We start from the raw sequence: 144179 nt of genomic DNA, 5'->3' as shown, positions 1-144179 counted from the left end.
CACATTCTTTGGGTCGTGCGGTGTTGCTGGATCTACTTCCACCATGGTCGTATTTCTAAGGGAACTCTTTCGTTTCCCACAGACGGCGCCAATTGTAGGTGGACAAATTCAATTAGTGCTTTGATCAGCACTAGATTGTAACGGCCTCTTGTGCCTTTTGATTGGAACCCTAATTTGTTGTCGGAACCCTTGATCTGCAAAACGGACAAGGAGTGAGCGCACCTTTGCCTCTCGTGGCAAAGGCCCTCTGATGCCTTTGTTAGTATCTCGTACTGGTAATAAATCCTAAATATCAATAGGAAGTCACGTATGAATGCAATGTCTTGCGTACCTTTCACCTCTAGGTTTACCTCATATTTATAGATTTGCATATGCTTGTGGCCCAAGCATTCCTGTTGCCATAGGATTCTTAACTCGTATAGAAAACCCAGGATATCAAGGATTCTCGTTTCCTTTATCAGTTTATTGAAAAAGAGTCCTTTTAGGATTCTTTTTCCATTACTGGCCGAACATCCCATTCTCATTGGGTATCTTTACCAGATCCTATATTCTCGGGATCTTATTCCTTTACAGGACATGACTATTCTGGAATCTTCCAGAGTATTCCCTCTGCCCCTACTCTTTGATTGGAGCTCTTTCTTTGTTCGGCCATCTTGTGGCCGAACAGACGGCTTTGGACCAGTCACCTCACATGTAACTGGTCCTTTATCAATTATTTAGACCAACGACCTTACATGCCTTTTGTCTTTTTTAGCCAAACAGACTGCATGGATCAATGACTTCCCATATCATTGGTCCATATCGCCGTTCACCATACTACCCGGCGATAAGTCCTGTCATACTTGCCACGTGCTCCCAAATATCACGTGTTCGGCAACTAAAAGTATTTGTTTAGGAATACCTTCCTACACTGATCAATAAAACCAAGGCGTAGAGCTGGTTGATTGCAGGATTGACCTGTTTCATGAGTGAGAGAAAGATGCAAAATATGTAAATGTGTAATGATGATGGTTAGATATGATAATGGATATGGTGATGTAATTGATGCAGACTCGATGATGACAATGGTGATGCAATATGTGCATGGGCCCGTGCGTATGTGCTTGATTTTAAGCGTAGAGCTTCTTTCAAGTTCAAGACTTGAGCATTCCAAGCGTAGAGCTCGAGCATTTGGAGGGCAGAATTCGAGCATTCAAAGTACAGGCTTTGAGCATCCAGTACGTAGTGGTTGGGCATTCAAGCGTAGAGCTTGAGCATTCAAGTGTTGAACTTAAGCATCTAGTACTTAGTGGTTAGGCATTCCAAGAGTTTCAAGCATTCAAAGTGTTGGACTTTGAGCATTCAAGCATAGAGCTTAAGAACAGATGATATCTTGTTGATGTTATAGCATAGAGCCTATTGAGGATTGTTGCGGCGTAGAGCCAGTTGAGATAGTGGGCGTAGAGCCGCTGAACGTGCGGGCTTGGAGCCGCTGAGTAGTGGGTGTGGAGCCACTGAGATAGTGGGTACGGGCGTAGAGCCATTGATTTGACGGGCATAGAGCCGTTGAGATAATGGGCTTGGAGTCGCTGCGTAGGGCCGTTGAGATTGTGAGCATGGGCATAGAGCCGCTAAGTGATTACGGGCGTAGAGCCGTTGCGTGACTTGGATTTGCTTGATAGTGAATTCACGGGCATAGAGCTGTTGACTGAGTAAGCATAGAGCTGCTGGGTATGATGGCGAGCTTAGAGCTACCGAGTGGTAGTGAGTACGAGCGTAAAGCCGCTGAGATGGTGCAAGGAGTATGGTGCTGTTTGAGCGACTTGGACACAAAGCTGCTGAATGAGCATGGAGCGATTGCTGGCGTAGAGCTGTTGGGTGATTATGACAGTGAACATAAGGCATTGAGCCATTGAGATGGTGAGCTTGGAGTCGTTGGATGAGCATAGAGCTACCAATAATGACTTGAGCTCAGGGCTGCTAGAGGAGTGATAATGAGCATGGGCGTAGAGCCGCTGAATAGCTTGATAGTAGTGAGCTTGAGCGCACGGGGCTGCTGGATAGAGTTACTTGGAGGAGTGGATGTGGAGCTATTGAGGCAACGAATGGAGCTATTGATTGACTTGAGCATAGGATTGCTGAGTTGTCGGTAGTATAAAGCTGTTGGGTGGACAAACATGGAGTTGTTGAGTGATTTGGTAATGGTGGGTACTGCTAAGGAATTTGTTGAGATGGTGAGCACAGAGCTTGCAGTGCTGTGAGCATGGAACTGCTTTTGAGACCATGAGATAGCGGGCATGGAGTTGCTGGGATAGTGAGTTGGTGGGTGTGAAGCTGTGGGGTTATTGATCCCCAATAATTGAGTCTTAGATAGTGGTAAAGGTGCCGAAGAGAGTTTAGATAACTTTGGAGTGGTTTTGGCACTGGTGCTCGTGATTCCATATGTTCGGGGATGCCCCCAAGGCTAATTCGTTCATTCCTTATCACTGGTTCTATTAGTCACGGATCCAGAATTTCATAATTGTTTGAATTGGTGTGTTAATCAAAATCCGATGCTGCTGTGAGAGATTGATTAGGGGGCCAAGAGATCAATCTCTCAGTTGAATAATTGATGTCTCGGCCGAGGAATCGATGTCTCGGCCGTGAGAAAGCCCAAAGTCAGAAGATCGATTTAAGTTCGGTTTAATCGATTTCACGGCTCATTTTTCTTTATCTCTTCCTCTCTTCTTCTCCGTTCCTCTCGTTCGAGTACCTCCGGTGACCACCGCCGTTCGCTGCCGTTTTCTTCCACCATCAATGTCGCCCTCGACCGCCGTCATTCGCGGCCTCCGTCGTCTTTACTTGCTTTCTTTCTCTCTTGCTTTGAATGTGATGGCCACGCCACCTTCTGACGCCGTTGACTTTCTGCCATCCTCCTCTACGGGTATTGCGGACTCTTCTTCGCACCCTCCATGCAAGTGTGGATATCCTTCCTCTGACGAGGAGGCAGTTGAAGAGCTTGTCCCGTTTGATGCTTTTACATACGTGCTTCCTTCCCATAGGCTAGGTTCTGGCAGATTCCTACAATACTGCCCTCTCATTGGTGGCCCAGAGGCCGAGGTGGTTCGTAGGGAGCCTGAACAGCACTTGAGCGTTCTCAATATTCTGGTAAGTTACCTGAAAAGTAAAAGGTTTGTTTTAGTTCAAAGTTCAATTTGTATGATCAAAAATGGATTTTTTATTTGTGGGATGAGATCCCTTTTAGCCAGGGGCATGAACGAGAAAGACCCATAACAGGGTCAAAGTTGTTTTGAAAATATTAGAATATTTCTGCCCCCTATTTAGGCAATGCCTGGTTTTTAGATGTCAACTTGATGCCCCTAGCTTTCCATTTGTTTATGCAATCATGAGATTAACTCCCTTTTCATTTGCAAAGAAATAGGAGATTGGAGGCTCATGGTGGAGGTAGGGAAGTGCATAAGTGGTTCTTGACGCTGCCAAACTAGGCTCGGGAGTTGGTGCGTGCTGCAGGTTTTGAGGCATTTGCTTCGGGCCTCAATCTTCCGAAGATTGATTGGTCCTTGATGACTTCACTAGTGGAGAGATGGTGGGATACTACCAACACGTTCCATTTTCCCTCTACCGATGAGATGACGATCACTCCAGGTGATTTCTCTTTTTTGACTGGTCTGTGGGTAGGTAGAGTTCCTCTTCGGATTGATCTAAAGCTTTGGCAGCAGGAAGGAGCTTTGGAGTGGTTCTAGGGCAAGGTGCCCCCTTCTTCTCTACCTCCTTGGGCAAACTTTGTTTGCCAACAAGGATAGTTCGGTGCATACGCAGTTTCTGGCTCCCTTGCAGTATTTGGAGGCCGTTTGGGAATTTGATTGGGGGTCATCTTCTTTGGCCACTTTGTATAGCAACCTTGGAGCTTGTTCACAAGATAAGAGCTTCATCCTTGATGGTCACTACCGAGTGCTTGAGGTATGTCCTTCTTTCCTTTTTCTCCTTTCTCACTTTGATTTCTCTTGATACTGAATCTGTTTGCTAATTCATTTTTCAGCTCTGGGCTTTCGAGCATCTTCTTCAGTTTCCAACTAATACCAAGCATGAGGATGCGAACTGTGTTCCTCGCTACGAGCGATGGCCGGTGGGCCAACGGAAGCCACGGTCACCAGTTTTGAGCCTTCCCGAGAAGTAGCAAGTTTTGGACCGATTGACGGTTGGTCAGGTACCTCCCTTTATTCCCTTATATTTCTTACCTTTGGATTTCCATATCCTCGTGTTGTGGCTGATTTACCCTTGTTCTGCAGGAACAGTTTGACCCTTGGGTGGTGCCCTAGAGGATGCCCCTCTTTCGCGCTCCAGAGTTTTGGATCGTACTCGTAGCTTGCTCGAGGGTCCTTTTTGCCGAGCTTGGTACCTGGGCGATTGGGTGGCTAGACAGTGGCGGCCGCATGCAGAGGCTCTTCAATTCGTTCCTCCTCCTCCTCCGGTGTTGATGAGATCCACTTCCTCGATGTCTAAGGAAGATTTGAAGAATGCTCGAATCAGAGACTGAGCTAGCTTGCTTCTCCAAGCGGGTGACTATATGGAGTACTGCTGCCTTTTCTTGACTCTGCCTGCTGCTCCTCCAGTTGCTCCTATTTGGCCACGGGCCCCTTCCTTCGTCTCCTTCCATTCTGATGATGGAGAGGAGAAGCACTTGGCACTCACTCCTTGTTCAACCCAGCTTTACACACCGCCAGCTGGGGTTTCACAGGTATCACTTCATTTCTGATTCTATTTCCCTGCTTTATCGTTGTATCTTGCGTTCCCATGTTTGAAATGCTTGGTTATTTGCACAAGTGCCAGCTGAGATAGTACAAAAATGGTTGCATGCTTATCAGAGTGCAGAGGCAGCGCCGTCAGATCCTCGAGGTATAGTTTTTCCCATGTACTCTATTTGCTCTGTATCATCTCTTGATTCTAAGTGTTTGTGTTCCTCTTTCTGCTACAGCTTGAGGTAGAGCGAGCACCTGGTGCAAGTGGGGAGGGCATGGGAACTAGTGAGCGATCCCCGTCTTTGTCTCAAAGGTTGTCTCAGAGGCGCCGTCATGATCAGCTTTAGGATTTTCTCCTATTCATAGTCAGTAAAAAGACAAGTAGAAATTGTACCTGTATAGCAAAAGCAACCACAACAATGATTTTGTAAACAAGTTTTTGTTCATGAAATGAGAAATACTTTTCATGCCTCTTAAATGTCTTGAGTTTGCATGCGACAGTCAGAACATGACTTTTGAAATTATTTTGAACAAGTATTTATTGATAGACAGTAATACTGGCCGAGGGATTGATTTCACGGCTGAAGAATCAATGTTTCGGCTGATGGATCGATCCTTCAGCCGCTATTTACATTTTCTAAAGGAAACTAGATTTTGTCTTAGCCAAGTGGTATCCTCTTTTCTCGTCCTTCTCATGCTTGGTTTTGACTTACGCCTTGCTTTTGTCATGTCCGATAGCCTTATTGCCAATTTTGGGAATCTTTTGAGATACCCTGTTTATTGTGTCAATGACTCTTAAGGTAGAGGGGATGAACGATAGTTCTTGGTTCTTTTGCCTTTGTCAACTCCTCGAGAAAAGCATACTCATCTTTTGCAAGCTCAATATGCAGGGTTAGCTATGCCTATCATTAAGTACAAATCTCTCGATGTTTTTCCTTCTCTCCAAATGTTTGGGCCATATCTCATTGTGAGATTGCCTACGTATCCAAATCAGGGAATCCGGCCTCTTACGTAGTTCCAAAGATCACAACCTTTGAGGTTGGATTTCCACTCTTGGTTTTTCTTCTCACATGCTCTAAATTTTGCCTAGGTTACCTGATGGAGGTTGAGTCCCTAGCGAGCTTTCAAATGCCTTAACTTTTGCCTAGGCTGTGCTTTTGTGTTTTTTTTGTCCTAGCAGGCTCTGCTCTTACTTTTGGTTGGACGTTCAATTTATCCAATGAGCACTTCTCACAAGAGGGCTTCTGTGTTTTAGAGAGGAATTTTGGCAAAGATGTTTTTCTGAATCTCCTTCGTGTTTGTACTTTCATGATGGGCAAGCTAACTCTAAGTGTTCTTGCGGTGATAGCGTCTTCTTTCTAAGCTTTGACAAAAACCTAGCTTCTTAAGTAACTGAAGTTTGTCCCTACTTTCTTTTCTGTCAGTGACACAAAGAACTTGATTTTCTTAAATTTTCTCTTGTTTGGCAAAGAGGTTGTAGCATATGGCAATCGCAATTTGGGAATCAAATAACTAAGCATAGTTTAAAAGATAAAATAGGAATTCATTTAGCAGAAATAGAATGCCCAAACAGGGGCCCAAAACATGTCCTAGTTTGATTTTAAAGCAACGTTTTATTGTTCTTTGCCACGTTGTGACCTCTCAACTACTGCAGCATTTTGGGGTCATCTTTTTTTTTTTTTTTTGCTTTTCAAAACTTTATACTCTTTTCCACCCTCTTCTTTGCCAAACAGAGCCTTTGAACTGGACCCATCTTCGAAGCTTGCATGGTGGCTACCTCTTTGAGACATGAGCAGTCCCAAGATGGAAATGTCTGCCTGGGTTACTTCTCTGTTGGTTGCGCAGTCATTAGTTACTTCCATTTGATCAAATAGTGACGCCAAAGAGATCCCATCATGCGGATCGTCATATTTTCTTTCCATTTTGTCAAAGTCACTCTCTCCTGTTCGATATGGATCTGTGTATATGAAGTCTAAATCCTCTTCTTCTTTTTCTTCTTCTACCCATTGACTATAGTCACACTCTTCATAGGGATTGACCCACGGCTGCATCTGGAATTCCTCCACTTCTTCTCTAAGGTTGATTATTTCCTAGACGATGGGAAGCATTGGGATTTTTGGACGATTGATGGGCACCACTATTTGGGCAGGCTTGAAGCAGGCATGCCTTCTCATCATGATGACCCTCTCCTTTTCCTTCTTCCTATTCTCAAAACAAATACGCAGCCATTTATCATCCTCTACAAACGGAATGTCTGGATCCTCCAAATTGTGTTTTGCCCATAAATGTTCTTCCCATTTCCTTAGTTTTTCCTTCTTTGCTTGTTCCTCTTTGTCACTCTTGTCAGACATGTCAGGATCGATCACTTCCGATTGAAAGGATTCATTGTTTCTTCTTCCTCCATCATAAAACACCCATCCTCCTCTGGGAAGGTTAAGGTTGGCCTGGTTTGGGTGACTTGGACAATGTATTGGCTAGGATTGTATATGGGGTTATGAGATAGGCTTATAAAATTGATATTTTGTGGTGGTGGTTCAACATTGTGAGTAGGAAGTGGGTTGGCTTGTACATCAGGTTGTGGAGGTTTTATGGTTCAACTATCGATGAGATCTTGGATGTCATGGAGAAGGTGCATGCAGTTATCTGTCTCATGCCCAGGGTGTTAATGGTAGGCACATTGTTTGTTGGGGTCATCATTTGGGCCATAAGGCGGTTGAGGAGGTGGTTTGCTCAAAGGTTTGAGATGCCCATGACGGCTTAGAATAGTTAAGGCTTGAAAGAGGGTCATCTAGAGAGGGTTGAAGCTACGGCGAGGCCAATTTGAGTTTCGGGAAGGACTGGCTTGGAAAGGGTCCTGTGGTAAAGCCGGATTAAGGGTGTTTACAGAGGCATGAGATGTGTGGTTCGGGAAGGTTTTCTTGCGCGGAGGCGCTTCTTCTTTCCCAATGAGTCCTAGTTTGGTCCCTTCTTCAATCTGCAACCCCGTAGCATGCAGGCGTTTGAAATCGATTATAGCTTGAATGTATATGTGCTTAAGATACTTAGGCTGCAGATTCTTGACAACTATTCTCACATGATCTTCCTCGGAAGGACGGTTCTTCATCTTGGTGGCCTTTTCTCTCCATCTAGCCACAAGGTAACAAAGTTTTCGCTTGACTCCTGCTTGGTCATCTCCAAATCTCGGGTGGTCAACTCAATCTGGACATTGTATGCATACTGCTTGACAAAAGCATTGGCGATCTCTGGCCAAGTTTGATAATGCACAAAAACTCCAAAGTGAGAAACCAATCGAGAGCGCTTCCAGTGAGAGTTCTTTGAAACAATTGAGCGATGAGCTCATCGGTCAAGCCCATCGACTTTAGAGTGTTGATAACATGGTTGGTAGGGTTACCAGTCCCATTGAACTTCTCGATGTTTGGCATCATGAATCTTTCAGGCAGTTGAGATTCTGGGAAGAGGCAAAGTCCTTCAAAATCTAGGATTTGGTCCCCTTGTGAACGAGCCAAAGCATGCTTGATTTCTTTGACTTGCTTGGCCAACTCGGGACTTTCCATTGTTACCACTTTAAGAGGATTCTCATCTTCCCCCTCATCTTCTTTGTCCTCAGCATCTCTTGCTGCTTTCTCGGCTAGCAAAGTAGTGATTTGAGCTTGGAGCTCAGCAATGATGGCATCGCTGTTTGATATTGTTGGAATTAGTGCGGGATAGGAGTTTGATGAACTTCGAGGATTGGCAGACAATCGGGTTTGCTGAGAGGATGATCGTGAAGACCCAGGAAGTGATTGGTACCATTGAGGCGGAGGTGTTTTGACAGGTGATGATGACAGACGAGATGACTGCAAAGACCTCTGTTTGGCGTGACTTTGGGTGTTGTAAGAGTATAAAATTGGTTGTGGTTGCTTTCTTGGCTTACCTATCGTGCCTGCTTTAAAGTAAAATACCTATAAGTCAATACTTGGCCGTATAGGGTTAGGATTTGGGCTGAAAATCCCAACCCTTCTGCACAGGAAGAGATGTTACAACAAATGATACAGGGTGTGAGGAAGAACTTCAAAGCCAAATGCAGAAAAATTCCTTAACCTGCGAGTTCCTGTCTTATTTTGATAAGTTTTGTGGCTTTCTAACACATGTAAAGTTTGGGTAGTCTCAAGGGTGCTCCATTGTCCAAAGGGCATCAGTCCTTTTACCAGCCCATCATAGGCAGTAATCGGGTGATTCCTTTTTTGATATACCACTAGGTACAAGTGACTATAGAGTTTGCTGGAACCCCTAACATAGCCTGTGACATGCGGGATATTAGGTGAACTCAATGAGGTTGCCCGTTCGATGCAAATGATAAAAGAATTAGATAAAGCAAGTGTTAATCCTATGTCAAACTTTTTGGTTATGGCTCTCAAGTCCCTAGCAGAGTCGCCAAAAACTATAGACACCTCCCAAACGGGGCATCACCATACAGATTGATCATTGTTTGTTTGGATGGTTGTTTGCTTCATAAACCAACATCGTGGATATTGCCATGGCTAGGAACATCGCACACGATAGTGGTTATCATCAAAACAGAGTCGCCACCCAGTTTATAAAACTAGGAAAAACAAGTAAAGATTCTAGATACGGGAGCCAAGAGTACAATAAGGGGAAGTTGTTAGGCACCCCTCTTTGCGCAGTCGTAAGACTGGCCCATAATCGTTCAACATATGATTAGTGCTTGATTTATTTAATTCTAAACACGTAAATCAATTTTAGCCTTTAAAAGTTGATAAGGTGAGCCAGAACGATAATTGAAAAATGCATCAAAATAAACAGAAAGGATAAACTGTTCCAGGAAAATAAATCCCTCGGCCGGTGAATAGATGTCATGGCCGAGGAATCCCACTCGGTCGATGTATCCGCCAAAGGATTGATCCCCCAGCTGATGTTCTTCCTCACACTAGACTTAATGATTAGCAGAAAATCAAGAGGCTACGATTACTATATAAAGACAAGAAATAAACCAAACCATAGGCCCCTGGGCCTCACCACCTTGATCCCTCAGTTGCTTGATTGTTTTGGATTGGGGGTGATTGACTGATTTTGCTTCTTAAAAACCCTAGGGTTAAGGTTTGTACTTCGGGGTTTGATCGTCGGATTGTGGCTGCCTTCAGAAAGTTAAGGCTTTTTTAGAGGGAGTGTGAGAGAGTATTTGTACAAAAATTTCGTGGCTAAAGATGGTGATTATCTATGTTAATTTTGGAGCCAAAGGCTCCTTTATATAGGTATGGGGGTGACTCACTCCAACCAATCATAATGCACGATTCAAACGGGAAGTATATATGCGAAAGATCTCTTTTCATAATCTCCTTACACAGCCCAAACGCATCAGAATTTGGCTTCTAGGGTTTTGTGAACGGATCAAACGATTGACAGAACATTCCAGAATCTGGAAAATAGACGATCTGGCGGCCGAGTAAAAGATCTGGCGGCCGAAGGATAGATTGGGCGACCGAAGAATCGATCTGGCTGTCGAGGAATCAATCTCTTAGGGAGATTTTCAAGCAACATGTTTCAAGGGAGAAAGAATGAAGTTGAGGCCATGAGATCAATGTTAAGGCCGAAAGATGGATTTTCCTAGGATACTATATTTCTGTTTGAAAGGTTATTTGGCTCTGGATTGGGTCCTCCAAGTGGCTAAAAGTACTCACCAAAAGTCCATGGGTTCACAAAAAGTCAATCAACAATCATTATATCCATTCATCATCGAGATGGTCCCAAGGTGGGACTTGAAATAATCATTAGGCCAAATTGGGGTGTCTACAAGAATCAGGCCATTTGTAGTTCATGTCTTAGGAGACTCAAATTCAAGATCAACACTTCATGCTGAGTGCAACCATTAGCCAAAAACTACGATAAGCAAATAATTTTAAATTCCACAAGTAAACAGATTCAAAGCTCAAAACTCCCACGAGAAAATAGACTCAAGACTTAATTTTTCAAGAGAAGCAAAACATGGGCCAAAAATGGCAACGAAAGCTAGCTAGGCAGAATTTTCCCGAAAAGATTGTTTTAAAACTTAAGCCAAGATGTGATGGACATGGCTATCATTACTCAAAACTTGGTTGGATTAAAACTCCAATTTTCTTGTCAGCCACGTCCATCACATCTAAGGTTAAACCCCAAATCCAAGAAAAGCCAAAACCCAATCATGCTCAAGTTGAGATATCCAAAATTAATTGTCCATGCAGTGCAAGCATGTCTATCATCCTTAATATGCAAACTATCCCCAATATGATGTGGTGTCTCAACCAAATGATACCCAATATCAACACGTGATTATGTAATGTGTTATGAGAAGAAATGAGTGTGATGGACTCCTCTTTTGATTTTGTCCCCTGCATGGTTAAAGAAAGGCAAACAAAATGATATACATAGCACCACAGCTACTTACACAGATTATGGATGAGTCATGTATAGCAATTCGTGTGCATGCGTGAGTTTATCGGATACCATAGGCAACTAGCAATTTTTTTCACGCCACGCCCCGCAAAATGACACCCATTGTGGGCCCGAGTCGGCGCGGCCACGTGACATTCCCAAATCACTAACCAAACAACCACTTAACAAAAGTAATTAACTCAGAATAAACCAGCGGAAGACTTAACATTAATATTAACAAAAGAGTCGACATCAAACCCATACCATTACATACTTGGCATACTAAAGTGTAATACATCCTTGCTACAAAACGAGTCGATAATATGTACAAGACGATTCACCACCACCGACACAAACAACAACCTTAAAGCCAACCCCAAAACGCCAACTGGTAGTAGACCATCCTACGAACCCCTGCTATCTGGCAATCCAAAAGAAAACCAGGAGTGTGTGAGATATAGAATATATCCAATAAAACTCAACATAAACAACTAACTTAATGTCCACAATTTATATACACAACACATGCAGTGACACGTCTGCCACATCCCATGTACCCAAGGTATTGTGTCCCGCACACCAAGCTCCCATTCACCGTAAATAGAACGGCACGGCCCACGACAAGGTGTGACTCACTCCACAAACCCTATACGGGTACAATCAACATACACCAATCATGCACATCAATAACTAAACCAATCATAGCATGATACACAACCAACATGTTAACATTTTATTGAAGATATAAGATATCAAACACACTCACCTGTGAGTCGACCGAAGTATGCCAAATCACGGTTTTGGCACCTCCCGATTACTCAACTCGTTACCTAGCCACACGCTTAATCGTATTAGTAATGAGTTCAACGAACGATCAACACAAAAATATATAGCTAACAAGGAACTAAACAATGCCCAAAGAATGCAAGTATGTCTATCTCATAGGCCTAGAAATAAACCAAAACACACATGAAGCTCAAACACAACAAAACTCCCAAAATGACAAGACATCCTACAACCAGCCTGTCTTTAAATGACTGTAGCATTTTATAGGATCAGATTTGGGTCATGAAACCACCACCATTTGAAAGTAGACTTCTAGTACACCAATATCGATATAAAGCTTGTCCCAAATAGATTTCGGATGACAGAGTTATGACCGTCCCAAGATGCACGATTAGAAACACAAATCTGCAGTTTCTGCAGATCAGCCAAGTTCGAACCAAAAGCTGTATTTACCTACGAAATTTCAAGGTACAAACCCTACATGTTCTGAAAGGTATAAGAGTCTAGTTTCAGAATCAAGAAACGGTGCGTAAAACCGACACCCGAGCAAGAAGTTATGCCCATTTTTCCAACACGTGTCTGTGCTGTCTGCACAGACGCGAATCAGACACCAGTTCAGTCCACGAATTTTGTAGGCCAGAACACTTCGAGTTATTTTCTGAAAATTTAACACGATGCAATAGACTCATAGATGAACCTTCAGGATGTTTTTCAAGAATTTAGAAGATTTCTAGGTACCTTGAATAAATTCGTGAAAACAGGACAGATTATGAACTTGTTCAAACACAGTTATGCATGTTCATCATATACACAAATTCTCTGAAATAAAAACTCAATTCCAACCTCAAAAACCCTCTCCCATGGCTTCAATTCAAAGTATATTAGATGCAGAACATGAAATCTAGCATGGAAACATGAATTTCAGCACTTAAGAAGATGAAACTCACCTAATTAAACTTCAATTCAAGGCTAGCTAAATCTTCTCTAAGTTTTCCCCTATTCTTCTCTTCTTCCTCCTGCCATTCCTCTCTCTCTCTCTCTCTCTCTCTCTCTCTCTCTCTCTCTCTCTCTCTCTCTCTCTACGTGTATCAATGAAGAAAAGAAAATAGAACACGTACTCCAGTTTGATAAACTCTAAGGAAGATTATTGTGTGCCAACAAGACCACATGCTATCATGCTCCAATACACAAATCACACACAAGCCCTCACGCTTCTAATGTATGCAATTTAACCCCGTGACGCATAATTTAATTAAATACGTGAATTAAAATACCAAATATCCGAGACGGGTGCGACATTTTTGATATAGATGATTCTTAAGACTCGTTGCTTATGAATACTGCATGCCACTTCCAAGCCCATCTAAAACAGATCAGAAAAGCTGAGCAAATGACCACAACAGAGAATAGAGTCTACCACTGTACTGATAACTATTTGAATGTTCCACCCTACACATCTTTTGGTTTTAAGAAAGACTTGTTGTTTGAGTCATTAGCCGTTCTTACCGAGAAAAGTTTTGAAAATTTTTCCTTCCCCTCTTTTTTTCTTTTTCAAATTAGTTCTCAGTTAGGAAAGATTCATTCACTCCAATCAATGCTAACGCGGTCTTCTACCAGCTTCAGATTATTCTCTCAGCCAATGTTTATCAAAACTCATTTTTACTAAAGCACATCGGGGTTGGTCTTTCATAAACTCATTCAATAAGTTTTTCCTTTCTTTTTTCTTCCAAAAGCATGATTAAAGTAATTGGGATCCACATGATTACCTGCCAGCACATTGACAAACTCCTAAATCTTATCAGCTCGTTGATATAAGTATGCTCAAAATTTTGTATTTAAAAGACTAATTCCTAGGCTGACTTGGAAGTGGGAACCAATGCTCTAAACTTATCATGTTCAATCATCCATTTGAGAAATGAGTGCTGCCACTTCTATCCATAATATCCTCAACTTTGCATGTCATTATCCACAACCTATTCTACTACTTTGCTAGAACAACCCCAATTCAACTACCGGCGGGCTTTATGCCATTGTCATCACTTGATATTGTTCTAGAAATCCTTGCTTCGCGGTGCTTGAAGTAGAAGTAGGAAGTAGGCTATGGTGCTTTCAACTTACCAAAAACTTACCTTGCAGGCAATGCTATGCCTTAGTGCTCAACTATAAAGACTTAGAGTTAGGGCACTTAGTTCAAGCCCCAACCCTTTTGCACTGAAAGTGATGTTTCAACAACATATACAAGGTGTGAGGAAGAACTTCGAGAAATGATGCAAGTAGATTCCTAACCTGCGGGATCCTGCCCCATTTTGATACGTTCTATGACTTTTTAACACAAGTAAGGTTTGGCTAGTCCAAGGGTGCTCCGTTGTCAAAGGGCATCAGTCTTCTCACCTGCCCATCATAGGCGGCAATTGGGTGATCTCCTTTTTGATATACCACTAGGTACAAGTAACTGTGGAGTTTGTTGGAACCCCTAATATAGACCGTGGCATGCCGGGATATTTGGTGAACTCAACGTGGTTGCCCACTCGATGCATATGAAAAAGAACTAAATAAAGAAAATATTAATTCTATGTTGAACTTTCTAGTTATGGCTCTCAAGGTTTCCCAACAGAGTCGCCAAAACTATGGACACCTCCCCGAAGGGGCTTCGCCACACAGATACCTCTATCCTTGTTTTCACGTTATAAACAAAAATCGTGGATATTCGCATGGCTAGGAACATCTCCACACGATCATGATTACCTCGAAATAGAGTTGCCACTTAGTTTATTAAAACTAAGAAAACAAGCAGAGATTCCGGGTACGGGAGACAAAAGTACAATAAGGGGAAGGTGTTCGGCACCCCTCTTGCCCGGTCGCGAGATTGGCTCATAGTCATTCAACACACAATTAATATTTGCTTTGATTTAATTCCACCAATAAACTGGTTATTCAAGCCTTTTAACAGTTAATAAGGTGAGCCAAGACAGTAAAGAAACCGTTCGCATCAGAATAAACGAAACAACAGATTGTCCCAGCAAATGAATTCCACGGCTAGTGAATGTATTTCAAGGCCATGGGATCCCGTTGGATTGATGCACCTGCCGCGGGAATGACGTCCCAGCCGGTGTTCTTCCTCACACCAGAATACGAACAGTTAACAGAAAGAACAGATTAAAAGCAAGAGATGGAAATTAAATAAAACCATAGGCTCCTAGGCCTCACCACCTTGATCCCTTAGTGCTTGATTGCTTTGGTTGAGGGTGATTGACTGATTTACTTCTCGAAACCCTAGGGTTAGGGTTTGTACTTCAGGATTTTGATCGTCAAATCGTGGCTGCCTGCAAGAGTTTGGGGCTTTTGTAGAGAGAGTATGGGAGATGGTTTCTGCAGAGTTTCATGACTAGAGAGGATGAATTGTGTTTTTAATTTTGGAACCCTAAGGCCCCTTTATATAGGCACCGGATGGCATCACTCCATCCAATCATAATGCATAAATTTAACGGGAAGTATATAACCAAAAGATCTCTTCTTAGAATCACTTTTCGTAGCCTTGAAGAATCGGAGTTTGGCTGCTAGGGTTTTGAGCACGGATCAAATGAACGACAGAACGTTTCAAAATATGGAAAAAGGTCGATCTAATTTCAAACACCATATTTGATGGGTGAAAGAAGGAAGTGGGGGCCATAAGATAGATTTTGGGGCCGACCGATGTATTTTCCTAGGATGCTGTATTTTTGTCTGAAAGGCTGTTTGACTCTGAATTGGGTCCTCTAAGTGGCTAAAAGTACTCACCAAAGTCCTCAGGTTTACGAGAAGTCAATCAATAATCATTATATCCATTCATCATCGGGATGGTCACTCAGATGGGACTTGAAATAATCATTAGGCCAAATTGGGGTGTCTACATTGACATAAAAATTTTGAGAATCCGGGAGATTTTATGAAAAAATGCTTGAATTTGTTTAGAAACTAGACTTGAACATCGCTGTATTCAACCCCCCCCCCCCCCCCCCCCCTATACTAGCCGGAACCAGCCTTGGTCATTGAAACCATCCGGAACCAGCCTTGGTCATTGAAATCATGCCAATGCCACATTGCAAGAGCAAAGGCTTCCCCAAAATAGCTGCCAAAAATCAGCAACACTCCTGAGCGCTCAGGTCTGCTGCTGGCTGCGGGCCTGATTTGATTCCCAAGAAAACTTTGGCTTTCCCATGTTGTTTTCTTCTGCATGCATGCTTCTCAAATGTCTTGTGGCTTTACTTCATCTATTCCCCAGGGGGTAATGGTTTTCCAAGACAAAACTTGGGCTTTTTCAAAGTATTCTTTACATTTTCAAAGTTTGCATCTTTGAAAACTACAAGAACTATTTTGAAAATGCAGCATGTGATGGGTTTCAAGGCTGGTGAAGTAATGTGATGCTTCCTCTATAAATACCAAGCCTTGCTTTGGCAAACCATCCTCATCCTCTTGCAAATTTCAAGTCGTTTTCTTCTTTCAAAACCCATTCTCCCCATGGCCTTCTTAACCAAGCTCTGCTCCGCCCATGGCTGGACAGTCTCGATGGCCTCGACTAATTGAACTTCTGGGGCCATCTTCTTTATGCTCTAAAGCATCTCTGGGAGGTCGCCATTCAACTCGACTTGCTGCATGTGGCAGTGCGCTTTTAGGATCCCGAGGTGCATGTCTTCAGGTTTGGCATTCAAGAACTTTGCCCTACTGTAGAAGAATTTCATGCTTACCTTGGGAGTCATGACTCAGAGGAGCCGATTGTCCCGATGATCCGCGAAAGCATGAAGAAACTCCTTAAAACCAAGCTGGGTGTTAGTAACAATGCTACTGATTTTCTTATTTAGGATGGTGATGTCAAGATCTTGTGTTTATTCGAAATGTTCAGCCCGACTAGAGATCTAACAAACTTCAAGTATCAAGGCCATCGCATGATAGCCTGTTGCATTTGTCTCTTGGCGGCCTTCTTATTGGTACCTTCTGTTGACGAGCCAAGCTCCTTGCTGGTGGGGTTCACGGTCCAAATTGAGGCTCGCAAAGACATGGAGCCATTGGTTCTTGCTAAAACTTTGATGGGGCTGGATGTTGTTCATGTTGGTCACACACGAACTTTCGGGGGCAGCCCACTTTTGCTGCAGGTGAGGACCTCACTCAGCTCTCCTTTTTCTATTTCTCTCATTCATTTTCCCTCAACACTCAGTTTAGGTTTTATCTGGCTTCTCACTTGTTTTCTCTCTTTTCTTTTTCTTTTGACAGATGTGGCTTTGCGACCAGCTCAACTTGATGATACCTCCTACTGAGACTTGGTTGTATTGTCCCAGTGAATGGAATCGCCCCCTTGGAGTGACAGAAGATTGGGATGATTTCCTTGTGTTAATTGGTGAGAAGGATGTTTCTTGGCAGTGCCCTTTATTGAGGCTGCCAGCCATGACAATAAGCAATATGGGCTCTCAGTAGGTGTTTTTGGCCGGGTTGACGGGTTTCACCTTCTACCTGCCATTCCGCATCCTTCGTCAGCTTGGTATTAGCCAAAGCATACCGCTTCTAGAATCTGAAATGCTTCATCTCCCTCCATTCACTGTCCCAGGTCTCCAAAATTACGTTCGGACATGGATAGATTGCAGAACTGAGCCAAGTGATCCAAATTTCACCACTGCTTTGACTGGGAGGTATAGGAAGTGGTTGAGGAGGGATGTGAAAGCAAGGATGGGTTAAATGCTTACTTTGCCATTTTTTGGAATAAAAGTGTTATGCATTTTCTTTTTCTTTCATGCTCAGCTTGTAATAAGGAAACGCTCGGAATAAAAGTTGACTGATAAGGGTTTCCTTCCCCTTTTTGGTTTCAATAATAAAGTGCCTTTGGTTTGTCAATTTGGAGTTGATTTCAATGATTTATGGCTGAACCTGAGAATGAGGTTGCCTATGTATCCCTCGCAGAAGCGAATCAGGCCAATATGTAGTTCGGGCTATGGTTCACTCGGGTATTAACACTCTCCTTTTGCGCTCTAACTTTTGCCTAGTACCGCCCTTTCAGGTTTTTGGTCTAGCGAGCTCTTTTTGACTTTTTGCCTTAACTTTTGCCTAGTACCGCCCTTTCAGGTTTTTGGTCTAGCAAGCTCTTTTTGACTTTTTGCCTTAACTTTTGCCTAGGCCGCCCTTTTGAGTTTTCAACCTAGCAGCCTTTTTGCTCTAACTTTTGCCTGGGACCGCCCGCCCTTGCAGTTTTCGGCCCAGCAAGCACTCTCAGGGGTACTAATGCTTGAGCTGGTCCAAATTGAGAAGATTTGAGAATTCGTTGCCATCAAGATCAATGATTGATGCGGCTCTTCCAGAGAGAATGGTCTTGATAATGTACGACCTGGCCCATTTTGGTTGAAACTTTCCCCGCAGATCAAAGATCGGTGCTCGGATTTCCTTGACTACCATGTCCCCCTCTTGCATATCTCTGGATTTTACTTTCTTGTTAAAAGCCTGGGCAATCCTACGCTAGTAACCTTGATTATGGTACAATGCTCGCAGTCTTCTTTCGTCAAACAACATGAGTTCTTCGAATCTTCTGCTCATCCTTTCAGCCTCGTCTATCCTGCACTCGACCAAGACCCTTAGGGATGGTACCTCTAGATTAATAGGGAGAACAACTTCCATACCGTAGACCAAAGAATAGGGTGTTGCCCCTATTGGTGTACGGATAGACATTCGGTATCCCCACAAAGCTAGCGATAGTTGTTCATGCCAATTTCTTGCTGATTGAGTAGTCCTTTCAAGAATCGTCTTGATGGTCTTGTTTGCCGCCTCGACTGCTTCATTCTTTTGCAGGTAGTAAACCATTGAATGGTGAATCTAGATCTTGAATTCCTCAAAAAGTTTGACTTTCCCTTTGAAATGAACCCCATTATTTGACATGAATGTTTGAGGTACCCCATATCAATAAATGATGTTTTTTCTGATGAAATGCACAACCTGAACTGTCGTTAATGTCTTGTACGAAGCTGCTTCGACCCACTTGGTGAAGTAATCGACAACAACCAAAGTGAACTTGTGACTGTTGGAGGCTACTAGAGTGATCTTTCCAATGACGTCAATGCCCCAAGCTGGGAACGGCCAAGGCGTCGCCATGGGACATAGCTCCGATGGCAGAACATGAATGAGGTTGGCATGAGTCTGGGACTTGTGGCATCGACGCACATATTTAATACAATCTATCTCCATAATCAACCAATAGTACCCTTGCCTCAAGATCTTCTTGGCGAGCATCATCCCATTCATGTGGGGTCCACAAACACCTTCATGAATTTCTTCTATCACCATCCTTGCATCATTCTCGTGAACGCATAGCTTGTGAACCCCAGTGGGAAATGATCCCCCTACTCTTTTACTTTGACAATCATATCATCCACGTATACCTCAACCTCCTTTATGAATCATCTCGTGCAACAAAGTTGTGGCAGCCCTCTGATACGTCGGTCCTGCATTTTTCAACCCAAACGGCATGAAACGGCAGTAGTAAGTTCCCCATTTAATGATGAAAGTCGTCTTTTCCCGGTCTTTTGGAGCCAAGAGGATCTTATTGTTCCCAGAGAAACCGTCCATGAAGGATAACAAAGCATGCCCTGCAATATTATCAACAAGCATATCTATATGCGGCAACGGAAAATCGTCTTTTGGACTTGCTTTGTTTAGATCGCTAAAGTCAATGCAAACTCTAATTTTTCTATCTTTCTTAGGGATAGGCACGATGTTTGCAACCCATGTTGGATGTTTTGTTACCATTAGAAAACCGGCATTGATTTGTTTAGTGAGCTATTCTTTTATCTTTAATACCCAGTCGGGCGCATTTTTCTTGGCTTTTGCTTGATGGGATTTGCATCGAGATAAAGAGGGATGCTATGCTCGATGCTTTTAGGGTTGATTCCAGGCATATCCGCATGAGACCAAGCGAAAATATCTTTGAACTCTTTGAGCAAATCGGAGAGCTTTTGGATCTCATCTGGAGTCGGCCCGAAATCGACTTGAACCATTTGAGGGTTTCCTTCATCACCCAAATTTATTGAGATTGTTTCTTCTTTTAGAGGTGGAGCACGCCTTTCATTTTCCCGTTCGTTGAGGGAACAGATTTCTTTGGGGATGTCCCCATCGAAGTCTATTCCTTCATTGTCAGGGTCTACACAATTTAATTCAAAATCTAGCAAGTAAGTGAAATTGATGTTCATTTCATTGCCAAACTTCTTAGAGGGAGGGAATATAGTAGTTGACTCAAACTCAAAATAAAAGCTATGACGGGGAGGGCCCATAGGCACAAGCTCCGACTCATAGCTAGACACGAAATCAGTATTCGACTCGGAATCGGACTTAGCAGCGTGAGCGAGCTTTACAAGAGGGATAAAAGTGCAATTTTTGTAATGGCCTACGACATCTACAATGAGTGTAGAGGGATCCTCCCAAGCTCCTTCTTCTCCTAGCATCAGCACAACAACATCTTCATCCATACCCTCTAATCCTTCATCCCCAAACAGAGACTGGAGACTGCCCTAATCAAAGACCTCAATCCAGTCAACCTGTAATGCCTTAACAAGCTCTTTTCTCTTTTCAGCCTCATTATCGCTGTCCCATGTGTCTACAGCAAAGATCTCAAATCCGGGGTACTTCACTTTTGTTTCCATATCCAAGAAAGGCTCAAGCTGCCCTTGATATAAAGCCTTCTCACCCTCAGATACGAAGTTGACCGCTGATTTTTCCTTGGCGGCCTGGGCCTGGGCACGGTTGTGCCACCTTTTCTTTGGGTTACTATTCTTGGGTACATACCCCAAGCCAAAGCGATGATTATTTTCGGGAAAGGAGGGGAATTCAAGAATCCCCTTCTGATTTACGGCCCAGACCCATGCCAGGCATGTAGTTCATTCTCCTCATCATTTCGAAAGCTACAGAGCTTACCAGAAAATCATCACCCATTTGAATGGTGCAAAAACCTTGAGACGATAGCACAGTGAATCCCCCCATGTCTACATCCTCCTGTCCATGCATGATCTCCAAGAGGGGGACATTACCCTCTGTGTGGGGACGAATCCCGGAGTCACCGTGAATGATCAAAGTTTCGGCATCCAATCCCAATATGAGCTTCTGGTGGAGCGTAGAAGTAACACCTATAATGTCGGCACGATGGAGCCATGCTTAGCTCCACAACCTCGCCTTCAAATATAAGGTTGAAAACCCCAAGCGTAGGGCTAGATCGTCAATAGCATAATAAACGGAAAGTCCGGGATCGTACCCACAAAGAATCAAAAATAGCTTAATCGGATTGTAGGTTTTATATGGTGGATTTCGGTGTATAAGACGGCGAACTTGGTTTTACTTTTCACGGTGGAAATGCTAAAATAAAAGACTAGAAATGTTCTTAATGAACTTAAAAGAGGCAAGTCTTGGGATCGTCTATCCCTTGACAAAGGCCATTATCGGTTCTCAATTATAACTCAAGCGAGAGTCACAACCGTGCACTCTCGCCCAGAAGATTTAACTTTAATGATTACATTTATCAAAAGATGTGATTAAACGGAGCTAAACTCACCTATTTTTGCTAATGTGTCTAACACGTAAGAGGCCACGAGCCCTCAATATGTCATTTGCCAAGACCACTTGACTAATTACATATCAAGGAGTTAACACCCCTCACTTAGACCAAAATGGCTGAGTTAATTTTAATTCCGAAAACCATAATTTTAAGCCCGAAGGTTTAAGAACCAAATAACCACCTAAGTCTTTGGGAGAGATTAGCCCAAGACTTAGCCAAACAACTACTCATACATATTGAAAAGACTAGAATGCATGCTAAAAATGATAAACATGTTTAACCGATAAAAATGGAAATAAACTTGATATTAGTAAGGATCTAGTCAGTAGCTACAACATTAACAAACGAGAAATGAACAAAAGACCAATACCTTAAGGTGTTCTTGAACAAATTAACTAGAAAGCTTGAACAAACTTCAAGGAGACCTAACTAGGAAGAAATATTTAAAGCCTAAATATCTACATAATGAGATAAAGTGGAGAGAAGGGTATTTATACATGTCCACTTCTCTCTCCATGAATATCTAGAAACATACTAAAAGTAGAAAGTATTCCATAAATGGAAAGTCCAAAAAGCAGCAAAAATCTGCAGAAAAAGGTCACCATATCGATATGGCCAAAATGCTTGTATTGATACCGTGCTGCTACGGCACTTCTTCCAATCTCTTTGTTCCCTTATGGTATCGATACAGCAAAAATGCTTGTATCGATACCATGCTGTTATGACAGATTTTGGGTAAACTTCGCGGGCTCGCTCCGAACACTCCCGAACTCGAATTTGGGTGTTCTTTGAACTATTGGAAAGCTTGTCGAGTCTACTTTCTAACCTAAATAGTTTGGATCCAAGGTCATTTGTACATCAAAAGATATGACAATTCTACCCTCAGCTGGTCGGCAAAATGAATAGTTTTGGAAAAATCCTCACATCTCCTTCAATTCCCTTGACTCTTGGGCAACCCGAGCAACCTCCAAACCATCTCTTCATGACTCTTAGGGCACCACAATGGGGTGGCACGTGGCCTTGAGCACTTAGTTGCACCCGGAGCATTCCTTGGCGTTCAAACGCGCCTTAGTCACATGGTTTACCTGAAAACACTAAAAACACACCTGACGTGCAAATCGCTATAAAAGATAAATAAATGCAAGTTAAATCAACATAAAATAGGACTAGTTGCACCAAATATCTTCAATATTGGGTGCTCATCAAGCCACGGCCCTCCCAACAGCAAGTTAAAGGATGCTAGGATTTCCCACACAGAATTCAACCATGGTTTTGAAGCTCCCAGTTACCAATTCCAAGTTGACCGTTCCTAAGACATCTCAACGACACCCAGACTTGAAGATGAGAAGTCCTTGTTCTTCAGGCCCAAACAGTAGGCCGTGCAGAACGCACATACGTTGATGGCAGATCCATTGTTAATAAGGATGGCCGAGAACCACTTGCCGAGGCATTTCATGGTAATGTGCAGGGGTTTGTTATGGTCAGTCCCTTCAGGTGGTAGGTCTTTTTCAGTAAAGGCAAGGGTGTGTTTGGCAAAATTGGGAGTGATTAAGGCGATCATGGCTTCTGGGGTGACATCAGCGATGACTTCCAATATGGAGAGGGTATTGATAAGCCTGCGACGATGCTCGTGAGATGTTTCCAATACCCCCCATATGGACATGCTTGTCAGGGTCTTTTTGAGCTGCTTGAGGATCGGGTTAGTGTTTTCGTCAGGTACTTGGTCTTGGTGGGGAATGGAACTGGCTTGAGTAGGGTTGTTAGGATTGGTTTGTGCGGTGGAGCTGGAAGGATTGGTTTGTATGGTGGAGCTGGGAGGGTTGGCCTAGGTGGTGAAATTGGCATGGTTTGTTGGATTGCTTTAAGGCGGGGGTGCTAGGGATGAGCTCCCTTTTTGCAGGTTGGATGGTTGGTAGATCCGGCCACTTCTTGTAAGGTTGCTGATCATCTTGGGGCAAGGCTCTCCCCAAAAGTCCTGGAGATCATTCCACAGGCTTGACCAATTAGTTTTTGCTTTCCTCTTTCCTTTGTCCAATCTCATCTTTTCCAGCATCTCGTTGAGAAGTTCCATTTTCAAAGAATTCCACAGGTTTCATCTTCCAAAGTATCCCAGAAAATGTCACTTTTGATTAGGCCTTCCTCGACCATCGCTTTGTTGACTATCAACTCTTCTCTGTTGACCCAAGTGCTAACCAAGTCTGCTTTCCCCCAAAGATCCTCGAAATTCAGAACAGAAATCTAGGGCTCATCTAAAATTTGCACGACTGGCTGAGGCAAGGACTCATCAATGATGTTGCACTGCGGGTAATCAATGTCTTCTTCTTCAAGTACGTTTATGCATTTGTGGAAGACATCCAGGTCTCCTGCTATAGTTTCGATCATCTCTTCATGGAACTGTGTGAAGAGTATTCGCGGATTCAACAGATCAGGACCTTGCTGTATTTCTTCTCCTTCAAAATAGGAGAGACAAGGTCGCATCATCCAAAGGGTTCTCATCATCCACCCAGGGCCATATAGCAAGTTCCGCTTCCCATTCCCAATCATCTTCATCCTCAGCTGGCTCTGGCTCCAAAAATAGTGCAAAGAGTGAGTACCCATCAAAAGGGTCCGCTTGCCTTTCTTCCCATTCCTCTCTCCAATCTCCGTTTTCCAACTCTTGAATAGTTTTGAGTTTCGGGGCCGGCCATACACCATTGATCAGGACCCGGTTCTCTATGTCTTGAAAGGCTTCTACTGTTGCTTGCCACCTCAGCTTGAACTCCCAGTCCATGGTTTGAATTGCGCAAATAGTACTTTCTATTGGTATCTTGACGGTTAGCTTTGGTTAGGACAATGTATAGGCTTGGGTTGAAAGAAGGTTCGGAGTTAATGTTGCTGACTTGGGAGTTTGAGTGTTTGGGCAAGGGGTAAGAAACAATATTGGGTTTTTGAGGTGGAGTAGGGATGGTTTTGTTATCTATGAGGTCTTGTATAGCATGACAAAGTCGGAAACAGTTGTTGGTGGGGTGGCCTACGTTTTGATGGTAGGTGCAGTAGGCATTGGTGTTATGGCTAGCGGGTAGTTTTTGAGGGAGAGGAATGGGATCGAGTGGTTTGAGAATATCATTTTCAACTAACTTCTCCAACACCGTAGAGAAAGGTGCAGAGAATTTGACGAAGACTCGCGACTGGGATCGAGGTTGGTTCTTTTGGGAAACGATCTGGTTCACAGGTTTGGTTTGGGTAGTATTTGTGGAGTTACATGGTAAGTTAGTATACTGGGAATTTCCAAACAACGTGATGCTATTGCCGGAGTAGACTTTTTTGGTTTTAGAGTGAGGGTCGGGCTTGTTGAGAATGCCAAGCTGGATTGCCTCTTCGATGGCCAAGCCTGTGTCGAAGAAAGTTTTGAAATCGGAGCATGCTTATGCCATGACCATGTGTTTGGCTAAGGTGGGCTGGAGGTTCCAAACGATCGTCCTGATTTGGTCCTTGTCTGCAGGTCTGTTCTTCATCTAGGCAACTTTTGCCCTCCATCTTTTGACGAAATCTGCGAAAGACTCCTTGACTTATATGTTAGTTGATTCCAGTTCATCAGTGGTTACTTCAAGCTGAATATTGTAGTCGTACTGTGCGATGAAAGCAGCACAAATGTCCTCCCAAGATCTCTTCTTCGTTTCATTGAGCGTCGTGAACCAATGCAAGGCATGGCACACAAGGGTTTGGGAAAACATCTGGGCCATGGCGTCCTTCTCCACGCCGCATATCGAGAGTGCCCCAATGTAACTGGCCAAATGTGCTTTCGGATGACCTGCCCCATCAAACCTAGCAAAGTCAATGGGTCTAAATTTCTCTAGCAGCTTGGCATTCTGTGCCAGTGTACAATGCATATTGATGAAGTAATGCAAATTGCAGGATGATGCATGAGAAATAAAGATCTGTCACTGAAATCACTCCCGAGCGCTCGGGACTGCACTCCTGAGCGCTCAGGAGCTCTGTTGCCTGATCCTGCAAATCTTGGTTAGACTGAGGTGCATAAATGCTTGAAATAAAAGAAATATTAATGCTATGAGCTAATGTTCAACAAAAAATTTAGACAATTAAGAACCAATCTTGGCTATCCAAACCTTGCTTCATTGCGTTAAGACTAAATCAGCTTTGGAAATACCAGAATGTTTTCGATGCTAACAAGGGAAATAAAATAGGACTTTCAAGGAAAATATGCTTTTGCCATGCTGATGTCAACATGTTGCTTGCACTTTGTTTCTTGAAAATGAAATATTTCTAGTAACAGCCGAAGGCTTGAATTGTTCACAAAGAATTTTAAAATAAGGCAGCCATTAGATCCTTCAAAACCCTCACTTTCCTTGAATATCCAAAAAAAAAAAAAACAAGTGGACAAAATCACTCCTGAGCGCTCAGGAGTGCCTGCAGAGTACTTTTGAAAATTCTTATTTATAGCTCTTTTGCCCTAAAATCATTCAACCACACATCTAGTGTAGAGGACTGGAGTGGACTGACTAACCTCCCTTAGAAGGATGATAGCCTTTTGGCTCGAAAAGTAGAAGAAATCTACCTTCTTAAATGGAACCTTGCTTCCTGACTGGATTTTAAAGGTGGAATGTAGTAAGAAAATTCAGAAAGCAGGACCGAATATGATCCCTGAATTTCCTGAATTTTCTTGGAGTGCTTGTAACGGCTTTGATTTTGGACAAGATTTTAGGAAAATGATTTTCTTTGCAAAGAGTGGTTTGTGCTTTGAAAATAAGAGAGTGAGGACAGAATTTCGTGATGTTTGCTGGTGTTCCCAAAATGTGGCATGAGAGCCTCTACTTATAGGCCAAGGAAATTAGTTTTGAAATTTGAAATTTAATTATGAAATAAAAATATATAAAGCGACATGATATGATCCTTCTGATAATTCAGGTCAAAATTATTGTAGCAATGACCAACGTGGTGGAAAACATAGCCATGTGACGGCTGAAAAAGCTGGAAAATTCAAATCATCATGGGAAATCAGTTGACCTGAGCGCTCGGGAGTGAATCCAAGCACTCTGGAATTAAACTCCTAAGCACTCAGAAGTGAGCCAAAATCTAGGGTTTTGAAGATAGGTTCTAAGTGCTTGGAAATGATTCTGAGCGCTTGGGACTCGATTATTTTAATTGAAATTGATTTTTGAGAAATCCAAGAAGCAATGTTCGCCATAATCGAGGCACATATTGTTCCAAATTCATCATCAGGGGGCCATAAAGCCACAAATTAAGAAATTTCCATTGGTTCAAATTGGGGTGTCTACAGTTGTCCCTCTTTGGATGGCGCTTGGTATCATGTCTGGATACGAGTGGCGCCCAAAGATTGAGATAACCCAATTCAAGCCATACTAAACCCTTAATCAAATACAAAAGATGCATTGAGATTCAAAAAGTGAGGTCGTACCCTTTCGAGCTGCCTACGTACCATTTTCTGCAGGGATTAGACCAGCGTAGTTCTTCGGGGCAAATGCAAACACGTGTAATGCATGCAAGAAATGGACTCGGCACTAGGCTAACACATGGAGAGTCTACGTGCCAAGGTGATTAACAAAAACTTTGACCCGTAACAAAATTTTACTTAAGTATTACTCGACCAGAAAAGTACATTGACGACCAAAAATTATCATCGGCAAACTTAATCTGAAGCAAGTGTTTATCAGGACTGAAATTAATTTTGTGATTTAATTGAAAATCAATGCAATTCATAAAGGGACTGATGCATGAGCAATTGAAAGCTTGGCGCGTGAACCAAAACGGAGCTAGGGGTTCGAGACCACTCCCGAGCGCTTAGTAGTGGTTCCGGGCGCCCGGGACCAAAATTGGGGCCCATCACTCTCATTCTTCATTTTTCAAAAATAAGGGTTTATACTCCATTCTCGAGCCTCAAGAACCAGAGTACGGAACCCACGATCCTCATACGATCTATTGCTCTTAATCCACTTTTCTCTTTCTCAATCGAGTTCGCTCTCTCTGTAATCGACTCATCTCCCCCAAAATCGTCCCGTCTCTTCCAAAATGGACCGAATTCGAAACCTAGAGATCTCTACACTATTTTCAATGGGCGGTGGTTTGCCAAAAGGTTCACCGGAGGAGGAGAACGAGTTCGAAGGAAGAAGAAGAACAGGCGGCTAGTGGAGGAAGGAATGGGACGAAATCTGGTAGTGCGGGGTTTGCCGAGAATGTCACGGCGGTCACGGGAACAACTAGCGGCGGCATAGGGGCGACCAGCAGAGATGCTACGGCGTTCGGAGAGGTAATGGCCTTGACGAGGGACATGGCGATAGCGGGAGGGATCGACGGCAGTGCTGGAGCATCCAGCGAAGGCACCGTGGTATCTGAAGGTGGCGCTTCGAGTAGCGGGAACGTTCCTCACACCCCCACGGTGGAGGAGCTGCTCAAAGCCGCGGAGGAAGGAATTTTTGGCAGCCAGGAAGCCGCAGCAGAGAGCGAGGCTGCAACGTTGGGTCGATTTACTGCCACACCTATCCTGCGGACATCCGTGGTGGAGCCGAGGGGTGGAGACAGTGGGATTGGCGCTTCAGAGCCAGTTCTATTTACGGAAGGTGATTTCTTGGAGTCTGCAGATCCACTAGACATCTTGGATGCCCTTGGCGTTGATTCGAGGACTTCAGACGTACTGGGAAAGGTCGGGTCTCCAGACGTGAGGGTGGCGGCCACTTTATTAGGGGTTATATTGAGCCAAGGCGACAGCGAGGGAGCTAGGATGGCCGTGGGAGTACCCGAACCAGAGGAGATGGTAGAGGAGCGAGTGACAGCGGTGGATGAAGTGAAGGCTTTCGCGGGGGAAATTCGTTCTACTTTTTCTCCTGCGACATATGCCCCGCGATTGCATTGCTTCGAGCCAATGGGAATAAACGGCTATACCCCAGTTAATGCTGATTATCTAGGAGACTTGCTTTTGAGGGATCGAGATTGCCACATCTCGTTGACATGGACCATGGTACAACTTAACCCAACTTGTTTAACTACCAATTACACTTATAACTTTACTGAGACAACTCTTGATTTTACTCTAAAATGTCTTCAGTTTTCCAATCATGCTTCTTAAAGTGCTAAAGAGATCATTTTAAAATGCTCTTTATTTGTAAACAGTGCTTATGATTTTGAAATTATTTTGCTATTCTGCTTGTATCCGCACACCACTGATGTATACGGCCATGGAGGTTCTGCCAAGTCCTTGGTGTATTTTGAAGCATTGCCCGAGCGTGTGCGAGATCTGGTAGAAAAAGCAGGTTTTGGACCATTTATACTATTGTTGACAGTGGTGAGAGTCGACGATGCAGTGCTGACAACGCTCACAGAGAGGTGGTGGGACACCACTAACACCTTTCACTTCAGGTTTGGGGAGATGACCGTGACACCCCTCGACTTTGCCGCAATCACATGACTATGGGTTGGAGGCGAGCCAATTCCTTACGACACAAGCCTGGTGAATGATGATGCAGCTTTGAGGTGGCTTCTGGGGCAAGTTCAACTTCATAGTGCAGGGTTGGCCACGTACAGCCAATTTACCAAGTACTGGGATCACGAGCCAGAGAGTGACGAGGAGGTAGCCCAGATGGCCTGGGCTTACTTGCTTTACTTGTTCAGGGCTTCTCTGTTTCCGAACAGACGGACACGCGTACATCTCAACTATCTGGCAGCTTTGGTGGACTTGAGACAAGTAGGGAGGTTCGATTGGGGAGGTGCTGCACTATGCACCCTGTACTGCTTTCTGGGGGCCACTTCTCGCAGTATTGGTGATACCGTTGGAGGATATTGGAGACTAGTTGAGGTACAATTTCAATCAATTAAAATTGTGCCTTTATTGCGCATGAATTGATTTGAATTTTGAAATAATCGAAACGACTGCAACTTTGGACTTAGAAAGTGCTGGGGATGTTTTCACCTGAGAACACCTGTAAAGATCCAAATTTGTTTCCTTGAGGCTTAGTTTGGAATAAAGAGTATAGAATAACAAAAGAATGGAGGGGCGAGGTGATGACATTCCGACACTGGTAAGATAATTTGATGGGTGTCTCGGTATGTGCTACGTCCTGCATCTCTCAAATAATGTTTAAACATTATTTGATTTGATTATTGATGTGAAACCTCGAACGCAGGTTCATTGGAAATGTTGGGATAAGCTAGAAGCGGAGTGTCTGGTGCGGAGTCGAGAGGTGACGAAGAGTAGGGTGCTACTGGAGTGCCCCTTGGGCTGGCAATGGTACCTGGGAGATCGCGTGACTCTTCAATCACTTGGTCTCTCGGCATTCATAGTACTGGAGCCACTCCCTCCCAGAGTGCAGTGGACTGATACCTACTCGCGCGCGGAGCTTGAGCAATTCACAATGCCTAATACCAATTTGGAGGGGTTTTTTAGGCCAACAATAGATTACGACACTTACAAGGAAAAGGTGTTTGGCCATGAGCCTAGGCGTGGAGCAAGAGCTCCAAAGATGCGTAGTTGAAATTGAGGCTGGGAGAGCAACTTCTTGAGCTGGGGTTGGAGAAGAGCGAGGCCATGGTGACTGCCCTCAAAGAGGTAGAGGTCGAGGTCGGGGGAGAGGTGGTGCGGAGGCTACAACAAGGAGCGAGGAGGCTACAGAGGCAGCGGGGATACAAGATTTGAAATGGGAGATAAGTGTCCAAGATTGGACAAGCGCTTGGGCGATTGTGGATATCCCGCGCTTGCCTCGCCAGGATATGAATCTTCCAGATCCGGTAAAATAATTGATTTAATGGTATGCAATTCGACTTTTTGATGTTTCGAAACATGCTTCCTAATTTGCACGCAATTTTTCAAATATCGCGGGAATGGGCTGAGTCTGCCATTATGGGAATGTTGGGAATGCGCAAGCTTTTGCGCGATTGTGCCAGATGGAAAACATTACAGACCCGTCCTGCCCCTGAGCCAGCTGCTACTCCAGTTACGGAGCCACCACAGGTATGACATAAATGAATGTTTTGTTCATGTATATCTCATTTGAAAATGTATATATTTTGACATGTATTCATTATATGTAAATGCAGGTGCATGCGGAGACCCATCGCACAACTCAGACACAATCCCAGGCAACCGTTGGATCTCCAGCCCCTAGAGTGACCCAGGCGGAGAGTCGCCGGTTTGAGTTACGTCCATGACCGGTGATCCAAAGACAGCCTGAGCCCGAAGAGCCGGAGGAGTCGGGTGAGACGGAGGGATCAGAAGAGTCACCGGGGGCTTCTGATTCAGATACGGACTCTGGTTTGCCTGATTCTCCTGATGGTGACAGCGATGATGACAATGACGATGATGATGAGAGTTATGAGGAAGAGGATCCACCACAGAAGAAATCACGACGCGTCTGAGCTGCTTTTACTTTGTTAGTTTTCATGTGAGCCTGCGTGCTGCGAGTACTTGTAGGTTCCAGGCCCACGTGCCTTGATTTTTGCTTGGGTCTGCGTGCCCCTGTAGGTAGCTCTCGGACAAGGATACCCTTCTTTTGATCATTGTATATATTACTTTTGTTAATGAAAATTGCATTTCATTCTTTTAAACTCTTGCAAAGCTTTAAGAATGTATCGGATACTATCATCGACTAGCTTGAAAATGTTTAAAAGGGCACGTGAATTATACCAATGCTCATAAGACGAATGACAACCCTCATGAATTTACAAGATGCAGACAGTGTGGCTAAATAAATGAAAATGCCCCAAACGAGGAATTTATAGCATTTGAGCGAGAAAAACGACAAATTCAGTCCTTCGAGAGGCAAAAATTATTATCGAGCCCTCTTATTCAAAACCAACTACACCATATAGTCACTATAACCCATTACGACTTGTGGGATTCGACCAAATTACCAAAATTCCCCCGGAACGAAATTTGACATATCCCGGTGAGCGAAAATTTCAAGAAATGAGAAGATTTAGGACAAAAACTTGAATTTGAATGGAAACTGTGCATGGAAACTACTGTATCCCTCTTTACATAGACTGGGATTGGCCTTGATCATTGGAATCATGTGAATACCAAATTTCAGCAACATTCATTGCCCAAAACAGTCTGTCAAAATTTGGCAGCACTCCCGAGCGCTCGGGAGTGCACTCCTGAGCGCTTAGATCCTCACTCCTGAGCGCTCAAGTCTGCTGCTGTCTGCAGACCTGAACTAACTTCCAAGAGAAATTTTGGCTTCTTGTACATTGTTTTCATTTGTATGTAATATATTTAGACATATACCAGCTTTGGCTTCATCTACTCCTCATAATGTAATATCCTTTAAGATAAATCCCATGCATTCTTTATACTTCCTTTAACCTTGCATATACGATACAAACTAGGTATGTTGCACGTGGTTCTATAAAACCATGCAAGGTCTCTTACAGAGACTGCCCTTTAACAAACTGCTTACATTTCTTTGCTCATACTTCATTATTACTTCCTTTCAATGTCCATTCTTCATGGCTATGCTCAACCAAGTTTTGCTCCGTCCATGGCTGGACAACCTCGAAGGCATTGATTGGTTGAACTTCCGAGGGCATCACCTCCATGCGCTGAAATATATCCGAGATATCTGCATTCAGCCCAACCTTCTGCATGCGTACTTCGGGAGTCACGATTCAGATGAACCAATCGTCCCGATGGTCCGGGAGAGCATGAAAAAGCTTCTCTAGACCAAATTGGGAGTGAGCAGCGGTGCTACTGATTTCCTCATCCAGGGTGGTATAGTCAACATCTTACGCTTGTTTGAAATGTTCAACCCACCTATAGACTTGACAGACTTCAAATACTAAGGCCATCGCATGACGGCTTGCTGCATTTGCCTTTTGGCGGCCTTCCTGTTGGTACCTTTTGTCTGCGAGCCGAGCTCCTTGCTGGTGGGGATCGTGGCTCAAATTGAGGCACGTAGGGATGTGGCGCCGCTAGTACTTGCCGAAACTCTGTTGGGACCGAACACAAACTTTCAGGGGCAGCCCATTTTTACTTCAGGCAAGGACCTCACTCAGCTCTCCTTTTTCTATTTCTCACATTTATTTTACCTTGACGCTCGGTTAGGTTTTATCTGGCTTCTCACTTGTTTTCTCTCTTTTCGCTCTAACAGATGTGGCTCTGCGACCAGCTAAACTTGATGACACCTCCTCCTAAGAATTGGTTGTATCGACCTAGTGAGTGGAACTGTCCTCTTGGTGTAACCGAAGATTGGGATGACTTCCTCGCGTCGGTTGGTGAGGAGGATATTTCCTGGTACTGTCCTTGGTTGAAGATGCCAGCCATGACTGTGTGCAACATGGGTTCCCAACAAGTGTATCTGGCTGGACTAACGAACTTCACGTTTTACTTGTCATTCCTTATTCTTCGCCAACTTGGAGTTAGCCAATGCATGCCACCTCCGAGATCTGAAGTGCTTCGTCTCCCTCCGTTCACTGTTTCAGGTCTTCGAAGCTATATCCAGACATGGATAAACCACCAGACTACACCTAGCGATCCAAATTTTGAAACCACCCTAACTGAAAGATACAGAAAGTGGTTACGGAGGGATGAGAAAGCACGAATGGGTTGACTGCTTACTTTGCCGCTTTTGGAAATAAAAAGTATTTTGTATTTTCTTTTTCTTTCGTGCTCAGCATGTAACAAAGAAATGTTCAAAATAAAATTGACTGATAAGGGTTTCCCCCTTTCGGTTCATTAATAAAAGCGCCTTTCTTTCGATTATTTGACTTGATGATTGCTGATTTATGACTGAACCTCAGAGTGAGGCTGCCTACGTATCTCTTATAGAAAAGAATCAGGCCAATATGTAGTTCGGGCTAGGGTTCGATCGACTGTTGACGCTCTCCTTTTGCGCTCTAAATTTTGCCTAGAACCGCCCTTTCGGGTTTTCGGCCTAGCGAGCTCTTTTTGACTTTTCGCCTTAACTTTTGCCTATGCCGCCCTTTCGGGTTTTCAACCTAGTAGGCTTTTTGCTCTAATTTTTGCCTGGCGCCGCCCGCCCTTGCGGTTTTCAACCCAGCGAGCTCTCTCAAGGGTAATAGTGTTTGAGCTGATCTGTAACGCCCCCAAATTCTGGGTACGTTAATAAGACTTTATATTACAATAACAAGTGAGTCTGGCATTATTACATCACAAAGTCTTACGAGAGTACTTTAAAACAAACAAGGAGGGAACTAGGGTTCCTAACTACTGCTCTGCTTCTTCCTCCATCCGGGCTAGCTCTTCGGCTCTGAAGGCCTCCAAGGTGTAGAGTTCACCAAATTCATCTATGAGGTCTGACATACTATACCGGCGTCGCCACCAATATAATAGGTCAGGGTCACCAAAAAGGCAACACCGTGAGCTACAACGCTCAATAGAATAATCCAAACCCTCTAACCCTTAACTTATGAACAAGAGATCATAATAACAACGATTCTACATAAATCATGTGTAATGACAACAGTTAATCAAATCAACATTCCTTATTCAAACTAACGTTAGTGTTGACTTTTCTGACTCATCGTGGACCGTGTCGTTGTTTCCACTTTTTTCTTTTTTTCCAAAACTTCTTTTTAACTCACCCAACCTCGGTTCCGCCGCGCCGGATTCCCGAGTATCCTCACAATGGTTCTGCCGCGCCAGGTTCCCATTGGCACACATTTGCATTGGCTCCTCTCCATGGATAACCAAGCCACACACCCAACCTCGGTTCCGCCGCGCCGGTCTCCCGAGTATCCTCACAATGGTTCCGCCACGCCGGGTTCCCATTGGCACGCTCACACACATCTCACATAATGCCCTCGAAATGGTCATTATGTAGTTTCAAAAATATTTTCTTCCTCGGAAAACACATTTTCTTCCTCGTTAACCTCACCCTAAGCGTCATGTCTCTAACTTTCTTGGTTTAGGTGTCTCGTTTTCATGCATAGACTTCCGCGGTAGGACTTTCCACATAAACAAGCATTCATCAAAATTCAAAACTATTCTAACAAGATCATCCAACTCCAAACTACTTAGCATGCTTAAATCACCATGAGCGAACTTAAATCATGCATTTCCAACATTTTAAGATAACCTTATCTACTTTAGAAAAAATGATCAAAGTTTACTTCTTAATGACGTTCTATTCTCCAACATACGATCTTATACAATACATAGAGTTGGTGGACTAGGATTCCTACCTTACTTCTTGGCGGTGGTCGGCTACGGTGAATTGGTCGTCGGTTTTGTGATTCGGCGGCGTAACGACTCCGGTTTGCTTCGAAAGGAAGAGAGATGAACTTTTCTCTTCCTAGAAACAACTTACCAACTAAGCTAAGCTACTTAAGAGATCTTGTGGTGATTTTGGAAGTGGTTTGGTGGTTGCTCTCAAGAACTTCAAGAAATTCAAGAAAACTAGAACTTTTTGAACCAAGAACACTTAGAATTTCTAGAGAGAAGTGAGAGCAAGAAGTGAAGGTGTGAGTTCAAGCTTGAAGTGAGCTTGCTATTTATAGGCAAGGCTCACCCTCTCCCTCTCAAGGCCGGCCCCATCTCTCTCTCTCTATATCTCATTTTTTTATTCCAAAAATCAAGCTTTCATGGAAGATCAAAGTCTAGTTTCTAGGCTTGTATGGCTAGGTTTAGTGCTTTGGATTTGATCTTGGAAGATTTGTGGAAGAAAAGGAGGGTTTGTACATAGTTTAAAATTGAAAGGTGTACAAAATAGGACAATGGGGGTTAGATTTTGCTTGGAAGAGAATACAACCATGGATTTGAAAAGATGTAAGAAGATCATGGTGATCAAGTCAAGGTACAATCCCATCTCTCCTCTTTCTCTTCCTCTCTCTCTCTCTCTCTCTCTCTCTCTCTGCCCTCTCTCTCCTCTCTCTCTCTCGGCCTCCTCTCTCTCTCCCTAGCACTAGTATATACACACACATATATATTACAATGTACAAGAAAACATAAAATAATAGGTACTTTTGGTACTTGAGTCAAGGAAACTTAAAAGCCAAGGTTTTCCTATTAAACTAATTAATTAGCACATGTGTACTAAGTCATTTCTTTAGTCATCCAAGTACATATATTATATATACATAGGTACTTATGTAATCTAGGGAGATCATCTTCCTATTAAATTAATCCAATTGGGTACAAAACCCCAATATAAAAATAATATCAAGGTACCTAGGAAATCTTAGGCTTTTAAATCCAATAAGTACATACATAATATAATATATGTAACGCCCCGAATTTTGGGTACGTTAATGAGGCATTTATTACATAATAAAGAGAGTCTGGCTCATTATTACATCATAAATACATCATAAGTTAAGGGTACATTTACTCAACAAGGAAGGAAACTAGGGTTCCTAATACTACTCTGCCTGCTCTTCCATCCTAGCAAGCTCCTCTGCTCCAAAAGCTTCCACGGTGAACTGTTCGTCTTGAACATCTACAAGGTCTGACACATTATACCAGCGTCGCCACCGATATAATATGTCAGGGTCACCAAAGGTAACACCATGAGCTACAAAAGCTCAGCAGAACAATCCTATACCCGCTAACCCATAACTTACAAACAACAGGTTATACAATCATCGATTTCCATATGATACATGTATACACAGCTAACAACGACACAATATCAATAACACATCCGCAATCGCTATATAACTATCGTTGGTGTCCAAGATTCTCCGAGTTTCTCCTACGCAACTCATCGTAGACCGTGTCTCCATTTTCATAAACAAATCAACATTTCCCAAAATTTGTTTGTTTAACACACCCAACCTCGGTTCCGCCGCGCCGGGTTCCCGAGTATCCTCACAATGGTTCCGCTATGCCGGGTTCCCATTGGCACACAATTGCATTGGCTCCGTACCGCGGATAACCAAGCCACACACCCAACCTCGGTTCCGCCGCACCGGTCTCCCGAGTATCCTCACAATGGTTCCGCCGCGCCGGTCTCCCATTGGAACACACACAACCTCACAATGGTTCCGCTTTTCCCGGATTCCCATTGGAACACACACACACATTCCCACAATGGGCAAGTCTGGCCACATTGGGGTTTCAAAACTTTTTCTCCTTTTCAAAACACACCTTGTCATTAACACACCCTAGGCGTCATGTTTCTACTTTCTTGATTTCCATGTCTCGTTCTCATGCATAGACTCCGCGGTAAGACTAAAGTAAGCATGAAACATTCTAACAAGATCATCCAATTCTATAATATACCACAAGTAACACAAGCAATTCATATATGCAACTCAAACTCCTTGAAATATCATAATACGAATACTTCGATCCAAATAATAAAGTTTTAAGTTATCGAAAACCGTTCGTTCTTAGTAATTCAAAACAACAATGTTATACTTGAGTAAGTAAGTAAATGAGAAGTAAGTAAGGATTTCCTTACCGTTCTTCTAGGCGGTAGTAACGGGTTACGGACGGTAATCGGCGGTCGGACGAAGTAACTTCCTACGGTATGCCTTCGGAAGCTTCGAAAGAGAATGGTTTCTCTCGAAACTTCTTCTTGACTAACACTACTCTACTTTATGGATCGAAGGGTGGTCGGGTGGTGGTTTAGTGGCGGCTTTGGATGAGTTTCTTGAAGAACTCAAGAAGAACTCAAGAACAAGAAGAACAAAAGAAAGAACAAAGAAATTCTAGAGAGAGAAGTTGAAGAATGGAAAGGTGTGAGTTGAATGGCAAGGGAATGGCTCTATTTATAGCCAAAACTTGAGCTCCCTCTCTCTCTCTAAGCCCCCCCCCCCCCCCCCCCCTTCTCTCTCTCCATACTTCAAATTTTGACACTTGTCAAGCAATCTTGGAAGATCAAGACCTAACCCTAGGTTTGCATGGCTAGGATTTGTACCAAGGATTGGATTATGGAAGATTTGATGGAGGGAAAGATATATTGTACAAGATTTGGTGTTAAACAATAATAGAAGTATAATGGAGAGTTAGGTTTGGCTAGGAAGAAGATTCACCCATGGATTTGAAAGGATGAAGAAGATCAAGGGAGGTACAACCAAATCTTCCTCCTTTCTTCAACCTCTCTCTCTCTCTTTCTCTCTCTCTCTCTCTCTCTCTCTCTCTCTCTCTCTCTCTCTCTCTCCTAGTACACTATATATATATATATAAACAAGAAAGAATAAGTAAAAAGTACCAAGGTACTAGATTTACAAAATCAAATATCCCCTTAAAATAATCTAATTCGGCACATGCCCCATTAAACAAATAAATAGAGTACTTTTAGGAAATCTAGGGCCTATATATAATATTGTATATGAACACATGCCTATATATACATAGGTACAAAAAAAATCAATTAAATATGAGGCCTAAGATTTTCCCATAAAAAATAATATAGGTACTAGTACTAATCTATTGACTAGGGTACTAAAAATCTAGGGTTTAGATTTACCCACATATTCTAATGCTTAAAAGTACATGGAAAATCAACCCTTGAATATAAAATAGGATCCCTGTACTTAGTAGGAAGATTTGGGCTATTACCCAATGGATAATAATTTCCCTTGTGGTTAATAACCAAAGGATAAAGGAAGTACAAGTACTTTTTATCTTTAAAATAAGATTTTGAAAAGACTACATGTACTTTTAGTCAAATATTATAATGAAAAGCTTATTGTCCAATGGACAAAAATTACCCTAACCATTATGGACCAATGGATAAAGGCAAAAGGGTTCAAGAGGTTCAAAAGGTTTATCTAGTAACTAGGTGAGTTTGGTTGCTCGATTCCTCCAAGTAGTCGGTTGGAATCTAATTCGATTGGCCCCGAAGGACTAGAATCTAATAACGACGGATTACTGAAAGTAAAAATAAGTAATTCAAATAAAATTTAAATATTTAACGAAATTTTTACGTACCCAAAATTCGGGGCGTTACAATATAAGTACAACATCACATGGGGATTTAGAAAATGATTGTTTAATAAACCCTAGTATTTAGTTGGAAGATGAACCTTATTACCCAATGGATAATAAATCCCCTAGTATTTATTGTCCAATGGACAAAAGTAATAAGGAAATTTTTATAATCAAAAATGTCCTTTTAAACAATTATAAAATTCTATTCTTTTATAGATATTAGTACTTAATCAAATCTTTCAATGAATACTTTTAATATAAAGAATAGGGTTTCTATTACCCAATGGATAAAAGTTCCCCTAACTTTTATCGTCGAATGGATAAAGAAGAAAACCAAAATAATAAAAGAAAACAAATAAACAATTTCAAGTCTAGGGTTGAAAAGGTTCACAAGGTTCAAAGACGGCAAAAAGGTCCATCTATGGTAACTAGGTGACTTCCTAGCTCGGTTCCTCCAACTAATTGGTTAGAAACTAACTAGACTTGCCAAGTAGGGCTTAAAGTCAAGAAACAAATTTTGAAGGGCTAAAGTGTAATTATGACAAACTACAAGAAACTAAAAGAAAATTAAATCAATCTAAGTAATTTAAATAATAACTCGAATATAAAACAAATTTTTATATATTAAAATTCAGAGTTATTACAACCTATCCCCCTTAAACAATTTTGTCCTCGAAATTAGGTGCACGCTCGGATTCGAACAGGTGAGGGTAATTCATCTTCATGGTTTCTTCCCTTTTCCAGGTGGTTTCTTCAGATCCACGGTGTTTCCACAAGACTCGCACCAATTTGATAGTCTTGTTTCGGATCGCATTCTCACTTCGGTCCTGAATCTCGATGGGTTCCTCTTCATATGTCGCGTCGTCCTCGATGGTGATGTCTTCCCAATTGAGAACATGGGTGGGTAAGGCGAGATACTTGAGAAGCATCGAAATGTGGAATACGTTATGAACTTTGTCTAGCTGTGACGGCAGGGCTAGACGATACACAACCTTCCCAATCTTCTCTACGATGTCGAAGGGTCCGATGTAGCGTGGGGATAGTTTTCCCTTCTTCCCAAATCTGATGACTCCCTTCTTCGGTCTGATCTTTAGGAACACATGATCTCCTACTGCAAAGGATAAAGGTTGGCTCCTTTTATCCGCATAACTCTTCTGTCGGATCTGAGCGGTTTGAATCCTTTGTCGGATGGTCTTGACCTTCTCTGTGGTATCCTGCACTATGTCAAGTCCAATTAATCCCGTGTCTCCAGCATCTGACCAGTAGACTGGGGATCGACAAGGTCGGCCTTAGAGAGCTTCGTATGGCGCCATCCCAATACTTGCTTGGTAGCTGTTGTTGTAGGCAAACTCCACCAATGGTAGGTGCTGCTCCCAGTTTCCGGAGAAATCCAGGGCACAAACTCTCAACATGTCCTCCAATGTCTGTATTGTCCTCTCTGTTTGTCCATCTGTTTGGGGGTGGAAGGCTGTACTAAGCCTTACGTCTATTCCCAAAGCATTCTGCAATCCCTTCCAAAAATGTGATACAAAATGTGGATCCCAGTCAGATACTATCGAGATAGGTACTCCATGCATGTGTACAATCTTTCGAATGTACAACAAGCTCAGTTGCTCCATGTTCTCCGTCATCTTCATAGGCAAAAAATGCGCAGATTTGGTGAGTCGATCCACAATCACCCAAATTGCAGTGTTGGATTTGGCAGATCTCGGTAGTCCAGTCACGAAGTCCATTGAGATGTGCTCCCATTTCCAGGTTGGAATTGGTAAAGGTTGAAGGTCTCCTCCAGGTTTCTGGTGTTCAGCCTTGACTTGCTGGCACACTAGACAGGTAGACATGAATCGGGCTACGTCCTTCTTCATTCCTTCCCACCAGTACGTCCTCCGCAAGTCATGATACATCTTTGTACTGCCAGGGTGGACTGCGAAGTTCGAATGGTGAGCTTCTCGGAGTATAGCTTCTCGAAGGGTTCCAATATTAGGTACGAATACCTTTCCCTTGAATCTCAGGCTGTTATCCTTCTCGATTGTCCATCCTGGTAGCGCCTTTCCTTCTCGGATTCGATACCGGATGAACTCACAATCCTGCTTAGAGGTTTGGGCCAGTAATATTTCTCGGTGAAGTGTTGGTTCCGCAACTAGAGCGTACAATCGAGCATTCCCGTTTTCTGACGACGGTCGCAAGTTGAACTCGTTGAGAGTATCTACCATCTCCCATTCCTTAATGGCTGTTTTGACCTTTTGCGCCTTCTCCTTTTGGCTTGGAGCGTCAGCTACCACATTGGCCTTGCCGGGGTGATACTGAAGCGTAAACTTGTAGTCCTCCAAGTATTCCATCCATCGGCGCTGCCTCAAATTCAACTCCATCTGAGTGAATAGGTACTTGAGGCTCTTGTGGTCGGTAAAGACTTCGAATTGTTCTCCCCACAAATAGTAACGCCAGATTTTGAGGGCGAATACTACTGCAGCTAATTCTAAGTCGTGGGTGGGATAGTTCTTCTCGTGGGGTCGAAGTTGTCGTGATCCGTAGGCTACAACCTTTCCGTTCTGCATCAGCACACATCCCAAGCCATCTCTTGACGCGTCGCAGTAAATCATATAATCTACACCCTGCTCGGGAATGATGAGTATCGGTGCACTCGTCGGTCTCTTCTTCAACTCTTGAAAGGATTTCTCGCAGGCTTCATTCCAATCCAGCTTTACTCCTTTCTGAGTTAGCCTGGTCATGGGTTTGGCTAAGGTCGAGAAGTCTGGTATGAATCTCCAGCAATATCCCGCCAATCCTAAAAAACTCCTGATTTCAAATACTGAGGTGGGCTGTTTCCAATTCAGCACGGCTTCGACTTTACTTTCGTCCACCGCGATTCCTTCCTTGGATACTACGTGTCCCAAGAACTTAATCACTTCTAGCCAAAACTTGCATTTACTTGCCTTGGCATAAAGTTGGTTATCTCGGAGTACTTGTAGTGCTATTCGAAGGTGTTCCTCGTGCTCCTCCTTATTGGCAGAGTATATCAAGATATCATCAATGAACACCTCTACAAATTTGTCTAAGTAGGGTTGAAAGATCTTGTTCATGAGACACATGAATACCGCCGGAGCGTTAGTCAATCCAAATGGCATCACTACAAACTCGTAGTGTCCGTATTTGGTGCGGAAGGCTGTCTTGGCGATATCTTCGTCTCGGATCCTCGACTGATGATAGCCTGATCGAAGATCAATCTTAGAAAAGCAGGTTGCTCCTCTTAACTAATCAAATAGGTCATCGATCCTAGGCAACGGATATCGGTTCTTGACTGTGACCTGGTTTAACTTTCTATAGTCAATACACAATCGCAGTGTTCCTTCCTTCTTCTTCACGAACAATGCAGGTGCTCCCCATGGTGATGTACTTGGTCTGATGAACCCTTTGTCCAGTAGCTCTTTCAACTGGGTCTTGAGCTCTTTTAGTTCTGCGGGTGCCATACGGTATGGTGCCATCGAGATTGGTGTTGTCCCTGGTTGGAGTTCTATAGAGAAGTCTATCTCTCTCTGAGGTGGTAAGCCCAGAAGTTCTTCAGGTAAAACATTGGCGTATTCACACACGATGTGTGGTAATCCCAATTCCATCCGGTCGGTTTCTTCCATTTGGAGACTAGCTAGCCATCCAAACAGTTGATTCTGCCACCGGATCTCTTCGTTGTCGAGCTTGCCATTTGTCTATCCCCCTTAAATCGGAAACGAGTTCCTTCGGAGGTATGAGCCGTCACCGTCTTCTGATGGCAATCTATGACCGTTCGGTGAGCTTTTAGCCAGTCCATTCCAAGGATAACGTCGAAATCTGCGATATCGATCACTCTAAGATCGCAGGTCAGACGTAGGTTGGCTATTTCTATCTCGCACCCTCTACATTCTAGATTAACAGCTATAGTCCCCCCCATTGGTGATTTAACTTCCGTACATGTACTAAGGGGTTTTGTTTCTAGTGCTAGAGCGGTTATGCAGGTAGAAGATATAAATGAATGCGATGCTCCCGAGTCAAACAATGCTTGTACGCAGGTACTGTACAATAGTAGCGTACCTTGGATCACAGAGGGATCCGGCTTTTGCTCCTCGGTCTGCAACGCAAAGATACGCCCTCCAGTGCCTTGTTGTGCTCCCAAGGGCTGCTTTCCTTTATTCTGCCCATTCTGCTGCTATGCTGGGCCTCTAGAGTTTTGCTTCACCAAGCTGGCTTGCCCAGGCCGTTGAGCCTTCTGGTTTTCGAAACTTCCATTCCTTTCTTTCTGGGGCTGGGGGCAATCACGCTTGTAGTGACCCATAGCCTGGCAGTTGAAGCACTTCACTGATGCTCTGTTTTGGCCATTCCTTTGTGGTTTGCCACGTCCTGGTGCAGCAATCGTCCAAGGTTGGTTGTTTCGAATCGGGGTGAAGGGTTTGGTAGGGTAGGGTCCACGGTTGCTGTTGGAAGGTTGAGTTCGGATAGGTCCGCCAGTGTTGCCCGTTACCTTCCTCCATCGGGTCTTGAAATTATTCTCTTCGCTCTCCAGTCGAAGAGCACACTTCACCACACCGGAATAGGTGGGGAAAGCTTGTGCTACCACAGCCCTTCTAGCAGTGGTCAGCCCCCACTCAAACCTTCTCGCCTTCTTGTCCTCCGTTGCAACGGCGATTTGGGCGTAGCGGGACAGCTCCTCGAATTTGGCCGCGTATTGAGTGACGATCATCGTTCCTTGTTTCAGGTTGAGGAACTCTTGCTCCTTGGCCAAACGAAGGGGCGTGGGAAAATACTTGTCGAGGAATAAGGTTTCGAACTCGTCGAAGGTCATGGTGGCTATGGCATGGGTTGCCTCCATCAGATCCCACCAATAACAGGCCTCTCCTTTCAGCTGGTATGTGGCTAAGGCCACACAATCTCCATTTTGGGTAATCTCCAAGGTGTCCAGGATCACCTTAACTTCCTTCAGCCATGTTTCAGCCACGGTGGGGTTGGTATCTCCATTGAAGGTCGGAGGTCGGCATTTGCAAAACTCATTCATCGCTCGAGTTCGGGTCATAGGTTCATCATCGCGGTTTTGGTTTCGGCGGTTGGCGTTCAAGGCGGTTACAAGTGCTTGCATGATTTGAGCTAGGTCGGGGTTAGTGTTTGAGTATTCACCATTCTCATATCCTAGTCCACTGCGTCGGTTCACCATCTACGAGTAAAAATTGAAAAAGGGGGTTTTAGTCTACCTAAAAATTTTCCTTTTGTAAACGCAATTTATCAAATAATATGCAATAAAACTCTTAAAACAAAGCAAGCTTCTCATAGATAAGCAAGAAATTACAATCATAAGCATAGAGTTCAACTATAAAACAAGTAGACTGAAAACAAGATTCCTAATACAAGTTGAAAACGATCCTACTACATGGTCCTTCTAGCCTTAGTGCTTCAAGGGCAACTTAAGCTATCAGAATCTTATTCTAATACTACTACTCTACTGATGAGGTGGAATGAGTCCGAATAACTCTCTCAGCTGCTCTATCCATTCCTTCTCCCTTATTTCGAGCCAACGCTCTCCCTCTCGGCGAATCTTCTCAGCTAGCTCCCTAAGCTGAGGGTCCTGAGGGTCGACTGCCATGTGCTGGTCCTCACTGGTAAAGGGTGTCATCACAACTAGCTCGTACAACTGGTCACCGGTCTCGGGGTCGCGAACTCCCAAGTGGGGTATGGGAATGAAGCTCTCGGGTGCTAGCAAGGTCTTGTAATATAACAGATCCGCTACGATGGTCGGGGCAACAAAAGTGCGGTTATCCATATCTATAAGAAAGAATTATATATTAGACTTAAAGGTGTACGGAGTAGACTGAACTTAATACAAGTACACATAAACAGTGATCATATGCAAAAAGAAAATACAAGTCTTTTCATTACCAAATAGACAAGTACAACATAGATGGCTTACATTAGCCTAAACTTCCTACTACATTCCGATTACAACAAAAGATCCAACCACTTGCTAAGCTTTCCTAACTGGTCTAAAAGATACTCGAAAATTCGATCCTGATTGCACCTATGTCGGTCTCGAAGGGTGGTGGAGGTACATCTCCGATGTTGGAGTATATGTCTATAACCTCGGGTTCCGCTCTTAGGAATGCTTGTGCTTCTTCTTCCGACTCCCATCCCTCATCTTCCCAAATTTCCATGGGTTCTTCTTCGGGAAGTTCCTCCTCCTCGAAGTCTTCCTCGGGATCTTCTTCAGGATTCTCCTCAAAATTTCCCTCGTCATCGGGCGGTAAGTCTGGGTTTGGCATTAACATTAAATGCTGCCAATCCGCTTCATTTATTGGAGGGTCGTTGAACTCCTCGGGGTCCTCTTCAGGGTCTTCCTCGGGATCCTCCGCAATCATGTTAACAGGCAGTATCATTGGAATTAAGGCAAGGGCTGCTTCAGCATCGTCCTCCTCATTACCCTCAATTAGGAACACATCATTGGGGGGTGCTATTTGGACTAAGACAGGTACCGCTTCGACTACATCTTTTTCCTCTTCATTCACGGGGAGTAGAAAGGTGCCATGCTCTTGGAAATGGTCATGAGTGTAGGGGAAGGCATAGGGAAAATAAGGATCTTCCACTAGTTGGCTTGTCATTGATCTTAGGGTGCTTGCAAGTTGATGAGCTTCCGCTAGTAGGTTGACTTGGTAGGGACTCAAGTGATTCATCTACAAGGAAAGTTTTAAACCTTAATTAGTAATGCTTAAAGACAAGGGTTTACTAATACTAAAATGCTTTCGAGTTTCTAAGTTCCACATTCGATCCTTGATTTAAGTCATCATCCAATTGTCCGGGAATTCCCAGCTCGGTGGTACTGCCAATTTCCAACACCTTGCTTCAATCCGAAGATTGTTTCGTCAGAATTCCATCCAATTTGGGATGGTTAACTTAAATTCAATTCACGTTTATGCAACTGTCAAACTATCTCATGGTTCTACCCATGGCCGAGGTTTTGAACCTAAAGCTTTGATACCAAGTTGTAACGCCCCCAAATTCTGGGTACGTTAATAAGACTTTATATTACAATAACAAGTGAGTCTGGCTCATTATTACATCACAAAGTCTTACGAGAGTACTTTAAAACAAACAAGGAGGGAACTAGGGTTCCTAACTACTGCTCTGCTTCTTCCTCCATCTAGGCTAGCTCTTCGGCTCCGAAGGCCTCCAAGGTGTAGAGTTCACCCTGTTCATCTATGAGGTCTAACATATTATACCGGCATCGCCACCAATATAATAGGTCAAGGTCACCAAAAAGGCAACACCGTGAGCTACAACGCTCAATAGAATAATCCAAACCCTCTAACCCTTAACTTATGAACAAGAGATCATAATAACAACGATTCTACATAAATCATGTGTAATGACAACAGTTAATCAAATCAACATTCCTTATTCAAACTAACGTTAGTGTTGACTTTTCTGACTCATCGTGGACCGTGTCGTTGTTTCCACTTTTTTCTTTTTTTCCAAAACTTCTTTTTAACTCACCCAACCTCGGTTCCGCCGCGCCGGATTCCCGAGTATCCTCACAATGGTTCTGCCGCGCCAGGTTCCCATTGGCACACATTTGCATTGGCTCCTCTCCATGGATAACCAAGCCACACACCCAACCTCGGTTCCGCCGCGCCGGTCTCCCGAGTATCCTCACAATGGTTCCGCCACGCCGGGTTCCCATTGGCACACTCACACACATCTCACATAATGCCCTCGAAATGGTCATTATGTAGTTTCAAAAATATTTTCTTCCTCGGAAAACACATTTTCTTCCTCGTTAACCTCACCCTAAGCGTCATGTCTCTAACTTTCTTGGTTTAGGTGTCTCGTTTTCATGCATAGACTTCCGCGGTAGGACTTTCCACATAAACAAGCATTCATCAAAATTCAAAACTATTCTAACAAGATCATCCAACTCCAAACTACTTAGCATGCTTAAATCACCATGAGCGAACATAAATCATGCATTTCCAACATTTTAAGATAACCTTATCTACTTTAGAAAAAATGATCAAAGTTTACTTCTTAATGACGTTCTATTCTCCAACATACGATCTTATACAATACATAGAGTTGGTGGACTAGGATTCCTACCTTACTTCTTGGCGGTGGTCAGCTACGGTGAATTGGTCGTCGATTTTGTGATTCGGCGGCGTAACGGCTCCGGTTTGCTTCGAAAGGAAGAGAGATGAACTTTTCTCTTCCTAGAAACAACTTACCAACTAAGCTAAGCTACTTTAGAGATCTAGTGGTGGTTTTGGAAGTGGTTTGGTGGTTGCTCTCAAGAACTTCAAGAAATTCAAGAAAACTAGAACTTTTTGAACCAAGAACACTTAGAATTTCTAGAGAGAAGTGAGAGCAAGAAGTGAAGGTGCGAGTTCAAGCTTGAAGTGAGCTTGCTATTTATAGGCAAGGCTCACCCTCTCCCTCTCAAGCCCCCCCCCCCTCTCTCTCCATATCTCATTTTTTTATTCCAAAAATCAAGCTTTCATGGAAGATCAAAGTCTAGTTTCTAGGCTTGTATGGCTAGGTTTAGTCCTTTGGATTTGATCTTGGAAGATTTGTGGAAAAAAAGGAGGGTTTGTACATAGTTTAAAATTGAAAGGTGTACAAAATAGGACAATGGGGGTTAGAATAGGACAATGGGGGTTAGATTTTGCTTGGAAGAGAATACAACCATGGATTTGAAAAGATGTAAGAAGATCATGGTGATCAAGTCAAGGTACAATCCCATCTCTCCTCTCTCTCTCTCTCTCTCTCTCTCTCTCTCTCTCTCTCTCTCTCTCTCGACCCTCTCTCTCCTCTCTCTCTCTCTCGGCCTCCTCTCTCTCTCCCTAGCACTAGTATACACACACACATATATATATTACAATGTACAAGAAAACATAAAATAATAGGTACTTTTGGTACTTGAGTCAAGGAAACTTAAAGGCCAAGATTTTTCTATTAAACTAATTAATTAGCACATGTGTACTAAGTCATTTCTTTAGTCATCCAAGTACATATATTGTATATACATAGGTACTTATGTAATCTAGGGAGATCATCTTCCTATTAAATTAATCCAATTGGGTACAAAACCCCAATATAAAAATAATATCAAGGTACCTAGGAAATCTTAGGCTTTTAAATCCAATAAGTACATACATAATGTAATATAGGTACAACATCACATGGGGATTTAGAAAATGATTGTTTAATAAACCCTAGTACGTAGTTGGAAGATGAACCTTATTACCCAATGGATAATAAATCCCCTAGTATTTATTGTCCAATGGACAAAAGTAATAAGGAAATTTTTATAGTTAAATAATCAAAAATGTCCTTTTAAACAATTATAAAATTCTATTCTTTTATAGATATTAGTACTTAATCAAATCTTTCAATGAATACTTTTAATATAAAGAATAGGGTTTCTATTACCCAATGGATAAAAGTTTCCCTAACTTTTATCGTCCAATGGACAAAGAAAAAAACCAAAATAATAAAAGAAAATAAATAAACAATTTCAAGTCTAGGGTTGAAAAGGTTCACTAGGTTCAAAGATGGCAAAAAGGTCCATCTATGGTAACTAGGTGACTTCCTAGCTCGGTTCCTCCAACTAATTGGTTAGAAACTAACTAGGCTTGCCAAGTAGGGCTTAAAGTCAAGAAATGAATTTTGAAGGGCTAAAGTGTAATTATGACAAACTACAAGAAACTAAAAGAAAATTAAATCAATCCAAGCAATTTAAATAATAACTCGAATATAAAACAAATTTTTATATATTAAAATTCAGAGTTATTACATGATCCAAATTGACAAGACTGGAAAATTCGTTGCCATCGAGATCAATGATTGACGTAGCTCCTCTTAAGAGAATGGTCTTGATGATGTACGGCCCAGCCCACTTTGGTCAAAACTTACCCCGCAAATCAAAAACTGGCGCCCGAATTTCTTTGACTACCATATCCCCCTCTTGTAGAGCTCTCGACTTCACCTTCTTGTTAAATGCCCAGGCAATTCTTCGCTGGTAGCCCTGGATGTGGTACAATGCTCGTAGTCTCCTTTCATCGAATAGCATGAGTTCCTCGAACCTCCCACTAATCCATTCAGCTTCATTCATCCTGCATTCGGCCATGACTCTTAGTGATGGCACCTCTAGCTCAATAGGGAGAACAACTTCCATACCGTAAACCAAAGAATAGGGTATTGCCCCAGTTGGTGTACAGATAGGCATCTGATATCCCCATAAAGCTACTGGCAGCTGTTCATGCCAATTCCTTGCCGACTGAGTAGTCCTTTCGAGAATCGTTTTAATAGTCTTGTTCACTACTTCGACTGCCCCATTCGTTTGTGGTCGATAGGTCGTTGAGTGATGAATCTGAATTTTGAATTCCTCAAATAGTTCTAGAACTTTCCCCTTGAAATGAGATCCATTATCCGATACAAAGGCTTGCGGGACTCCATACCATAAATGATGTTTTGCCTGATGAAATGTGCAACCTGAACTATTGTCAACGTCTTGTAAGACGCGGCTTCGACCCACTTGGTGAAATTATCGACAGCTACAAGGATGAACTTATGACCATTAGAAGCCGCAGGAGTGACTTTTCCGATAACATCGATGCCCCAAGTTGAGAATGGCCAAGGCGTCCCCATGGGGTGTAGCTCTGAATGCAAAACATGAATGAGATTGGCATGAGTCTGGCATTTGTGACATCGATGCACATATTCAATACAATCAGTCTCCATGGTTGACCAATAGTATCCTTATCTCAAGACCCTTTTAGCAAGCATCGTACCATTCATGTGGGGTCCACAAACTCCTTCATGAATTTCTTCCATCACTTTCCTTGCATCGTTTCCATGAATACACAACTTGTGAACTCCACATGGAGATCGCTGGTACAATTGTCCTCCACAAATGATGTATTGAGATGCCAAGCATTGCAACGCAATCTGATCCTTTTTAGTTGCCTCTGCGGGAAACTCCCCCTTTTCGACAAAATTCCAAATATCATGATACCATGGTAACCCATCTTCCAGGTCTTCAATGTTCATGACGTATTCGTACACATGTTTACCCCTTTGTTCGATCATGACTGGTCTCAATTTCTCCCTGATTGGTAATTCAAGCATAGATGCCAAGGTTGCCAGTGCATCTGCGAAATGGTTCTGCATCCTCGGCACATGTGTAAATGTAACTCTTTCAAACCTGAGAATAAGATTGTCGAGCTCTTGGTGATATTGCTTCATCTTTTTGTCCCTTACCCTCCATTCGCCATTTGCTTGGGACACCACCAAGTTTGAGTCACCTACAACTTCTAAGATTTTGACCCCAATTTCCAATGCTACTCTCATTCCTACAATACATGCCTCATACTCTGCTTCATTGTTAGTTACTTCAAAATTCAACTTGAACGCAAGAGGGATGTGTGATCCTTCTGGCGATACCAATAGAACACCAATGCCAAATACTTTCTGGTTAGATGCCCCATCAAAATACAAGGTCCATGTTTCATCTTTTGTTTCCATTACATCCTCGTCAGGGAATTGAAATTCTGTGTGCTCAGGACCTTCGATCGGACGATACGCCAAGAACTCAGCGATCGCTCTCCCTTTTACCGATTTTTGAGTGACATATTTGATTTCAAATTCGGCCAATAAGAGTAACCAACGTGCTAACTTACCGGTAAGTGCTGGCTTCTCGATAGATATTTGAGTGCATCCATTCGAGAAATCAGTATCACCGAATAAGCAAGCATGTAGCGTCTCAATTTCTTTGTGGCCCACATGAGTGCCCAACATGTCTTCTCCAGTGGCGTGTATCGTTCTTCACAACCCACCATATTCTTGCTTAGGTAATAGATTGCCCTTTTAACCCCATCTTCTCCTTCTTGTGCCATCATGCACCCCATTGCTGAGGGCGTGACAGAGAGGTAAAAGATCAAAGGTTTTCCTGGAATAGGCGGCATCAGGATTGGGGGATTTTGGAGATACTTTTGAATAGCCTCAAAGGCTTTCTGGCACCTATCATTCCATTCAAATTTTAGATCCTTCTTAAGCAGGCAAAACGTTGGCTCACATGTTGAAGTCAACTTAGCGATGAACCGGCTAATGAACTGGATTTTTCCCAAGAGACCGCGTACCTCCTTTTCAGATTGTGGAGGTTCCATCTCGAGAATAGCTTTGATCTTGGAAGGGTCTACCTCAATCCCATGGGCTCTGATCATAAACCCCAACATTTTCCCAACCATGACACCAAACGTGCATTTTAGTGGATTCAGACGCATTTTGTACTTTCGAATCCTTTCAAAGAACCTCCTCAGCTCAGAGAGATGATCTTCCCGCTTCTTTGCCTTAACAATCATGTCATCTACGTATACTTCGACCTCCTTGTGAATCATGTCGTGCAACAGGGTCGTAGCAGCCCTCTGATATGTTGGCCCTGCATTTTTCAACCCAAAAGCCATGACGCAGTAACAATAAGTACCCCACTCAGTGATGAAGGTGGTCTTTTCCCCTGTCTTCAGGGGCAAAAAGAATCTGATTGTATCCAAAGAAACCATCCATGAAAGACAACAAAGCGTGTCCTGTAGTATTATTGGTAAGTATGTCTATGTGTGGCAGCAGAAAATCATCTTTAGGACTCACTTTGTTCAGATCTCTAAAATCAACACAGACTCTAATCCTCCCATCCTTTTTTGGGACGACACAATGTTTGCAACCCATGTTGGGTATTCAGTTACTATTAAAAAACCGGCATCAATTTGCTTTGTGAGTTCCTCTTTTATTTTTAAAACCCAATCGGGGCGCATCTTTCTCAATTTCTACTTATTAGGCTTTGCATCTGGGAAAAGGGGAATCCTATGCTCAACGATTTCAGGGTCGATTCCGGGCAAGTCTACATCTTTGAATTCTTTGAGTAAATCGGAGAGCTATCGGAGCTCATCTGGATTCAGCTCGGAACCGACTTGAACCATTTGAGGGTTCCCCTCATCACCCAAATTTATTGAGATCATTTCCTCTTTTAAAGGCTGAGCACGCCTTTCATTTTCCCGCTCGATGAGGGAACGGATTTTCTTAGGGATGCCCCCATCGAAATTCATTCCTTCATCATCCTGTTCTACATAGTTTATTTCAAAATGTGGCAAGTAAGCAAAAGCACCATTCACTTCATTTTCATTAAAAGGCTCCTCATCGAAAGGGAATACAGCAATTGACTCAAACTCGAAATAGAAACTTCGACGGGGAGGGCCGATAGGCACAAACTCTAATTTACAGCTAGACACGGAATCGGTATTCGATTCAGACTTAGACCCAGCAGCGTGAGCGTGCTTTACAAGGGGGATAAAGACATAATTTTCATAACGGCCTGTAGCATCCACAATGAGCGCGGAAGGGTCTTCGCAAGTGTCTCCTTCCCCGAGCATCAGCACTGCTGCATCTTCGTCCATACCCTCTAGATTTTCATCACCGAACATCAATCGGAGACTGCCCTGGTCAAAATCCTCGACCCAGTTAGCGTGCAATGCCCTGACAAGCTCCTCCCTCTTTTCAGCTTCATCTTTGTTGTCCCAAGTATCCTCAGCAAAGATTTCAAATCCGGGGTACTCCTTCTTCGTTTCCTCATCAAAGTAGGGCTCCAGCTACCCCTGATATGGAACTCTCTCTCCCTTAGAACCAACCATTGGCTTCTCCTCAGCACCTCAGGCGCAAGCATGGTTGCGCCACCTTTTCTTAGGGTCACTCCTCTTTGGTACATACCCCAGGCCAAATCGCTCATTACTTCCAGAGAAGTAGGGGAATTCAGAGACCCCCTGTTGGTCACGGCCCAAGTCCATGCCTGGCATGTAGTTCATTCTTCGCATGATTTCTAGTGCCACTGAGCTCACCAGAAAACCATCATCAATCTGAATGGTACAAACCCTTCCTGTAATCACGATAAAACCACCCATAGCCATGTCTTCTTCTCCATGCATGATTTCCAATAGTGGCGAGTTGTCTTCAGAATGAGGGCAAATTCCAGAATCTCTGTGAATGATGAGTGTCCCTGAGTCTAGTCCTAGTATGAGTTTCTGATGCAGGGTGGAGGGTACTCCTATGACATCAGGACGGTGAAGCCACGACCTTCCTAGCAAGAGGTTGAAAGAAGACGGGATCTCAAGCACACAGAATTCCACAGCTGTCTTGAACTGTCTCATCACCAACTCGAGGGTAATCGTCCCTATGACATCACGTCACGTGTTATCATAGGCGCGGACACCCAAAGTTGACGGCGCGAAGTCCTTATTTTTGAGACCCAAGCAGTAAGCAGTTCAAAGAGGACATACGTTGATAGCGGACCCATTGTCGATCAAGATGGCCGAAACCCATTTCCCAAGACACTTCATGGTTATGTGTAGGGGTTTGTTGTGATCGGCACCTTCTGGTGGTAGATCTTTTTCAGTGAAAGCTAAGGTATGTTTAGCGAAGTTGGGAGTAATGAGTGCAACCATGGCTTCCGGGGTTATGTTAGGGGTGACTTCAAACTTGGTAAGAATATTGATGAGCCGACAACGGTGCTCACGAGAAGATGCCAGTACTCCCCAAATTGACATAGGAGCTGGGGTTCTATCAAGCTATTTTATGATAGGGTCGACATCGGGAATTGGGTTTTGGTGCTTGGTAGTTTTGGGATCGGTGGAATTTGAAGGGTTGTTTTGGGGAATGGAAGTGAAAGAGTTGTTTGGGTTAGTGGCTTGGTTTGGGATGGCTGGTATGGTGGAACTGGATGATTGGGCTATATCGTTTTGAGGTGGGGGTGCTCAGGACAAACTCCCCTTCTGCAAGTTGGAAGGCTGGTAGATCTGACCACTTCTGGTAAGGTTACTGATTGTCTTGGGTGAGGGCTCCGTATGAAAATCCGGTAGATCATCCCATAGGCTTGACAGATTGGTATCTGCCTTTCTTTTCCCTTTATCCAACCCCGTCTTTTCCAATGTTTTGTTAAGGAGTTCCATTTCAAGAGTGTCCCACAGGTTCTCCTCCTCTAGGGAATCCCAAAAATTATCACCTTTAATTAAGCCTTCATCAACCATTGCCTTATTGACTGTCAACTCTTCCCCATTGACCCAGACAGTAACCAAATCGGCTTTCCCCCACAGGTCCTCGAAATTAAGAACGGCAATGTGAGGCTCCTCTAAAATCTGCACAACAGGCTGTGGAAGTGTTTCGTCAATGATGTAATGCTGAGGGAAATCGGCATTTGGTTCAATCAGCCCAGTTATGTACTCGAAGTAGTCATCCAAACCTTTTGTTACAGTGTCAAGAGTTTCATCATGGAATTGTGCGAAAAGAATTCGCGGATTCAGTAGTTCATGTTTTTGTTGCATTTCTTCCCCATGAAAAAGGGGAGGTAAGGTTGTAACGTCAAGAGGGTCCTCATCTTCTACTCGATGCCACATGGCAAGCTCATCAGCTTCCCATTCCCAATCATCCTCCTCCTCATTGGCTAATTCCAATTCCAAGAATAAGGCATAGAGTGAGTATCCATCGAATGGGTCAGTCTGTCTTTCTTCCCACTCTTCCCTCCATGCTCCATTTTCTAGTTCTTGGATGCCCTCAAGCTCTGGGGCCACACACCGTCAACTAGTGCCCGATTCTCTATGTCTTGAAACGTTTCGATTGCAGATTGCCACCTTAATTCAAACTCCCAATCTAGAGTCTGGATCACACAAACAGCTTCTTCTGTCGGCACCTCGATGATTGGCTTTGGATGGGCTGCAGGTACAATGTATTGGCTTGGGTCAAAGGGCGGTTCGAGATCAATGTTGTTAGTCTGGGGGTTTGAATGCTTTGGTAGTGGGTTAGAGACAGTGTTGGGTTTTTGTGGTGGGACCGGGATGGTTTTGTTGTCGATAAGATCTTGGATAACATGTCAGAGTCAAATGCAATTGTTGGTGGGGTGGCCTACGTTTTGGTGATTGGCACAATAAGCATTGAGGTTGCGGGAAGCAGGAAGTTTTTGAGGGAGTGGAGTTAGGTTGAGAGGATTGAGGATATCACTTTCTACCAACTTCTCGAGTACCGCAGAGAGAGGTGCTGAGAATTGGGAGAAAACGTGGGGTTGGGACCAAGGTTGTTTGTTTTGGGTGACAGTTTGGTTAACGGGCTCGGTTTGAGTGGTGTTTGTGGAGGTATTAGGGAGGTTGGTAAGTTGGAGTTACCAAACAATGTGTTGCTGCTGCCAGAGTAAACCTTTTTGGTTTTAGGTCCAGGCTCAGGCTTGTCAAGAATACCGAGTTGAATTGCTTCTTCGACAGCCAAGCCTGTGTCGAAGAAAGTTTTGAAATCCGAGCATGCTTGAGCCATGACCATATATTTTGCAAGAGTTGATTGCAAGTTCCGCACTATCATTCGGATCTAGTCTTTATTTGACGGCCTATCCTTCATTTGAGCTGCTTTTGCCCTCCACCTTTTCACAAAATCAACAAAGGACTCTTTAGCTTCCATCTTGGTAGATTCTAGCTCACGAGTAGTCACTTCCAGTTGGATGTTATAATCATACTGTGCTATGAAGGCTGCACAAATATCTTCCCAAGAACATTTCTTCTTGTCGTCCAACGATGTGAACCAGTGAAGAGCATGACCCACCAAAGTTTGGGAGAACATCTGAGGCATCACATCTTTTTCTACACCCCACATGGAAAGAGCCCCTATGTATCGTCTCAAGTGAGCCTTCGGATCCCCTGTTCCATCAAATTTTGTAAAGTCGATGGGCTTGAATTTTTTTGGAAGCTTTGCATTGGGGAAGAAGCACAACTTGTTGATATCGAAACCTGTCGCAGTGATCTTCTCACTTCTAGCTACGGACTATTCCAGCTGGGTTATTTTAGCTAGTATAACTGCCATTTCGGGGTTTTGGGAGTTTTCAGCTTCGTGGGGTGATTGTTCTGGATTGGGGTTCGGATTCAGAAGTCGCCGAGCAACTCCTGTTATCATGAGCATTAACTGGGCGATTTGGTTGTCGATGAGCTCTCCCAACTTCGGATGGCTTCCCTAATTTGTCCTGCTTCGTTCAATTCTTCCGGATTCGGGTTCCCATTATTGTCTCCCCCTGCACCATTTAAGTTTTCAGGATTCAGATTCAGATTTCCAACTGGCTATTCAATTTCCACCCAGAGATCAAAGACGTTGACGATGTCGGGCTAAGATTCGAGCCGAATCAATCTTTGTCCGAGGGGTCTTGTCCAGGAGGGTATGGTCTTCTTCTTCGGCGCAATTGCTCAAGCCTTCTAGCAAAGTAAAAACAGAACTCAGACGCGATTCCTGCGTCAGAAAATATTGACAACATGCTATGTTGTCATGATTGCTGACACCATAGGGACTCCAAATTGTAATCGACCGAAGGTTGCCTTGATCCATTGAACTTCTTTATTTAGAACAAGTGCTAAGGGCTATCAATTCGACCCGAAGGATTTGACTTGTTATTTGAAAAGCTCTTGGGAATATATATCATGATATCATGACCAAAGTTGCGCGAGTGACGCAATGCTTTTGATTAAAGGGGTGTAAATGATATAACACTATGACCCAAGCGGTGTAGATATCATGACATTTATTCCCAACATTTGAAATGTTGAATTGGCATTTAGCAAGAATTTTATTTTCCCTAAGCTCATTGTGCTAAGGATTTGCATGATTCTTCATTTGAACTTGGCAACTTTTAGGGAGTCGTGCGAGCGAGCACAACAACATGACATGCAATGCAGAGAATGGAAACATTTAGGCAGGATATTTCACATAGTCCTACCCTGTAAGTTCATGTCATATTTTGGAAAGTTCTATGGTTTGCTAAACACATAGAAAGGCTGGGTTTTGATTTGAAATGGGTTCCTCGGACTAGAGTCAAGGTATGCCTCCCGATTATTGAGCGCACACCCAATAATGGACAAACGGCAAGTATGACTCATCATAGTTGAGGGTTGCCGAGCATTCTGGGATTCCCTATCACTGGCAAGCCGGGCAGTATTGCCAAAATGCAATATTAGGGTTGAACGAGATATATGCGCATGAAAGATAAGATAGACAGTGCAACAAAATGTTTTGAAAATCCCGCAAATGTCTTTCAAGCCTAGCTCACAAATTTTATCAATACTCAATGAAAGCGAGCGCGTGAACAAATGATCATAAAGTCCCAGGTCGGAATGGCTGGATAGAAATCCAGTTAGAATCACCATTTCCTTCCTTTGGCAAGCATGGAGCATTGCCGTTTTGACAGACTTTTGAATGACCATTTTGCCAACGAACCCACTTTTTCTCAAGTATTGATAAAACTGGATCCCCAGCAGAGTCACCACTGTGGGCTACCACAGCCCCGAGTGGATCGGGGCGGCCCGAAAAACATGTTTTTGATTTGAAGAATCGAAGAGTCGCCACCCAGATTTATGGTTCGCCACCCGAGAAACCATTTTGATTGAAAATGATTGCTTGAATTTGAAAACCAGAGATTGTTTAAGGGTTTGGAAGCCAAGTTACGAGGGGGGAAGAGTTACCTCCCTCGCCCGATACGAAATCAGTCTCTACTAAACATTTGCGGGATTTTTCGAAAGCATTTTGTTTTATTGAGCAGCTAGCAAGTACTCACAAGTATGTCAAGTAAGAAAGTGCAGGCATGTGCTAGTGTACAATGTATATTGATGAAGTAATGCAAAGTGTAGGATGATGCATGAGAAATAAAGATATGTCACTGAAATCACTCCCGAGCGCTCGGGACTGCACTCCTGAGCGGTCAGGAGCTCTACTGCCTGATCCTGCAAATCTTGGTTAGACTGAGGTGCAGAAATGATTGAAATAAAAGAAATATTAATGCTATGAGCTAATATTCAGCAAATAATTTAGACAATCAAGAACCAATCTTGGCTATCCAAACCTTGCTTCATTGCATTAAGACTAAATCAGCTTTGGAAATACCAGAATGCTTTCGATGCTAACAAGGGAAATAAAACAGGACTTTCAAGGAAAATATGGTTTTGCCATGCTGATGTCAACATGCTGCTTGCACTTCGTTTCCTGGAAATGAAATATTTCTAGTAACAACCGAAGGCTTGAATTGTTCACAAAGAATTTTAAAAGAAGGCAGCCATTAGATCCTTAAAACCCTCATTTTCCTTGAATATCCAAAAAAAAGAAAAGAAATGTGGACAAAATCACTCCTGAGCGCTCATGAGTGCTTGCAGAGTACTTTTGAAAATTCTTATTTACAGCTCTTTTGCCCTAAAATCATTCAACCACACATCTAGTGTAGATGACTGAAGTGGACTGACTGACCTCCCTTAGAAGAATGATAGCCTTTTGGCTTGAAAAGTAGAAGAAATCTACCTTCTTAAATGGAACCTTGCTTCCTGATTGGATTTTAAAGGTGGAATGTAGTAAGAAAATTCAGAAAGCAAGACTGAATATGATCCCTGAATTTTCTGAATTTTCTTGGAGTGCTTGTAATGGCTTTGATTTTGGATAAGGTTTTAGGAAAATAATTTTCTTTGCAAAGTGTGGTTTGTGCTTTGAAAATGAGAGAGTGAAGGCAGAATTTCGTGATGTCTTCTGGTGTCCCCAAAATGTGGCATGAGAGCCTCTATTTATAGGCCAAGGAAATTAGTTTTGAAATTTGAAATTTAATTATGAAATAAAAATATTTAAAGAGACATGATTTGATCCTTCTGATAATTCAGGTCAAAATTACTGTAGCAATGACCAACGTGGTGGAAAACATAGCCATGTGATGGCTGAAAAAGCTGGAAAATTCAAATCATCATGGGAAATCAGTTGACTTGAGCGCTTAGGAGTGAGCCAAAATCTAGGGTTTTGAAGATAGGTTTTGAGTGCTTGGAAATGATTCTGAGCGCTTGGGACTCGATTATTTGAATTGAAATTAATTTTTGATTGATTTTTGAGAAATCCAAGACGCAAGGTTCGCCATAATCGAGGCTCGTATTGTTCCAAATTCATCATCGGGGGGCCATAAAGCCACAAATTAAGGAATTTTCATTGGTTCAAGTTGGGGTGTCTACACCCGTCTGTCACCCTCGCCTACCAAAACACCTTCACCACAACGATCCCAATCACTTCTTGGGCGTTCGTGGTCATCCTCTTAACAAACCCAATCATCTTCCAATCCCCGAGTTTCACAAAGCCCTTACCCCACTCCCAATTCAAGAATGGCAGACAACGATGCTACCATCGCTGATCTCCAAGCTCAAATCGCTGTTTTGTTAGCCAAGAAAGCAGCAAGGGATGCTGAGGACGAAGAAGACACGAAAGAAGATGAGAATCCTCTTAACACTACAAGAAAATACACCAATCGCGACCAAATTGCCGACACAATGTATTTTTTGTCGGCAAAAGCTTTTACCGATGAAAAAGTAGTATGTGTCGGTAAATGTAAGCTTTTTGGCGACAAAAATAAATGCATCGGCAAAAGTAAGATTGGCAGAAAATATTTTCCCGGGAAGTATTTGCCGACGAAACTTTCTTTTAGCGATGAATTGTGCAGAGGCAAAAGTTGAATATTTCGGCGACGACATTTTTGCATCGTCAATAGTCTTGCAGGGAACCTTCGGCGACACAATGTGTATCGGCAAAAGTCAAATCTTTCGGCGACAAAATCTTTGTGTCGGCAATAGTTCGTATTCACATATAACATATATGTATGTATACGGTATAGATCTTACGTATAATTATATGTACATTATATATATATATATATATATATATATATATATATATATGTGTATATAAGGGAGTTTAAAGGGACACATGAAAATACACCATCTTAGTCACTCATTTCAATGGCTGAGATAGTGTGTTTTTATGTGTATTTTTTGTGTCGCTTGAAACCATATTCGTATATAGTATAACGTATGATATGTATATTACATAGAGTACATCTTTATATATAGTGTACATACATATAATATATATGTTATACTCTCTCCTGTCCCACAATTTGTCTGTAGGCAAGTGTAATTCGTTATATATAGTGTAATTTGCAAAAAAAGAAAGTTTTGAATTTTTTTTTAAAAATGCATTCTTTTAAGTTCTAGGTTTTGCAGACCGGTAAAATTTTGTGGAACGGGAAAGAGTATTATATATATATATATAATACACACACATACAGTTAGCTTCTTATAAGGGTGTCCTTATTTTAGTTAAGTTAAGGACGTCCCCTTTTCCGACCAAATTTCAATGATCCGAGCTGCTTAATATGTTTAGAATATGATTTAAATGGTATCGCGAGAAATCGACAAAAAAAATGACCGAAAAGGGCTCGATCGGATCAGTTTTTGATAATTAAAAAAACCCTATTTTTTTTATGAAAAACTGATCCGATCGAGCCTTTCCCGATAATTTTTTTTTGTTGATTTCTTGCTAGTACCCTTAAAATCACGTTCTGAACACATTAAGCAGCTTGGAACATCGAAATTCGATCGAAAAAGGGAACGTCCTTAACTTAACAAGTTAAGGGTGCCCTTATAAGAAGTTTTGTGTACATATATATGTATGTAATATATATATATATATACACACACATGGGGCGGTTCCGGGGACACTTAACCCCCCCCCCCCCCCCCCCCCCCCCTCCCCCAAGTTTCCGATCGAATTTTGATGATCTGAGCCGCTCAATGTAATCAGAACGTGATTTTAAGGGTGCCCGCGAAAAATCAGCAAAAAAAATTACCGGAAAGAGCTTCATCCGAATAGTTTTTTATTGAACTTTATTGAACGGTGCAATAAAAAACTGCTCAAATCAAGCACTTCCCGGTTAGTATTTTTGCCAGTTTCTCGCGGGCACCCTTAAAATCATATTCTGAACACATTGAGTGGCTCGGATCATCAAAATTTGATCGGGAACTATGAGATTAAGATTTGAAAGGTTTTTTAAAGGATTTTTTTAAGTATCCCCGGAACCGCCCCGATATATATATATATATATATATATATATATATATTACTTGGATATGGAAGTACATATATATGTAAGAGGGAGAGAGAGAGAGAGAGAGGAGGGCCGAGAGAGAGAGAGGGAGAGAGAGAGATTGCTGAGAGAGAGGGAGAGAGAGAGAGAGAGAAAGAGGAAGGAAGAGAGAGAGAGAGATTTGATTGTACCTTGATCCTCCATGGTCTTCTTACATTCTTTCAATCTATGGTTATATATTTCTCCAAGCAAAATCTATCTTCCAATATCCTTTTATGTTCTTTTAATCACTAAATCTTGTACAACCCCTCCTTTCCTCCACCAATCTTTCCAAAATCAAATCCAAAGTACAAAATCTAGCCATGCAAGCTTAGAACTAGGTGGGAGATGTGCAAGCAACCCTTGACCTAACCCATCAAGCTTTCAATCAAGCATGAAAGGTGAGAAAAAAATGTGAGAGAGAGAGAGAGAGATTCGGGTGGGAGAGGGAGAAAGGAGAGCCTTGGCCTATAAATAGCAAGCTCACCCAAGTCATTTCTCACACCTTCACTCATTACTCCAACTTTTCTCTAGAATTTCTAAGCTTTCCAAGTTCCAAAGTTCATCTTAAGTTTCTTGAAGTTCTTGAAAGCTACCACCAAACCACCTCCAAAAACCACCCCTAGATCTTTTAAGTAGTCTAGTTTAGTTAGCAAAGTTGTTTCTAGGAAGAGAAAATCCATCTCTCTTCCTTTCGAAGCACTTCGGAGCCGTTACGTCGCCGATTCGCAAAATCGACGACCTATTCTCAAAACCGACCAACCGCCAAGAAGTAAGGTAGAGTCCCTTGACCATTAACTCAACGTATAGCGTAGAACCGTATGTTGAAAAATAGGATGTCTTTACTCTTTAGTTCAAAGTATAACATGAAATATTTTTAAGTAGATAAGGTTATCTATCGCTTATAATGTTTAGAATGTATGATGGTTAACAAACTCGTTTTGCTAATGGTGTTATGAACGTGTTGAATAGTGAACTTTTACTTCAATAAACATGTGTTATTTTGAACTTCCCACAAAGGAAGAAAGAACGATTTTCGAAGGATAAGACTTTATCGTTTGATAGAAGTATTCGTACTTTGATATTTAGAATGGCTATGAGTATGCATACATGAATTGCTTGCATTACTTGTCTTGTTGTAAAGCATAAGTGATTTTCACTCCAAAAGCGTCCTTACATGTGCCGTTATGCTTTAAGTTGTGATATGAACATGATAGAATAATATAGAGTTAGATGATCTTGCTAGTTTAGTTTCAAGATTACAATGAATGATTTATGTGAAAAGTCCTACCGCGGAGTCTATGCATGTGACGAGACACAAAAATTAAGGAAGATAGAAACATGACACCTAGGGTGTGTTAATGACAATGTGTGTTTTGAAATCGCAATATGGCCGGACTTGCCCATTGTGGGAATGTGTGTGTGTTCCGATGGAAATCCGGATCAGCGGAACCATTGTGAGGTTATGTGCGTTCCCATGGGAACCCGGAACGGCGGAACCATGGTGAGGAATGACTTGGTTATCCGTGGAGAGGAGCCAATGCAAATTTTGTGTTCCAATGGGAATCCGGTGCGGCGGAACCATTGTGAGGATACTCGGGAGACCGGAACGGCGGAACCGAGGTTGGGTGTGTTAAAACGATTTTGGAAATGTTGATTTGATAAGTGATAAATGGAGACATGGTCCACGACGAGTAGCGTAGGAGAAACTCAGAAAATCACGGACGCCAACGTTAGTTTGAATAGTGAATGCGGATGTGTCATTGTTAATTATTTTGTTAAATACGCATGTACTATGTGGATCTCACTAATTCTATGCCCTAGTATGTGTAAGTTATGGGTTAGTGGGTATGAGTTACTCTATTGAGCTTTCGTAGCTCACGGTGTTACCTTTGGTGACCCTGACATATTATATTGGTGGCGATGTTGGTATAATGTGTCAAATCTTATAGATGAACATTGTGAACTCTACACCTTGAAAGCTTTCAGAGCCGAGGAGCTGGCCAGGATGGAGGAACAAACGGAGTAGTAGATAGGAACCCTAGTTTCCCCCTCTTTTTGTTGAAAAAAGTATTTTTGTTAAGATTATGATGTAATATTGAGCCAGACTCCATTAAATTTACAATGAAATTATCTATTTAACGGTCCCAAAATTCGGGGCGTTACAAGGAGAATTGAGGGAGGGGGCGAGAGGAGGAAAAGGATTTTAAGAGAATTGAGGAAAAATTATTCAATGCCCCAATGATATTTTCATGTGGGGGCTTAACTCATCTCTTCACCACACATTTGCATGATTTCTATTACAAAGTTTAAAGTTTACATAAATTATTTTTTTTGGTTTCGTGCATCAAACGGGTACAAACGCTTGTTCTCTCTAACTGCATGTGCTTTATGAGCCCAATATTCCAGTTTGTGCTTTTGTGTGCTGAGAAAACTGGGTGCACTGAGAAGAATTCAACGTGCTTTAAGAAGCTCCCGCGTGATGACCTTTTTAACGAAGCTAGAGACCCGTCCGATCCCGATTGGACGGTAGAAGCCGTTTAGTACATTTCAATTCAACGTTTGCCTCAGGCAAGTCAATACATCAACCCCAATAATTACCTTTTCGGGACTCTCTCTCTATCTCTCAAAACCCCAATCTCTCAAAAACCCCAATCTGTTTTTCTCTCTTTGTAAAGCTAGTATCTGGATTTTGATCAGTACGATCTGTTAAATCCGTTAACCCTATTCTTCTGTTTCAATAGATTGATCGGTTACAGAACAAAAGTGAATCCGGAGATTGAATCGCCATGTCAATGTCTGATTCTGATACGTCGTCTCAGGGCAGCGAGTACAGGAACTTCAGGCAACTTACTCGTGACCGTCAGTCTCCCTACCTCTCTTTACCCTTATTCTAGTGGTCTGTATTTTCCAATTGCGACAAGGAAAAAATTTTCAAATTCAATTGCCTAGTAGAAAAATTTGTATTGGTCTACCCCAAATTCGATCGTCTCTTCTAGCCATCTACTACTTGTAATTCATTTCCAAGCCTTAATATCATATTTTTATTACCTATCAGCACCCGTGAGTTCATTTGCTGCCAACTGATTTATTCTGTTAATTGTGTGTGATATCTTCATATCACTAGAAATCGTTCACGGTACCTTACTTGTCTAACTATTGGCTCTATTTGAATGCATATTTGTAGGACTATTGTATGAAATGCTTCGATCAACCAAATCTGGGGACTCGAAATCAACATGGAAGGTATCAGCAACTTGTACTAAAATGTCACTGTCAATTTGAAGACTATTCTTTTGCTGATTATGTCTATAATATGTTGGGGGTTATTTTCTGTGTATATTCCTTTCTGAGTAGTAAAACTGCCGTTGTAGTTATTTATATGGGAAAAACAACTCTTGTCTCAAGCCATACTATATTGAGGTTTATATTAAGAACTGTTTCATGAGGTTATGAAATAAAAGCATTGGACTAAGGACTTCTGTTGTTTCACATTCTGCACTCAAGTTGCCCGATCAAGATGGTTCCTAGGAAGCAGAGATGGTCCATTCGGGGCCCATAAGCATAACCCAATTTTATTTTTGTCGAACAAGCTAGGGTCAACCAATAGGACATTTTATATACTTTTTGCAAGGTTATCTTCTTCTAAAGTTACTTGTGAACAAAATCTTCTGTTAAAGTCACAGCATGCCCTTATAAACTTTGATCCACTCTTCCACTGTCTCTTTTGTTCGTATATTATTTTAAAACCGGAATTTTTCCATTCGGTAAGCTTCGCCATTGATCAATCATCAATCCTCAGGTTTGTCGGTCAATAACCTTTTTCAATCTACCTATAGAAATGTAAGTTGATAAAAATGTTATGGTTGCTGTTATAAGACTCTACATTATTCTTTGTGTGGGGTTATTTGGAATGAAGTGAACAATGAAGATCAATGTCTATCCTTTTATGTGGGAAGTTTTTGGAAACTAAGGATGAATTGTGCATTTTTATTTACAAATTTTAAATCTAGAATAAGCACTTGAAGGATGGGAAATTAAGCTTACCCTGATATGATGGATGTGAGGCAACACTTGGACAACATTGCTGGTGAAGGAGACTTATGTCATTTTTCTATTGTAATTTGTTCTTCCTAGACATCACCTTCTTGCTATTATAATTCTTCTTGCTCAATATATTTTTTGTATGATCCTATTTTTCAACATCCCCTTTTTGCTTGAAGCTTACATGGTTCAGATTCAGTTATAGCTGATACTCTTACCTCTAGGTACTTGTCATGGACAGAGTGACTGTCAAAATAATGTCTTATGCATGCAAGATGGCTGATATAACAGAGGAAGGAGTTTCATGTAAGACATGAAGGCTAGTCTCGACCAATTTAATTACCAATAATCTTCTTTGTATAATTGTTAGATGTTTTTGCCAAATGCATGCATGTCATTGGTGTTATGCAAAATAATATTTCCTTGCGAATATGCTCTTGGCTGTTTTAAGCTTTGTTTGTGTGTTTGCACACGCACGCACAAACACACACTCACACACACAAACAACATATATATGTATACTGTATATATACATATTTACTAATTTTGTTTACACTAAAGTTGTAGTACGAAATAATACATCCTAATATGCCATGTTAGAAGCATGCAAGGATTGCTTTCTATTTCTTCTCCGTTTGATATCTTCAAGTCTCTCCACTCGGTTGCAATCTCATTGGTGTTTGACCCTCCCCAAGGCTACCACTCTCAAGTCTACCCCTCAGAGTGCCTGCCAATGTATTTTTTGCTGCCAAGGCATAGTGCTGATATGATCACAATCCTCTTAAGAGTGGTAGATTTGGGGAGGGGGAAAAAGATAAAAATGATAACCATGTGATCTCTATCTAATGGACAATTGGCTCCTACCACGGTACCACCGTAGTGGCCTGAGCTTTTTTTTCTTTGCTTTGTTGATGTTCAAGATTCTAGCTTTTATGGAGTTGCAACAATTGGATTTTCCACAAGGAGTTTTTCCTTCGGATTTTATAGAGTTGGCATGTTGGAGCTTCTCGGGCATTTTAATATACCACCTCTAAAACTGGTATATGAGCTGGACATCTTCTCAGCTCATTGTATGTTTGAGCCAGCTGATCTAGAGCTAGACTTTTGGAAACTTTTGAACAGAAGTCAATTTCACTGTTAATTGGTTCTCCCATTGTGTGTGCTATAAATGCTCATTATTTTGTTGTGATTTGTATGTTGTGGATTCTTTGTGACATATCCACGTGCTCGTTGGGTGTTGCACGTGTGAGGGGGTGTTAGAGCTTATCGTACATGGGTTAACTATCACCTCCAAAACTAGTATACGAGATTGGGGGACCTCTCCGCTTATTGCCTATTGGTTGAGTTAGGTGTTGGGTACATTAGCAGTATTCTCTTTGTTTGGTGTCTATGTTAACATGTGTATGTGTATGTTTTTTTGGCTTGCTTTAGTTAGCAGCTAAATCATTTTTAATGTTGTTTTTGTACTTGTTTTTTCAAGAGTGGAATTTCCTTTTGAAGTGGCCGTGCTTTTCAATTACCAAAATTTGTATTGACACATCAGATTGGTCATCTTAATGACCTCAGTTTCTTGGAACTCTTGGACTTAATTTTGCACCAAAATAAGCCTATACTCCAAACAATTAACCTTTACAAATTTACATCCTTAAGATCCCCAAAGCAAAAGTAAAGATTAATGTAATGTGATTGTAGGCACTACGCATGTTAATCTGTATATCATTGGTAGGTAGTCTATTCTTTCCTAAACTACCATTTCAGTTTGCCGGGTTTCAACTCGAGAATTAGATTGTAATAGAAATAACCCTTTGAGTTGTGAATCAAACCAAATTGTGAATCCTAATGATTTAGTTATACTTTTCTAAAATACATAACAAAACATATTTATAGTAACGAAATGTATATTATATAAATATGAAGAGGTTGCGGATTCAATCCCTCAATTGATATGTGACATTTTATTACATGATTGATTATGATATGAGTTTTTAATCTAGTTATGGAAACAAGAATCTACAATACCTCAAATGAGAAGATAAAAGAAAAATATTTTAAGCCACCTAACTGAGAGAATTTGGAAATCCTCCCTCTTTTTTGAGCGGCGAAGAAAAAGTTCAGTAATCATAAAGATCAAAAGATGAAGGAAAACAAATGCATTGAGAGAGGTATGAAGAGTGCAATGACTTTTCTACGGCTGCAACTCGCAAAAAAACCCTACCTCCTGGCCACTCATTTTTTCAAAACAAAACAATAAAGGAAAATAAACATGACATGTTGACAATGTGCCAACCAAAAACGATGTTACCAATTCCTCTTGAAATCTATGTGTTGCTCGAGAAAATGGGTGCGTCCACAAATAAGCCACTTAAAAAGAAAATAGATGCGCCAACGAAGGTGGTTGCTGGGAAAACCCATTGCTGACCACAACTATCCAACCCCAAAACCCCTCCAATCGCAAGCCATCGACTGGCTACGTCCCCTGAAAACAATTGCTGCTGCCGCTACTCCTCAAATACCCTCAAACACCAGCTGTAAAACCCCTTAATCGAACCCTCAACACGCCGGCCCCTAACCTCAACACCCAAAACCACCGCCACCACTACAACCCCTCTAAACGCAACCACCCCTATTGCCCAAATGCACCTTAAATCAAGGCCCTAAACGTTTCAAATCAAACACCCAAAGCTGCCCTCAAATGAACCTCAAAACGTAGTTCCCAAAAAGATCACCGCTGCCGCTATGACCCTTCCAAATCCCACCATCTCTGCTGCCCACGAACGCCTCAAATTAAACCCCCAAATACCAACCCCAGAACCCCTCAACCAAAGCTCAAATCACAGGACCCAAACTGCCACGACTCCTAAACCACCGCCGCAGCTAAGACCCCTCAAAACAGCACCATCGCTGGTCAATGTTCTAAATATCGCTAGGCGCTAGTTGAGCAGAAAAGGGGAGACTAGCGCCTAGTTGACGACTAGTCGGCTGCCTAGTGCCTAGGTGGGGAGTGGGACATGATGCCCACTACTCGGTTGCCTAATATAGGCGTTGGGCAACCACCTAGTGCCTAGGAGGCGACTGGTCAACCTAGGCGGCTGACTTTTAGGACACTCCCACTGGTGCCCACAAACGTCTTAGTCGAACCCCCAAACGCCGGCCTCATTATGATAGTCTTTTATGAAGAGTCATGACACTTTTTGGATAAGAAAATGCACTTCTGCACATAATTTTTGAAAATTTTTCTTACCCATTTCAATATCCCAATAATTTCTTTCAATTGATGCGCCTATATTTCAAAAATTATCGAATCGAATCATGCAATAAGTCTCATGAGTTGTACAGATCTGATAAAGAAATCGAGGAGAAGAAATAAGCTAGCTGCTTTAGGATGAAGGCGGGGGTGAACTCTCTCAATATTAGTGAGCCAAAACTAAGCGGGTACTACATCGGCGGAGTAAGCTTTATGTGAAGGGTCAATTTCTGTTAGATTTTGGGGTTAGAAAGGTTGTTAAATTTTAAGTTTTTCAATGTTTTTTCCAGTATCAAACATGCAAGGCTTTGGGAATGAGACAAATGATATTAGAGATTGTTATGAGTGGTCGGGCTGTTGATAGTTGAAGAATATGGAGTGTTTTGGATTTCCTTTGATGGTAATGTTGTATGGTTGGACGAGGAATATATTTATCTTAATCACTGGAAGGTTAAGGGTAAAAGGGAGGTTATCCATACCTGGTTTTGGGCTTTCAGTTTCAGACCAGAAGACAGAGAGAAAGATAGTTGGAGGCATCGCATCACGCCTCGAATTTCTTGGTATCCATCATAAACCTTGAATTCGTAGGCGTAACACCTCGGGTTAGGACAACGTCACTCAATCCCAAGAGGAGATTCGATGTTCTGCAATTGTAGATTCTGCTAAATTAGAAGCCTTCTAGCTTTGTTTTGTCGACGAATTTCTAAACTTCTGAATGTACTAGGACTTGGACTTCTATGTTGAAAAGTTGGACTTTCATTTCTAAAACCTTCTAGAATGCATGGAACTAAATATACAAGGATTTGGACTTCCTATATTGGAAATTAGGTTTTTGACTTGTAAAACCTTCTAAAATGATGAAACATAATTTGGACGCATATGACTTAATACTTATGGGCGACCCCTTTGGCTGACGTCTACCAAATTTACCACCAAAATAATCCTACCTCGTAAAAGTCTATCCTATATATCTTGCACAGTTAAATCTAAAGCTAGTTATAGTACGACTTGGGAATACTAAAGCTTAGTTGTGGAATGTCCCAGTGGCCTTTTCATTTTTGACACTTATAGACGATTTTGTTATTGTTGAGCTTTGTATTGGCCTGCATCACCAGGGATTTAGGAACAACCTGGGCTCTACCTCCTTTGACAAACCTATCAATCCTGTTTTTTCTTATCACCATATGTTTGATTACGTTTTACATTTTGCCCCTACGGTTTAGATACGTGTCTCCACTTAAGAGATTTTGGGATGAAAATAAGGAAATGCTTACTTACCCACTGTATTTTGAGCCATTTTAACTTGCACCCATTGTAGTGGCCTGAATAAATGGGGCTCCGTACTGACTCCGAAGACATACCACCGAGCTCCATACCGACTCCGGAAGCATATTACCGAGGGCTACGTACCGACCCCAGAGACATACCACCGAGGGCTCCGTACCGACCCCGGAGACATACCACCTAGGGCTCCGTACCGACCCCGGAGACAGCACCGAGGGCTCCCGAGCAAGCCTCCTACGCCTAATGAGACACATCATTGAGAAGAATCCTCGCGAAGGGCTGACCTGGCCATGTGCTCCGTAACCGCCTTATCTGGTGCGTCATCTATGATGTCACCCGAGGCGGTTATCTGAGCGTGACCTCCACGCGCTAGCTCGGAGGCCAAGTAAACCTAGGTCTATAAATACAAAGGGATACTCATCTTTGAGGGGTATGCCATTCTTCCCTAACCCTAACCCTAGACCTAAACCTCTCTCCTTACATCTAACTTGATCGTCGGAGGGTCACGGGGCTTCCACAGCCCTAGTGACTTGTTGCAGGTCCAACGGCGGAGGCGCGGAGCAAACGGAGGAAGGAACCAGAATCCTTTCGCGATCAGGATCCCAACAATTGGTGGAAAACGCCGGTTTTGTCGTCTGAAGCATGAAATAACACTGTTCATTGCACTGTTCATGTTCTTCCCGAGGTCTATATCCTTCCCGAGGCCTATCTCCTTCCCTAGGCCATCGACGCTCTTCCTGTCATGGCCAAACAGTCGTTAGGGAGGACGCTCTTTCTCCTTAACCCGAGGCCTATCTTCTTCTCCTTAGATCTAACTTGATCGTCGGAGGACACACGGAGCTATAAGGAAGGAGCCAGGAGCGGAACCCGAACCGATTGATCCAAAATCGAACCCCTACAATTGGCGACTCTGCTGAGGATTAGTCGATCTCTCTGATGTTCGCTCCTCCCCTTCAACAACTCTCACCTCGCTTATAGGCGTTCTTCACGACGGAAATGTCGAGATCCGAGAACCAAAGAGCGGCGTTGCAATGAGAGAAATTGGTGTAGATCAAGCGGCTCTTCCACCTGTCCTCCAACTCTTGCTCCGGCGGGGGACTAGGACCGTCCCTGGCTCAACAACGTACGCATCTGCCAAAAGAATTCATGGCCTAGGCAGTCCGTAAAAAACCGCCTTGCCCCTTCCAGGGAAATGGTTCTTTGGGAGAAAACGAGCTAGCACAGAAGGCGTTCACCGTGCCCCGAACAGCAATCAAACCAAGATTCAAGGCAGAATTTAGCTTTCGATAGGCTCGGAAGCGTCCAAGTCTTTCCGTGCCTCATTCGTGCCTCGGTTTCCTGAAGCTGAGCCTACGAATCAAAGGAACCCTTCCGTGCCTCCTTCGTGCCTTGGTTTCCCGAAGCCGAGACCCCAAAGCGACGGAACAATTCCGTGCCTCCTTCGTGCCTTGGTTTCCCGAAGCCGAGCCCACGAACCGACGGAACACCTCTGTGCCTCCTTCGTCCCTTGGTTTTCCGAAGCCGAGCCCCCGGAGTGACGGAACCCTTCCGTGCCTCGGTTTCCCGAAGCCGAGCCGCCGAAGCGACGAAACTCTTCCGTGCCTCCTTCGTGCCTAGGTTTCCCGAAGCCGAGCCCACGAACCGATGGAACCCTTTCCGTGCCTCCTTCGTGCCTCGGTTTCCTAAAGCTGAGCCTATGAATCAAAGGAACCCTTCCCGGAAGGGGCAAGGCGGTCTTTTTACGGACTGCCTAGGCCATGGATTCTTTTGGTGGATGCGTACGTTGTTGAGCAACGGACGGTCCTAGCCCCCGCCGGAGCAAGAGTTGGAGGACAGGTGGAAGAGCCGCTTGATCTTCACCAATTTCTCTCATTGTGTCGCTGCTTTTTGGTTCTCGGTTCTCGACATTACCGTTGTGAAGAACGCCTATAAGCGAGGTGAGAGTTGTTGAAGGGGAGGAGCGAACATCAGAGAGAACGACTAATCCCCAGCAGAGTTGCCAATTTTAGGGGTTCGATTTTGGATCAATCGGTTCGGGTTCCGCTCCTGGCTCCTTCTTTATAGCTCCGTGTGTCCTCCGACGATCAAGTTAGATCTAAGGAGAAGAAGATAGGCCTCGGGTTAGGGAGAAAGAGCGTCCTCCCTAACGACTGTTTGGCCATGACGGGAAGAGCGTCGATGGCCTCGGGAAGGAGATTGGCCTTGGGAAGGATATAGACCTCAGGAATAAACATGAACAGTGCAATGAACAGTGTTATTTCATGCTTCAGACGACAAAACCGGCGTTTTCCATCGATTGTCGGGATCTTGATCGCGAAAGGATTCCGGTTCCTTCCTCCGTTTGCTCCGCGCCTCCGTCGTTGGACCTGCAACAAGTCACTAGGGCTGTGGAAGCCCAGTGACCCTCCGATGATCAAGTTAGATGTAAGGAGAGAGGTTTAGGTCTAGGGTTAGGGTTAGGGAAGAAGGGCATACCCCTCAAAGATGAGTATCCTTTGTATTTATAGACCTAGGTTTACTTGGCCTCCAAGCTTGTGCGTGGAGGTCACGCTCAGGTAACCGCCTCGGGTGACATCATAGATGACGCACCGGATAAGGCGGTTACGGAGCACATGGCCAGGTCAGCCCTTCGCGAGGATTATTCTCGATGATGTGTCTCATTAGGCGTAGGAGGCTTGCTCGGGAGCCCTTGGTGCTGTGTCTCCGGGGTCGGTACGGAGCCTTAGGTGGTACGTCTCCGAGGTCGGTACGGAGCCCTCGGTAATATGCTTCCGGAGTCGGTATGGAGCTCGATGGTATGTCTTCGGAGTCGGTGCGGAGCCCCATTTATTCGGGCCACTACAATAGCCCCTCAACTTCTCTCGACCTCTTATTGGTTTGGGAGGAGTTGACGAGTAGTATGGCCGAATGTTTTAATGTGTACGAAGCCCCAGAGAGATGTGTCGATCCTCAAACTCGTTCGTCGGTTCGTGGGCTCGGCTTCGGGAAAACTAGGCACGAAATAGGCACCGGAAGGTTTCAGTTGATTCGTAGGCTCAGCTTCGGGAAACAAAGGCACGAAGGAGGCACGGAAGGGTTCCGTCGGTTTGCGTGCTCGGCTTCAGGAAACGAAGCTGAGGCACGAAGAAGGCACGGAAGGATTCCGTTGCTTCGGGGGCTCGGCTTCGGAAAACTGAGGCACGAAGGAGGCACGGAAGGGTTCCGTTGCTTCGGGGGCTCGGCTTCGGGAAACCGAAGCACGAGGGAGGCACGGTAGGGTTCCGTCGCTTCTGGGGCTCGGCTTCGGGAGATCGCGGCACGGAAGAGTTCCATCTGTTTGTGTGCTCGGCTTCGGGAAACCAAGCCTAGGCATGAAGGAGGCACGAAAGGATTCCGTCGCTTCGGGGGCTCGGCTTCGGGAAACTGAGGCACGAAGGAGGCACGGAAGGGTTCCGTCGCTTCGGGGGCTCGGCTTTGGGAAACCGAGGCACGAAGGAGGCAGGGAAGGGTTCCGTCGGTTCGTGGGCTCGGCTTCGGGAAAGCATGGCACGAAGGAGGCACGGAAGTGTTCTGTCGCTTCGGGGGCTCGGCTTCAGGAAACCGAGGCAGGAAGGAGGCACAAAAGGGTTCCTTTGATTCGTAGGCTCAGCTTCAGGAAACCGAGGCATGAAGGAGGCACGGAAAGGGTTACGTCGGTTCGTGGGCTCAGCTTCGGGAAACCTAGGCACGAAGGAGGCACGGAAGAGTTCCGTCACTTCGGGGGTTCAGCTTCGGGAAATCGCGGCACGGAAGAGTTCCATCTGTTTGTGCGCTCGGCTTCGGGAAACCAAGCTGAGGCATGAAGGAGGCACGGAAGGATTCCGTCGCTTCGGGGGGCGGCTTCGGCAAACTGAGGCACAAAGGAGGCACGGAAGGGTTCCGTCGGTTCGTGGGCTCGGCTTCGGGAAAGCATGGCACGAAGGAGGCACGGAAGTGTTCCGTCGCTTCGGGGGCTCGGCTTTGGGAAACCGAGGCACGAAGGAGGCACAGAAGGGTTCCTTTGATTCGTAGGCTCAGCTTCAGAAAACCGAGGCATGAAGGAGGCACGGAAAGGGTTCTGTCGGTTCGTGGGCTCAGCTTCGGGAAACCTAGGCACGAAAGACGCACGGAAGAGTTCCGTCGCTTCGGGGGCTCGGCTTCGGGAAATCGCGGCACGGAAGAGTTCCATCAGTTTGTGTGCTCGGCTTTGGGAAACCAAGCCGAGGCATGAAGGAGGCACGGAAGGATTCCGTTGCTTCGGGGGGCGGCTTCGGGAAACTGAGGCACAAAGGAGGCACAGAAGGGTTCCGTCGCTTCGGGGGCTCGGCTTCGGGAAACCTAGGCACGGAAGGGTTCCGTCGGTTCGTGGGCTCGGCTTCGGAAAACCAAGGCACGAAGGAGGCACGGAAGTGTTCCGTCGCTTCGGGGTCTCGGCTTCGGGAAACCGAGGCACGAAGGAGGCATGGAAGGGTTCCTTTGATTTGTAGGCTCAGCTTCAGGAAACCGAGGCACGAATGAGGCACGGAAAGGGTTTCGTCGTTTCGTGGGCTCGGCTTCGGGAAACCGAGGCACGAAGGAGGCACGGAAGTGTTTCGTCGCTTCGGGGGCTCGGGTTCGGGAAACCGAGGCACGAAGGAGGCACGGAAGGGTTCCGTCGCTTCGGGGGCTCGGCTTCGGAAAACCAAGGCACGAAGGCGGCGCAGAAGTGTTCCGTCGGTTCGTGGGCTTGGCTTCGGGAAACCAAGGCACGAAGGATGCACGGAAGTGTTCCGTCGCTTCGGGGGCTCGGCTTCGGGAAACCAGGGCACGATGGAGGCACGGAAGGGTTCCTTTGATTCGTAGGCTCAGCTTCAGGAAACCGAGGCATGGAAAGGTTTGGACGCTTCCGAGCCTATCGAAAGCTAACTTCTGCATTAAATCTTTGTTTGATTGCTGTTCGGGGCACGGTGAACGCCTTCTGTGCTAGCCCGTTTTCTCCCAAAGAACCATTTCCCTAGAAGGAGCAAGGCGGTCTTTTTACGGACTGCCTAGGCCATGGATTCTTTTGGCGGATGCGTACGTTGTTGAGCAACGGATGGTCCTAGCCCCCGCCGGAGCAAGAGTTGGAGGACAGGTGGAAGAGCCGCTTGATCTACACCAATTTCTCTCATTGCGTCGCCGCTCTTTGGTTCTCGGATCTCGACAATTCCGTCGTGAAGAACGCCTATAAGCGAGGTGAGAGTTGTTGAAGGGGAGGAGCGAACATCAGAGGGAACGACTAATCCCCAGCAGAATCGCCAATTTTAGGGGTTCGATTTTGGATCAATCGGTTCGGGTTCCGCTCCTGGCTCCTTCCTTATAGCTCCGTGTGTCCTCCGACGATCAAGTTAGATCTAAGGAGAAGAATATAGGCCTCGGGTTAGGGAGAAAGAGCGCCCTCCCTAACGACTGTTTGGCCATGACAGGAAGAGCGTCGATGGCCTCGGGAAGGAGATAGGCCTCGGGAAGAACATGAACAGTGCAATGAACAGTGTTATTTCATGCTTCAGATGACAAAACCGGCGTTTTCCACCAATTGTCGGGATCCTGATCGCGAAAGGATTCCGGTTCCTTCCTCCGTTTGCTCTGCGCCTCCGACGTTGGACCTGCAACAAGTCACTAGGGCTGTGGAAGCCCAGTGACCCTCCGACGATCAAGTTAGATGTAAGGAGAGAGGTTTAGGTCTAGGGTTAGGGAAGAATGGCATACCCCTCAAAGATGAGTATCCGTTTGTATTTATAGACCTAGGTTTACTTGGCCTCCGAGCTAGCGGGTGGAGGTCACGCTCAGGTAACCGTCTCGGGTGACATCATAGATGATGCACCGGATAAGGCGGTTACGGAGCACATGGCCAGGTCAGCCCTTCGCGAGGATTCTTCTCGATGATGTGTCTCATTAGGCGTAGGAGGCTTGCTTGGGAGCCCTCGGTGCTGTCTCTGGGGTCGGTACGGAGCCTTAGGTGGTATGTCTCCGGGGTCGGTACGGAGCCCTCGGTGGTATGTCTCCGGGGTCGGTACGGAGCCCTCAGTAATATGCTTCCGGAGTCGGTATGGAGCTCGGTGGTATGTCTTCGGAGTCAGTACGGAGCCCCATTTATTCGGGCCACTACACCCATCAACTTCTTTTTTGGATGCTTGCACCCTTGTACTTCCAAGTGAAATGAAAACATCAATTTCATTAACTACAGGTGTAAAAAGACCACATGTCTCATTCAATATACCCAATTTTGAAAACAAAAAGAGTCTATCTCTATACCACTCTCTACAAGCCTATTGTTCTTATAGTTCAATGTGGGTGATGAACGTAGAAATGTAAATTGCAGCCTCATATAATAAAAATCCCGTTCCACTAACAATAAGAAAGAAAATTTATCTTGTTTTCATTCTCTTGTCAAGATCGAGTGATCATGCTGTGATTGGTAGACTTGAAGCTTTGGTGCAAATAACCTATTGGAAACTTCAGTAACAAGGAAAATTTGATTTTGTTTTATATTTTCTTCCTGTAAAAAACTATCTTAAGAGGCTCCAAGTAGGTTTGTGTGATTAAGAAAGCACCCATGAAAGTCATGTGGGATGACATACTCGGTTTGGTTAGTTGGCTTGATCTGGAACCAAACTAAACCGGGCCTTAAGTCCCAATTAGTTGGGGTTGGCTACATGAATTTGTTTATCTAGTTGAGCTCTATCGAGGACATTGTGTTCCTTGACATTCAAAAATCTTTATTCTTTCAAACCACTGCTTTATGTTGAATGATTAGATTCATCACTCTTTATGTTACATAAGGCAGACATAGTATAAATTTTTTTGGGACAGTTTCTTTCATAGGGGCCGATAGAAAAAAAAAGTTTCTTTTATAGGGAACTAGCCCAAAGAATCAAGGATACAACAACAAAATACAAACCACCTATCTGTACAAGGAAAGCCAAAACAAGACCAGAAGAGATCACATCTCAGAAACTATACCAGCCAAAACAAAACACAAAACAAAGCCGAAACATCTGTAAGTCATCGAGAGACTGATTCTGCTGAAAAACAAATAAAGGGACTCCCCAAGCCAGGCAGTACCTCTGGTTTTCTGCAGACATTGGCAAATTCTTCCAAGAGCATACGAAAGCTCTAACTTCCTCCTGAATACTTCTCACCACAGCAGCAGATTCCACACCTTTCTGTTGGAAAATTCGACTATTTGTCTCCTTCCACATATAATAAACAGTCAAGACACAATCCATACACTGAAGTTCTCAAAGACTGCCCTTTACAATGCTGGGTACCCGATTGAAGTTCAGAAAAAAGGTTCCTACCAGTATGCTCAAAGCCACAGAAGGTCTTAACCTCTTTCCACACCTGTTCAGCAAAGACACAACCAAAGAACAGGTGATCATGGGACTCCAAGCCCCCGTGGCAGTGAATAAAATTCACTAATCTATCCCTTGTAGATAATCCACCAAGGATAGCTACCCATTGAATAAAAGTCCATCTAGAGATCTGTCTCTTGTGCCAAACGACAGAAAACCAATCAATCAACCATTGGGGCCCTAGTTCTAAGAGCCTACCAAGCAGATTTTGCACTATAGATTTCAATAGGGGTTAGGGTCCAAACCACTCTGTCCTCTCTGTCAGGTTGAGACCGTTGAGGCAATAAATTAGCAGCCGTGTTAGCATGATTACATCAATTAATGGTAGTATCCCTTCCTCTTGGCCACCTCCATTCCCCATCAACAATAATGGAAGAAACTTTAGCTCTAAGAGATCTGCCCATATTAAACACCACTGTCCCCAAACTTCTTGTAAAAAGGATGTAACTTATGCCAATTATCCAGCCACAAAAAAGTGGACTGGCCATCACCAATGATAGATTTCATAAATGACTGCCCATCCTTCCTCAAGTCAGAAGGGAGATTCATATGCCATAAAAATTGATTTGTAATCGTATCGGAGTGAATCTACTTCACCCAAAGGATATCTTCTTTTTTGCACATGACCTGAAGTGCCTGATCATAGATGCTTTATTCCACTCCTTAGCCTTAAACCTTCTAAATCCCAACCCACCCTCTTTCCTAGGGACGCACACAGAGGACCATGAGACTTAAACCCCTGTAGATCTCAACTCAACCCCAGAGAATAGCAGTGAGAATACCCTCTATTTCCTTCAGCATCTTATGAGGAAAAATGAAAATTAGAGACAGTAGACTTGGATACTACAACAACAACATAACATAACCCATCTAGTCCCCAATCATTGGGGGTATGGGCGGGGGATGATTGGAAACAGACCTAACCTTTGGCAATATATGCACAAAGTGACTGCTCTAAGAATACCATTAAAACAGTGGCCCCCCTAAACCTCCAAGAACCGAGGAGCTACAATGACGTTTTTCAGTAGACTTGGATACTGAAAAGCACAAAACTTATCAACTGTAACCTACCTCCATAGGATAAAAGCTTGTTTTACCATAACTGAACTCTCTTCAACATTCTGTCTTTGAAGGCCAAGCAATCAGAATATTTCAACTTTGTGGAGATGAAAGGCATACCAAGATATTTTACCGGAAGACTTGTGGAATATTCAAAATGGACCTCAAAACCTGTTTTCTGTCAACGAAAACTTCAGCAAGCTGGCAGTCTTGCTGAGATTAGGCTGCAGACCTAGCAATGGCCCCAAAAGTCTGCTCATCACTCTTTGTCATGCTTGTTTGGTTTTACACGCCTCTTGATTACATTGCAAATCTATGTCAAGTCTAATTTTGGACATGGTTTTTATGCAGAGTTGAGTTATTGGTTTCAATGGATTGTTCTCAAAAATTAAATCCTCTCTTCGAAAATTGTTTCCAAAAATAATTCAATTCGATCATTGGTTTCCATTTTTTCAATTTCTTTCTTTAATTGAAAAATAATTGCTTAAGTTGTTATCTTATTGGATATTTGTGGATACAGAGTGGCACAGCTTATGTTATGTCTATAAGGGTGATTTGGTCATATATTGATGCAGTCTATAGGGGTTGGGTGAGTTTGATTGTGGTCGATTGTGCCCTGGGTGAGTTCGATTTTGGTCAAAAATGGGCTGGGTGGGTTCGTTTTTGTCAAAAATGATGGATTGAGTGCACAAACAGTTAGGGTTTTGAAGGGGTTTGATCTGGTAGTGGTAAAAGGCTCGGTTTGGGGTTTCAAAGGTAAACGATGGCTGGAAAAGAGTTCGATTAACGGTTTCAGAAGGTTGGGTCTTCGATTTTGGGGATTTTGGTGGGCTGGCGATGCATGGCAACAGCAGCAAGGGTTATAGTAGTGGCGGTTTAGGGTTAGGGTTAAGGTGGGGCTCTAATTTAGAGTTTAGGGGTTAAATTATCTTACTATTACACGGCCAGATATCTCGTTTGCCGTTAGTATTGTGAGCCAATTTATATTTTCTCTTCTCCTCATTTTCAACATTGAGAAGCTGTTAGAATTGTGAAGTATCTTAAGGCGCATCTAGGACTTGGTCTGTTGAGGCATTTACCGATTCCGATTGGGCAGGAGGGCCATCCAACAGGAGATCCACTATAGGATATTGTGTCTTCCTTGGTGGAAATCTTGTCAATTGGAAGAGTAAGAAGTGGTTGCACGGCCAAGTGTGTAAGCTGAGTATAGAGCAATGGCTCACACGACATGTGAAATTGTATGGGTGCGCTCTTTTCTCAAAGAGATAGGATTTGGTGTGCAGCATATGAATTTGTACTGTGATAACCAAGTAGCAATTCACATTGCCTCTAATCCAGTATTCCATGAAAGAACTAAGTATATTGAAGTAGATTGTCATTTGGTGCGTGAAAGTTTGTTGGAGGTGTGATTGCTACTCTGTTTGTGTCTACAGGAGCGCAAATATGTTTACTAATTCGTTGTTCAAGCCATAGTTAGAGCCGCTTTGTAACAAGTAGGGATTTTATGATATCTATTCTCTAGCTTGAGGGGGAATGCTAGAATACTTTATGTAACGCCCCAGGAGACCACTGGCCCAGTACCTTGATTTTGATCCCCAAGCCACACCACATGGCCCAAAAGCTTAAGCCCAAGGTACTATTAGTAGCTCACATGGTTTGTTATAAGCCATTGATCACCCATGTAGACTTCCGATGTGGGACTAAGAACTCACTTCCCTCAAATCTTGGGGTATTACAATACCTTGAATGCCCCAAGTAGACCACTGGCCCAGTAGCTTGATTTTGATCCATAAGCCACACCACATGGCCCAACATGCTTAATCCCAAGGTACTAGTAGCAGCCCACAATGTTTGCTATATACCCAAGATCATCCATGTAGACTTCCGATGTGGGACAGAGTGTTACAATCTCCCCACCTTTATAGCTTGAGTGGTTGAATACTAAAATCACCAAACCAAACTAAATCAAACCAAACCATATCCAAAGTACCTTGATTTTGATCCACAAGCCAGATCACATGGCCCAAAAGCTTAAGCCCAAGGTACTAGTAGTAGCCCACATGGTTTGTTATATGCCCAAGATCACCCATGTAGACTTCCAATGTGGGACGGGGTGTTATAAGCTCCCCACCTTTATAGCCTCGTGCCCTCGTGAGGGGTTGAGTACTAAAATCACCAAACCAAACTAAATCAAACCAAACCAAATCCAAAGTCCAAGGCCCACATGGTCGTGTACATGGATTGTTCTGATACCACCTTTAACGCCCCAAGCAGAGAATTGGCCCAGTACCTTGGTTTTGATCCACAAGCCACATCACGTGGCCCAAAATGCTTAAGCCCAAGGTACTAGTACTAGCCCACAAGGTTTACTATATACCTAAATATCATCCATTTAGTTCCTATACGTTACGAAAATTTCATGTGCGTATTGGCCTTTATGGCCGTTACATATTGCGTAATGGCTGTTACACCCCGTTACAAGACCGTTACAGGACTATTACGCCTACAGAATACCGAGAACAACTTTTCTTCTATTTTTTTTTTCCCCCCTTTCTCAGACCTTCATGTGATCCTACAATGTATTCTTTGTAATTTTTTGAGATGCCTTCATGTGCTAAAACAATATTTTGAGAACCAAATTCTTGTTAGAATGAGGAAAAAAACTTCAATTTCGTTCTTAAAACGCAACATTTGATCACATCTTACTTAGAACTACTTGTTAAAGTAAAATATTGCTTCAAAACATTCAATTTAGTCATAAATAAGGTTAGAGCATGTGTATCAATAAAGTTTTCAGCACTTGCTAGTGCTTGAAAAAAATTCACGAGTGTGGTGTCCGATTCCCGTTACACATTGCCCGATACTCCAGATATCCGTTACTCGCAACTGCGACTGTTATGCTGACCGATACCGCGATTTAAAACCATGGTCTCTCATATTATAAAGAATAAATTATAGTTATTTGTGTTAGGGTTAATTAACACCCTATACACATTCTCTCTTCTCCCTTGCAACAGGTTTTATGTGATTAAATTTTTGGTTTGCCTTCTGGTTTCTGCTAATGATCGCTCTGTGCTGAAGTTCGTAGACTCATGTAAAGTTGACAACATTAATAACAGATGAAAAACTGGATTGTGCTGTGTTAAGCATGAGCTACAGTGATATATTTGTTTTGAAATGTACATGTTCTTTAAAGTTGTGATTTCTACCTTTTCCTGCAGTGGTGGAAGACATATACAGGAGAAGGCAGCCATTGCCCACCATGGATGCCATTTACTTCATGCAGCCAACAAAAGAGAAGTAATGGTTTCTTCTGCACTTTCTTACGTATGTTATATACATTTACTTTATTCTTGCTGATAGTTATGCATTTATATTTAACCTTTCAACCAAATACTGGTTAGTTGGACGTCTTTAGAATTCCATTTACTGATTTAGTTTCTAGTTATGAATCTGATGATTGTTGAATTTTTCCCTGTGATTTTGTCAATTGGCATTTCTTAGTATTTTGGTTTACAAATTTGGCTATCAACTACTTTTACTGTGCTCTTGTATTTATATTACATGTTCCTTTTTCTGTTTGCTAAAGTTTGTATGTTGGTGATGTTTTTGTATATTTCTTCGCCTTACGTTATGTCATGGTTTATATGGATGGTAACCCCCACCACTATCTCTCTCATGTTTTGGTTTTGTTGTCGTGCAGTGTTATTGTGTTTCTGTCCGACATGACTGGAAGAGCACCTCTGTATAAAAAGTACATGATGGATCTTTTTCATTCGATATTGTTTGATTAATTTATCCTTTTGGAAGTTATGAGTAGTTTTGTTGAGGAAAATTCACTCACTCTTGTCTTGTCCTTCACCATGTTCTGTTTCTAGGGCATTCGTTTTTTTCAGTTCACCTGTTCCACGTGAATTGGTTAGTCATATCAAGAAAGATGGAAGTGTTTTAGCTCGCATAGGTGCCTTGAGAGAGGTTATGATTTTTTCCCTTGCAAGATTTCCCTTGTTTCTGTGATTTCATGGAAACACTTTGCATGTGCTGGCTGTTTAAATTTTTAGCATAGTTGCTTTTGTGACATGGTACTGATAGTCTGATATGGTGAGAAATTGCAGATGAACCTGGAGTACTTTGCCATTGATAGTCAGGTACATCGTGCTCCTGTAGTTAAAAATATTGTGAATTCTGTTCTGATTTCACTTCAGCAAGACTTCCTGGTGTCTTCACTTCCTAAATATATTACTAGGAAAATAGAGAAACCTGGCAGAACTTGAGGATCTTAAAAATCTCTATGCAGTGGGTCAGTGGCTAATCAAACCCAACCCAAGCATGCCATGTGTCCCATTCAATTGGGGTTGGTGCCATAAATGCTTGTTTCCATTCTGTTATATCAACAATCTAGTTAAGTACATTATGGGTTTGTTTGGAACCTATGGAAAAGAGAAGAAAGGAAGGGAAAATAATTTCAGCCCAAACGGGGTCCTTTGGGTGACGTTCTCGATACGTCACCCCACCTTTTTTGGGGTTTTAATCATTTCAACCCATTTTCAACCTTTGCTTTCTCTCTCTATCCAGAATGGGAAAAACTCTCGCCATTGTTACTGTTCATCTTTCTTCCAAGCGACTGCTGCCAACCCTTCCTGAGTCCGATCGTTCTGTTTCTCTTCGGAAACGCCTCACCAGCCCCCACTATTCTTGTGTAAGTCCTTTCGTTTTTTTCCTCTCCGTCTTTTCGAGTTTTTAGCCCTAGTTTGCAATGGTGATCAGGACAGGCTGTTTTAGGAGATTATGTGACACTCCTGAAAGAATGAGGTCCTTTTGGGAACGCTACGGTGTCCCCGATGACATCTACATGGAACTCGCCCCCCGTTGAGGTCGACAGGGATGGTCACGATAACCAGGTCCTTCATATTTCCGTCATGTCCATAGTCGAAGGAGGTGTTCGCCTTCCCCTTCACTCTTTGCTTTGTCAAACCTTAAACACATATCGCCTCACCCCCCTCTAGTGTACAGTTAGTTTTTTTTCGTTTGGTCATGGGCATCGTTGCCTGGACACCAACCTAGGGTTCTGGGACATTCAACATATGTATAGTGTTGTCTCAACCCGAGACGAGGGCTCATACTACCTTAAAGCTCGTAGCAAGAATAGGAAGCTCGTTACCCACACGCCCGATTCTGCCCGAGGTGATGACGATTTCCTCATTGTTACCGGCAACTGGGAGGAGAGGGATGAGGAAGGTAGGCCTTCTGGGCTGCATGTACCCCACGCCTTTGGCCGTCCATGTGAGTCCCTTTTCGTCGTTCCCCGAGCAGATTTTCCTTTTCCTTTTTTTTTATTTACCAAAGCCGATATACATCAGTGGGTTAGAGAGTTAGTTGTTAGTGGGGGAAAGGGGAAGGGGAGCCACCCCATAAGTGGGGCGCATGACATGGGAATTGAACCCAGCCAAACGAAAGGGGCTTCTGTATTACATTTTGTACAGTTTTGCTTATGTTCTTTACCTTGCTTTTTCGTGCAGCCCCCAACATAAACGACAATCACCGCACCATCAGCTCTTTGGTCCACCAGTTGGATATCCACCGTGCACTCGATTACGACTGTATCCCTGGTGTGATCGGCTCTGGTCTTGGCCGAGCTGCCCACATTCTACTCGACTATCATCCTACGTACACAAGGGGCGTCATCCTTCGCCCCGAGGCCAAAACTGAGTGCCCCTTTCCAGCCCTTGAACTCTAGGTCCAAGAGTTGGCCAACCTCTCTCGTCCCAACAATCATCGCCGTGACCGCCGTAACCGCGCCGTCACGGTTGCTGCACAGGAGGGGGAAATCAACCTTCCCACTGGTATCCCCCAAGTCCGGATCAAGGATAGTGGTGCCTCCTCCTCAGGTCACGTTACTCACATCTCTCCCTCCGACTATTTTGCTGAACAAGACATGTCCCGCCGCCTAAACCTCGCGACCATGGTTGGTCGCTCCGGTTCCTGTCCTTCCTCCGCTTCTCATAGTTCCAAGCCTGCCGGCCGAGCTACTACCTCGGGCTCCCCTTCTATAGTCTCGCCGATGCTCTTCGCAAGCGGTCTTGTCAAGACGCTTTTGGTGGGGAGGACAACGAGGATCAGTTGTCCTTTCGCAAATTTCAAGAACTTAATGCTGCCTCTGTTCGGACTCATGCCCCTCTGCCGGCTTCCCAATTAGCCCCGGGCAGCTCTTCCTCCCCCGTTGTTTGGGCCCTAGCATTCCTCCGAGGTGATCGCCCGATCTCGGTTGAAGATTCTGCTAGCTTTCTTGACTGCCATTGCCCTAGACTAGGGCCTCTTGCTCCCTCCTGACATGATAAAAGAGAAGGAATAATCTCTTGATAGGCTTGAGAGGACTGCTGTCTTGCATGGCATCAGGGTAAGATACTTTTCTCGTTCGTTTATTTTTTCATCCTTTGCTTTTTCTAGATTTTCTAACCTCCACGCCCCCTTTCTCAGTCTATTCAAAAGATGGTGGAAGTATGTGCGAGGGCCCGTCATGGGGGATGCGGAGGTGACCAGGCTCATTGCTGAGAATGCTCGGCTGTTGGGGGAGAATAACAGACTGGGTGAGGAGAACTTCAAGCTCAGGGATACAACCATGCAGCTTGACTGGCAACTGGAGTTGGAGCAGGACAAGAGGAAGGAGGCTGATGCTAACTTTACGAAGGTGATGAAGGAGCTCGGAAAGGCAGAGGAAAATGTGAGGATTTTCGAGGAAAACATGTCGGAGGCTTTCAACAATGGGTTTGATGACGCATCCAGGCAGTTTGACGACCAGGTATCGAGCGTCATCAGAAAGTTTACAGACACGAAGTGGGTACGAACACAAAGTAGGTTAGGATCAAAGAGAGTGAATATAAGACACAGGATATATTAGGTAGTAAACACTGACTTTCATTGACTTGATTTTTACAGAGGTGATGCTCTCCTTTTATAGGCGTAAGGAGGCAACAATAGTACAACCATATGCATCATTCATGACGTCAGGGAATAGTACTATATATAATTGGTGCCAAACATAACTACACCAATGGTCTGACAAAACTATTACAGCATAAACTTTTAGCCTAGTCTATTACTATTGAACAAACCTATACGTACTAGCATGCTGGGAAAACATTAATACAACAACAGTACTCAATAATAAACACTAATAATTTCACCACCTTCCGGAAAAGGAAAGAGAAACAGGTGGCATGAGCACATGGTTCACACTCTGGATTATCTGAACCACTGCTTCCAGAAGAGTCTTCAGTTCTGTCAGTCAAGTAATACTGTTCCAAAAGATAGCGGATATTTTGGCGCCATTCTTCCGGATAAGTATCATTGAATTTCCAGTTTGCAGATTCATAATGGAGGAGAGATGAGGGAACTTCTGCAGGTGTCAATCCATTGAGTGAACACAGTGTTTGGGTCATGACCAGATAATTTCCATTGTGAGTCTGGATGTCCTGAGACTCCTGATATGCAGAGAGGAATATAGTGTGATACTCCTTTCGCCAAGTGATAGAACCATCTGGATTGGGATGACTTCTGTTGTTGCGACTTGTCCAAAAAGCAAATTGGAGATCTCCGCCTGCACTGTTGGGGATTTGTCTAATCTTCTGTTACCAGTAGGGTATATTTCCAAAAAGCAGGAGAAATTTCAAAAAGAAATCTTCTGGAGGTTGAACTTGATTGAACGCCGCATGAGCTAGATAAACCAAGATTGCTGATTTATTAAAACAAACACTTATAGTATGCACATCGACTAAATACCATAAGAAGAGATAGGCTTCTTTTTTGAAATAAAAGATATTATGGTAAGACACTTCAAACTGGGTGAGAAAGGGATAGATAGGATGGAAAGGTAGACCTTTTATGGGACCTTCATTAAGACCATACTTGAAAATACAGAGATATTGAAGGTTTTGACACATTTGAACACACCTAGAAAGAAGGGTTAACTCTAAAATATGACACTGAAGGTGGACAGGAAAATTGACCGGATGGAAACAGGAAATCATGGGAAAACAACCAGGAACAAAGGAATGTGGTTTTGTTTTTGAAAACTGGTTGATTTCTTTTTTGAGCCTTGACAGAAAATCAGGGGGACATTTGTTTTTCCTTTTATGTGAACAGTATCAAAACTCCAATTGGAAAACCAATTTGCCCATCTGAGTAACTGTGCCTTTGGAAGGTGCTTCTGTTTGAACCTGAGCATGCTGGGAAAGCTCATCATACCAATCTCAATTAGGAAATGATGACCGATTAGATGATATTCAAACTTCTCAATGCTTCTTTTGATTGCCAGAATTTCTTTGTAGGTAGAGTGATAATGAAGCTCTGCTGGAGAGAATGCGCCACTCTTGTATTCACAAATTCTGCGTTTTTGATCTGTGTTTTCTTCCAAAAGAACTGCTCCCTAATATAGATCAGAGGCATCTGTCTGAAGGACTCTCTTTCCATCTGAAGGTATGGTTAATGGAGGAAGAGTTTTGGCTATGGCTTTGAGGTCTTTTACAGCTTTGGTACAAAGGGCTGACCAAGGAGGAGGGGTTTTCTTTAGTAGAGCTGAGAAAGGAGTTCGGTATTGGGCCAGGTTGGGAATAAAATCAGCCATATAGTTAACAATTCCAAGGAACTGTTGAACTTGTTTGACTGTGAGATTTTCATCAGAAAAATGATCAAGTTGGGGGGCTATATGAGGCTGGAGGGTATATTGACCTTTAGAGATATGCATCCCTAAAAAATCAATTTCTGGTTGAGCAAGAAACATTTTTTTCTCTGAGAGCATGATACCATGGGTTTGGACTAGGGAATGGAAAATTTGTAGTAGGACAACATGAGACTCAATAGCTGGAGAAAAAAGTAGGATGTCATCAATATAGACAAGGGCTGAAGATAGAATTGGAGCAAATACCCGAATCATGGCATTTTGAAATAAAGATGGAGCTGTTTTCAATCCAAAAGGCATGACTGACCATTGGAAGTGGTGATCTGGAATGCAAAAACCAGTTTTGGGACGATCATCTGGATGAATGCCCAATTGCCAAAAACCCGCTTTTAGGTCAAACTTTGAGAAAATTTGAGCTTTAGGCAAGTTTGCAAAAAGAACACTTCTCCGAGGAAGAGGGAACTTGTTATCCTGCAGAAGATGATTAAGAGGTTGGTAGTTGATAACCAGACGAAGCTTTCCTCTTATCTGCTCTGTTCTTTTGTTCACATAAAATGCTTCACATGCCCACCGAGAGGTTGTGGGCTCAATCAAACCTTCTGATTGAAGTTGCTGGAGTTCTTGAAGAGCAAGCTGGTAGTGTTCTGGGTTCATTACATGATGGGTGGCTTTGGTGGGATTAATGTCTTCATTTTTCTTAAAGGGAAGAGAAATGAAGAAATCTGGATTTTTCCAAAGTGGGTTAGACCATTTGGTGAGGAACTGGGAATGGGATTCAGCACAGGAAGTTTGGATTATGGCTTTTTTGATGGAGGAGAAATTTTCTATGGAAAAGAGATTTGGTTGGGTGGTCCAAGGTAACAAGTAGTTTTTGTATTTCAAACCTTTTTTGAGCCAGGAAACTTTGCTGAGATTTTGGAGAATATCAAAGCCTAACAATAAATCTTTTCCTTGGAGATCAGAACCATAGACTTGGTGTTTTATGGTGTATCTTGGGAAAAGTTGGATGGTAATAGGCTTACTGATCAAAGTGATGACAAAAGTTTCTCCATTGACTGCTGTAAAGGGTCTAAAACACGATTGCCAATAAGACCTGAGGAGGATTGCTGGGTTGAGAATGGAGGTTGCTGCACCAGTATCAAAGAAAGCGATGACTGGTATGGGTTTCTCATATTTTCCAAGCAAGATTTTGACCTTGGCTAAAGGTTGAGCCAGCATGATGTTGGAGAACCCAATTGTTTGGACTTCATAGGGGAATGAGTCAGGATCATCAGAAGAGTCACATGATTTTGATGAATCATCTGAATCATCAAAAGTGAATGCAAGGACTGCTTCATCTGTTGCTTCATTGTCGATAGAAAACAGGGATTCGACATCAGCATTTTCAAGATCATCATCAATGAGAGCCAAAGAGCTCACCATTTTGTCCCTTGCTGCTTTATTTGGACATTGTTTTGCATAGTGCCCCTTCTTTCCGCATATATAGCAACGATCAGACTTTCGTTGCCCTCTGAACTTCTTCTTTTTAAAAAATTTCCATTTTTTCCGGCGTGAGAACTTGCCAGATTTTGGAAACTTTGAAAATTTGCCAGGAGACTGGAACTTCCATTTCTGAAAGTGTTTGGACTTCCGATATGAAGGACGGCAAGTGCACTTCTTGTCTTTGCACTTTATAGATAAGTCTGGTCGGTCACATGCTTTGCCAAGAAGTTTTCCCTGTTCTTCAAGAGTTCTGAGGAATTTCTGGTTATTGCACAATTTTTCCAAGGCAATCAAAGAGTGCTGGTAAATACCACCAAGAGATGTTGCATTCAACGTCAATCCTTTTGTCTGAAGTAATCTTGTTGTCTCATTTCCCAATGGTTCAGGAAGGGAATTGAGAAAGGCTTGCTTGAAATTGACATCATCCATGCCATTGAGAAGATAAAATCTCTGAGATATACGATCATAATGAATCTCCAGATCTTTTCGTTTGAATGAACAGCACTTCATGCTGAGATATTCTTCTCGAACAAACTCTTTTGTATTGTTGTGGTCACCAAGAAACTCAGTATGCAGGACTGAGATAAATTGATCAAGGGTTGGCAATTGTTTGAGCTGTAGCTGTCGGTATTCACCAAGAGCCAAGTACCATTGACGAAGACGACCAAGGAATTTCGCTGTACACTTAGTAATGACGATACTTAGTGTAGCGTTGGGAGAGAGCATAGCAGCAGTGCACCAAACATGAATCTCATAAAGCTTATCCAACCATTTTGATGGGGGAATGTTATCAAAGGAGAAACCTTGGGTATGGATATTGGAATGTGAGAAGGAATCAAAGGTTGGGATTTCTGGAGGTGGAGGTGTATCAAACTTAGGACCTTCTTCAATAATAGGATCATCAACATGTTCCTCTGGAGTATTTTCTGGATTCATCATGAAAACATGAGGAATGGGCATCGAGTCAATGGATTCAGTATCCGATTCAAACTCAATGGTTGGTTCAGGAGATGGGGTTTCTGGTATAGTGGCTAAGGTATGTAGGAGAGTGGAGATTGGATTTTTGGAAGGGTTAGGAGTTGGCTGAACCATTAACTGGGGTGACTTTGAATTTGGGTCAGATGGTTTGGAAGGAGTAGAGGTAGTTGGAGTTAGAGGTAGATGTAGATGGTGGAGACGGAATTGTTGGAGGCTGGATAGGTTTTATCTGGGGCTTTGGGAAAAGAAGTTTTGGTGGAGATGGTCTTTTTGGTGGAGGAAGAAAAGCTGACGAGCTCCCAAAGATATTGGACTTACCAAATCCTGAAGAAGGATTTATAGGTAAGGGTTGAGACATTTGAGGATACCCAGAAAAACATTCTTGAGAGGAAGAAGGGAACATGTCAAATGGGCTTTTTTGCTGAGAATATTGTTGAGCTTGAAGTGAGTGAAACTGGTTTTTTAGGTGCTTCATTTCAGCATCCTTTTGAGAGAAAGCTGCTGAAAATGCTTGGTTGGCATATGCCATCTGGAGAAGTTTCTGGTGAACATTTTGAATTTTCTGCTGCAAGTCTCTGATAAGAAGTTCCAAAGTTGATAACGTCTTATGGACAACATTCTCCAAATTTTGTTGGGAGTTAGCAATTCTCTGAAGAATTTTGTTCTGAGCTAGAGAATTTGCTGACTGCCAATTTATTGCTGCTCCTGCTGCTGAAACTGCTTTGGTACTACCATCAGGGAGAATGGTAGTAGAGTCTGGAATTTTATGCCGATGGGTCGTCCTTTCTTGGGAATTATGAAATTCCAAAAGAGGAAAATCTGCTTCAGTCCAGGAAGAAGATGAGGTGAACATAAAACATCCACTCGGTTGACTTGACGAACCATCATCAGATGGGGGTTGAGGAGGAGGTGGAGATTTACAAGGAGTGGGAGGTGACGAAGGACATATGGAACATGGACCTGGATCTTCAAAGTCCTCATCATCTTCTAGGAGACTGTCTTCTAGACACTCATCACAATCACAGGCATCAAAATAACAATGACCTGTTTCTGGATTTTTGAAATAGAAGAGTGGAAGGCCACTGGGATCAAAATATTTAATTGGAGGGCCAGGCCTAGAACCGTCCACAAACATGTTAATTCTTGAGGGAAAAATGACAGGATGGATGGAGGATGAGGCAGAGGTTTCTTTTGGGAAAGAAATCTCTACTGTACCATCAGGTTTTGAAATGAAAGTTGGATTTGAGGATTGGACAGGTATGGGCTTGTTTTGATTTTTCTCATAAGTTGTAACCCAAGACTCTGGGAGAAGCTTGAGAAGCTCAGGACGGGAAATCTGTTGTGGTACATGGACACAGGAAGCTTGGTGAGGTGCGTTAACAGTTAGGAAAAGGGCTTCATCTGTGGAGGACGGTAAGGACATGTCCAAGGCATGGTTTTGGAGACGATAGGCCATTTGGTAGTGAAGGGTTGCTGCATATGTGGTGGAGATTTGGGAGGCACCACCAATTTGAACTTGGACCTTCAAGGCGGATAGCAAATGAGGATCTGCTAATGGCATGTTAAAATTGGGGTAGACGGTAAAAATCATAGTTCCAGCATTTAAAGTGGTTTGGACTGTAGCAATACATGCGTGCTGGTACTGGATAAAACTACCAGAGCAAGTCTGGAAGTCACAGGTAAACCTTTCCTACCATGGAAAGTGACAGCCAATCTGATTGCTCTAAAGTGAAGATGGGTAAATCCTTGTTGTTGCCAAAGGCGAGGCTAATCAACCGGCATTTCTAAAGGTAAAAGTTGTTCAGCTTCTATAGCTGCTATGAAGCTTTGATCAAACTTAGAGGCTTGAACATATTCTTTTACGGACGTTGGGCGTTTTGTGGAGAAAAGTTGGGTGACGGTCTTTTTTACAGAAGTTTGTGGTCTGATAAAAGCATTATAGGGATTTAGGAAAGAGAGATCAGTAAGAGGAACCTTACTATCATCAGGAAGGTATTCAAACTCATACAAGTACTTAAGGTTAGAAGAAGAGGTGGAGGAATTTCTACTGGTGGAGGAACGTGAAGGAACCAAAGATGACGTAGTAGAGGAGTGGGTGGAAAAAAGATGATTCATTTTTCTTAAAGTTCTGGGTTCTTCTTTCCCTCATACTTCAAAACCTTCTTTTTTTTTTTAACTTAAAATCTTCAACCAATTTTGATTAATAAAATTTTGTATACCAGGGTAGATAATTCGAGACACACCGCTCAATAGCCAAAAGTCTCAAGGTACTTTAACCCACTGATACAAAATTCTTTTAACCAAAATAGTTGATGAAGTTTCTGATGTGGAGGATCCTTAAAAGGCAACCACAGAGCATACGCTTCAATTTTTTCTTTTAGAAAAGATTTGAAGTAGTTTTGTAAAAGAAGTTCCCAGAAGAGGGTTTAAGCCGAATGGAAGACATGGCTCTGATACCAAGTTTACAGACACGAAGTGGGTACAAACACAAAGTAGGTTAGGATCAAAGAGAGTGAATATAAGACACATGATATATTAGGTAGTAAACATTGACTTTCATTAACTTGATTTTTACAGAGGTGATGCTCTCCTTTTATAGGCGTAAGGAGGCAACAATAGTACAACCATATGCATCATTCATGACGTCAGGGAATAGTACTATATATAATTGGTGCCAAACATAACTACACCAATGGTCTGACAAAACTATTACAGCATAGACTTTTAGCCTAGTCTATTACTATTGAACAAACCTATACGTACTAGCATGCTGGGAAAACATTAATACAACAACAGTACTCAATAGTAAACACTAATAATTTTGGGCCAAGTGCTCGGCGTACTGCCCTGGTCAAGCTTGTGTGCAAGAGGACTTGCCGCTTTGGGCTCAGGATCGGGTCCCAGAGGGTCTAGACCTAACCATCACTGAAACTGAGATCAGTGATGATGAGGCTGGCCCTCCGGCTCCTGTTGTGCTTCCTTCGACAAGTCATTCCTGGCCAACAAGAAGTTGGCAGCAGTTCTGCTGCCGCCACGGCCGTTGACCGTTCTGGTCCAACGCACCCTCATGCACCAATTGATTCAGTTGTCCAGGCCAACCCTGCAGCACCTGCCAATCCTGCTGTTCCTGTTATTGACGTTGACCAAGAGATGAGTGCCCTGGCTGCCTAACTCGGTAAGTTTTTAACCCTTCTCTCTCTCATTCCTACCCTGTGTGGTAGATGAAACAAGTTCCCTGGCCATGCGTGGCCGTTTCAAAAATTTATTAATTCGGTGCCCTTCGTGGCGTTTGAACATACATTACTCTACTTGTGGACCCTTCGGGGTGTTGGTGATTTTTGGTGGCCCCCTTCGTTTTATGGCCGTAAGACTTGAGTGGTACCTTGCACTTATCTTTTAAGCCCTTCGTGGCTGTACTCTGGTGGCTCTTCATGGCCCTTTCTTAGTGCTATATTCGTTGTTTTAACTGTTAGCTCATATTATGCTTCGGGCATTTCTTCGTAGCCCTAAGCCTAAGTATTTTTTGGATTTAGTCAATATTTGTTAGCAATGTTCATTGCTAATCCCCAAGTTTGTTCGTACTTAAGCTTACGCAGAGCTATGTTCACTGCTCTAGTTCTATCTAAGTTCCTTCGTACTTAGTTATGATCTGTTATTATTTGTTACCCTAACCTAAGTTTATTCGCACTTAATCTTATTCTCGGTATAATCTTCCTCGTGTGTAGACTATTTATCCGAGCATTCTTCGTTGCTCGGGCCTAAGCTCCTTCGCGCTGGGCCCTATGTCTATTTTGAGCATTCTTCGTTACTCGGGCCCAAGCTTCTTCGTGCTTGGCCTTCATTTACTGTGAGCATTCTTTAATGCTCGGGTCCAAGCTTCTTTGTGCTTGGCTTTATTCGTAGCCTAGCATTATTCGTTGCCATTATCTAGGTCTTTTTCGTACCTATCCCATCCGGGGACCAAGTCTGGTTTGTGGCACTCATCGTTGCCTACACTACTTGAATAGTAATTCATTTAGAATTTTCGATTTTTTGATACATTCTCCACACTCACTGCTCCCCAGTGTGGAGTTAAATAAAGAATTTGGGCCCATACTTAAGCGTTTTTCATGCTCAGACCAACACAAGAATTCAATCAATCCAACAATGTGTAAAAAAATGCAAGTTTTATTCACAACTTCACGAAAACATAACGATTGCAACGAAGCAAAAACCCATTAAACATAAATGATTATTATTCATGACTATACTGAGGCACAATGGCAAATTTTATTCGAAAGTAAAAGACATACGATCCTATCACGTGGCACACTGCCAAACTTATTCAAAAAATAAATCCTAAACGAAAATTTCAAAAAAACACAAGCTACTTAGCTTTGCTCAGACCCATAATTTCTTCGGACTCTGCGCGTTCCATGGCCTAGGGACTGGATATCCGTCAGATCTGCCAGACGATAGGCCCCCACTCCAGCCACTTCCGTTACTTTGTATGGACCTTCCCAGTTTTGTCCGAGCTTCCCATCGGTCTTGATCTTGGTGTTCCCGAGCACCTTTCCTCAAGACCAGATCCCTTACGCCAAACTCCCCGGGAGTAATTCTCTTGTTATATCTTTTCATAAGTTGCTCCTGGTACGATGCTAGTTTGACCAATGCCCGCTCTCTCTTTCCCTCGGTGAAATCGAGCTCATGTGCTAGGGCATTGTCATTACCCCCGAACTCAACCAGGATTGTACTATTGGTTGGCAACCCTACTTCGAGAGGGGTTACCGCCTCAGTCCCATATGCAAGCGAGTACGGCGTCTCACCAGTGGAACTCCTTGGCGTAGTTCTGTATGCCCAAAGGACCACTGGCACTTCATCGGGCCACTTGCCTTTCTTTTTCTCAAGCCTCTTCTTGATTGCTCCAAGGATTGTTATGTTTGAAGCCTCTGCTTTCCCGTTGCTCGGCGGGTAAGCCGGCGTGGAATGGTAGTTCCGGATCTTATACTAGGCACAGAAAGCCCTAAATTTCTTCTGAAATTGAGACCCATTGTCCGATATAATAGAGAAGGGGACACCAAACCTTGTGATGATGTTCTTCCACATGAACTTCTCCACCATCGGCTTAGTAATTCTCGCAAGAGGCTCTGCCTCTATCCACTTCGTGAAGTAGTCAATGGCCACTAACAGGACCTTCCTGTTGTCTGAGCCTTTCGGCATTGGTCCCACGATGTCTATCCCCCACTGGGCAAACGGCCATGGACTCGTAAGTGGTATCAGGTCCTCGGCTTCGGTTGGTGACTGTATTATCGGAGCAAACCTCTGGCACTTCTCGCATACTTTCACATAAGCCTTTGCATCCTCTTGCATGTGTGGCCACCAATAGCCTTGAGAAATTGCCCGGTGGGCAATGGACCGGCCACCAGCATGTCCTCCACACGTTCCCTCGTGGATTTCATATAGGACCTTATCCACCATTGTGGGGTGCACACATAGCAAGTATGACCCAGTAAAGGATTTGTATTACAAATTCCCCTCCAGTGAAATCCCGATCCTGGAAGATTTGGTCTCGATCTTATGAGCTTCCCTCTCATTGGCCAGGAGCATTTCGTCCTGTAGGTAACTCACTATTGGGTCCATCCAGCTCGGGCCCAACTCAAGTTCTAATACCACCTCCTCGGTCTGTTTTATGCTCGGCCTACTCAAATATTCGACAGTCACCATCCTATACTCCGTAGGAACCGCCGAAGCTTGGCAGGCCAACGAATCTGCATGCGCGTTTTGTCCCGAGTTGATCTGCTGCACATGAACCTTCTCAAATCTCTTGAGTAGGTTTTTGGCCACCTCTACGTAGGCCACCATCCTTTCGTTCCGCACCTCATATTCCCCAGAAAGTTACTTTACAACCAACTGAATCACAATGCAACCTTAACCTTTGTACGTTTAACACCTCAGCACTACGTAGTCCAGCGAGTAGAGCCTCATACTCCGCCACGTTATTTGACGCGATGAACCCAAGCTGAATAGCTTGTTCAAGGACAAGTCCCTCAAGGGAAAAGATCACCACCCCTGTGCTAGATCCTTTGTTGCATGCTGACCGGTCCACGTACATCTTCCACTCTTTAGGATCCTCCTTGGGGGTAAGAACTCTTTGCTCGGCTAATACTTGGCCCTTAATCGCTGTCCTTGGCTGGTAGTTAATCTCGTACTGGCTCAATTCCACCGACCAAGTTGAGATCCTCCCCGAGAAGTCCGCTTTTCGAAGCAAGGATTTCAACGGGAATTCCGTATACGCGATGATCGGGTGGCTCTCGAAGTAATGAGGCAGTTTCCTTGTTGCTATCAGCAGGGCCATGACCAACTTTTCCAGCGGGAGGTATCTCGTCTCCGCACTTAACAATGTCTTACTCACGTAGTAGACCGGGACTTGCTCGGCGTCCCTTACCCGTAGGAGCGCCGCACTCACTGCGTGATCCGACACTGCCAAGTATAGTGTCAGTGGTTCCCTAGACTCGGGGGTTGACAACAGCGGGGGAGAGGCCAAGTACTGCTTCAACTCCTGGAATGGCTGTTCGCAGTCTGCTCCCCATTCATACCCACTCTCGTTTTAACAATTGAAAGAATGACTTGCATTTATCAGAGCATCGGCTTATAAATCGATAAAGTGCAGCCGCCATTCCCGTTAACTTCTGGACCTCTTTCATAGTCCGGGGACTTGCCAAATTCTGAATCGCAGAAATTTGATTGGGGTTCCCCTCAATGCCCCTTCTTGTCACCAAGTGCCCAAGGAACTTTCCCGAGCTAACTCCAAAAGTGCATTTCGATGTGTTGAGCTTCCGGCTATACCTTCTTAGCACCTCCAAGGTTTCCTTCGGGTCCATCACGTGGTCCCCTCTCTCTTTACTTTTCACTACCATATCATCGATATAGACTTCCATGGTCTTGCCGAGCTGCTTTTTAAACATCTTAGTTGCGAGCCTCTGGTACGTTGCCCCTGCATTCCTCAGACCAAATGGTATCATTTTATAACAGAACAGCCCTCGCGGCGTTATAAACGATGTCTTGTCTTGGTCGGGGCCGTACATAGCTATCTGATGGTATCCTCGGTATTTGTCAAGGAAACTCATCCTCTTGTATCCGACAGTCGCATCTACCAGCTAGTCAATCCTTGGCAGAGGGAAGCTATCCTTCGGGCATGCCTTGTTCAAACTCGTGAAGTCCACATAGACCCTCCACTTTCCATTTTTTTTCTTCACCACAACGGTGTTGGATAACCATTCCGGATAGTACACCTCCCAGATTGTGTCAGCCTCGAGGAGTCTCTCAACCTCCTCTATTACCGTATGCTGTATCGCGGACCTCCTTTTCTTTTGGACGGCAAGCTTGTGCTGGGGATCCAAGTTCAAGTGGTGACAGATTACTTCGGGGTCTATCCCTGGCATTTCCTGGGGCGTCCATGCAAACACATCGATGTGCTGCCTCAAGAACTCAACCAGCTCTTGTTCCTCTTGCTTGGCTAGGTTTCACCGATAAGGAAGTACCTCTCTGGGTCATCCCCAATCTGGACCTTCTTCAATCCCTCAACCACTATCACTTTCTTGGTTGGATCTCCCTCAACATCTTCGAGTGTCGGCTGGTCCGAGACCTCTACCGATTTTACCAAATGCGCCTTTGGGGTTTTCTTCACGATCTGGACCAAGAATTGCTGGGTGGCCTTTTGGTTTCCTCGGATGCATTCGATGCCATCCGCTCTCAGATACTTTATCATCTGGTGGTAGGTTGAAGATATCGCCTTCATTCTGTGCAACCACATCCTCCCAATGATCGCATTGTAAGAGGATGACACATCTACCACTAGAAAATCCGTGGGCAGGACTATCGATCCTGCCCGGACATTCAAGGTTACCCTTCTGATGGGCCATACCGCATCCGCGCTGAACCTAATTAGCGGCGTTATGGACTCCACGATCTGGGCTTGATCCAGCCCCATCTGCTTGAAAGCCTTGTCGTACAATTGTTCGGTGCAGCTTTCCTGATCCACGAGGATCTTCTCGATGTCGTAGTCTCCCACACGTAGGGTAACGACCAACGCATCATTATGGAGGAGTTGTACTTCTTTCAGATCTTCATCTGTGAAGCTAATCACGTCGTCTGTCCCTCCGTTCGGCCGTGCTCTCTTTTTGCCGAGCTTCATCACATGACTGTCATGCTCCGCTTGCCTTCTCAAGATCCTAACTTCTTTTTGAGTGTAGGGAGCAGCTAGGCCATGTATCATCTAGATCACCCCTCGTAGTGGCTGAACATACTCCAACTCCATGGCTGCCCCCCCCTTACCCGGAGCTTTCTTGATATATTCGTCGTAGAGGCCCTCTGCAGCCTTTTCCTCCAAGAACCTCTTGTAAGACTCACAGTTCTTGGTCATGTGACCCTAGTCCTTGTGGTAACTGCACCGCTCGTTGGTCTCCCTTCTGGATTTGAAGTCCCTTGGTATTTTATCCATTGGCCACTTGAACCATGGGCTGTTTCTAAAAAGAATCCTGCAAAGAGGGTCTTTAAAGACCGTATTTACACTGAAGAATGATCTCGGATCTGGAGCAGGCTTGTTCTCCTTCTTCCCCTGTCCATAGTCTCTCTGTCCATAGTCTTTTTTCTTTTCATAAGGCTTCTGCTCAGGCTGGGTGGCCTTTTTCGTGCCCCCCTTCATCTGCTCTGTAGGGCGCTTATCTTCTTCTCGTAAGATATCGTCCTTGGCGGCCCGAGCTTGCTACTCTATTTTTTCCGTTAGCTTGGCCAGCGTATCAACTGGATACATGTTCAGGTGCTCTCGTAGTTTTCCTCCCAAGATCAAACTGGTCTTGAAAGTAGCCAGCGCGTACTCCTCGCTGCAATTCTCGATCTCGTTAAATGCCTCCCAAAACGTCTTGGCATAACTTCTTAGTGACTCATCGGGCCCTAGTTTCATGGAGGATAGCACCTCGAAAGTTTTTGGGGCTGCTCGGCATGTTAGAAACCATCCAGTGAACCCCTCGGAAAGTTGTTTCCAACTTCTGATTGAGTTTGGTGCCAATTTGTGGAACCATGCCAAGGCCACCTTTCCCAAACTTGAGGGGAACATCTTGCTCATGATAGCATCGTCTCCGTTGTGCATGAACATAGCCTGTTGGTGTCGGTAGTGCTGAATGTGAGCCACCGGGTCCGTTTCGCCTTGTATGGTACGAGCGTACTGTGCTTCACCCTACTTGGGAGCCGTGCATCCTGCAGTCTCTTCGATAGAGGAGAGGCTGTAAGTTTGCAGAGGGCTTTTCGCACCACGTCTCGTGCGGTTGCAGCCCCCTCCTTGTGCCGCCTTGACCTGCGCTCCTCTTCTCTCTCCTAATCTGAGTCAGATCTTTCGTATCTATCTCGATGATGCCTCCTCGATTGTTTTTCCTCCGGGGTTAGACTCCTTCCTCTCCTCTCTGGGGAGAGTCCCTTCTATGCTTCCCTGGAGTGTGTACTCCCTGACCTTTCCACGTAGGTCCCTCGTTTCTTAAGTTTGGGTATTTCTCGTTCACATCTTTTCATGCGCCTAGCGCACTCCTCCAGTTCATGTTCCTTTCGTTTGAGACTATCATCGTAGTCCCAAACACTCACGGAACGCTTGTCGGATTTCTCACGCCTTTCTTCTCGAAAAGACGGAGATTTGTCTTTCTTGCTATCACCTGTTTTCTGGCTCCCCTCCTCATCTTCACGGGCCGGAAGCTCAAATGGGGCTTTCTCGGAATAGCCGTCTCTTTATCCTTTCCCTGCAGCGGCTTTTTCAGAGCTGGTGGCGGGATTTTATCCCCGCTTCCACCCAGGTTCAACCACCGGGTCTTAGGATCCTGTTTCGTCATGGTCGTGACCTAAAAGAGTTACTTCGTTTCCCACATACGGCGCCAATTTTAAAGGGTAAAATCCACTTTATATTGAACTACACTCTTTGAGATCCCAACGCACGTGACAGCCTCGCCGGAACCCTAAAACTTGCAGCAAAAACACGGTGAGCGCACCTCTGCCTCTCGTCGGCAAAGGCCCTCTGATACCAAATTCAATATTCATACTAAACCCTAATTTCGTAAGGAAGACAGTAAGTAAAATTATAGCTCGTGCCTTTTCTCATTAGGTTTACCTCATACTTATAGATTTCGTATGACTAGCTCTCCAAGTAGCCTTGTTGCCCTAGGTTTTCTATCCGGTATAGGAAACCCTAGTCCTTCTGGGACTCTTTCCTCCAATGAGCCAAAGTCCTACTTTCGTTAGGAAACTCCACCAATATGGAATTCATTCCATATAGTAACTCTATCTCTCCCCTTCATGGCAGAATATATTATTCCCTTATTCGCGGGACCCATCCTTATCACGCAAGGAACTCATTCCAGAACATTCTGGACCAATCCAGCCGCCCATCTCGTTGGTCGGCTTAGCTCGGCCATTACTACGTGCTCGTGCCCTTTGCTTGGCAATCATGTTGAGCACCTTTGCTCATTATCGTCCGTTAATAACCTTGCTCGGCCTTACGCACCCTCATGCGGTGTTGCCGTGCTATTACGTACACCATCTTGGATGCTCCTTCCGTGGTGCTCCCGTGCTTACCACGTGGTCGGCTTCTAGCCACATACGTGGTATCTTGCTTTGCACGTGCTCTAGTGTATTTTTCCTAGTCCGGTGAAAACCCCACTACAGGTGCTTTGGCTTAAAGGACAAAATCCAGGACCTTCGTGATCAGGGCCTTCTGGAATTCAAAGGGGAAGCTGATAGCGAGCCTGACGTAACTCAGAATCCTCCCCCCATGCATGGGAGAGCCAGCAATGCAGTTCCGTCCACCAATTGGATCAACAACAAAAGCAGAATGTTTGATCCGTCCTTGTTAATTACTCCGCCTGGAACCAGGGTCTTTGGAAAAGAGAATGATGCAATGCCCATCTGCATGACATCTCTGCATCCCGGGTAGTCTCGTCTCACTTTCACACCTTTCCCTCTTTTTGCCAGGGCTTCATTATCAATCAGTAGCAAGTTGACTTCATCCCCGGCCTTCTAACTTTCTAACTGATTAGATTGAGCTAGCCTTATTGTTTTCTTTTCTGACTATCCTACCTAGAATTGAAGACAAAGATGATATGTCTGCATTCTAGAACTACTTCAACTAACGCATTCTCCAAAGGGGGCTTCCGTTAGCAGTGGCCTGCTTTCTTTAGATTGCTGGCAGACCATTCCTCTCCTTAACTTACTGATTAGGGCTGGCCTCCTCAAATGTTAAGTTGAGTTTGCTCTCGCATCCTTCAGAACCTAATGGTTTCATCACTTTAGTCAAAATAGCAACCCAATAGACAAGACAGAAACTATTTCTCTTCGTTTTTCGTTCCAAAAACTTAAGGTCATTTGCCTCAGAATGAGATTGCCTTTTCTAGACACGCTTCACTCCTCGCTTTTCTTCAATTTGGTAGCTGCACGAACGAGTAACTGACACCCCTGAGCCACCTATCAGTTATTGATGCTATCCCTTCTGACAGAGTGTGTTGACCGATTCCCTTACTGAATGGGAAATTGCATTCTCTTTCTTCTTCAATCCTGCCCTTCAAAAGCTTCTTTTATCCGAGGAGCTTGACTCTCTTTCATTAAATAGTTTGATTCCCCTTTATGTCTGCCATGCCTCTTCTTTCCCAGCAACCAATGAAATTCTGATGAATCTCATAGTGAGAGGAATAATGTTCGGAAAAAAAATTTGATCGAAAATCGCCATATTGCTTCCGATGCGAGGTGTAACATGACATGCGAGGTTCCCATGTAACACCTATGAGTGCAATAATGCAATTGCTCAAATTGTTTCCTTCTTTACAGACATTTATCTATGAGCTCAATGAGTGTTGAAATATTCTTCTCAGTGTTATTCTTAATGTTCTGCATTTTAAACTATGCTTCCTACCTTCCCATCTCATACTTTTTATGCACAACCCTGGTAACTGGGGGAAAAAAAAATTTACAATATTTTTATTGTACTTCACGGCACTTCTTATGTTTGGTTTCATCGGTGTAGGGATTTGTCACTGATAATGAGAGGGCTTTAGAGGAACTTTTTGGGGATGAGGAGAGTACTCGCAAAGGTCATGCATGTTTGAATGAAATGGCCACTCGGATTTCTACGGTTTTTGCTTCATTACGGGTATGTAATTTGAGACGCTTAACTTTAAACCCATGTTGTATTGTACATTTTGTAAGTGTGCATGAGCCTGGTGTTTTTCAGGAATTTCCTTTCGTACGCTATCGTGCAGCCAAATCCCTTGATATGAACACAATGACAACATTTCGTGATCTAATCCCCACAAAGCTTGCTGCTGGTGTTTGGAATTGTCTTGCGAGATACAAAGCTAACCTCCCTAACTTCCCCCAGACAGAGACGTGCGAATTGCTTATTGTTGATAGATCTATAGATCAGGTTCTTGGATGCATGTTTTGGTTAAGATGTGCTTATTATCTTGTCTACTCTTATCGGCTTACCATGCTTATTTTTCTTACCTAGATTGCTCCTGTGATACATGAATGGACATATGATGCCATGTGCCATGATTTATTAAATATGGAGGGAAATAAATATGTGCATGAGGTAAGTACTTCTTTCTTAATCCCATTTGCTTTCCAGTATTCATGTTGGGTGTTTTATGATGTATCACAGCAAGGCAATTGTACTTCTTAGGCCCCAGGCAAAGTTGCTGGTGTACCCGAGAAAAAAGAAGTCCTTTTGGAGGACCATGATCCTATCTGGCTAGAGCTTCGGCATGCACATATCGCAGATGTATGTGTAACTTAATTTATTTGTTCCATCTGAGTATATATATTAGGGGTGTTCTTTGAGCATTGTCTGCCTTGCCAGGCTAGTGAACGACTACATGAGAAGATGACAAGCTTCGTATCAAAGAATAAAGCTGCGCAAGTTCACCATGGTTCTAGGTGAGTTTATGCTTTGTTATGTTGAGATCGTATTATTAGCCTGATAGTATATTATTTTATGTTTATTACGAACTACTTCGCCGAAAACCAAGTTTTGAGAAAAATGAGCTAGCATAAAGCCATTCTATGCCTCATAACTTTAAGTCTCAAATATGTGGCAATCAATCACAATGAAGATACTCCCTCCGTCCCTTTTTTAGAGTCCAGTATTCTATTTGAGGCTGTCCCTTAAGAAGTGTCCATTTTGTAAAATTAGTCGGTAAAAGTTGGTACATTTTCTATTTTGCCCCTAAAAGTAGATTCCATTTGGAAAAGTTAGTGAGTGAAAGTGTAATGATGATGTCTCCATAGAGGGGTAAGTAGGGAAATCGGAGATAAAAGTTGATATGAAAGGTGTAATGATGATGTCTCAATAAGTTGGAGTTACGAAGCTCGACACTTAAAAATGGGCGGAGGGAGTAACATAATAAACCTACCAAAAAAAAAACATCAAAGTTGCTAAATTGAAGCTAGGTTTATAATGCTGCCCCTGGACTTAAGGGGTGTGTCTGGACTTTAGTGGGGGTGTTGGGGTTGGGTCGGGTAATTGGTGAAGATTTTTAGAACAAGTTTGAAAATGAATTAGGCTTTATTCTGGGGATAATTATCTAATGTCAGAATTTCATTACTATTTCCATGGTAGTAATATAGGGTTTAGCCTCGGGGAAAAAGAATAAAAATTTTGTGGGTAGCTTATAAACACTAGGCTTATTGTTATTGATAGGCACCTTTTCTATGGAGAATAAAATTGAGTTCAGAACTGATTGCCTTCGAAGTTGTTGTTTTCCTTTTGTTACTTCTTTTCTCTATAATTGCTTTGATACAACCTTGCCAAGTGTCCGATGTCGGGGGTCTCCATATCAGGTTAATAAGGTTGAAGCAGAGCAAGAAGAGAACTTGCTAAAAGAAAAATATGTCTGGTTTAAATATTTCTTAAATGATTAAGAGAGGCAGTGGCACATACAAGTAAAGGTATTTAGATGAATACCCTAACCTCCCATATTTTGCCAGCAGGCCCAACACCTGCATACAACTGTTACCACCGTATCAAGTCCACATGAGCTTTGAACACCCTGCAATAGCCTTTGGTTCTATAGTGAGACTACCTACATATTGAATACCTAGCCATAGACTTTTGGTCCAAATGGGAGCCTCTAGCACATGATATTTCCTTCTTAGTCTCTCTCTTTGTACACTTGTCTTCAATGTTGTGAAAACCGGACCGGTGAGCGAACCGGAGATGAGTCCGGGTTGATGGGTCACCGGTTCAACCATCGGGTCAATCGAACCTTGACGTCATTATTACGTAATAAATGTAAATTTGTAAATTTTTATAATTAACTAGAAAAATTTTATAGCTGGCAATTTAAAATGAAAAATATATGTAAATAGACCGGTTTGGATCATCAATCCCTGTCCGGTTTGATGATTCAATCACTGGGTTTGGCCGATTTTTTCAAAATAGACCAGTTCAGTGGCTAATACAATTTTGGGTGGTTGACCTGGAACATGCATCGGTCTATAGTTTAATCGGCCTGTCTGGTCTTGTTTTTAAAACATTGCTTATATTATTTACCATCACCTTCTCATTATTTTTGCTTTGTATTCACTTGTTTTCATTTTATTCTCCCAACGTGTCTTCTTATCCATGTTCGAGAGTCCCAATTGGGTGCTTATTCTGAAGAACTCGACTATGGGTACTGACTTATAGTATACAAATTGTGTACACGTGAGTGAGTGGGCCCACTTAGAACCCCACACAAATGATCTGAGCCATTAATTAGTTCTAAAATATATATTTTTAGTTGCCCTTGAAAAAATCACCTCAATCGAACAAAGGTAGTACGTGATCCAATCTTCCTATTTTTCATTCATAATTCAAGATCTAGAATTCTGAATGGATTTTGAAGAAAAGTTAGACAATTGGATCATGCACTTACAGTTGTCCAATTACGCCGATTTTTGGAAGGATCTTGAATTCTGAATGAATTTTAAAGAAAAGTTAGACAATTAGATCAAACACTTATAGGTATCTGATTATGCTGATTTTTCGTAGGGCGAATCGAAAAATTATTAGAGTAATGAATAGTTCGGATAATTTGTGTTGGGCCCTAGAGTGTGCTCCTCACACCAATCTATACACTGTCACTACACTCTAGGTTGGTATCCATAGTATTTTTGCATTCTAAATATTTTTTTAACTTTTGGGCTAACTTTTGCTTCTTAATAGTCTTTTCGTACTCGTTCTATCTCAGATTGTCTGCTCGTTTTTTATGAATTTTCAGATGTCAACTTTTAGTTTTTTTATTTTTGGTTCTCCAATTTCTCTCTTTCTCGCAGTGAGTGAACTACTAGCAATTCTCAAAAATTGGTTCTTTTGTTTTGTATAAAAACTTTCAAATATTTTTGAATGAAATATTTAAACTTTGCTATGCAATTAAATATATTATTTCAATAAATGAACATACACTATGGGCGAAAGGGAAGAAAGAACCTTTGTGGAGCCATCACTGATGATTATTGTGGATGATGGAGATAATTTGTCGCAGTATTCAGCACGTTGAAATGAAGAAAATGAATTTTGTGGCATTTCTTATCTTTAGTATAGTGGCACAACATATCTAACGTCGAGTGTCTTTTGTCTAGAGATGGTGGTGAATTATCCACTCGTGATCTGCAAAAGATGGTTCAAGCATTGCCACAATACAGTGAACAAATTGACAAACTCTCTCTCCATGTAGATGTGAGTTCCTTATAAGCATCACTTTTTGCCCTCTTGTTTCAGTTTTGGAAGAAATCGACTTTTTCCCTTTAAGTGCTCAAAATATATGACATGTTTGATAGCTATTGACTTCTTCCTATCATGTTCATATAATGTACCATTGGAAATTAAGACGACGTTGGATTTGATTTTTCTGATCCATATATCTCTATTCCCATATAAGTCACGTTAGATTTGTCCTTGTAGGCTTAATGAAAATAAAGCGTTATTACTCATGGTTCAGCTCTTCATCTGTACTTAACATGAATAAGCATGGATATGACTTGTGAGATTGCTGATTTCTGCAATGCAAATTCACTCTCAATTTTTCCAGCAGCTATTAGGTTGCTTGTAGTCATGCTGCTACCCCTATTAGTGGGGTTGCAGGCTTTTAGTCTCGGCTGGGACACTAGCCACAAGTAAGTCATGACTTCCTGAACTTTTATTGTCATCTAGGTGGCAGCCACTATCCTCAGTCTTCCTTTCCGCCAGGTGATGATCTGGTTTTTGTAGTTTTACTTGTACATGTCCCAGAGCCTGCAACTTTGCTAATTTCTTCATTATTGCTGCATCCGCTCCAGCATTTATGCAGAAAATACGTTTTACTTAAGCTTCATTGAACAACAACATTTTACTTAAGCTTTATTAAACACTCAAGTGTCGCCCCCTTATCTATTCCTTTCTACTCCCAGAAATAACGTTATGGAAAATCAACCGCTTTTTGAGAAAGTGCTGCTCCCATCAGCTTTCGAGTAGATAAAGTAGTTCAGGCTAATGACATCAGCTATTGGCTAGGTTATCTTTCGTACAAGGCTCCTGCTGATAGTTTAAAACAGGACCTCTTGCAATAATAAACTAACACAGTGTTGCCCATAAACCATGTAAAATTGGCTCAGGGCTAACATCAGCTTTCCCATTTACTTCTCATTTCCCTTTCGTATCATTTCATCTGAAAATTAGAATCTTTTCCTGTATTTTTATGCTAATAACCCATGGAGATTGAGGTAGACTTGGCATCAAATTATTTGACGAATGCCAATAACGTTTTTCATTTTTAGAGGTTCCTGTTTTAGGAGATGCTTTGTGCTTTGTGCCTACAAGGGGCATACCCCAGGAGGAAACAAAAAGAACAAATGACATAAAATTGGCCAAATGGCTACAATATGAGTCGAGTACCAAGCTATCCTATTGTTTCCTAGCCATCTAGCAAGAGGAGAAGAAAACAAAAGGAATTAGATGGAATTTTACATAGAAAAGAGCCTCTCCACTCATAGTTGCACAGCACGGCTTTGATAGAATGAATTCAGAGTCCAACTGATTAGGCCGTTCGATAACAGTGCTTGAACCTTGGGCTTGAAAGGCCTATTGAATGGATTGGGGTTGGCAAGTGCGGGCCCCAATAAACATGGGACAACACCAAGTGATAATCTTTGCAGCCCAATTCCATAATGTACCTGTGTGTATTGGCAACCAATTGAATATTAGCAGTCCATGGAGTCAACTGGCCACATTTAGCATAAAACTAGAATTACAGCTAGGCACTTGACCCAATACCAATACCAGTAGTAAGTGGGTCCATACATGACCAACAGCCACATGGCCTCCCAATAGCTCAGCATAGTGGAATAACGGGAAACCAAACATGCAAATATATTCCTAGGAACATCCCCCCAAGGACAGGCAATAAAGATAATTAAGTATGAGTACAACTCATTGAAAACAGCCCAGTGTGCGAATAAAACAAGAATATTACACCAATTTAACAACAGAATAAATGATCGTCCACCAATCCTGTGACTTGCTGTAGCCGTGACAGTCCGAACAACCAAGATCATTCAAACTAAAGAGCAACATTTCAGTCAGATCATTTGTAGAGTTAAGAAACAGTAAAAATGATGAATTCAGATCAATGCTTGTGCTTAACCATTACACCATGGACTTGCTTACCAAATGAGATAATAGAAGAGAATCCCAAGCCTAGTTATTCTGACAACCCGTATCACCTTTTGTGTTGAACCCCACATTTAGGGTTTAAGCCTCTATCTGGTCGGCTTCAGTTGATTCCTGGAGATCCTTCAACTTCTTCATCTTAGCTTCCAAAGCTGAGCAATCAATGTTAACACCCGATTGCTTCATCTCCGGTTCGAGAGCACTGACCAATCGCAATAGGCGTTCATCAGATTCCAAATGATAGCTTTCCTATTGGAACACCTCTTGAAGCTTTCTTGATGGGCTTGTCGGCTTAGGGCTACAAACCCCATAAACTGAAGACTGTGAAATGATTTGGGGTTTTGACGATAAGGAGCTGTTAGGGCTTTCTCTTAAATTGTTTGGGGTTATTTTGTTATGTATCTTTTACATAGGGGTATATTTGTACTTGTACCTTTGTCCATATATATATACAAAGTGTGAGAGAGAAACCTAATTTTGGGTTGGCTCTCCTTTTTCCCCCCAATTTCACATGGTATCAGAGCTCCACGATACCTAGGGCTCTCTTCGTTTTTTTCGTTGATCTGGGTCATCGTCAATCACCCATGGCTGCATCTGGGAGACGCTAGCTGAAGACCCAGGTGATTCTGACCCTAGTTGACCTTCGTCGGCCTTTCATTTTGTGACCCAGATCTGTTCTCCCAGCTGAAGACCCAGCTGGGTTTCGACGTCACGGTCCTCACCAGCCACTTCCGACGACACCCAACCTTTTTCCAACGATGCCAAGTCTCACCAGAGGTTCGCCGGACCACCTATGACCTCGTACGGCTACTGTTCAACCACTAACAGGTGCGTTTTCAGGGTTTTTTGGGCTGTCAGGGGTTGTTTTTTGGTTTATCAGAGGCTGGGTATGTTGATTTCGAGTTCATACGGGGTCGAATAGGTCTCTGTTTGCTGCTGTTGTTGTTTTCAAGGCTGTTTAGTGTTGGGTTTATTGGGTATTATTTGTTTGGAATCTCTGTTCTTGTGTTGATATGTCGGGTAATCCACAAAAAGCTTCCGCTGATACGAAGATTGAGGGGAGTCGTCTTGGGACTCTGGATAACTCTCCCCTTGATATTTGTCAAATTAAGTTGGATGGTACCAACTATTTGCTCTGGTCTCGCTCTTTTACCTTGGCCATTACGGCCCGTGGCATGTCGAAATTTATCGCAGGGCCTGTTACACAACCAATAAATGCTAGACCAGAACTTGAGACTTGGAAGTCACACGATGCTTTGGCTATGACTTGGTTATTCAGCTCTATGATACCCTATTATTCGTCATATGTTTTTGCTCTTGGATACCCCATATACTGTTTGGACTACTGTGGCACAAACCTATACCCGAAAGGGTAATTATGCTCAAGCCCTTGAGTTAAGGAAGAAACTTAAGGGATTGGATCAACACAATCGATCTCTTGCTGAGTATTATGCTGAGTTGCGTGGAGTGTGGCAAGAGCTTGATTACTATCGGATTTTTCCAACTATTTGCACTCCTGATGCCACTACATTTCACCAGATGGTGGAGAAGGAGCGCATTTATGATTTCCTTGCTGGTCTTGACATAGAATATAATCCGATTCGAGTGCAGGTGCTAGGCCGGGTTCCTTTTCCTACTCTAGGAGAGGCCTATGAATGTGTTCAACAGGAGGAGAGTAGACGGAGTGCGATGGTTCATCCTTCAATTCCGGATTGCTCTACCTTAGTTGCTATTCTTCCTCCATGGGATGGTAAGTCTACCCAGGGTCAGCTTGGTGATAAGAGTGGTCTTGTTGATAAAGAATTGCTCCGGTGTGACTATTGCAATAAAACCAAGCATATGAGGGAATTCTGTTGGAAGTTAAATGGCCATCCCTCCCGTGGGAAAGGCAGTGGTCGAGGTGGTGGTCCTGTGCGTTCTCATGCACATGTTTTGGAGTCTACTGTTGACATGTTGCCTGACCCTATTGGCGCTCATTTGCAAGCTCCCGTGCCTGTTACTTCCCAAAGTGGTGGTCCTTTTTCTCAGGGGGAGTTACAGACTCTCAGGCGCCTAATGACCAGGCTTGATTTTCCATCTTCCACAGTTTCTACTTCCACTACATTCTTGTACTATGCTCACACAGGTATCCCAGCTAGTGCATCTACTGCTTCTTCCTCTCTTCCTTGGATAATAGATTTTGGTGCCACCGATCATATGACAGGTTGTTCATCCTTTTTTGACTCCTACTCTACATGTTCTGGTAAGGATAAGGTCAGAGTAGCTGATGGTTCCCTATCTTCTATTTCAGGGAAACGTTCCCTCCGCTATTCTCCAACCATTTCTCTTTCTTTAGTTCTCATGTTCAAAATTTTTCTACTAACCTTCTCTCTATTAGTAGTCTTACCCACTCATTGAATTGCTCCGTGACATTTTTTCCTACACATTGCGTCCTTCAGGAGCTGGATACGGGGAGAATGATTGGCTGTGGTAAAGATCATGGTGGTCTATATTTTTTGGAGTCTGCACCTCGTCCATCTTTTACACCCATGTCATTGGGTCAAGCTCTTGCAGCAGATACGAGTTCAGCTCTTCTTTTATTGCATCAGTGGCATCATAGATTAGGTCACCAATCTTTTGTGATTTTAGAAAAATTTTTTCCTACTTTAACTAAGCAATGTAGTGGGAATCAGTTTTTTTGTGAAGCTTGTGAGCTGGCGGCTAAACACAAACACTCTTTATGCTCCTGTTAATCAAAGAAGTGATTTCCCTTTTACGGTTATTCATTCTGATGTTTGGGGTCCTTCCTCGGTTTCTTCTAATTTTGGTTATCGATGGTTTGTCACTTTTATTGACTGTTATTCTTGTCACTTGGGTGTATTTACTTCGGTCCAAAACTGAAGTTTTTTCTTGCTTTAAATCTTTTCATCAGATGGTTCCTACTCAATTCCTACTCAATTTGACACCAACATTAAAATCCTTCGTAGTGATAATGGGACTGAGTACCTTGATGGGCAGTTTCGGGCATATCTTAGTGAGTATGGCATTCTTTTTCAAACTTGTGTTGGCACTCCACAGTAGAATAGGGTTGCTAAACGTAAAAATCGTCACCTTGCTAAGGTAGCCCGTTCTCTCTTGTTCACCATGAATGTCCCAAAATTTTATTGGGGCGAAGTTGTTCTTACTGCAACTTATCTTATCAATCGCATGCCATCCGGTGTTCTTCAATTTAAAATTCCTCAAGTTTCTCCCTCGTAATTCTTCGGTTTCTTCCCTTCCACCCAAAGTTTTTAGTTGCGTGTGTTTTGTCCATGCTCCTAAACATCCTGGTGGCAAGTTAGATCCCAAGGCTCGTAAATGCGTTTTCCTTGCCTATTCCCCTACCCAGAAGGGATATAAATGCTATGACCTTCACTCCCATAAACATTTTGTTTCTATGGATGTCATTTTTTGGGAAACAACTTCTTTTTTCTCTTTCTCCACTACATCTCTTCAAGGGGAGAATAATATGGAGGAAGAGATGTTGACATCCCATAATCAGGAGTCATGGTCTTACTTCCCAATACCTTGTTATGGTGGAGGGGAGAAGGAGAACTCTAGGGAAGAACCCATATCTGAAGCAAGAGCAGAACATGACATGAGTGGCCGAGATGTTGATGATGATAGGCTTTATACGTATAGGTTGCCTAACTTGCAAAAGTTTTCTTGACGGAAAAAGAGACAGCCGGCCTGTGCGATACCACCTTGCCAATCACTATCACCTATTTCGGCTTCAAGTCCAGTTTCTGATTTTTCGGCTGACTCATTTGGTAATGAACCATCCCTTCTTATTTCTGATAATCTTGATGCTCCTAGTGCTCATAGAAAGGAGTTAGACAGTGTCCTCAACATCCCATCTCACAATTTGTTTCATATGATTGCTTATCTCCTTCGTATCGTGCATTTGTTTCCTCTCTCTCTTCCATATCTATCCCAGAGAGTTGGAAGGAAGCATTCATACACTTAAGTGGAAAGAAGCTATGGGAGAGGAGATGACAGCTTTGAAAAAGAATGGCACCTAGGAACTAGTGTCTCCTCTGGAGGGAAAGAAATCAGTGGGTTGTAAATGGGTGTTCACAGTAAAACATAAGGCAGATGGGACAGTTGAGAGATACAAGGCGAGACTTGTTGCCAAGGGCTATACTCAGACATACGGAATTGATTATGAGGAAACCTTTGCTCCAGTAGCAAAGATGAATTCTATTTGAACCTTACTCTTTTGTGCTGCTATTTTGAACTAGCCTCTTCAATAATTTGATGTGTAAAGTTGTAAAGAAAGAGAGAGACGTGGAATGGGAACCCAAAAGAATAGAGTTATTTTCTCATTACGTTAGAGTTATACAAGACTAAGAGAATAATTACACTGAGACCCTTATCTTCTAATCTAATTTACACAAGGGCTCAATTACACGCTAATTACACATACACCCATAACTTAACATGATGTTATAAATACATTTCTTCATGGTGATTTAGAAGAAGAAGTGTACATGGATATACCACCAGGTTTCTCTTCCTTTGCAACTGAAGGGATAGATTGAGAAAGGCCCTCTATGGATAAAAGCAGTCATCGAGAGCTTGGTTTGACAGATTTCTTATAGCTATGTTGAGATTTGGTTACCGGCAGAGTCAGGCAGATCATACTATGTTCATCAAGGGAGGCAAGATTGCTATCCTCATTGTCTATATGGATGACATAATTATGACTGGCAATGATACAGAAGAAAGTATATTCTTTCTCTCCCAAAGGAAGTATATTCTTGATCTCTTGGAATAAACGAGGATGTTGGGGTGCAAACCTACAGACTCATCTATTGAGGCTAATCATCTCAGTGGAGCTGTTGGGGAGCATACAGATAAGGAAAGATAGCAGAGGCTTGTGGGCTGCCTGATATACTTATCTCACACTAGACAAGATATTACATATGCCGTTGGAATTGTTAGCTAATTTATGCATGAGCCACATACAGTGCATCTGGATACAGTTTATCGTATTTTGAGATATCTCAAATCAGCTCTAGGTAAAGGAATTTTGTTTTCCAATCATGGTCACTTGAGGTTGGAAGCATTTACTGATGCAAATTGGGCTGATTCAGTGGATGATAGGCGCTCTACTTCTTGCTACTGCACCTTTTTTTTTGGGAATTTGGTTACTTGGCGCAGTAAGAAGCAGACAGTGGTAGCTAGATCCAGTGCAGAAGCTGAATATAGGGCTATGGCTCACGGCGTGTGTGAGCTTTTGTGGCTCCAAACCTTGTCGAAGGATTTGGGACTCTTTGATGATGGTCCTATGAAACTTTATTGTGACAACAAAGCGGTTATAAATATTGCTCATAATCCGGTGCAGCATGACAGAACGAAGCATATCGAGATTGATAAGCATTTCATAAAGGAAAAGTTGAGCAAGGGTTTGATATGTATGCTGTTTGTAAGGTCTGAGGACTAGTTAGCTGATATATTTACAAAAGGGCTTAGTAGTAAGATTTTTCATCCCATTGTGTTCAAGTTGGGCTTGATAGATATCTTTGCACCAACTTGGGGGGGAGTGTTAAATTGTTAGGGGTTATTTTGCTATGTATCTTTTACATAGGGGTATATTTGTACTTGTACCTTTGTCCATATATATATATATACAAAGTGTGAGAGAGAGAAACCTAATTTTGGGTTGGCTCTCCTTTTTCCCCCCAATTTCACACTTTCCGATAATGGGACCTCATAGGACACATTAGTTGACAATGAGGGAAAAATAGGGTTTAATGAGCTGGGACTAACTGAAGCTGTAAAACTCAAGTCTTAGCTTTTGATGGGGGTAGACCTGTTAGGGTTAATTTGACCTTTCGATGAGTGGGATCCTAAATCAGAAGATTTGGGAGTTGAGATTTAGTGGGTATGGGCATTGAAAGCCCTTTGCTTCTTGTGTAATGTGTTGGAATTAGTAGCCTTGAATCCCAGGTAATCAGCCATGGAAATGGTACCGTCTGCCACAAGAGTAGGTTAAGGAGATCCTAGAAAGGAGGATCTCTCTGTACGGTCTGCCATTCTCCTCTCCCTCCCTTATCTTCATAGTAGTCTTCAACAAAGCGGTTACATGGGGAACTTATAAAGATATAGCTTACATGATAGAAGTTTTTGGTGTGTTTTATTTGCTGTATATTCGACCACAAGCCTGTTTTTTTCTCTCTCTCCAATTTTTTCATATAGACCATCAGGTGAATAAAATGGTTCAATTTTATAAGTCAGATGAGATTGGGTAAAGAATTTGAGTGCATTACCTGTACTTAACCAACCAGTACCATCCGAGATGTACCGAACCGGAAGCAAAACGGAACATGAAATACCCAGTTCCGTTTTGCCCCGAAATACTGTGTTATTCCGGTCTGTTCTGGGCATGCCAGGCCGTTCTGGCTATCTTCTGGCATGCGGATCTGTACCATTTTTTCTCACAATATAAATTCATCGGGAAAAAATATATCTTTTACTTCGCCAATCGTTCAAGGAGTTGGAAATTAGAGGGAGAAAAAGGGTAAGAGAGAGGTGGGCTCACAAGAGACTGTTGTTTTTGCTAATGGATTTTGACAGGAAAGAGGAGAATTCTCGGAATTAGCTAAAGCCCTTCTCGAATTTGTCTTGTTCCATTTGAAAACCCATCATTTCCGTGGCAACAGAGAAAAGATTGAAAGAAAGAGAGTTATGAGATAAAAGATATTTCATAAAGGTTGTAAAGTTCGACAAGATTATAACAATTAGGTTATATAGGTCTTTTTCTAACTCTTCATTCTTTAAATCAGTAGGTTGTTTCAATTGTTGGTGTAAAAACTGGCTAAACTATTGTCAAGAAATAATTTAATTTTTTTTGCCAAGTAACTATTGTCAAGATATAGTTGCAAGTACCATGATGAGGATTTTCCTTTGAGCTTGGAAATCTAGCTTTGCGGTGTTTTCTAAGCTGGAGCAAGGCACTGTTTGGAGCTTTTGAAGCAGAGAAAGAGTCTTGTGGCACGCTTCTTCTCAATCAAGAAAGTGCTGAAGACCATCAATGGCATGGTCACTATGAAACAAGGTAAGTTCTGAGATTCTGAGAGCCTGCACTCAAAAGGGATTAGAAGTTTGGAACTATTCCAACGAGATTGATAGCCCTGTGGAAGGTTTTGCAGTTGGATCCTTTAAGCCGGGACTGCTGATTGGAAGCGAGCTCAGGACCATCCTGACAAGAAAGCTGTCGAATGGTCTCAAAGGATTGCGGATAAGGTGGAGCCGTTCTGTAATGTTGAGGATGAATGACTCTCTTTAATCTATATGATTTTTGGCCTTAATTCATGTTCTTTGTTAAAGCATCCAACTCAAAACCAATTGGCAATGAGTGGAGAGGCCGCCCAGGCTCATATACTAGTTTTAGAGGTTATATTTAACCACTGTGGGATAAGCTCTAACATTGCCCCCCACGTGCGACCCCTAACTCGCACGTGGTGAGGTAATCAAACGATTCAACAGATATGACAACAATCAATTATGAACGACAAACAAAGGGGAACCAACCATCAACAACATAGGGTCTTGTCCAAAAGCCTCCAAAAACCTAGCTCTGATACCATGTTAAAGCATTCAATTCAAAACCAATTGGCAATGAGTGGAGAGGCAGACCAGGCTCATATACTAGTTTTGGAGGTTATATTTAACCAATGTGGGATAAGCTCTAACATTCTTCTATGCCTCGCAAGAGCTTGTTTTCACTTTTTCCATTCCAAACTCTGCTCTTGATTATTTACAGATTTGTTCTCAATTTTGGCCTTTACGTTCTGTAAACAATAATACCCAATTGTTCTTAATCATCAGCACTGAAATTGTCCTTCTGCTCTGATGCCTCAATTTCTGTTTACTCAGAAGAAAGGTAGAATGCTTTCTTTCTTTTTTTGGGAAATTATGATCTGCTTAATTAAATGCATGACTCATGAATGTATATTATAATGAAAATATATTCTTTTGTTGGAAGAAATTCTGGGCATCATGGCTTCAGGCTAATATCACTTATGGGTGTAGATTGCTGGAAAAATCAATAGAATTATCAAGGATATGGGACTCAAAGAACTTGGGCAGCTAGAGCAGGACCTCGTTTTCGGAGATGCAGGAACTAAGGATGTAATCAACTTTTTGAGAACGAAACTGGTTAGAACTTGTAGTTACTAATAACATATTCCTTGAAACCTTGTATATGGGTGTTTAAATGGGTTACCTCTATGAATGCAGGATGTAACACGTGAAAATAAGTTGCGCTTGTTGATGATTTATGCAGCATGTTATCCTGAAAAGTTCGAGAGCGACAAAATCACAAAATTAATGGAGGTAGGCTCCTTTGTTGTTTTCCTGTTCCTTTGACGTAATCTACTTGTAATTTCCCTTCTTGATTGCCATTAATCTAAGTGTCTTACTAAAATGACTTTGGGTCGAATGCATAAACACAATTCAGCCATAGCACACAATTTGGAGTAGATAACAATATTTCTCTTCTTTCTGTCTCTCTCCCCTTTTTTTGGGGGAAAGCCCATGTACCATGTATTTTTCCACAGATTTACCACCCCTTTTAATCAGCTCTTGCTGAATTATATGTGTTTTCTCTTCTTAGCATCAGAACCGTTAAAACTGTGGTTTTGAGAGTTTGATACACCTTCGCAAAGCACAATAAATGCATGTTGACAATATTTGTGTTCCATTGTAGAATGAGATAGGGTTCCGCACATTAAGGATTAAGGGATGCCAAGAATAGGTCTTTTTAGCATATGGGATTGCTGCAGCATACGTATGAAAATAATGCTGTTCTGATCAAACTTCTCAAGACATTATATCATTACAGTATGTCTATATTTTGCTAAAACACATTTGTTCCTGCATGTGAAATTTTATTGTATTGGGGTCTCTCTGATGGTCCAAAAAGAAAAAAACTAAAGTAGTTGTCGCTCTATATGGCAATGTAATTGTCGAAAGTAAATATTTGCCCACGTAAGTGCCAAAACTTTCCAATTTGAAGGTATGAATCTCTGCTGCGAATTTTACATGAAGTGAATAGTCAAGTACCCTTTTGTGCAACTTTACTTTTTCTGCAGCTTTTGAAAACTGTGTACCACTTCTATTAACAGGATAGCTATTGTATATATTTTGGCTTCTCACTGCCCTGCTCACTATCAGTTTCCAAAAGGCTACTCATTGCAAAATTCTGTTTTTTGGACAGAACATGAAAGCAATTATTTTCGATTGTGCTACTTTGTTTGTGAGTCTTTTCAGTGGGAATGTGCATAAAGCAGAATAACAAGCCAATCTCATCTATATGTTACACTTTTTCTTTCAGTTAGCAAGATTACCCCCTGAGGATATGAATGCTGTGAATAATATGAGATTGCTTGAGGGATCATCAGATACCAAGAAAAACTCAATTGGAGCTTTTTCTCTGAAATTTGATGTTCATAAGGTAAATGTGATGTTTTTCTACAATTCTTTCCTTGCCTAATACATGCTACTTATATTATCATACTTATCCTCCCCTTCTTTTCCTTTTTGACTTAAGAAGAAGCATGCTGCTAGAAAAGATCGTACTGGTGAAGAAGTGATGTGGCAGCTTTCGCGATTTTACCCAATGATAGAGGTAAAATTCCAGGTTAAATTTTTTCCATTTTTATATTGCATGGAAGCTTCTAGAGAAGAGCCACATCCATGGCTGATGTCTTCTATTTCTAGGATAGTCTAGGATATCTTTATGTTACTCAAGAAATAAGCATGGTCGTGCCATGGTTTTTTTTCTGGAACACATCCAATATTTCTCAGATAGTCTGGATGCATATCGAATGCTCATTTGATGTTCAGGTGGTGTCTTGCTGATACCAGGGGTTCAGGATGAACACAAGAAATACCAGTGGTTGTATCTGCTAGCTGTACTTGTACAAAGACAAAGTAAATGCAATGATAATAAGTTGAACTAGTGTGGGTTCTGGTTGGATGCAATGTAACATCACAGTTTCCTAGGGGTTTTATCATCTCAACGTTTCTACAAGAGGAACTGGTAGTTGGACTAAAGTTCCTGTCATCTTTCAGGAACTTGTTGAAAAACTTAGCAAAGGTGAGCTACCGAAGAATGACTACCCATGTATGAATGACCCTAGTCCAACTTTCCATGGATCTTCTGGGGCTGCATCAAATCCAACTAATCCTACTTCTGCTCCCCACTCAATGAGACAAAGACGGGCAACATGGGCCCGGCCTCGGGCCTCTGACGATGGATACTCGAGGTATGCTTGTGACTGTTCATTTGGTTTCATTAGTTTTTCAAATTCAGAAATTGCATTCATAGGGGATGTGAAACTCCCTTGTTTTTTTAAGTTGTAAGCACTGCAAAAGGTAAACATCATTTGTTTGTCAAGATCTGGGGAGGTGGACCGTATTTTGGTATGAACTGGGCAGGCGAACTCTTTTTCTTTTTCTTTTTTTTCCCTGTGTAAGCACCGAGTAGATGAAACGTACAATATGACTGGCTTGTTTATTTACGATCAATATCTCGCATATTCATCTCAACGTCTTTCCTAATGTTTCCCCCATTTCTGCAGCATCTCTCTTTTTTCTCTTGCGGCAGAAAAAGAGAAAATTATGAGCAGACATACTAATCACAAGGAGGTGGGTCCCACAGTGCTCGCCCCTTGTGAGCCTAGTGTCCAATTCTGTGACATAGGAGGGCTCCCATAAAAGAGCTGTCATTGGTTTCTCCTTTTGGTATCACTTTTTCTATTCCAATTTCATTGCGGAATCTCATTTTTTTACTTGCCTGTTTGTAGTGATTCAATTCTGAGGCATGCATCTAGCGATTTCAAGAAGCTGGGCCAACGTATTTTTGTATTTATTGTTGGCGGAGCTACTCGATCTGAGGTACATAAAATTTTGTCCCTAAAGATCAAGACTGCTGCTACTTCTGGCATCCGTTTTTGACATTGTTCTCATAAAGTTTACTTCTTTTCAGCTACGGATTTGTCACAAGCTTACAGCAAAGCTCAAGAGGGAAATTGTGTTAGGCTCATCTAGTCTTGACGATCCTCCACAGTTTATTACGGTATATTGCTTCTTTGTTTATTTAGATGGCCTTGAGCGCTATTTGAATTGTTTGGTACTTCATCATGAGAGGATCACAAATAGATTAACAAAGGCTCCGTCTTTTAATTTTCAAGTCAATTGATGGGTACTATTAATACAGATGTCTTTTTTTCTAAACTTGCTGAACATGAGGTCAACTTGACGCGTGTTTCAAGGGTTAAAATGTGTCAAATGGGTCGTACCGTGCTAGCCTGACCCATTTATTAATCGTGTTGTGCCTTGTTAGAATACTAAGGCCTAGCCGGGGCTATGGGCACCCCACAATCCCGGCCCGTGTCATGCCGTGTTGTGGCAATTTTTGGGCATTGCCATGCTTGTGTGTGTGCCCGTGCCCATGGACTTGCCTAATGGGACCTTGTAAAGTAAACAATGATTGTTGGTATATTTCTAGAGTTTAAAACGAAGAATTATCAACTTGTACTTGAAATAACACAAGTTACTTGGAATACCATTTACTTTATTTAGAATATTATGCTTGTCGAATGAATTCCCATTGATTTATTTATTTATTTTGATAAGTAATTCCCATTGATTTATTCTTCTCCCATTGGAGGACAATTTATAATACAAGCTACCTATCAACTAAGGAAACAAAATATTGAAATAGGAAAATACACATAAATCAAATATACAGATTCCTAAACTAGCTACCTAAATATATTCTCCTTCCTAATTTAAATGTATATGGCCAACACTCTCCCTCAACCTGGAGAGTATATATCATGTACGCCCAGCTTGCAACAAATAGAATCAATGGTAGCTTTGGGAAGAGCTTTGGTGAAAATACCTACGAGTTGAGACCTCGAAGGAACGAACGGAGTAGTAATCTCCTTAGACTCCACTTTTGACCAAATGAAGTGACAGTCAACCTCGATGTGTTTGGTTCGCTCATGAAATACTGGGATGTTAGCTATATGAATGGCAGCCTGATTGTCACAATAAAGAGGAGTAGGATCATGTACTGGGATCACAAATTCCCGTATAAGAGTGCGTAGCCAAGTGAGCTCACATGTGGTGTGCGCCATAGCTCGATACTCAGCCTCAGCACTAGAACGAACAACCACCGACGGTTTCTTACTTTTCCAAGTAACGAGATTACCACAAATAAAACTACAATAGCCGTTGGTGGATCGACGGTTTGCAGGTGACCCTGCCCAATCAACATCGGTATATCCTTCGATGCGAAGATGACCAAATGATCGATAAAGAAGTCCACATCTGGGAGCATTATTAAGATACTTCAGAATTCAAATGGCTGCCTTCGTATGAGGAACACGAGGACAAGTCATGAATTAACTGACCACACTGACTGCATAGGAGATATCAGATCGAGTAATAGTGAGGTAGACTATAAGTCTTCGATATGCTTCAGGGTTGACAATCAACTCACCATCGTCGGGAAGTAACTTTAAATTAGTATCCATAGGAGTGGCGACAGGCTTAGAACCAAGATAACCTGTATCTTTCAAAAGATCAAGAGTATACTTCCTTTGAGACAAGCTGATGCCTGCTTTGGATCGAGCAACGTCAATACCAAGAAGTTACCCAAGTTTGCCCAGATCTTTAGTCAGGAAACTAGAGCAGAGGTGATGAATCAAGCTTTGAATTCTAATATTATCACTGCCAGTGATGACAATATCTTCCACATAAACAACAAGAATCACAATCCCACGATCAGTCCTCTTAAAAAACACAGAGTGATAAGCCTTGCTCCAAATCATGCCATGAGAAACAATAGAATTGCTGAACTTATCAAACCAAGCACGAGGAGACTGTTTGAACCCATATATAGATTTACGAAGTTGACAGACACTCTCCCCCTTGGACTCAAGCTTGGGTGTTTGAGCCATGTAAACAGTCTCAGACAAGTCCCCATGCAAAATGCATTCTTGACATCAAGTTGATGGAGTGGCCAATCCAGTTGATGCATTCTCGAGAGTTTAAAATGAAGAATTATCAACTTGTACCACAATTTACTTGGAATACCATTTACGTAGAAGATTATGCTTGTCGAACAAATTCTCATTGATTTATTCTTCTCCCATTGGAGGACAATTTGTAATACAAGCTACCTATCAATTAAGGAAACAAAATAGGGAAATGCACATAAATCAAATATACAGATTCCTAAACTAGCTACCTAAATATATTCTCCTTCCTAATTTAAATTTTTTTCTGCCAACAATGCTTTTGAACTTTTGCTTTACCACTTTATGAATTACGGAAGTTGAATCATACACATTTGATTATAAAAGATTAAAGAGAGTTAATAGTCCGATGCTATCCCAATTATTCAATTGATTTTGTAGAAAAAGTATTGTTTTTACATACTTAGGCTCCGTTTGTTCTACTCATTTTCCGTTGTTTGGTTGGGAAAAACTGTGTAAAATATTTTCCAAAGTAAAACATTTTACCTTACATGGCTGAAAATGTTTTCCTCTCAAATTTTCCGTAAGTTATTTTTATCTTTTCCTTCCTCATCCTTTCTTATCCTATTTCTCCTGATATGTTTTTGTTATAGTATATTTATTTGTGAACCAAACATTGGAAAATATTTTGCACGAAAGTTATTTTTTCCAAAATTATTTTACAAGAAAACATTTGACATCGTAAAATATTTTACGTCGAAACAAATAGAGCCTTAAATTCAATGAGTTGAATCTCATTTGTACATAAATTAAAAAGTATGTCCATGCTTAGCTTTATCGTGCTGCGTGCCCAAAACGATGGCTCAGCCCAGCCAACTTGTAGTGTCTATGTCATGCCCTGCTGCCCATACCATGTTTGCAGTACTTGTTCCGGCACCTCTAAGGGGTTTTGTGACATGCTTATTATGTAATTTTGCAAAACAATTTCTGATGCACCCCATCTAGTTTCTTTTTATGTTTTTATTATGTTGCTATTTTCATTCTTTCAGCTTTCCTTTGTCATTATTTAATAGAACCGATTCGCAGAAGCAGAGGGATGAAAATGGAGAAAAATAGTAGGAATACCGTAGTTCTCATACTTGAAGTAATGGCTTTCTAGCCTTATGTTACCACAAAATTGTACGAGGAAAGGGTTTGTTAGTTCTGTATAAATGCACCAACCCCAAAAAGGAAAACTATAGAGTTGGTGTTGTTGAATAGGGAGATGTTCTTTATAGTTGTAGGAAGACGATCATTCTGAAGATTGCATTTTGGCTGCAATGTAAACAGAACCTCTGTGAATGCAACTGTACATCAATTTGTTCAGCCAAGAGAATAATTTTCTATAGATAACCGGAGTAATTGAGTGAAGTCCCAAGCTTCGGATCCGCGCGTCTGAATTTAATATTAGACAAATGTTATTTTGATAAGACACATAATTTACAGATACTGCTTCATGGTAATATCCTAGTAAATATATTTTCAGGTGCTATGTATTGCAATTACATTCAAATGATATTGAACTTGCAGAAATTGAAGTTAATGACGGCAGATGAATTGTCACTGGATGATCTTCAGATTTAACGACATTGGTGTAGATCTCAAAGCTGGATACAGCATTTTTTCTCTTGATTCCATTTTTAGCTGTGAATTGAAATGTCTTGTGCTTTAGCATGTATGATATGAACATTAATTTTTTTTTTCTCTTTATCCCCATTTTTCTTGATTTTGCTGACTGGCTCTTGCCTTCTGTCTATTGTAATTGTTAAGTATTGCATTGCTTATTCTTGTTTTCTGTATTCCTGGTTGTTCTGACAAGCTTTATGGTGTGTATACTTCCTGGATTTAAGCAAAAGGCTGGCTTAACTTTTTTAATTCGAATGTTCATAACTTTCTTAATTCGAATAAAACGATGAAAAAAATAAGTTCCAAAAGACAAACGGAACAATTATTAGCGGATGGTTGTATTGATCGTATCTACACTTTGGTTTATATGGAAAGTGAACTATTTGGTTAAGCATAATGTATCCCAATTTAAGCATCACATCATCCAAGTGCATTTCCAACAAGAACCGATTATTTTGACACACTGTCGGATTTATGGCTTTTGTAGCAACTCAAGACACGAAAAAAAACAATAAAGCAGAGGTATATGTCATTGACATCTCAATAGGAACATTGATAAATGGGATGGAAGAGGGAAAAAAAGGTTTGAACTGTGCACCAAACACAAAACTAAAGTGAAAAAATACGTAGTATCCAGCTTTGTAAAAGAAAATGAAAAAGGTATCCAAGAAGATCAAACTATTCATGCTGATTATGTTAAGTAATAAAAATGGATAACTCGGAAGTTAGTATGATAAAAACTACTGTGACCATGTTTCTTATCCGGATAACGTTTTTTGGAATGAGGAAAGGCTGCATTGCCTCAAACCAATGTTTTCAAAGGACATTTTGGGGCTCAGCTTGAGGCAAGACATAGCAAAAACATCCATGAGCATGGATTCTTGGGCAAATAACCACAAAAGCGTTCACGCGTCCATTGGAGGCAAACAGATGCATATGCTTTTAACGCTTTTTTTCGGTCAAATGACAGACGCAAAAGCATTAGAAGAGTCGGTTATTATAAGCATTTTGGGCAAAGAGGAAGGGTTATTGTATTTATAAGGCAACTTAGAATGCTTTTAAAAGTTGGATCTATTAATGCATTTTGTTTCTATGCCATACAATGCTTTTGTGAATTTCAATTTTTTTTTCTTTTTTCTTTTTTTTTTTTGTGTATGGCACATTTGCATGGCCTTAACACTATCCCCTTCTTTTCATGATATTTTTAACAAAAAGATATAGGGTGATCATGCACTTGAGGATTTCAACCCTGCGGGACAAGTTACCGGCCGGTTCAAAAAGGAAACTAGCTCAGGCCCAAGAGATGATTGAACACTCATCCAAACTGGTGAAACAAGGTTAGTCTCGGTGGTGAACAGATCTGTGGAGTCGAATAGTAGTTACAATTGCATCCTATCAAACCAACGCACCGTTTGCTAAGCCCTAAAAAGGAAGATGGCATAGAATAGTAGGGCCGGCTTTTGGCTAAGGCCCAAGAGGCCTGCGCCTTAACCCCCCCTCCCCAAAAAAAAGAAAAAAAGGTGTACAAAAACTAGTGCCCCCACTTGGTTTTAGTACCTAGGATATATGAATGTATATATATGTGTGTGTGTTGTTATGGGGCCCATTTTTAAACCCAAGAATATAGTTGGATGTGTGTGTGTGTGTGTGTTGTTATAGGGCCCATTTTTTTACACTTAAGGCCCAATGGCCTAGTAAAAAAATGGAACAATGGAATGGAGGAAAAAACAAAACACGGGAATAAAGTTGGATCATGAGATCGTTGCATTGATCTCTGGGACCCTTCAAAATTATTCAGTGAGGTGGGTGCATCATTAACACGGATGCATCTTTTCCCCTTACATAAACACTAATTCCCATTGCAAATAAACGCATTGAAGAAGGAACAGGACTAGTGTAGACACCCCAATTTGGCTAAACAAGTAGTTCTGGTCTCACATTGGGAACCATCCCGATGATGAACATGATAAGTGATTGTTGATTGACTTCTCGTAAGCCCGAGGAACTTGGTGAGTACTTTTAGCCACTTAGAGGACCCAATCCAGAGCCAAAATGCCTTTTAATACAGAAATACAATGTTTAGGTAGAATTGATTTGCTGGCCGCTAGATCGTTCTCACGGCCTCTACTTCTTTCATTCACTTGTGAAATCATTGTGTTTGAAATATCTCCGTAAGATTATTTTCTTGGCCGCCAGATCCTTTTGGTTGCCGGTAGATCGTTTTGCCCAAAATTTTGGAATGTTCAACGTTGCTTCGGGGCTACGAAAATACTTCCGTGTAAGTGGTCTTGTTGACCTACACTTTCTATTTGATTCGTGCGTTATGATTGGCCGTGCGTTGTGATTGGCCTGAGTGAGTCACCCATTTGCCTTAAAGAGAGTCTTAGGGTTCCGAAATTAAGGTTCAAGACAACCTCTCCTACCACGGAACTCTACAAAAATCATCTCTCATACTCCCTCTACAAAAGCCCTAACACCCCGTGAGCAGCCGCAATTCGAGTGATCAAACCCCAAAGTACCCATCCTAGTTCTTAGGTTTTCGAGAGAAAAATCAATCAATCACCCTCAATCCGAAGCAACCAAGCTACTGAGGGATCAAGGTGGTTAGGTCCAGGGGTCTATGGTTTGATTTAATGAAAATCCTATACGTACCGATGGTTTTCGTAGGGAAACCATACCGATGGCCGGATATTTAGATCAAGCACCCTACACACATTGGATGCCAGTGATTCCCACGTGGGCTGCCTCGTATAATTATTATTTTTTTAGAATTTTTGGACGGCTTGGATCGGTCGTCTGGTGGCCGGAGACGGCCCGGCGCGGCCGTCGGTACGGTTTCCCTACAGAAACCGTCTATACGTATAGCATGGTTCTTGATTTAATTCATGTTTTTACACTTAGATCGTAGGTTTTGTTATTTGTTTGTGTTCTGGTTTGAGGAAGAACACCGGTCGGGACTTCGTTTAGCCAGCCGGTATATCAAACCAGTGGGATTCCTCGGTCACGTAATCCATTTGCTGACCGAGGAATCCATCTCCAGGGACAGATTTCTGTGTTTTGTGTATGTCATTGCATGTGGTTTATTTACTTGTTCGGATCACCTATTTAACTGTTTAAAGGCTTAAATAGTTAGTTTAATTGTGTAGAATTAAATAAAGCAAATATTAGCTTTGTGTTGAATGATTATGGGTCAATCTCATGACGGGGCAAAGAGGGGTGTCTAACATCTTCCCCTCATCGTGCTTTTGGCTCCCGTACCCGGAATCTCTACTTGTTTTCTTAGTTTTAATAAACTAAATGGTGACTCTATTTGGCAGTAATCATTATCTTGTGGAGATGTTCCTAGCCATGGGAGTATCCACGATTTTGGTTTAGAGGAAAGATGTTGTGAGGATATCTATGCGGTGATGCCATTTCGGGGAGGTGTCCATAGTTTTGGCAACTCTGCTGGGAACTTAAGGACCATAACCAAAAAGTTCAATATAGAATTAGTACTAGCTTTATTTAATTCTTTTTCAAGTGCATCAAGTGGGCAACCTCATTGAGTTCACCTAATATCCCGGCATGTCACGGGCTATGTTAGGGGTTCCAGCAAACTCCATAGTTACTAGTACCTCTGTAGTATATAAAAAAGAAGGCTGCCCAACTGCTGCCTGTGATGGGCTAGAAAGAGGATTGGCATTCTTTGACAACAGAGCACCTTTGAGACCACCCAAACCTTACATGTGTTAGAAAGCTATAGAATCTATCCAAATAGGAAAAGATCCCACAGGTTAGAAATCTACTTGCATATTTTCAAAGTTCTTCCTCACACCCATGTATATATCTCTTGTAAAAGCTTTTAAGTGTAGGCAAGCTCGAAGCATTAGGAAAAGATGAAAAAGATGGCATCCTAATATAGTTAATTCTTTCAGGTAACATGGAAACACTATTGTTCATGTCAAATCCACACTTTCAAACTGTCACCAATTGTGCGTCTTGTGGGCCATTCGATACCACCGCTCGTATAGGGATGGTCTTTGACCCATCTGTTTATATCACCCCTACAAGTCAACCAAGGCCCGAGATGATCGCCTATAGGGAGAATCAAATCATGTTCACAAAGCTGGTCAATCGAGAAGAATTAGAAGAAATAATTGAGGAGGAGGCATTGCGCCAGGTACCAATCTATTTCTCTGATCCCTCAACGCCCACCGATGACTATTGGTCGATAAGTGAGGGTGAGGAATTGTGTGATGAAGAAGAAAAAGTAGAAGACAAAGAAATTACTGAAGAAGACCCACTAGACGTCATACCACTGAGTCTACTCTTTGATGAAGGGGTTGCCAACACCGAAATAAGGGAATAAAGGAGATCCATTTCATCAGGGATAGACTTGGTAATTGGCGGGGATTCGTCAGTACCCAGAAACTTGACAATAGTGACGAAGCTAACGTAGAAAGACTGGTGGCAGAAATGACGAGGGTGAATCAAATGGATCTTCGAAGCTCAAACAGTGATAACGATGAAAGTGTGGATTGGGATGATGAGGTGGCGATGATCAACCTTGATGATGAAAAAGATTGCTTTGAACTAATTATGGATGCTGCGGAAGGGGCTTACCCAAATTGGACTGTGGAATACACTTTGAAATGCAAGATAAAAATGCTGACTCTGGTTCAAGTTTCCTTTATGATTCTGATTCTGAGTCAACCCAGTTTGATTCCAGTACCTCGTATTTTCAAACCATTGAGTCTAGTAGTGAGGGGGCCCGATCAGGTCGCTGAGTCATAACACCTATTTTGAGTTTGATTCTGCAGTGTCTTTTGAAATTTTTAGCAATGAGGAAGAGGATTTAGAGTATTACACTTTGCCTATAATTAATTATGTGGAATCTAATAGTTCATCGAGAGAGAAGAAGAGAAGCACATTAAACCTTTTCTGAGGAAATAATCACAGTAAACATAGGCTCTGAAAATGATCCTGAAATAGTTAAAATTGGTGCAACATTATCTTCTCAAGAAAGTGAAAAATTGACCCTTTTGCTGAAAGAGTACAAATATGTTTTTGCTTGGTCTTATGAGGATATGCCTAGAATAGACCCCAAAATTATTTAGGATAAAATCCCTCTTTATCTCAATGCAAAGCCTGTTAAACAAAAGCTAAGACGCATGCGCCCTGATTGGGACTTAAAAATAAAAGAAGAGGTCACTAAGCAAATTGACGCCAGTTTTCTTATAGTCACTGAGTACCCGCAATGGGTAGCAAATATTGTCCCAGTACCAAAGAAGAATGGGAGGATTAGAGTTTGGGTGGATTTCCGAGATCTCAACAAGGCAAGCCCAAAGGACGACTTCTCATTGCCACACATAGACGAATTGGTAGACAACACTGCTGGATACGCGTTGCTGTCTTTTATGGATGGGTTTTCTAGGTATAACCAAATCTTGCTATCACATGAGGATAGAGAGAAGACCATTTTCACCACACCATGGCCTATTTCTACTGAGTGATGCCATTTGGATTGAAAAATGCAGGAGCCACTTATCAACGCATGGTTATGATGCTCCTGCACGATATGATGCACAATGAGGTGGAAGTATATGTGGATGACATGATAGTAAAGTTGATAGAAACAGGAGGACATCATGAAGCACTTCAGAAGTTCTTTGAGAGGATTCGAAAATACAAGTTACGTTTAAATACTCAAAAATGTACTTTTGGAGTGACCGCTGGAAAAATGCTAGGATTTCTCGTCACTCAGAGGAATCGAAGTGGACCCTTCCAAAATACAAGTTATTATGGAGACACCAACGCCAAAGACGGAAAATGAAGTTAGAAGTTTTCTGGGAAAGATACAGTTCATCAACAGGTTCATCTCCAAGCTCACCACCACTTGTGAGCCACTTTTCAAGCTCTTAAAGAAAGGAATGAGCTTTTAATGGGATCAAGACTATTCAAAAGCGTTTGAGGCAATCAAGGAATATCTTGAGAATCCACCAGTACTATCACTGCCCATCCTTGGAAAATCATTGATTCTGTATCTCTCAGTAACTGACACTTCCATGGGATGCATGCTAGCACAAGAAAACGATGCCAAAGTAGAGTGCGCCATATACTACCTTAGCAAAAAGATGACGGACTATGAAACAAATTACACACCTTTGGAGAAAACTTGCTGGGGGCTAGGGTGGGACACAAAGAAACAAAGGCACTATCTGTTCGCACATCCAGTTGTCCTGGTTTCTTGATTAATGTAGACACCCCAATCTGGGTTTTTCAGATTGCTTTTCTTTATTTTTGGTTTTTGTTTCCCCAATGATGAAACAGATTGAGAACACCTTGGGTATGTTGAGTGTTTGAAAACCTCATAAACCTACCAAAACCCTACTAGCACGCGTTGGTTGAGACCCATCAAACGTGGGTCAAAGTGCAAGGTATTGATCAAATGGTCAGGTTTGACTATGGACCATCTCAGGGTGGCTTGGACTTGCACGCACTAGTCCACAACTGGTGCACGCTAGTCAACCTTGACTCGCGCTGGTCAACGTCTAGTTAAACTTGCTTTATTCAGCATGCAGAAGTCATGATCAGTGGAGTACAACACATTAGAAGCTTCCATTTTCCTTGAAAAGTAGTATCTGGATAGGAGGTGTCCACATCCCTACATAAACACCTTTTCCCCTCTCATCCAATGAGAGGGAAGGCTTAAGGGCTAAGACACCAGCCTTCCTTTGGCTGGTATCTCTCTCCCATCCTCTATAAATACCCCCCCTGGCCATCCTTGCAAAAGGGTTACCAATTTGGTTCCTGTGGAGGCTTCGGTCATGGTCTCGGTAACTTAACCGGACCACCATCAACCGAGGCCTCATATTAACACGGGCCTGTGTATACCTTTCTGTTTATTCGCTCGGCGTCAAGTCTCCTGTTGACACTTCGGTTAATTACCGAGGTGTGCATTCCGATTGGGTCTCTTGGCAGAATGCAGTATAGCGGGAGGGGACCATGAGCGACGCGTGGCGAAAAGGATCATCTGGGCCAGGCCTGCCCATGTGCTTCGTAACCGTCTTATCCCGTGGCGTCATCTATGATGTCACCAAGGGCGGTTACCTAAGCGTGACCTCCACGCACTGGCTTGGAGCCCAAGTTAACCTAGGTCTATAAATACAAAGGGATATTCATCTTTGAGAGGTATGCCATCTTTCCCTAACCCTAGACCTAAAAGCAACTCTCCTTACATCTAACTTGATCGTCGGAGGGTCACTAGGCTATTCCAGCCTTAGTGACTTGTTGCAGGTTCAGCGGCGGAGGAACGGAGCAGCGGAAGTGAAGTACTAGTTCAGGCGAAGGTCCCTCCTCCTAAATCGAACCCCTACAATTGGCGACTCTGCTGGGGATCTAGCCATCCTTTCAACTTTCACCTCCCCCCATCTGCTCCGTTAAAACATCCAGAATCAAACATGGTGGAGATCGACGACGCACATCACGGTGGTACCGCCCACGGGCTCGGTTCCCTCGTGGACCACAGCCTGGCTTCTGGCGGAGCGGCGGCCCATGGAAAGAACCACATATCCATCGGAGTTGGCGCCGGAGCGTCAGCTCCAGACGCAGGCCCATCCTCCGAGCTCCACTCCTACATCCGCCACCTCGAGCGCAAAATCGACGATCTCACGACGGTCGTAGACCGCGACAGACACGTCCGAGACGAGTTGGCGGAGATCAAACACCTCCTCATCTCCCCATCTCATTCCTCCGGAAGCCGCGGCGGAAGAACAAACCGTCGCACCCCCCCACGCAGTCACGAAGCCGGTCACCTGCTAGAGCACAGATCCCGCCCTTCGGTCAAGGATCGTCTTGAGTCACCAAGAGCGGTGGACACACGAGCCCCAAAAGAAACATCGCGCAGGGACCGTTCTCGCTCTCCTGCGCAACTTCGAAGGAGGCCATCGGCCTTTGACAGGCTCGGTGGTGGGAGCGTCTCTGCCTCCTCCACCCACTCCGTCCTTGTGGGCAGGACAGGCCGGGAATCTACCCCTAACCTCACAAGGGCATCCAGGGGAGATGACGGCCTTGTCGAGATCCAGACTAGAGGATACCGCGAGCGGCTGAAGGGCCCCCGAGCCAGAAGTCCCATCGTCTCGCACCCCGGCGGCGTAAACAGCAGGAGCCCGGTCACCGAGCGCTTCGAGGCTTCCGCTCGGGATAGCTACCGACATCATCGCCAGGAGCGTTTTCCCAGAAAATCGGTTAGTATCGATCCAAAGAGAAAGGAGCACGAACGATTGGACAAACTCGTCCCCAAGAAGCGTACAGCGACTGAGCGTCCAGACGGCCCCGACCGTTCGATCCGACCTCATCGCGATGCGCGACTTGCACGACTCTCGACCTCTCCATTCACAAGAGAGATCGACTCGGTTACCCCCCCCAAAGGATTCTCCCAACCCAAGTTCGCCAAATATGACGGCAAGACCGAGGCGTACACTCATCTGGTCCAGTATAAAACCGTCATGTCTCTGTTTCTTCAGAATGAACCCTCGGACGATGCTTTCCTGTGCAAAGTGTTTCCAGCAAGCCTCGGCAACCTGGGCCTCACCTGGTTCAATCAACTCCCGGCTCGGTCAATCTCCTCGTTCGACTCCCTCTGTGACGCCTTCATGGCACGGTTCGTAACGAGCAACAAGCACAAGAAGGAGATCGACTCCCTCTTAGCCCTCCGTAAGAGGAACGACGAAACGCTTCGGCAGTACGCCGGCCGTTATTGGGAGTTGTTCAATGAGATTGAAGGTTGCGACGGTGTCATCTCTGCCCGAGGATTCAAGCTCGGTCTCACATCCCAGGATGAGCAGGTCTACGACGACCTCGCTCGCCATAAGCCGAACTCTATGAAGGACCTTATGACTCGAATCGAGAACTGGTGTCAGCTCATCGAGTCCAAGGCAGAGAGAGGCATCGGGAAGCCTACAAGTTCAAAAGCGTTGAACACTTCGGTATCCATACCGGCCCCCGCACCTGTCTCAACCCCGAAGAAACAGGTCAACACGATCAAGCAGTAGCCGAGGAGGGGGCCGAAGACAAGTGACTTCAACGCCGAAAAGACCGTCTTCACCATTCCCATCTACCGGATCATTGATCAAGTGAAGGATCAGCCCTTCTTCTCCTTCCCCAATCAAAAGCTCGGAACCGAAAATGGGAAAATCAAGAATCCCATCGTTCGATGCAGCTACCATAGCGAGCAAGGTCACTTCACCACAGCATGCAAGCCCTTCAAGGCCTACTTAGAACAGCTTGTTGCTGGTGGCCACCTCGGCAACTTCATCGATCACGAGAAGACGACGGCTCGGACACAGCGGACCGAATCATATACCGAGGAAGAGGTACAGACAATCAACGTCATACACGGTCCCTTGAACCCCGAGGCCGCTCGAGTCATCCGGGCAGAATTGAATGAAGCCTCCTCCTCCAAGCAGGTCATGCTAGTTGGCCCCGAACCGAAGCGCCCCAGAACCGACGACGGCTCCAAATGGACGATAACGTTTACCGAGAGGGATCTCGACCGCGTCCAGCTTCCCCACAACGACGCCCTCGTGGTCACGCTACGCATCGGAAATTTCAACGTCCGTCGCGTCCTCGTAGACCAGGGCAGCTCGGCCGAAGTCATGTACTACTCCCTTTTCAAGGATCTGAAGATTCCCGAGACCGACCTCCGTCTTTCCGAAGTTCCCCTCATCGGCTTCAACGGAGCTCCTGTCTGGCCCATCGGTATGATCACTCTTCCTGTCCGTGCCGGCTCGGTAACGCTTGAAATAGACTTTGTGGTGGTCGACGTCCCTGGCCCTTACAACGCCATTGTCGGTCGAACCTGGCTGCATAGGCTTAAAGCGATTGCCTCCACTTATCACCAAGTGGTACGTTTCATCGGCACTAACGGGCACCAGGAAGACCTGTACGGAGACCAGACCGCGGCCAAGCAGTGCTACGTCAACGCTGTCCGAAGCACCAAACAGACCCCCCGGGTGAATCTCATTGAAGCACCCGAAGCCCCAGTTTTGGAGGACGTCGGCAGATCCCCCGACGACAAAACCGTCGAAGATGTGGCCACAATCCCAATCACCGAGGACGGCTCCCGCTTCTTCCTTATCAGTTCCTCACTTAGTGACACTGATCGGAACGAGACGGTAGCTTTTCTCAACCGAAACATTGAAGTGTTCGCCTGGACTCCATACGAGATGCCGGGGCTCGACCCCTCTTTCATCTGCCACGAGCTCAACATCGACAAAGCCAAGCGACCGGTCGTACAGAAGGCACGACGGTCCTCTCCCATCCACTCCGAGGCCGTCATTGAAGAAGTCAACCGACTCCTAAATGCTGGGGCAATCAGAGAGGTCCAATACCCCAAGTGGTTGGCTAACACCGTCGTAGTCAAGAAGAAGAATGGCAAATGGCGTGTCTGCGTCGACTACTCCAACCTTAACGATGCCTGCCCGAAGGACTTCTTTCCTCTTCCCCGAATTGACCAGCTTGTCGACGCCACCTCCGGACACGAGCGACTCAGCTTTTTGGATGCGTACCGGGGCTACCACCAGATCGCCATGAGCGAAGGCGATATCGAGAACACCGCCTTCATTACCCCCCACGGGATCTTCGGTTACCTTGTCATGCCCTTCGGTTTAAAGAATGCCGGAGCAACCTTCCAGCGAATGATAACCAAGATGTTCGAGCAATTACTGGGCGACACTATGCTGGCATACATTGACGACATGGTGGTTAAAAGTCTTCGCGCCGGTGATCATCTAACTCACCTCGCCGAAGTCTTTGAGATACTCAAGCGCCACAAACTCCGCCTCAACGCCGAGAAATGTGTCTTTGGCATCAGCTCCGGCAAATTTCTTGGCCATCTCGTCTCCCGGCGCGGTATTGAGGCCGATCCTTCCCAAATTCGAGCAATTGATCAGCTCTCGGCTCCCCACAACAAGCGCGATGTTCAGCGTCTAACCGGGATGGCTGCTGCTCTGAATCGGTTTATAAGTCGCTCCTCGGACAAATGTCAGCCATTTTTCGCTCTACTAAAGGGCAGCCGACGAAGCTTCAACTGGACAGAAGAATGTGACCGAGCCCTCCAGCGACTAAAGAAGTATCTTTCCACGGCTCCACTCCTCGTCACTCCAAGGGACCAGGAGGACTTGTTCCTCTATCTCGTTGTCTCCCCGCACGCCGTAAGCTCGGTGCTCGTCCGACAGGAGGGTCGGGAGCACCAGCCAATCTACTACTCCAGCAAAACCATGACACCCGCCGAGACGCGCTACCTCCCCCTGGAGAAGCTCGTGCTCGCCCTAATCTCAGCCTCCCGAAAGCTTGCCCCGTACTTCCAGTCCCATCGCATCATCGTCCTTACCGAGTTCCCCCTCAAATCTCTTCTCCGGAAGGCCGATCTCTCCAACCGAATTTCACAATGGGCCGTTGAGATTGCCAATTTCGAAATCCACTTTCAGCCTCGGACAGCAATAAAGGCTCAGGTGCTGGCTGACTTCATCGCAGAGCTTACACCGCCCAACGTATCTGCCTCGGCACCCCCACCGAGCACCGAAGCAGTACTCCAGGCCAACCCTAGCACAGCCTGGCAGCTCTTTCACGGAGATGTATGGAAAATGTACGTCGATGGCGCATCCAATAGCCGAGGCGCAGGTGCAGGCGTCGTTCTTCTCTCACCCTCCGGTGTCTTACACGAAAGCTCCTTCTCCATCAATTTCCCAGCCTCTAACAACGAGGCCGAATATGAGGCGTTGATCTCCGGACTCAAGACTGCCGAAGCCATTGGCATCGAGGAGCTCGTCGTTTACAGCGACTCCCAGTTGGTGGTTAACCAACTCTCTGAAGAATACGAAGCTCGGGATGACCGGATGCGTACCTACCTCAGCGCCGCAGTCCAGCTCATTCAACGCTTTAAAGCAATCAGAGTCGAGCATATTTCAAGGGAACAGAACGCCCACGCCGACGCCCTGGCAGGGCTCGCTTCGGCATTCTCATGTACCGGACACCGATCCATTTCCTTCAGTTCTATCGACAAGCCCAGTTTTGAGCTCGAAGACCTACAGAAGGAAGTACTCAACATAGAGCTCGGTCCGAGCTGGATGGATGAAATCGTCCTTTACCTGAGAGAGGACTCCCTGCCCACTGACAAAAAGGAGGCTCACCGACTCCGAAACAAAGCTGCTCTCTTCTGGCTCAATCCCAACGGCAAGCTTTACCGAAGATCATTCACCGGGCCGTACTTATTGGTTGCACACCCACATCAAGTTCCGGGCATTATCGAAGAACTTCATGCCGGTGACAGCGGTTGTCACTCCGGTGGACGATCGCTCGCCCACCGAGCCCTCACTCAGGGATATTGGTGGCCGACAATGAAGAAGGACTCTGAAGAGTTCGTCAAGCGTTGCAAAAAGTGCCAGATGTTCGCTCCCATTATCCATCAGCCGGCCCGGGACCTGAGCCCTCTCACCAGCCCCTGGCCCTTCTCCCAATGGGGCATGGATATCGTTGGAAAGCTCCCAGTTGCTCCGGGTGGATTCAAGTTCCTTTTAACCGCAACTGATTATTTCTCGAAATGGGTCGAGGCCGAGCCCCTGGTAACCATCGAAGAAACAGACGTCATCCGCTTTGTGTGGCGCAACATCATCTCACGCTTCGGTGTGCCGTTCGCCATAATTACTGACAATGGAGGGCAGTTTACAGGACAGAAGTACCGGGCTCTGCTTGACGAATACGGTATCAAATGGGACACGTCCACTCCGGCTTACCCCCAGGGCAACGGACAAGCTGAGGCGGCAAACAAAGCAATTTCATCCGGACTAAAGCGACGACTCGAGTCACGGCGAGGAAAGTGGGCCGAAGAGCTGCCCAGGGTACTCTGGGGCTACCGTACGACGCCTCGGTGATCAACCGGTCGCACACCTTTTTCCTTGGCATTCGGAATGGAGGCGGTCATCCCACTCCAAGTCGGACTCCCAACAATGAGAACAGAAAATTTTGATGAGTCGGTCAACAACACCACCATTGCTTCGGACCTCGATTTAGCCGAAGAAGAACGGGACAACGCAAGGATAAAGCTCGCTTCATACCAACAGGAGGTTGCAAAGGGTTACAACCGAAGCGTGCGCCTCCGGTCGTTTAAGCCTGACGATCTCGTTTGGAAAAAGGTGGTGGAGAAGTCCAAAAAGCGAAAGCTAATGCCCAATTGGGAGGGTCCTTACCGAGTTCTCAAGCACCTCGGTTCGGGAAATTACAAATTGGAGAAACTGGATGGTTCCCCCATTGCTAAGTCATGGAACGCCAACAATTTGAAGAAGTTCTACGGATAGTGCTCGGCTACCGAAGCCCATTTTGTCCTTATTCCGTTGCATTTTCTTTTGAGAAAGTTTTGAGGGCAATCTGCTTATGTATTGACAATACTCCGAGTTTTAATGAGAATTCTCTTTGGCACTATTCGTACACTGATTGTTTAAATTACTTATACTTGGTCTATTCTTGCCCGGACCATTTTATACCGACTTCAGGGATATTGTTCTCCCATTGGTGATACCCTCGGAGAAAAATTCCCACCAAGTCGCCCGGGCCTCTTCGGTCGTCTAAATTTCTGGTCACTCGCTGTAAGGATACTCGGCCTTTTTCTCCGAGCCCCTAACACCGACCCATCAGAAATTTCTCTCTGTTCAGACTCGCCGCGTCACTAACCTATGGCAAAAGCCGTACCACTTCGTGACCTCGGCCTACGTCCCTAGCAGTAATACCATCCCGCGTCTGCTCGATAAGCTCATTTCTATTAATAAGCAGGGGCGTGCAATGTCAAAAATTCATTAAACAAGTTGCTTCTGATTCGATCCCTACCGACCCTCCTACTCGCTGGGGCTTCGGAACGAGTCACCTTTTCTTGATTAATCATCTTTTTATGCTTGGAAAAACGATTCGGTTAACGCTTCGGTTAAACTTGTTTCTACAAACTTTTCAAGTCCCACCGAAGCAGGGGCATTATAACCTAAGGAGCAAACCAATCAAACAAGCATTTCAAAGATAAAAACATTCAAGAAAAAAAGAGCATTCATTCACGAACAATAAACAAAAAGGGTACTGCTTCAAGTATCAAACGATTACAATCCCTGGAACGGCAAACTCCAAATGTCCGGAGCCGTCCAGTAAACCGACCATTCAAGCAAAAATTAAAGTACTTTTTCAGAGCTACGAAATATAAAGTTCCTATGCTTCATCAGGGAACAGGGGCGCTAAGGTCAGCTGGCTCCTCAGTCGCTTGGGGCTCCTGGTTCGGCACCTGCTCGTTTTCCTCCTCCGGTAGCACGAGCTCTTCAGGAGGGGGCTCAGGCACGGTTCGAAGCTCCGAACCCTCTGGCAGAGTAAGCTTGCTTATCAAGGCCTCGTGGCCGTACCGAAGTCCGTCCAAGAACCGATCCCTGAAGAGCTCGGCTTCTATCTCCCGGACCTGCTTCTTATATTCTACTCCGGCAGCATCCCAGCCTTCATCGTAGCCTTTGTTCCTTGCAAACTCGACCTCCCGAGCTCCAGCAGCCCTCAATGTGTCAGCATCCTCCTCAGCTTTTTTGGCTTTCGCTTCGGCAATTACCCGCTCCCGGTCGCACCGCTGAAAGTCGGCCAGGTAAAGGTCACAAGTCTCCCTCGCCACTTTCAGATCGTCCTCTCTCTGGGCAAGAGTTTTCCTCAGCAGCTCCATCTCCTGCTCTCGTGCCTGGCATTGTTCGTTCACAGCGAGCACCCGAGCGCCGGCCTACCAACACAACTAAAATTGATCAAAATTCCAACAAACGATCAAAGGGGTAAGAAAAGAAACTTTCAGAAGTAACTTACTTTCAGAAGTGCCTGCGCTATCTCTCCCGTCAGATCCATGGTGCACCCCTCAACAGCCCGGGCATCCTTCGAAAGAATACACGACCGAAGCAGCCCAAACGCCGTCCCAATGTTAGAAGACGCGCTATCGGCGTGATGAATTAGGCGCCCCGAGTAGTGACGAACCTCGGGGGCCCAGGGGACCTCCCTCGCCGGAACACGAGTCCCCGTTTCGGTTCCTCCCCGGCTCTCCACATCTCCCTCATCTCCTCGGGTTCCCGTTTCTTCTATCAAGATCTGCTCCCCGCCCCTTCCTCGTCCGAAGCTTTCTTCCTCGGTCCGAGCCCTCTTCTCCGGAGGCTCCTGAGGAGAAACAGGGATCACCCTCGAGGCTCCGGCCCCCGGTGAGCCTATCCTGACGCCGGCGCCCCGTCCTCGTGGCCTTTGGCACCGAAGGTTGAGCACTTCTCTTCCACGGCCGCTCATCTCTCCACTAAGTCCCGTCCTTTCTGGGGTCTCCCGGTCGATTTCTTCTCGGATCACGCCTCGGGGACCAGAATCACCAACTTCGTCTTCTGTCGCCCCAGCTCCTCCTCTCCTACCTTCTCCTCTTCCTTGGCTTCTCCCTCGGCCACGTCCTCGTCCCCCTCGAGAAACTCCTTTCTGCCTCGGCTTCTTTTTCAAATAGCCGGTATAAGTCGGTTTGTATCCGAGCAGTTCAGGTGCATACCGACTCGTGATAGGAATGGCGTAAGCAGCTGTTATTTGCGCTCGGTTAGCCCTTGCCCGAAGCTCTGCAACGATTCCCTCGGCTGAAAGATAGAGAATGGAAGAATCAGTATACAATGAGGAAAGAAAAATGTGCAAACATAATAAAGCTAAGAAGATGCTTCTACCGACCAGGAGCCCCGGTTTCGAACTGAACTGTGGTGGCTGTGTCCGCGCTCTCCCCGGGCCCAAACATAAAATTCCCGGTGACCGACACATAAATACTCGCCCACTCTTCCGAGTCGGGAAGATGGTCGATAAGGAAGGTGTCGTATCCCGTCCTACAGGAGAGGTAGTGACGGTCGCTCTCCCGGTTAACTCCAACGAGGTATACACCGAAGAGCTCCTCGAGTCCGAACGTGAGGTTATATTGTCTCCTCAGCTCTATAATGCTCGTGATGATCCGGTAGGAGTTCACCGTCAGCTGAGAAGACGTGAGGGAAAGGGCTCGGAGAACCCTTCGGACAAACTGATGAAGGGGGAATCTAACGCCCCCCTCTGTGATAGCCATCAAGGGGAATATGAGTGCTCCCTCCCGGTGAGGAAGGTCCTTGGGATCGCTGTTCGGTAAAATGCGAACGTCAACGTCATGAGGTACGCTGTATACCCTCTTGAATTCAGCATAAGAAGCCGAGGAGCCGTCAAAGTACTGATTTCGGTATGGGCATGGCCTCATCGCCCTCCTGCGTCCCCGTACCTCCTCGGGGGCATCCGCGAATGGACCCGGACCTTGGTTCGAGGTACTTGGGGCTTCCATCTCTTGAGAGTCAAACGTCGTCACCTCACGAGGAGCTCTCGAGGGTTCAAATGGTTCAACGCAGTCGATTGGAGTTCGGAAGAATGCCCTCTCCCGAAGTGTCTGGCGAATGTCCTCGGGAATTTCGATAGGAGAAGAGCCTGAACTACCGGAACTGTCCGAAGAGAGCTCGATGACCATTTGCTTCTGCCTAACCAAGGAAAGGAATACAAAAAACCCGTTAGCTATGTGCTCAGGGAAAAATCAATGTCTAACGCTCGGTGCGGAATGGTCATCGCTCCTCGGAGTCCTCGGACAATCGTTTCCTATGAAGGTGCTTCCCTCTCGGAAGAATTTCTAAAGATCAAAAAGTCCTTTCCCTTGAGATCAAGATGAGTCTAGGTCTCGGGATGAGTTTTGGCCTCGGGATGAATCTAGGTTTTGGGATGAGTTTATACCTCGGTGATAGCGTGAACAGCGCTGGAGAAGCCCAGCGCCGCCTTGAACCAGACAGCGGCGAGCGGTTGCTCAGCCAGAACAAGCGCAAGAAAACGGCGAAAACTCAAAAACAATGATGAAAACATGAAGAATAAAGCAAGGAGGTCCACTTACCTCAAGTTCGTGCAAGATCTCCCAACCAAAACGATCGAAATCTCGATTGAAAGCTGGAAGTATACGGCGGCGGCGGTTCGACTTCAGAAGCGGAAGAAAAGGTGACGATCTCACCTCTGTCTCTCCTATTTATAATGGCAGAGATGGAAAGCTGCGCGGGAAACGAAGCGTCGTGCATTGAGCCGTTAGATCATCGACATGTGTTATCATCGGACGGCTAGTATCAAGGACTCTGCACCGAGGACAGGCGCCTGATATTCGGACCTTAGGCATGTTGACGCGTGTCACCGAAGCGACGTTTCGTACCAATCAACTGACATGGCACGTGCCGAGGTAGCTTTTTTGATTCTGAGATCTCGGCAATAGCTAACACGTGGCTCTTCTCTGGCGCGGGTTGAACGGAATCTACCGAAGTAATTTCACTCTTCGGTTATTTTCTTAAAAGATCAAGGCCGGATATCTCATACGATGGGATCAAGACCCTGAAGCAGAGGTGCAAAGCTCCAGGGACTTGAGGGGCTATTGTGGAGGCTTCGGTCATGGTCTCGGTAACTTAACCGGACCACCATCAACCGAGGCCTCATATTAACACGGGCCTGTGTATACCTTTCTGTTTATTCGCTCGGTGTCAAGTCTCCTGTTGACACTTCGGTTAATTACCGAGGTGTGCATTCCGATTGGGCCTCTTGGCAGAATGCAGTATAGCGGGAGGGGACCATGAGCGACGCGTGGCGAAAAGGATCATCTGGGCCAGGCCTGCCCATGTGCTTCGTAACCGTCTTATCCCGTGGCGTCATCTATGATGTCACCAAGGGCGGTTACCTAAGCGTGACCTCCACGCACTGGCTTGGAGCCCAAGTTAACCTAGGTCTATAAATACAAAGGGATATTCATCTTTGAGAGGTATGCCATCTTTCCCTAACCCTAGACCTAAAAGCAACTCTCCTTACATCTAACTTGATCGTCGGAGGGTCACTAGGCTATTCCAGCCTTAGTGACTTGTTGCAGGTTCAGCGGCGGAGGAACGGAGCAGCGGAAGTGAAGTACTAGTTCAGGCGAAGGTCCCTCCTCCTAAATCGAACCCCTACAGTTCCCACATTTGGTCACACACTTTGATTATCCAAAGCCCTCCAAGCAAGCATAAAGTCAAGGCAACCAAGTTACCTTGTTCTTCATCTCTCAAACGACTCTTTATCCATCCCTCAAAACTTAAGCTTAATCGCTCTTTCAAACCCAAAAACCAAAGGTATAACACATTTGTATTGCTTTCTGTTTTGATCCCTGAGGGGGCTAGCAGGGTCAAGGCTGGTAATCAATACTAGTCTTGGCCCTAAGGCTAGTAGGTTACAAAAACCGTGTAAACAAGAGACCTGCATGCGTCGATCCATAGCTCGCGCGCTCCACTCCGTGGCTGTGCGCTCAGATCTGTGTGGGGACAGGAGTATTGTTCTTTTATGCCATTTTCTTTATAGATCATCACTATGAGCATGTAAATAACCAGTTGCTATTTTTCATGCTAAAACTGCTAGTTGTCTTTCAATATTCATTTCTGTTGCATTAGAATACCCCTGGGAGCTTTCTGGACATGTCCCAGAACCCAGATCATGTAAAACCAAGCACTGGTTAGATGGCTTCAACTCGCATGCGATAGTGGATGACCCACACGTGCAGGTTCATCTCTGACCAGTGGCTGGCCTTTGCACGGGTAACTGGCTTTAAGCCCTGTTTCCTTCCCCACACTGTTTATGAGGTGTCTTATTATTTTGATTCTGAGCCCATTCAAACTACCTATCAACTGCCATATGAACTGCTTGGTTTGTCCTAGGTGTGCACTAGTTTTTCCAGAGCCAGAGAGTTGAAAATAAGAACTGTGGGTTTGAACCTACTGGCGCACGCACACTACAACAAATGGAGGTTTTCATAGCATAATTTAACAGCGTTTTTTTATAAATGCTATTGTAGGGGGACAATAATAGCGTTCCTGCTTTTGAAATGCATGGAGGGAAGCGGAGTTTGAAACTACAGCGTTTCATTAATTCTAGGGGAAATTACAGGACAGTGGGAAGAGGGGAAAAAAATGCCCAACACATGGACCACTTTTTCAGAATTCATAAATCATGGGAGGGAGACTATTAATTCCAAAGACATGGAATTCAAAACAGACCTAGACAAAAATACCCCTTCTCTTACACGACGTCGTTCACTCTATTCCCTCCACAAAACGTGAAACCCTCCCAACCTAAATCAAATCACTCTGTGAAACCCTAGCTAGCTGAAACCCCCTCTTTCTCTCTCTGTTGCTCTCTGAAACCCATCTCGTTGCTCCTCTCTCTCTTGCCAACCGATCAATCATCACAACATACTCGCCAACTGGAGTGGTGAGGGTGAGTTCCCCATCTCCGCCCACCTCTGCTTGCTATAGAAATTCAAATATAGGAATCAATACGCGTCACTAGACCAGTAGCCGCCTCCAACAATCCTAATCTCAGAACAGGTAATAAATTGTCTACTACTCCTATATTTGCTATGTACTTCTGTGTAAAACGCTCTCCCCTCCCCATCTTGATTGAAATCTTTCGCTCGCCACATGTTCGACAAAATATGCCCTCCACATATATTGGCTTTCTAATCACCACAGAGAAAAATCTGCATATAGCATATCCTGAATTTGAAGGCAATATGGCCTTCTCCCTCATTGTTGTCGTTAGAAAGGTACAATCTCAAGCTATACGGCATAATATTGCAAGCACAACACAAAAAATAGTTACCGCTAAGAAAGAAACTACCGCTGTTTTCCCCAGAGAATCAGAAAACATGGCAAATCTCAGTCACCAAAATAGTTGATTATTTTCACCAATGGACTGTTGGAGATTGGCTATTTGGCTCTCCGTCAGTGGAATAAGATAAACCAGAGATACACAAATCAGTTTCAAAGATCAGCTATGAACTTGGAGGATTTTTGGATTGGTGGCTCAGAGTTTATCATGTTGGATTTTCTATCTGCGTCTTATGGTTTTTCTCTCCATTAGAAAATTCCTTGATCAAAACATAAAATTATGGTGCATGTTTGTGGGATTTATAAGATGTTGGTGGAAGCAATTGTAGTACCTGTTTTGACTGAATAACTACTCATAACAATTTTTTGGTCGGTTGAGTTCACATGGCCAAGTGCAATCCGAAAAGGTGCAGACTTTTTCAAGTATTTTGCATAAGCTTGGCAGTTGGGACTTACAGTGGTGGCTTAAAAAATTCAGCAATATTGGCATTAGCCACCTAGTTTCGTTGGAAAGTTGGCTTTGGTCCTAGAATTTGAAGTGTTAAAGTAGTGTTTTCGGCATCAGATTGGAGTTTCTGCTTGGTATACTTTTTGGATGGTATAGAAAGAGAAGCATTCGGGGGGGCATTTGATAAAAGAAAAGTATGGGCTCTGAAGATAGATAGTTCCTGGCCGATCAAAAAAAAGATAGGATAATGGTGTTATAATGAATATAAATGTACTTTTCATGCTTTTGCTTTTGTTTTTCTCCATTTGCACTTTAGGATAATGGTGTTATAATGAATATAACTATAGTTGTAAAGAACGACGATGATGCTCCTGCCTCATACGGCATATCGCATGCCCTTGTAGTTGTCTCAATGTTTTGTAGGATTGTTGTCGAAGAGATTTGTAATGACTCTGGTATTTGTTGATACGAATGCCCTAGTCGGCCTTCCATAGGATCTGTGAATCCATTTCTACTCTGGCTTAGCAAACGGCTTCAATTTTGTGTTTGCAAGTAGCATACATTGTCGTTGGGTGAATGATCGAATTTGGAAACTGTTCTAGCTTTCATAACTAAAGCTTTAATTTCCCTGTGGAGATTGATATAGGGGGCCATTGATATATAGAACATTGAACTTCGATTTTCAATTTCCCATCTCTTTTCTGTATGCCATTCGTGGTGCATGTGTTTATAACCTCTTCTTTTTTATACGTTTTCTCTTGGCATTTGTAGGGGCCTGTATCAAATGTTATAATGATAGCCCAGAGCTGTTTCACAACTGCAAATTTTGATGTTTTTTTCCAGGTTGTCCACTATATTAGGGCATTGAATACATGCCATTTGTTAGCCATTGGATATTAGGCCCACTAAATTGGTGGTTCATGTTTATCATGCATCTGAATTGAACAATTGAGTTCCAAATACGTTACAAAATTGTTGCTTCTCTCAGCTAGGCATCCATGTGTGGGCCGGATGCGGCTGAGATTATGCAAGTATCGGTTGTCTTTGTCCAACATTTCATGAAGTTCTTGAGCAGTAGCTACATATAGGTTTGAATCCCTCATTTCTTAATTCACATGGAACTTGAGGCTTACTATTTTTGTGTTTTATTTAGATCATCAACAGATAGTGATATTTAGGGAAGGCTTGAGCATCGAAAATCTGAAATTCTCAGAGTTCCATATTGAGTTAATTCTTTAGTCCTATATTGCCATGCAAAAAATAAAATAAAAAGAGCTCCCATGGTGCCCTTCCACTGATGGGCTGAACCAGAGTAATGAACTTGGGCTTTCACCTTTGTGTTTCGATTAGAATGATTGAATCGTCCACACGAATTGTCTTACATTGCCTATGTCTGGATCTGTGCTACCGAAAAATGCTAATACCCTAGTGATTGCGAATTGGAACGCAGTTTTCAAAACAGGGCCGGGCACATTGATATTTGAAAGTGCTGGATTCAGTGTTCCCTAACTTTTTCACTGTTTGTTTCTTTATCTTTTACCTCATGCGTTAAAAAGTTAAATTGTGACGGCCTAAAACTCGAAGAGAGTAGTTACCTCATGCGTAAAAAAGTTAAATTGTTACTGCCTAAAACTCGAAGAGAGTAGTTCTTTGGAAGATGCGTAAAAACTGTTTTTCATAGTGCGCCAAGAAATGTGCTTTAAGTGGACATTTTTCAAAATTTACCATGTTTCGTAAGCGTGTATTCCCTATTGTGGTAGATCCCATGGTATCTCAAGTAGGTGGTATTCCTGAAGTACTGCCTATAGCACTTCTTATGAATGTGCTACTTTTCTGGATTACTTTGTGGTTTGATTGATATCTGCATATGTAGCACCTAGTACTGTTCGGGATATCCTTCTAAGGGCATTGCTATTGCGCTCAAGTGCAGAGCAACTAAGGCACAATTTGATAGCACGGTAAGCTGGACTTCACTCCTTAAAACTAGTTGGGAAAGAAATGACATACTCCTCATTGTGAATAGTTTCTCTTCCTACTTAATTTTCTTTCGAACTTGCATCTGAGCTTCTGTTTGTTGACGTGTGGAGTTACTTGAAGGAATGTTCATACCGGTAGCCTATAAGTTGTTTCCCCTGACTATCAGAGCACTGATTTTCTTTAAAGCTTAGTTGGAGTCTTTTGTCGCTCCTTGTACTCCCTCTGTCCCCACTCCACATAGTTTCTCATTTTCTAACAGTCATGCCTTTATCAGAACAACATATATTGTTTGTTGGTGGAAAAAGATTTCAAGATCTTTTCTAGCAATTAAAAGATGTCATTTAGGTTTTGTATACAAAGTTTTCATAATCATCTAATAAAAAAAGTTAGAAAACATAGACGATTTTGTGTGATGTCCATGATATTGGAAATGCACAAATAAATGAGGACGGATGTGTATTTTCTTTCATACATAAATTGACTGAGAATTCATGTTCCTATAACCATTTCCATCCCCCAATTGTGTCGAACTACCGAAATAAGATTGGCTAGAATTTTTCTCTCTAAATTCTTGGTGTTTTTTCGCTGGGGATTTCCCAAGGCTACATGGAATGCTTGAAAGGCATCAAATTTAATCTTACCATGTTAGCCCCTTGTTGACATGTGTTCAATGTGTCTTGAGTTTTCCCATTCTGATTAGTCGTTTGACTCATTTTAATAACGCAAAATGGTTGATTTGTGTGTGTGTGTGTGTGTGTGTGGGGGGGGGGGGGGAGGGGCATGTTTGGAAGCACTAGTTTTTATGAAAACATTGAATTAGAGCTTCCTATTGGCACCCTCTTGCCCTTTTTGGTAGAAGTTTACACTCAAATGCATGAACGATTGCCTATATGGCCAGTATAATGAAGGGGAAATTGCAGAACAGTGGAAAGAGGGGTAAATATTGCCCAAATCATGGACTAGTTTTTAGGAATTGCAAAGTCATGGAAAGGAGAAAATTATTTCCCAATACATGGTCTGGAAAACACATATGGACAAAAATACCCCTCTCCCTCCTTCCCAAAACACGCAATTCTCCCGCCCCCAAATCACATCCAAACCCTAGCTCTGAAACCCCCCCGCCATCCCTCTCGCTGTTGCTATCTATAACCCATCCCGTTGCTCCTCTCTATCCATCTCATTACTCCTTTCTCCTCCTCTCTCTCTCGCCAATCGATGACCAGCAATTC

General features: G+C 43.4%; 2 protein-coding genes across 8 annotated transcripts; one reads left to right on the top strand and one right to left on the bottom strand.

The window, feature by feature from the left end:
- Positions 1–49069: 49069 nt before the first annotated feature.
- Positions 49070–51031, bottom strand: LOC131306800 (uncharacterized). The gene is made up of 3 exons (XM_058333227.1): positions 50954–51031; positions 50050–50826; positions 49070–50002 (listed from the first exon to the last, which is right to left on the bottom strand). Exons 1-3 carry the CDS (start codon positions 51029–51031, stop codon positions 49070–49072), a joined length of 1788 nt encoding a protein of 595 aa, XP_058189210.1.
- Positions 51032–62852: 11821 nt separating this feature from the next.
- On the top strand, positions 62853–121050 carry LOC131308176 (SNARE-interacting protein KEULE-like). Of its 7 annotated transcripts, none has more exons than XM_058335003.1 (21): positions 62854–63155; positions 63481–63539; positions 64562–64643; positions 80516–80594; positions 80998–81048; positions 81173–81269; positions 81410–81442; positions 100466–100591; positions 100673–100864; positions 100949–101032; positions 101123–101221; positions 101300–101376; positions 104062–104158; positions 114182–114307; positions 114389–114484; positions 115485–115604; positions 115707–115778; positions 116225–116418; positions 116959–117049; positions 117141–117230; positions 120709–121050. In XM_058335003.1, exons 1-21 carry the CDS (start codon positions 63083–63085, stop codon positions 120760–120762), a joined length of 1992 nt encoding a protein of 663 aa, XP_058190986.1. In that variant the 5' UTR covers positions 62854–63082; the 3' UTR covers positions 120763–121050. The 7 variants fall into 7 exon arrangements, with proteins under 7 accessions (XP_058190991.1, XP_058190986.1, XP_058190985.1 ...); XM_058335002.1 differs by having other exon boundaries at positions 115704–115778; XM_058335001.1 differs by having other exon boundaries at positions 115701–115778.
- The last annotated feature ends 23129 nt before the right edge of the window (positions 121051–144179 follow it).

This window comes from Rhododendron vialii, chromosome 11a, assembly GCF_030253575.1.
Source record: "Rhododendron vialii isolate Sample 1 chromosome 11a, ASM3025357v1".
Lineage (NCBI taxonomy): Eukaryota > Viridiplantae > Streptophyta > Magnoliopsida > Ericales > Ericaceae > Rhododendron > Rhododendron vialii.
Note: the sequence above shows the minus strand (reverse complement) of the source record. Positions and strands in the feature narration are given on the sequence as shown.

What these genes read in the sequence shown, in the direction of transcription:
- LOC131306800 (XM_058333227.1), bottom strand. Translation starts at nt 51,031, where the DNA reads ATGGGTTGCAAACATTGTGTCGTCCCAAAAAAGGATGGGAGGATTAGA. An exon ending in ATTTTAGAGATCTGAACAAA is followed by an intron (nt 50,827 to 50,953) that starts GTGAGTCCTAAA and finishes TTGCCCCTGAAG; the next exon opens with ACAGGGGAAAAGACCACCTT. An exon ending in GCTACATGCTTGCTTATTCG is followed by an intron (nt 50,003 to 50,049) that starts GTGATACTGATT and finishes TCTATCGAGAAG; the next exon opens with CCAGCACTTACCGGTAAGTT.
- LOC131308176 (XM_058335001.1), top strand. Translation starts at nt 63,083, where the DNA reads ATGTCAATGTCTGATTCTGATACGTCGTCTCAGGGCAGCGAGTACAGG. An exon ending in AACAGAGGAAGGAGTTTCAT is followed by an intron (nt 64,644 to 80,515) that starts GTAAGACATGAA and finishes CTTTTCCTGCAG; the next exon opens with TGGTGGAAGACATATACAGG. An exon ending in GGCATGCACATATCGCAGAT is followed by an intron (nt 101,222 to 101,299) that starts GTATGTGTAACT and finishes CTGCCTTGCCAG; the next exon opens with GCTAGTGAACGACTACATGA.